Source organism: Platichthys flesus, chromosome 3 (assembly GCF_949316205.1).
Source record: "Platichthys flesus chromosome 3, fPlaFle2.1, whole genome shotgun sequence".
Taxonomy (NCBI): domain Eukaryota; kingdom Metazoa; phylum Chordata; class Actinopteri; order Pleuronectiformes; family Pleuronectidae; genus Platichthys; species Platichthys flesus.
Genome location: NC_084947.1, coordinates 18302064 through 18421255, shown reverse-complemented (window position 1 = coordinate 18421255; position 119192 = coordinate 18302064). Strand labels below are relative to the sequence as shown.

General features: G+C 41.3%; 11 protein-coding genes and 1 long non-coding RNA gene across 17 annotated transcripts; 9 read left to right on the top strand and 3 right to left on the bottom strand.

Annotated features, from left to right (window-relative positions):
- Positions 1-1082: 1082 nt before the first annotated feature.
- Positions 1083-4261, bottom strand: lsm1 (LSM1, U6 small nuclear RNA associated). The gene is made up of 4 exons (XM_062383169.1): positions 3972-4261; positions 3780-3848; positions 3514-3629; positions 1083-2244 (listed from the first exon to the last, which is right to left on the bottom strand). The coding sequence occupies exons 1-4, from the start codon at positions 4015-4017 to the stop codon at positions 2074-2076; spliced, it is 402 nt and encodes a 133-aa protein (XP_062239153.1). The 5' UTR covers positions 4018-4261; the 3' UTR covers positions 1083-2073.
- Positions 4262-4520: 259 nt separating this feature from the next.
- Positions 4521-9222, top strand: bag4 (BCL2 associated athanogene 4). Of its 3 annotated transcripts, XR_009920114.1 has the most exons (6): positions 4525-4868; positions 5761-5880; positions 6693-6923; positions 7116-7376; positions 7540-8144; positions 9093-9222. XR_009920114.1 is itself a non-coding variant. In XM_062383136.1 (5 exons), exons 1-5 carry the CDS (start codon positions 4782-4784, stop codon positions 7993-7995), a joined length of 1044 nt encoding a protein of 347 aa, XP_062239120.1. In that variant the 5' UTR covers positions 4521-4781; the 3' UTR covers positions 7996-9222. The 3 variants fall into 3 exon arrangements, 2 of the variants coding, with proteins under 2 accessions (XP_062239120.1, XP_062239108.1); XM_062383136.1 differs by having other exon boundaries at positions 4521-4868; positions 6804-6923; positions 7540-9222; XM_062383124.1 differs by having other exon boundaries at positions 7540-9222.
- Positions 9103-11304, top strand: LOC133949021 (dual specificity protein phosphatase 26-like). Its single transcript, XM_062383146.1, has 4 exons — positions 9103-9181; positions 9911-10142; positions 10580-10791; positions 10870-11304. Exons 2-4 carry the CDS (start codon positions 9964-9966, stop codon positions 11064-11066), a joined length of 588 nt encoding a protein of 195 aa, XP_062239130.1. The 5' UTR covers positions 9103-9181; positions 9911-9963; the 3' UTR covers positions 11067-11304.
- A 197-nt stretch (positions 11305-11501) lies between these two features.
- Positions 11502-14163, top strand: LOC133948980 (serine protease inhibitor 2.1-like). 2 transcript variants are annotated; one of them, XM_062383080.1, is made up of 6 exons: positions 11502-11652; positions 12222-12861; positions 13156-13226; positions 13341-13534; positions 13641-13788; positions 13887-14163. In XM_062383080.1, the coding sequence occupies exons 1-6, from the start codon at positions 11620-11622 to the stop codon at positions 14079-14081; spliced, it is 1281 nt and encodes a 426-aa protein (XP_062239064.1). In that variant the 5' UTR covers positions 11502-11619; the 3' UTR covers positions 14082-14163. The 2 variants fall into 2 exon arrangements, with proteins under 2 accessions (XP_062239064.1, XP_062239072.1); XM_062383088.1 differs by having other exon boundaries at positions 11572-11659.
- Positions 14164-14289: 126 nt separating this feature from the next.
- Positions 14290-16021, top strand: LOC133949029 (dual specificity protein phosphatase 26-like). Its single transcript, XM_062383158.1, has 2 exons — positions 14290-15500; positions 15579-16021. Exons 1-2 carry the CDS (start codon positions 15203-15205, stop codon positions 15773-15775), a joined length of 495 nt encoding a protein of 164 aa, XP_062239142.1. The 5' UTR covers positions 14290-15202; the 3' UTR covers positions 15776-16021.
- A 247-nt stretch (positions 16022-16268) lies between these two features.
- On the top strand, positions 16269-18948 carry LOC133948995 (serine protease inhibitor 2.1-like). 2 transcript variants are annotated; one of them, XM_062383100.1, is made up of 6 exons: positions 16269-16382; positions 17007-17646; positions 17941-18011; positions 18126-18319; positions 18426-18573; positions 18672-18948. In XM_062383100.1, exons 1-6 carry the CDS (start codon positions 16350-16352, stop codon positions 18864-18866), a joined length of 1281 nt encoding a protein of 426 aa, XP_062239084.1. In that variant the 5' UTR covers positions 16269-16349; the 3' UTR covers positions 18867-18948. The 2 variants fall into 2 exon arrangements, with proteins under 2 accessions (XP_062239084.1, XP_062239095.1); XM_062383111.1 differs by having other exon boundaries at positions 16292-16389.
- Positions 18949-20794: 1846 nt separating this feature from the next.
- LOC133948973 (uncharacterized) lies at positions 20795-21731 on the bottom strand. Its single transcript, XR_009920111.1, has 3 exons — positions 21367-21731; positions 21185-21234; positions 20795-20932 (listed from the first exon to the last, which is right to left on the bottom strand). It is a non-coding gene; the product is annotated as an uncharacterized LOC133948973 (long non-coding RNA).
- Positions 21732-25138: 3407 nt separating this feature from the next.
- LOC133933903 (coiled-coil domain-containing protein 157-like) lies at positions 25139-26728 on the top strand. Its single transcript, XM_062381141.1, has 5 exons — positions 25139-25333; positions 25443-25619; positions 25710-25878; positions 26061-26197; positions 26336-26728. Exons 1-5 carry the CDS (start codon positions 25139-25141, stop codon positions 26366-26368), a joined length of 711 nt encoding a protein of 236 aa, XP_062237125.1. The 3' UTR covers positions 26369-26728.
- A 4078-nt stretch (positions 26729-30806) lies between these two features.
- On the top strand, positions 30807-34709 carry carnmt1 (carnosine N-methyltransferase 1). The gene is made up of 8 exons (XM_062383063.1): positions 30807-30950; positions 31411-31606; positions 31956-32122; positions 32357-32497; positions 32623-32801; positions 33042-33155; positions 33824-33927; positions 34024-34709. The coding sequence occupies exons 1-8, from the start codon at positions 30814-30816 to the stop codon at positions 34216-34218; spliced, it is 1233 nt and encodes a 410-aa protein (XP_062239047.1). The 5' UTR covers positions 30807-30813; the 3' UTR covers positions 34219-34709.
- Positions 34710-35301: 592 nt separating this feature from the next.
- On the top strand, positions 35302-37940 carry wu:fa19b12 (uncharacterized protein LOC560551 homolog). Its single transcript, XM_062383051.1, has 2 exons — positions 35302-36024; positions 36942-37940. The coding sequence occupies exons 1-2, from the start codon at positions 35650-35652 to the stop codon at positions 37110-37112; spliced, it is 546 nt and encodes a 181-aa protein (XP_062239035.1). The 5' UTR covers positions 35302-35649; the 3' UTR covers positions 37113-37940.
- Positions 37941-39266: 1326 nt separating this feature from the next.
- On the top strand, positions 39267-56860 carry trpm6 (transient receptor potential cation channel, subfamily M, member 6). The gene is made up of 40 exons (XM_062383043.1): positions 39267-39439; positions 40801-40880; positions 41119-41157; positions 41627-41816; positions 41984-42197; positions 42525-42649; positions 43097-43268; positions 43354-43528; positions 44096-44219; positions 44306-44378; positions 44489-44589; positions 44689-44826; positions 45473-45526; positions 46238-46372; positions 46516-46641; positions 47430-47701; positions 47972-48200; positions 48435-48587; positions 48695-48850; positions 48977-49105; positions 49277-49528; positions 49619-49793; positions 50001-50115; positions 50287-50483; positions 50733-50865; positions 51368-51803; positions 51991-52666; positions 52977-53074; positions 53234-53336; positions 53613-53659; positions 53784-53848; positions 53945-53970; positions 54080-54130; positions 54281-54346; positions 54470-54768; positions 54881-54963; positions 55037-55242; positions 55342-55393; positions 55533-55645; positions 56350-56860. Exons 1-40 carry the CDS (start codon positions 39437-39439, stop codon positions 56442-56444), a joined length of 5976 nt encoding a protein of 1991 aa, XP_062239027.1. The 5' UTR covers positions 39267-39436; the 3' UTR covers positions 56445-56860.
- Positions 56861-56977: 117 nt separating this feature from the next.
- On the bottom strand, positions 56978-79390 carry rorb (RAR-related orphan receptor B). Of its 2 annotated transcripts, none has more exons than XM_062383030.1 (10): positions 79059-79390; positions 64375-64460; positions 64111-64252; positions 63458-63889; positions 62836-62957; positions 62436-62568; positions 62220-62327; positions 61910-62020; positions 61711-61823; positions 56978-61515 (listed from the first exon to the last, which is right to left on the bottom strand). In XM_062383030.1, the coding sequence occupies exons 1-10, from the start codon at positions 79063-79065 to the stop codon at positions 61351-61353; spliced, it is 1419 nt and encodes a 472-aa protein (XP_062239014.1). In that variant the 5' UTR covers positions 79066-79390; the 3' UTR covers positions 56978-61350. The 2 variants fall into 2 exon arrangements, with proteins under 2 accessions (XP_062239014.1, XP_062239006.1); XM_062383022.1 differs by lacking the exon at positions 79059-79390 and adding an exon at positions 65004-65282.
- Positions 79391-119192: the final 39802 nt, after the last annotated feature.

Genomic DNA, 119192 nt, shown 5'->3' with positions numbered 1-119192 from the left:
ATAGCAGTAAAACAATATTAATATTCCTTGATATAAATATGGTTGTGAGACACAGATGAGGCTCAAATCAGCAGCTTTCACACTGCAGTGGTGAATATGGATTAGCCAAGGTGGGGAATAGGCAATGGGTAAAGTCGCCCTCTAGTGGTCGAAATTCCACGCATGTATTTAAGATAAACCCCTTAGGAAACTTTGTCTTCATGATGTTTAATTTATCAATTAGTTCCTTGATTGTTTTCCCTATAAAATGACAGGATCTGTTGAACAGTGTATTTTTTAATCCACAAGCTTCTTTGATGTGTGTATACATCTGACAATCAGCTCAGGAAAAAAGAACATATATATTAGAATCCGATGACAGAGGAAAAACTCACCACTCTTAAGAAAAGTAAGAAGACAGGTGGTTTTGTTTTTGCTTAAAAGTTCACGAGTGACAAAATAATGCATTGAATAATCAAATTTTGGGTTAGGAGCAACATCGAAGACCTTTCTATTACACTTCAGGAAAGTGTTGCGATGTAAGGTCTGCCTGACACACCATGATGCAAACTGCAAATGTGTGTTTTACTAGTAAACATGGATCAGTGGAGCTGAATTCAGGTCAGTGTGTTGAGCTGTTTCTTGATGGTGGCCCTAAGAAACCTGAAAATCTTTGAAATCCAGAAATTCCTCCATGTAATGTTTAAGATAACACTGTTTTGTATTTTAATCATTATTACTGTTATACATGTTTTTCTCATGTAAGTGTGTTGAGAATTCAGAGGATATGGAGACAGCACTGTATATAGCATACTGAGAGAGCCTTGGAATGATTGAGTGAAATAATCCATTCCAAATGTACACGGTACATTACCATTAATATGTTACTGTACTTTGTATTAATCGAATCCGTGTCTGACAAAGTTCCCTAAAATAAGTTTTTTATAAGTCTATTGGGGGTAAAATTAATGTTTACTCATAACTTGTACTATTCATTTTAGACCTGATATATTTAATTATAAATAAAAAATATTAAGGATGATAAAAATTAAGTCAAGCACCTGCTTCCCATGCAATCCTCGACGTGTAGGACTACGTCCAGGTATAGTTTCCCTAAGGCATGACTTTTATTGTGAAGTTGAGCCGTTAATCGTTATATAACTTTACAAGTCTTGACATCTCAGTGATGCTGAACAGTGCTCAGTGTTCAAAGTAAAAAAACAAAAACATACATTGAATATCGGTGGTAGCACGAGAGCAATTTTCACTCAGCATCATCACTAACAGGCCGGATCCCCTCCACCCAACAGAGGCTGTTTTATACGAACTCAGAGTCCAACCAAATGATTAACAAGCTCATTATTGACTGATGAGAGCAGATGGGATCAATTCCTCCTGCGCCGCGCTTATCTCTACAAACAGCACATGATGCACTGATCTGCCTCCTGCCTTAACTGAATCAAAGCAAAACGAATGATGTCCTCTCTGCTAATAGAGGAATAAGTCTGAAGTTTGTTGCAGCTCTGTGATCTGCATGATGAGGCTGTGGCGCCATCAAATAAGACCACTGTCTGCTGAGGACACACATTTACCTGAATATTCCAGCATTTGATCATGAAACGTTCAACGTGGCAGTGAGTGAAACTGAATGTTGTAACGTTGTGATGAAAAATAAAATGTCGACACAGTTTTTCCCCCAAGCAGATCCTCCATAAAGAAAAACTGAACTCTTTAATGGAGCACAGCAAGTAGTTCTTTTTTGTGGATATCATATCTCCAAATCAAAAAACTAACCATATCATGGATAGAAAGTGCTGCTGTAACATAATTGCTAAATTGTCAGAGTGATCAAACACATGGATTTATCATTTTTGCCTTCATGATCTGCAAAACTGAGAGCACCCAACACATTTTTCTTTTTCCACTTACTACCGATTCAAATTAAATTCATACAGTACATGACAGGAAATAGGCCTGGCATGATGTAGCCGTGTACACATACAAAAAACACAAACAGTCATGCTCTCTCAAAATAAAACTTATGAGTCCCATACAAACTGAGAAACTGGCTCGTGAAAAAAACAAAGGCTGCTGTTAGTATTCGTCCAAGTTGTCAGCTTTGGGTACGGACAGGCCTCGGTCCTTCAGCACCTGCATTTTGACTTTCTCCGTCTCCTGTTTGGCTTGCTGCTGCAACCGCTGCTCCTCCAAAATCTCCTCGATGGAAACCTGCTGCAGGACTGTGTCGCAGGGTTTATCCATGTCCTGCAGAGACACAGACCATGTTACACTTCCTCAAAGCCTGTAACAAACTCATTTGATATTATGGACATTAACCAGACTCGAAATACACTGAAGTATGTGAGGTTCATGTAGTGAGCTACTATACAAGCTGTTTCACGTGTTGATCAGCTGTTCATTTATACTGTTTAGGACACAGTTATACCTTTAGCAGTGACTCAAGTGTTCTGGCCTTTTTAAAGTCTCAGGGAAACTTCATTGTGGGGTTTAATCACAAAGACCTTTCAGACATACAGTATCCAAATAGTTTCCTGTGGATATAGACTAGTCACTCTTAACCTGATAATTCAACATCTTACTATATAACAGTATACTGCTTCCAAACTTAACTCCCTTGAACACCTCAGTAGATGTGATCCACTGAAGCACTGAGCAGTGTACTGATGCTTTGTGTCTGTGCTACACATGAAAAACAGATCAGCTTCTCTGATGCCGGCAACTTCTTCGCATCTCATTCTTGGATAAAATCAAATGTCCTACATAATGCTGTCAGGGAAATGTGCCTGTAACGCATCTGCTTCAAGTCACACACATGACAAATTTACTGAGTGTAAGTGGTTTATCAACAGGTTTCACATACCGTTAACTGTTTCTTTATATACATGTTTAGCATTTTATAGATAGAATCAAGACTGAATTGATTACACCTCATGATTTTTCCTATGAGGATCTGCACCAAATTTTACACACTCATAAAAATCAGTCCCCTAAACAGTCCTGATGTTGTCCATCAACATCCATGAAATTCCTGGATCCGCCTCCTGATCCAGATCTGCATTAAGCAGGGAGGAACTTTTACTGCATCATTACACTGTTTTATATTCATATATACATACTTTTGCATATATATTTATACATAGTAGGCAGCTATGTATGTACGCCTACATGGCCAACAAAGCAGATTGTGACTTTCTATGGCAGGATATTATGGCCAAGATAAAAAATTACATCAGTCCGTGAACAATTATCAGATTATTTATTATTTTTGTTACGTGATATTATCTTCTGAGTGAAGGTTGTGGTAAATACACAAACACGTGTCTATAATTGTGAGTACACTCTTTGACATGCATTCCCTAGCTCATAACCATCACAGCTAAATGCCCAACCCTAAAATAAACATAATGCTTAACCTAAAACCACCCTTTGAATGTGTAAGGACCAGCCAAAATGTGCTCACTATTTTGTGTTTAACCAAAATTGGACAATATAGATAGACAGACCGACACTTACTATCTCTCCCAGCAGGACCACATTCTCTCCTCTAACTATGAATATTCCTCTGGGGATGTCACCGAATTTCTTTCCCACGTGGATGCGCTCAACTGTCTGGTGGAAAACTAAATTGGCTGCGGGAGACAAGAGAAATACAGAGCAGTGTAAGACACAAACAAACCAATCAGATGGCGATAATCAGATGCACACGTAGGGGATTGAGCAGCTTCTTGTTTGGTCGATGAGTACAAACAATAGCATAGAGATGATGAAACGAGAAGTACCAAACTGATCAATGCTTCTGAGGAACCCGATCAGTGTTCTTCCATCTCTGAGCAGCACCAGGTGCTTCTCTGCAGGGCACAGACATGTTTATCATTAGTATGAACACACGGTTGATCCGGAGTCAGACACGATGCCAGAGAAACCACTTCCTCCGTGAAGCAGCTCTGGTTCCTCCCTCCTCTGCTACTCACTATCGATGTCGTCTATGAGGCTGGCCGTCCCCGGTACGTAGTTCATCTTGTGCTGCTGTTTGTCTGCGTCGTGGTATCTCTGCTTGACGTTAAGCCATGAATGTTTCAAAGTGTGTTTCTTTCAACAAGCGCACCGGAAGTGTATTTATAGGCGCCTGGAAAACACTTCCGGTCACGTTTAACCCCGTCCGCGCGTTCGTGAACTGACCTTATCCCGTCTTGAAAATAAACGTCTAAATGGGTGGAACACAAAAGAAGAATAGTTTTGAACAAGAGACTATTAGTTCTTAAAACGGATATAATTTATATTAATTACGTTTTTCCTATTGGCTATTAGCGTGTAGTGACGCACATGCGGCAGCAGAGATCATTTATGAACAGGAGACAGTGACCGCCCAAGAAAAGCGAGGCCACTTGCTTGTGTTGTCATAAATTATCAAAATTAGAAAATGTATTATTTTAAACACACTTAACCTTTATCAATTACAGAAAAAAACTCGTTTAGTTTTTAATTGTTCTGGCAGCACGAGCTGGCGCCTCTCAATCTGTACAGATATATCCGGTGTCATGAAAATAGCGACAGAGTGAGACCTCTTCCCTCGGCTCCCGCTTCTCCTTAAAGAGACGGGATCGACTTTTCCGATCCCTCGGCGTCATTCAATCATTTCCTGATTGCAATCAAGCGATCTGCGCTCGTGTGGAGAACAAATCACCGCCGGTGCGAACAGGTCGCACCCGGAGTCTGCGCAGAGTCTCGTTCCAGGGTTGGCTTGTGGCATGGCAGGTGACAGGACGGAGCGCGCTTAGCTGATGCCTCATCCTCAGACGCAGTCGGATCTGAAGTCTGGCTGGCCCTCGACTAGTAACTCGGGAAACCACAACTGGACCAACACAATGGTGAGTGGGAGGCTCCAGGCGGGATAACCCGTCAAGGTTCAATCACTGTATTAAATTCAAATAAGACGACCCGAGTTTGTAAAGAAATGTAATTCGTGTTTACCCAGCTAGCTTCCGTGTGTGTCCGTGCTAGCTAGACGGCTAACGGAGCTAGCTGGCATTATGTAATAAATACCGCTGCCCTGTTGCCCCAGTTTGACACGTCAATCTTGACATTACAACAGCGCTGATGGCCCGACAAGTATCCGGGTTGTTTTAACACACACTGGTTGCTATAGCATCAGGCTGCCGCTCCTATGTTATTCAACACGGCCCTTGCTTTGGTTAGCTGCACAGTTTGTATCTGCTTTAGCTCAAACTGCCTGAGCAATTCACGAATGAGTCGAGTCTGTTTACTCAGTTTGAACATGCTTTACAGTTTCCTGTGTGTCAGCGTGCACCAGAAAACACAGATCAGATGGAATCCCTGCTGATATAAAGGTTTAGGGTGTACGATTTACGTGAAAGGGATCTATTGGCAGTAATTGAACATACAATTATCCCAGTGATGTTTCCCCCAGCGTTTAATGATTTAAATTTTACGAATTGTTGTTTTCCTTATCCTAGAATGTGCCCTTTACATTTAAGTTATTTATATTTACATCGTGAGCAGGTTGTCTCTACGGAGGCCGCCATGTATTTAACAGAAGACCAAACTGGACAAACAAAACACCTTTTTTGAGTTTTTGACAACTGAAGGCTGCCACAGGTTCTCCTTCATGTTTGGCAGGGGAGGGTGAGGGGTTACCACTAGATGTCACTGAATTCTACACACTGAACCTCTGAGGAGAGACATGTCCTCTTCTTATAATAACTAACCTAACCCTATCTCGGTGTTGCTCTGTGTTCACAGGACGCTCCTCAGTACCCAGGCTACCCATCACACTACTGGTATCCTCAGTCTCACGCCACAGCACACTATGCAAACGCCTATCCATCGGGTTCAGAGGTTCAGCCGCAGTACAACCAACAGGTGAATCTCGTGATGTAACCCAACCTGGGCCTCTAATAAATCCGACGGTGTTGGTGTAAATCTACGCATTAGCTTAAGTCTCCTAAGTGCTTTCACCTTTCCCTCAAACATTCCCTCAGCTGTTATATCACTACAGACTTATACACGGACACCGTTGTTCTCATATTAAACTGATTTAAGACAATAGTTTGAATGTGACACTGCCATGTAAGCAGAATTTTGTATGCACTGTTTGAATGTGTGAGGGAATGCCAAAAATGTATGGACTGTATATAGATACACATCATTTACATCTTAATCCCATAGTAACTTCCTATTGGACTTTTCAAAGCATTTTGCCACATCAACGTACAGCAGCCACCAACTGCTTGATGACCCAGGCCCTGCCTTTGACTATGAACGAGTAGAAGGAGGTAATGTTGACATGAGTCATAATTGTACTATGCTCTGTAACATGTGAATGGCAACATTAATGGAATTTTAGGCTGGGACTCATCAACGTGACAGTGTCCATCATAATAACAGTGTGTTCAAGACAATAGCAACGTCAACTCATTCTCCATTTCAGGTTTCTGCAGTTGACCTCTTTGTGCACCAGCAGTGGTCCAGCAGACTGAGTCCACAGTCTGTCTCTATTTACCATGGCGCCATTATTGCAGGTCAAACTAGGCCAGGCAAACAACTGAGTCCAATCAGGCATATTTAAAATGGGAACTTGCACTAGTCATCAAAATAAATAATGACTTAATCAGAATCATGTCATGATTATAGTGCTGTCTTTATTAATTCCCCCTCCTATGCTTTTCATGTAGGTGATGCCTGCAGGTTATCCAAACGGCCATGGCGTCTACAGCCCAGCGACGGGTCAGTATTCAACAAGTGGTTTCCACCCATCCAACCCTTTCTACTGTGCTGACCCTCAGAGACCGGCTCCAAGTCCTTATCCCAGCCAGGGCTGTCCAGCCGAGCAGGGCAGTGGGCCGCCTGGGCAGCCACACTCACAACACCAACATCATCACTATCCTGGTCCACACTGTCAAGGGGTGAGTTCATTTAAACAGATGAAGCAAAGAAGTAGCCAAAAGTAACATTAAGTTTGATTACCTCGACCTGTGTATACTATATAGACTAATAAATGTGGTAAAGCTTGTTAATTTTCTGCAAACCAAAGTTAAACCCAGAGATAACAAAGTTCTTTGGAAAATACTACATACCTGTTCTGTCTCTGCTCTCAGACACCTGGATATCCTCCTGGACCTTACCCTCACTATACTGAAGGTGGACATTCAATGCCTCCAAACCCCCCATATCCCACTGGCCATCCCAGTTCTCAGGCTGAAGCATGGGGACATTCTGGTGCGTATGGACACTCACAGCCGCAATGGCAGCCAGGCCAGCAGCCTCCACAAAACCCCTACGGAAGTCAAGTCCGTCCTTCACATCCTCCAGCATGGCCGGGGACTGGAACAGGTGCTCCGCCACCCTACCAACCCAAGGTTGGTGTATGCAGCTTTTTCACTGTAGCTGTCATGTTTTTGTTTAGTTAATTGAGTTCAATGGAAAGGGTATGTATGTAATGTATGAAAGCAGTTTTAGTTATAGAGATTGAGGATTATGAAATATCTTAAGCACAACCTTTTTTGTTTTGTGTCGCGTTAGGACCAACTGCACCAGCGGGCTCCACAAGTGGGACCTAAACCCAGGCCAACCCCATCCCTGAATCCCCCCAACGGAAAGCCTGCAGAAATAAGTTCACCTCCTCAAATGTACAACAAAACAGGGAGAGGTGAACCTAATCCTTCACAATGTGACCCCCCACCCTCTGCCCCGGCACAAGCTCCAGGCCCAGCTGGACCGCCCCTGAGTGACAACCCTGGCCTTGCTAAGGTCCACCAGATCATGTCCAGGGTGCTGCTGCTTCAGGAAGATGTTGATGAGTTTGTCGGTAAAAAGACAGACAAGAGTTACCGGTATCTGGAGGAGCTGCTGACCAAAGAGCTGCTGGACCTGGACTCTGTGGAGACTCAGGGACAGGAGAATGTCCGGCAGTACCGAAGGGAGGCTGTACAGAGGATCCAGGCCACTCTGGACCAGCTAGAGAAGAAGGCCTTCTGAAGAGGATTTATTTATTGGGTTTATGGGTCACTAAGTTTTGCTGTTTCCTTCTTCCAGATCTTATGAGCGGTTATCGGTAGGCTTTTCCCCCCCACCACCATGATATGAAATGCCTGGAGTAAACGGCAGGGACCCAAGAACCAATACTGGTAAAAGGAATCAAACTTTTCAAGCCTAATTATGCTGGTATGAGTGACATGCGGGTAGTAGAAGTGCACACTGATGGTTGTACATATCTGAAAACGTTCAGCCTCAGTGAGTGGCTGTGGTTACCACACAACCTGACACTTCTGCTCATCTTTTAACGTCATGCCTTTGCCAGCATAATGCAGGACAGGGCCACTGGAGGATGGATCTTTTCAGTGCCACATAGAAACTGTACGTTTTCTCTAACTTCAGATTATCATCATGCTGTCCCTCAGGATAGTGGAACGGTCTTATTATGATCCTGAACACTTGGACTGCCTCAGCTGTGTCCATTATTACAGACCATTTGCATGATAGTTGCTCCTTCACTTGACTGCAGGAATAGGTGCAACGCTTCCCATCAGCTCCCAGCCCTGCATGAACTGTAATGTCAGACAAGTACTTGATACAGTCCTGACATCTCCGAGCGCATAATTGGACGTAGAGTGTGGCAGATTATTGAAAAGCCCCTGAAGATTACTGTCCCAATTTTATCCATGTTTTGGATGAAAAATATACATAGGATTTAGAAATGGATCCCCCCCCCCCCAGAAGTGTTCAATCCGTTTCTGTAAAGGATAAGGGAAAATATGTACTTTGAAATATTTACTTATGCTTTGTGTACAAGGATAATTTCAGTCACAGCAATCTGATCAGCTATTTACGTTCAGTTAGCACTGAAGTCCTTGTTATAACAAATCTAATTTTGCACCACAATCCATTGTCCTGTGTAGCACTTGTTTTTTTTCTTCAGTCATACCTTCCTTGTGGATTAAGAAAAAAAAAGAGTCCCATATTTCAGGGAATGGTTTTATATCATTAGAAAAAAATAAAAATAGATGATAAGATTTGCATGAAAGAAACATCTGTCATATGTGTTGATTTCCATGTGCTGCTAAATCTCTGCTTAGATGGACCACCACTGTACAGTCTCAGCTGAAATGCATGTTTCCAACACAAGCTGGGAATATTTGCCTGATGAATATCAAAGTTATCACAGGTGAGGAAAAAATGAGAAACAATTAAATGTATATATTTTTACCAAGGGATCTTAATTTGATTGTTTTTGCTAAACAAAATTCCACCACAGGAACCTTCTGTCCTTTCCAGGAACCTTGAATTTCCCCCACAGCCCCCCCCCCCCCCCCCCAAATTGTTCCTGGGTGTAAAGTACCTAAACCTTTGGGGTTGGTCTTTCAGTGCTAAACATACTTATTGTGTTGAGCACTTCAAAATTGTCGGCCATAATTGTTCTTAAAAACCTCTAGCTTTGTATAAAGGTTTTAATTAACTTTTTTAAATGTTATATTTTGCTCTGTGGATTGTTGTACCATAATTTTCTGTTTTGAAGAACTAGAAATATTATTTATTGTTGTTGTATTTGGTCAGAGGAAACTGTTGCTGGGGTCCACTCTCCCTGTAACTGCCACCCAGCGTTCACATCTTAAAATAGACTGGTGTTTCGATGCAAAAGCATAACACAGACCCCTGAGGGCTCAAGGCACACAAGCTAGATTTAATTTCAGGGTCATTTCAGGGCGTTTATGACGCCCCGTGGTGAGTAAATTGGAGGCAAGGAAGTTCGGAGCAAAAAATCACCTGTGGTGGGTGGTCATTCTGCTCTAGATGTTGTTGAGAGCCTGCTCAGGAACACTTTTCTTTCAGCTTTCATTGTGAAGCCTGAAGAGTTTTTCCCTTTTTTAAACTCTGCATCTATTTAATGGACTAGTTTGGAAACTATAGAGCTGAGTGCTGTTTCACATCAGAAGACTGGAAAGAGAAATGTCATATACAACAAAACTTCCTGCCTCCTGGAACGATGATCCTCCTGCTCGGAGAGTGGAGATCGACCTGAGCTCACCTGGGCTCGCTGTAGTCGAGTTGGAAAGGCTCTTGTTTACTGGCAAACCCATTATCAGTCATGCAGATGAAGTTTGGCCGAGGGTCTACATTGGTGACCAGTAAGTAACTAGATCAATTCTTTTAGCACAAACAAGTATTGGCAGAGTGTTGCAAAGGAAAATAAATACTTTTCAAATATCATTCTTGAAAGAGAATAGTGAGCCTTTATTTCAAAAAGATAATTGAAGTATATGTGACAGATTTGAACTTCTCATGAATCAGATTCAAATGCATACGTGTAAGTTAAGATCCCTGAAGCTACATTCCGTGTTGTGAACTTGCATAAACTACAGCTATAATATGTAAGAGTTACCCCGGATGCCTGCGTTTGAAAGTGTGTCTCAGGTGTCAGCTACGCACTAACTCGCATATCTGAAGCTGGATTTCAAATATCAATCCATGACTATGAAATGCATTGCATACAAACGTTTCACCAGGCAACACTGCTTCATTGTGAGGTGCTGTCTGTGATTGGACAGTGTTATGTGTTTTTCAGGCACAGCGCAGAGAACACGGCCGATCAGTCCAAGCATCAGATCACACACATCCTGAATGCAGCTCACAGTAAGCGTGGAGGACAGCCAGGTATCTACAGGGGCAGGGAGATCACATACATGGGCATAGAGGCTCATGACTCCTGTGGCTTTGACTTGAGCGTCAACTTCCTCGCAGCAGCAGACTTTATCCACAGGGCTCTCAGCAGGGGAGGTAGGGAAGTAGAAAAACCTACTTAGATTCGTTGTTTGTTGAAATAATGCTGTGACACAATGTCTCTGTGATTCTCAGGCAAAGTGCTGGTGCACTGTCATGTGGGAGTGAGCCGCTCGGCCACCCTGGTCCTTGCTTACCTGATGCTGAGGCAGAACCTGACGCTCGTGGAAGCTATTTGTGCTGTGAAAGATAAACGTGGTGTGAGACCCAATCGAGGATTCCTCAGACAGCTCATCAAACTAGATGGTCAGCTGTTTGGCACACATCCCTGAACGCTGTATGATAGTGTTACTGCTCAGGGTCCACAACATTAGGAAAGCATGACAAAGATGGCTCCATGTTGAGAAACACTGATGCCATGTTCTGAATACATACATTTTTTTGAGTCTCAGACTTGCAGCATCTGATCCATTCCAGGATTATGTTTTTATTTCCAGGAACTGTAAGGTGACAATATTTATATTCTTTCAGTTCGTAAATGTTGATTAAAGTTTGACAGTAAAAATTTGACTGGTCCAGCTTCTGGTGAATGTTTCAGTTTCATTTATACACTAGATAAAAACATTCAATTAGTTTTTACTGTCAGATACACTGTAAGGGCAAGACAGTGTGGTGATCACACTCGTGTTTTTGTACATTTTGGCTGCTATGCATCAGTATGTATAATACATGGTCTCAGTTTGATGCCATGGTGAGACAGTTATCATTACACAGAGCAAATACAGTGGTTGATAGAGAATAAACAAAGCCAAAGTTCATCTGCTTCGATCGGTCATATGTGGGACGTCTCCCTCTGTCCAGCCTGTGTGTCACTGTCTGTTGTCCATGAGAGTCACTGTGAGCTGGACCCAGAAGAAGGTAAGTGGTGAGTAAGAAAACGCACATTCTTTATTATTTGTAGTTTATTTCAAAACATTTTTTTCAGATACAATTTTTAACAGTTGTAACTGCTTGAGATGAGATGGACAGTTTTTGATTTTAATGTAACACTGTTCTCAAGAAAATTGTCAGAGCAGTAAATATAAATCCTGAATATTTGTCTTATTTGATGATAAAAAACCTTATCCTACAAAGGTAGGAAATTATTGAACTGTTTGTATTTCTTTTGAAATTCAAAATTGAAACCCATGAAAGTTAAGTACTCCTTTTATTACTACCTAAACATTAGCTTTAAACTAATTCATTAAAAACGCGAGGTTTGAAAATGTTTGATCAGTGTCGAAGGCCCATTTCAAACCAACGACGAGAACACAAAAGAAATACAGAAATCTTTATGTAAAATCAACAAAAAATTCATAGTTCATAAGACAGAGGAAATAACTTTCATGTGCTCACAACACATTTATCTCATATTTCTCGAGTGTTTGTTGTTGCAAACATTATGCAACCCAAATAAACAGTGTTTGACTAGTGCCCTTTCCTCATAGTTCATCATGATGCGTGCAGCCTTGTGTATCTGGATCTTATCAGCAGTGGTCTGCGTTGGAAGAAGCCATCACCATGCAGAGCATCACGATGTCAAAGGTCCAACAGACCAAGACACTGCTCCCAACAGCGTCTCACTGGTGTCCTCAGCCAACAAAGGATTCACCTACCGTCTGTACAGGAAGCTGGCTGCTCACTCTGACTCGGAAGGCAAGAACATCTTCTTCTCCCCAAAGAGCGTGTCTCTGGCACTGGCAGCCTTGTCTGTAGGAGCGCGGGGGGAGACCCATCAGCAGCTTTTCAATGGTCTGGGTTTCAACAGCTCTGAGCTGACACAGGCAAATGTGGATGAGGCTTTCCAAGTGCTCCTGGAGCAGGCAAACAAAATGTCTCATCAAGACACCAGCGAAGGCACCGCTGTGTTCGTCGATCGCAGCTTTACTCCAAATCTGGATTTCCTGGACGTCTTGAAGAAGTCCTACTTGGCCGATGGGTTCAATATTGACTTCACCAACACTGTAGAAAGTGCCAATACCATCAACAGCTATGTGGCCGAGAAGACCAAGGGGAAGATCGACAAGCTGGTGGACAGCCTGGATGCAGACACAATCATGTATCTCATCAGTTACATCTACTTTAAAGGTAAAAAGAGACATCAAACAGTGTTTGTTTCTCTCTAGTTGTATCTCAATTCAGCGGCCGATGTCTTTTTAACATGTGTACCATTAGATCTTCTAACATTTTTAAAAATCTGTCGTTTTCACCTGGCTTTTTGCCGCCATTACCTCTTTGGGACGTAATTTGTTCTACAAATGCAGCTTCCAAAGGATGCAGCCCTCGAATTGAGAGACAGCCTCTGTCTCTGTTTCTGAATTCCCAGCATTTAAGTTTGACATGTATGTGATAAGCTGTTTTTAATTTCTATTCTTCAAACAGGAAAGTGGGATCAACCATTTGATCCAAAGATGACCAGGAAGGATGAGTTCATAGTGGATGAAAACACCAAGGTTCAAAGTTGCACCATTTATTCTGAATGGACATGAGTTACATATAATCCTGCATCCTCCACTGTGTGATTTCCAATTATTGGATGCCTCATGTTTAACACTCCAACTTCCCAGGTTCCAGTTGAGATGATGAATATGGAGGAGGACGTAGACATCTATTACGACCAAGCTATAAACACGTCAGTCCTCCACCTTCCCTTCAACAGCTCCTCCTCCATGCTGCTGCTGTTGCCTGACGATATGGCAACACTGGAGAACGCCATCTGCCCGGGACATGTCAGCAAATGGCTGAAGTGGATGAGGCGCAGGTGGAGAGAACTCATCCTAATGTCATCCAATATTTTGGGGTTTTGCTCCTTTTGATTAATTATCACAGTCAGATCAATCACTCTATGTTTGTCTATTTGCTTTAAGGGAATATGACATATATCTTCCAAAGTTCTCCATCAAGACTTCCTACAATCTGAAAGACGTGTTGATTGAAATGGGAATGACGGACATGTTCGAAACTCGTGCAGACCTGAGTGGCATCGCAGAGGGGAAGAACCTGGTAGTGTCAGAGGTCAGGGAAGAGAGTTATACTGTATGTTATTGCATTCGTTTTTTCCCAGCATTTCATCCACCTGTTATCTCACTCTGCTTCTATTCTACCCCATGAAGGTGGTGCATAAAGCTACCCTGGATGTGGACGAGTCCGGAGCCACCGCTACAGCCGCTACAGGCATCGGCATAATGCTCTTGTCTGCGCGCTTAATACCTGTCCTGAAGTTCAATCGCCCGTTCATGCTCGTCATCATTGACCGTGCCACAGAAAGCCCTCTCTTTGTTGGCAAGATTATCAACCCAACCATTTGATGAAGATGAAAAATGTTGTGTTCACTCAAGCACTGCTGTTGCATCATGTGTAAAACACAAATACATAAAATCTTTAATCTGTGTCTGTCTCTAATGACTTTTGTTGATGAGTGTTTGTTTCTATACAGTTTTTGAATGAGGAAAACAAAGGGACATGAGATTATCCACTGGTATTTACATTTTTATTCAGCAAATATAATAAATTCAGAAACCATTTTATACTTTAAATTCATCTTTTTTTCCCTTTAGGTTCAGTGTGTAAGATATAGGTTAGAGGGATTTATTGGTAGAAGTATGAATTGTTGTTTTCTTTACCGTAGAATGGGCCCTTTAAATTCTAATACTTTATATTTACATCTGGAGTGGTTCCATTATGGAGGACGCCATGTTTTTATTTACAGTATTACAAACTGGAGAAACTAAACATCTTTTGAGTTTTTATGACAGCTGAAGTCTACCACAGGTTCTCTTTCATGTTTGGAAAGGGAGGTTGAGGTGAGGGGTGTTTAGATGCAAAATGCAACTTCACCGCTAGATTTCACTAAATTCTACACACTGAACCTTTATGTCTGTTATTCAATATTTGACTGAGCACTGGAGCATGTTTGTCTTTACATATGTAACCCAGGGGCAGCGAGCTGGAGCTGTGATTAGCACTAATGCAACAAGAAGGTTCCTAGTGAGATTCCCAGTTTGTCCTGGGCCATGCTATGTTCTCCTCGTGTCTGTGTGCATTTTCTCTAGTTTCTTCGGCTTCCTCCCACAGTCTAAAGACATGGAGATCAGGGTGAGCTTAACTGGAGACTCTTAATTTATCATAGGTGTGAATGTGAGCATCTCACTTATTGTCAGCTGGAATTGCACCTTCAAAGGATTAGTTGTATAGTTAAAGGATGGATGAATTGATGTATATATAAGTCAAACATTCCAAATAACTGATGTATCATATGAGTGGGGATTTTGCTGTAGATCCTAAATGCATAATTTGCTTGCATAAACTACAACTATCATATGCAAAGGTTACCACTGATGCCTGCGTATGAAAGTGTGTCTCAGGTGTCAGCTACGCACTAACTCGCATATCCGAAGTTGGATTCCAAATATCGATCCATCACTATGAAATGCTTTACAAAGTAAAGTTTCACCAGGCAACACTGCTTCATTGTGAGGTACTGTCTGTGATTGGACTGTGTTATGTGTTTTTCAGGCACAGCGCAGAGAACACGGCCGATCAGTCCAAGCATCAGATCACACACATCCTGAATGCAGCTCACAGTAAGCGTGGAGGACAGCCAGGTATCTACAGGGGCATGGAGATCACATACATGGGCATAGAGGCTCATGACTCCTGTGGCTTTGACTTGAGCGTCAACTTCCTCGCAGCAGCAGACTTCATCCACAGGGCTCTCAGCAGGGGAGGTAGGGAAGTAGTAAAACCTACTTAGATTCAGTGTTTGTTGAAATAATGCTGTGACACAATGTCTCTGTGATTCTCAGGCAAAGTGCTGGTGCACAGTCACTTGGGAGTGAGCCGCTCGGCCACCCTGGTCCTTGCGTATCTGATGCTGTGGCAGAACCTGACGCTCGTGGAAGCTATTTGTGCTGTGAAAGATAAACGTGGTGTGAGACCCAATCGAGGATTCCTCAGACAGCTCATCAAACTAGATGGTCAGCTGTTTGGCACACATCCCTGAACGCTGTATGATAGTGTTACTGCTCAGCTCTCATGGGTCCACAACATAAGGAAAACATGACAAAGATGGCTCCATGTTGAGAAACACTGATGCCATTATCTGGATGCATGAATGTTTTTGAGTCTCAGACTTGCAGCATCTGATCCATTCCCGGATCATGTTTTAGTTTCCAGGAACTGTAAGGTGACAATATTTATATTCCGTCAGTTTTTAATTGTTGATTAAAGTTTTAAAGTAAAAATGTGACTCTGGTGCAGCTTCTGGTGAATCTCTCAGTTTCTTTCATAGATCAGCACTTCTTACAAACTAAAACTTTCAATTAGTTTTTACTGTCAGATACACTGTATGGGCAAGAGACTGTAGTGATCACACTAGAGTTTTGTACATTTTGGCTGCTATGCATCAGTATGTATAATACATGGTCTCAGTTTGATGCCATGGTGAGACAGTAATCATTACACAGAGCAAATACAGTGGTTGATAGAGAATAAACAAAGCCAAAGTTCATCTGCTTCGATCGGTCGTATGTGGGACGTCTCCCTCTGTCCAGCCTGTGTGTCACTGTCTGTTGTCCATGAGAGTCACTGTGAGCTGGACCCAGAAGAAGGTAAGTGGTGAGTAAGAAAACTCACATTCTTTATTATTTGTAGTTTCCTTCAACAATTTTCTTGGATACAATTTGTAACAGTTGTAACTGCTTGAGATGAGATGGAAAGTTTTTGATTTTTGATGTAACACTGTTTTGTAGAAAATTGTCAGAGCAGTTAATATAAATCCTGACTTTATTTATCTTATGTGATGATAAAAAACCTCATTCCACAAAGGTAGCAAATTATTGAACTATTGTATTTCTGGTGAAATTCAAAATTGAAGCCCTTGAATATTAAGTATTAATTCTAATATAATAAATAATCATGATTAACCATCTAAGAATTAGATTTAAACTAATTCATTAAAATCGTGAGGTTTATAAATGTTTGATCAGCATCGTCTGACCATTTCAAACCAACAAGAAGAGAAAACAAAAGAAATACAGATATATTTTTGTAGAATCAACAAAAAATGTCAAACTGTGAAGAAAATGTGTCTTTGTCGGAGCTCTAACAGTAAGACAGAGAAAATAACTTTCATGTGCTCACAACACATTTATCTCATATTTCTCGAGTGTTTGTTGTTGCAAACATTATGCAACCCAAATAAACAGTGTTTGACTAGTGCCCTTTCCTCATAGTTCATCATGATGCGTGCAGCCTTGTGTATCTGGATCTTATCAGCAGTGGTCTGCGTTGGAAGAAGCCATCACCATGCAGAGCATCACGATGTCAAAGGTCCAACAGACCAAGACACTGCTCCCAACAGCGTCTCACTGGTGTCCTCAGCCAACAAAGGATTCACCTACCGTCTGTACAGGAAGCTGGCTGCTCACTCTGACTCGGAAGGCAAGAACATCTTCTTCTCACCAAAGAGCGTGTCTCTGGCACTGGCAGCCTTGTCTGTAGGAGCGCGGGGGGAGACCCATCAGCAGCTTTTCAATGGTCTGGGTTTCAACAGCTCTGAGCTGACACAGGCAAATGTGGATGAGGCTTTCCAAGTGCTCCTGGAGCAGGCAAACAAAATGTCTCATCAAGACACCAGCGAAGGCACCGCTGTGTTCGTCGATCGCAGCTTTACTCCAAATCTGGATTTCCTGGACGTCTTGAAGAAGTCCTACTTGGCCGATGGGTTCAATATTGACTTCACCAACACTGTAGAAAGTGCCAATACCATCAACAGCTATGTGGCCGAGAAGACCAACGGGAAGATCGACAAGCTGGTGGACAGCCTGGATGCAGACACAATCATGTATCTCATCAGTTACATCTACTTTAAAGGTAAAAAGAGACATCAAACAGTGTTTGTTTCTCTCTAGTTGTATCTCAATTCAGCGGCCGATGTCTTTTTAACATGTGTACCATTAGATCTTCTAACATTTTTAAAAATCTGTCGTTTTCACCTGGCTTTTTGCCGCCATTACCTCTTTGGGACGTAATTTGTTCTACAAATGCAGCTTCCAAAGGATGCAGCCCTCGAATTGAGAGACAGCCTCTGTCTCTGTTTCTGAATTCCCAGCATTTAAGTTTGACATGTCTGTGATAAGCTGTTTTTAATTTCTATTCTTCAAACAGGAAAGTGGGATCAACCATTTGATCCAAAGATGACCAGGAAGGATGAGTTCATAGTGGATGAAAACACCAAGGTTCAAAGTTGCACCATTTATTCTGAATGGACATGAGTTAAATATAATCCTGCATCCTCCACTGTGTGATTTCCAATTATTGGATGCCTCATGTTTAACACTCCAACTTCCCAGGTTCCAGTTGAGATGATGAATATGGAGGAGGACGTAGACATCTATTACGACCAAGCCATAAACACGTCAGTCCTCTACCTTCCCTTCAACAGCTCCTCCTCCATGCTGCTGCTGTTGCCTGACGATATGGCAACACTGGAGAACGCCATCTGCCCGGGACATGTCAGCAAATGGCTGAAGTGGATGAGGCGCAGGTGGAGAGAACTCATCCTAATGTCATCCAATATTTTGGGGTTTTGCTCCTTTTGATTAATTATCACAGTCAGATCAATCACTCTATGTTTGTCTATTTGCTTTAAGGGAATATGACATATATCTTCCAAAGTTCTCCATCAAGACTTCCTACAATCTGAAAGACGTGTTGATTGAAATGGGAATGACGGACATGTTCGATACTCGTGCAGACCTGAGTGGCATCGCAGAGGGGAAGAACCTGGTAGTGTCAGAGGTCAGGGAAGAGAGTTATACTGCATGTTATTGCATTTGTTTTTTCCCAGCATTTCATCCACCTGTTATCTCACTCTGCTTCTATTCTACCCCATGAAGGTGGTGCATAAAGCTACCCTGGATGTGGACGAGGCTGGAGCCACCGCTACAGCTGCTACAGGCATCGGCATAACGCTCTTTTCTTTCCATCACATACCTGTCCTGAAGTTCAATCGCCCGTTCATGCTCGTCATCATTGACCGTGCCACAGAAAGCCCTCTCTTTGTTGGCAAGATTATCAACCCAACCATTTGATGAAGATGAAAAATGTTGTGTTCACTCAAGCACTGCTGTTGCATCATGTGTAAAACACAAATACATAAAATCTTTAATCTGTGTCTGTCTCTAATGACTTTTGTTGATGAGTGTTTGTTTCTATACAGTTTTTGAATGAGGAAAACAAAGGGACATGAGATTATCCACTGGTATTTACATTTTTATTCAGCAAATACAATAAATTCAGAATCCATTTTGCATTTTAAATTCATCTTTTTTTCCCTTTAGGTTCAGTGTGTAAGATATAGGTGAGAGTGATTTATTGGTTGAAAAGAAATATAAAATTATCGTATTGACGTTTTCAATACTGTGTTTCATCTAAATTGTATGAATTGTTGTTTTCTTTACCGTAGAATGGGCCCTTTAAATTCTAATACTTTATATTAACATCTGGAGCGGGTCCTCCCTATGGAGGACGCCATGTTTTTATTTACAGTATTACAAACTGGACAAATTAAACATCTTTTGAGTTTTTATGACAGCTGAAGTCTACCACAGGTTCTCTTTCATGTTTGGAAGGGGAGGTTGAGGTGAGGGGTGTTTAGATGCAACATGCAACTTCACCGCTAGATTTCCCTAAATTCTACCCACTGAACCTTTGTGTCTGTTTTATAATATTTGACTGAGCACTGGATCATATTTGTCTTTACATATGTAATCCAGGGGCAGCGAGCTGGAGCTGTGATTGTCACTGATGCAACAAGAAGGTTCCTAGTTCGATTCCCAGTTTGTCCTGGGCCATGCTATGTTCTCCTCGTGTCTGTGTGTATTTTCTCTAAGTAGGTAAATAACACTTCAGCCAAAACATAGCACAATATAATGTCCAGGGTTACCAACTGTTAAATGTCACCAGTTGCTCAACACACATGAGGCCTAGGTGGAAGCGCCAATCACTGTCTGCAAGTTGTGATGCTGGACGCAAGAGGTTGTGGTTTGACATGACTTGACTTTTTCCCTGGAGTCCTTTTGCTTTATTTAAGCAGATCCAGGTTCGCAGCTGCGGTCACATCGTGACAGTGGATCATGGATCGTTGAATGTGTTTGTAGTTCCTGTTGGCAGCTGATTATGACTACAAGTAGAATAACAAGATATACAATATGCCTCGAACCATTACTGGCAACATCTCTATCAGTAGAATTGCCATTGCTTAGGCTTGATCACTGTTACATTTCAGGCTGAAGATGTTGCACGTTATTAAGCCCTGTAAGGAACATTTTGAATTCGAGCTATACAAACAAAATTTTGGAAAAAAAAATATTAACTGATTTCTTCAGGCTAAAATAAACTCAGTCCATGGAGTTATAATGGAGCTATAATTCTTTTAACCTCACGATGTGGTGTCCTGTCATTTTAGTTTGTTAATTCCAGTCTCATCAGTGTAATTTCTGTTTCCTGTTTTATTTTGATTGTCAGTGATTGTCTTCCCAGTCCTCATGTGTTTCACCTGTGGTAAATTGCTCCTGCCTTCTCTCTTGTGTCTATTTAAGCCTCTGTGTTCCCCAAGCCCTTTGTCGGTTTGTACTTGTTGTTGTGCTACTCGTTTCTACACGTATTCTTCCATAGGTTTGTTTTGTACTGCTGTCTCCACCAGCTTCTCCTGCTTCCTTGTTCTCTGTGCGCCTTGTCGCCAGAAGTTTTCCTGTTAGTGTTAGTTTGTTTTTGTCTTGTTAAAGACCTTTTTTGTATATTAAATCCCTTTTTGTTATAACCTCTGCATCCTGGGTCCATCTCCTCCATCAAACCGTAACACACGATGCCTCTCTCAGACTCACACAGACTCATACATGATTGTGTAACATGAATGCTGTCAAGTATTTATAATTTAACTTGTTATAGTAGCTTCAGCACGGGAGACAGAACAAGATGATACAAAAGGAATAATTTCATTTTTTATTAAGATGCACGGAGATATAAAATATGAACATTAAAAGGTAATAAAAAGAGGATGAGTCATCAGGGGAATATGTACAGTGAGGGGAGGAGGGCTCCAACTGCTCAGTTAGAAGTGTCCTATGGATTCATCATGCAGTGAGGAAGATGCTTCCTGGAGAGAGGGGAAAGAAATTGATCAGGTCAATATTATGTCAAAATATAATTTTACAAAAGTTCTGACCTCTTCCAATAAGTTTGAGAGAAAAGCAGCTTTAGAACCTCATTGTTTGGTTATTATGTTTTATATTCTATATTTCTAAATGTATAAAATGATTTATTGAACTTCATTTTAAAAGTTAGATATATCCACGTGGTCGTATAATTTAGTCACATTTCATATGAAACCACATCATTATTAACGTACCTTCAGTCGTCCCTGGGGCCACTCTTTCTGAACCTTTTCTGCTTTTGGCCCTGGACACAAAAACAAACATGTCAGACGTTCAATCCGACATCAGCTGATCTAAACTCTTATCAGTGGCCGTGTTGCACCATGAAATGTAATGATGTGAACATGCATGAGTTGTATGTGAGCACTGTACTTACATAATTTTCCTTTTCTGACCAATCCGGGTAGAGCTGGTTGTGAAGCTGTTTCAGCCTCTTTGCTTCTTTATAATATTTATCCCGCTTGTTTTCTGACAGCGCCCTCCACTGTGAAGACACAGCAACACACTGTCAGTGCACTCAGCAACACACAACTACATATAACCACAGGCTGACTAGTGCACAAACAGGCATAATCCACATAGATCTGCATGAGTCGGTACAGGTCCTGTATTGAAACCTTAGATCTGTTCTCTTGTAAAGTGAAAATAAGTAACAAATCATGCACAGAAATAAAACGTACTGTCAAGATTAAAGTTAGAGGAAGGTTTTAGAAGTGTGGTCTCAGACACTGTCTGATGAAGTTTGTGTGACACTGAGTCTCAAACCTACAGAGCAAAGACACATACCTTCTTTCCAATGATCATGCTGACAGTGGCAGAGTCAGTGGATTTGTGGGTGGCCAGAACGTTTGGCCTCTGCCCCTTCATGAAAAGCATGAAGGCGTTGGGTGGCTTCGGGACGTAAGGCCTCTCATCATCCTGCTGGCTCTCATGTTTCCTCTTTCTGTGGGAAAAAATAAAAAACAGACAGAGAACATAAATTACCAATGTGTACAACTGTGGGAGCATCTTGTACACAAATAAATATAAATATATGACACATGAGGTGACTGTGAACTAGACAGACAGACTTACTCTGAGTTGTGGACGTTCACTTGAGAAGGAACTCTGTCTCCTGGAGCTCCGTAAATCATCATCCCTTTGCTACATAAACACAATTAGACTCATTAGAAGATGTAAAAAACGTGTCTGAAGATACAAACAGAGGCTCAGAGGTGTGTGTGTTTAAATGAATGTGTGTGATACGTACAATAATCCAACAGGAGCCAGCCTCACCTCCAGGTGCCTGGTGTGCATCGCTGTTGGCACATTGTTGAACTGAAAACAAGAACACACACAAAACAGGGGGTGAGACAAACAGCCTCCTCTGTGTCATCTGTCCCCCTGGTGTCACATATGTATACCCAACCCAGCCTTGTATAATCTCTGTCCTGATCTTAATATTGTCCTCCCAAACATGATGATCCAAAGATGAATAATATCTGTTACCTGTGGTTGAGGTTGAATTGGATGCTGCTCCGCGTGAAATCCCATCCAGTTCACCAATGGAGACCCATCTCGGACATCACAAGGAGGTGATTGGTTGTTTGGTTCCTCCAACTGGTCCTGGGGTACTCCCCAGGCCACTTCCCGCATCTCCCTGTTACGGGTCTCATCTAACATTGCTGACCATATGTTCAGGATCCAGGAAGGTGGATTGTTGTCTCCTTCATCGTCGCTGGCATCTGAAATTGATAAGAAACTGGGAATGAGATACTTAAAAGTATAAAGCATCAGGGATAAAAACACCAAGTACAAAATATTTCTACTACTTCACTACAATCCAGAGGAAATCCTATGCGTTTCACTGCTCTATATTTATCTGACTGATAAATGATAATAAATATTTCTCTACCTCAGCATGCAACAAGCTTATATGCTGATAAATACATAGAAAATGCTGATAAATACATATTAATTATCAAATAAGATCATTTACTGAGAAATTTAAAAACATTATTATTTTGTTTTACAACAATCAGTCCACAGATGCATGTGTTAACAGATCAGTTCATCTTCAAACTTAGTTTTAACAAAAATATCGATGTGAGTATTACCTGGTGTGTATTCGGACGGATCAATTAACGGATAATCAAGCATTTTGAAGGTGAAGTCAATATTTGCAGATGTAATCTTCTGGCGTCTCTTTTCAGAGGTACAATTCTGGAAATGATCAAAGTGACAAACTGTTCTGAATATATAGAGTTCAACATCAAAGTCAATACTCATCATAGTCAACCTTGTTGTGGCTTTGATCATCATCATGATCATCACACTGTACAGAAAATATAGTGTGAGCTGGTACATGCACACTAGACATAAAAAGGTGGCTTGAGCCCCTACCTTTTTTTTTAAGAGAGAAAGTGCCCTTTTTCTGGTGTGCTTTAAAAAAAAATAAAAAAAATAATGTATACAGATAATCCAGTATCCAGTTGCTTGGCTATAGAAGCTGACGGTTATCTTGTAGAAAAAAAGTAACTAAACAATGCCAAACTTTTTATTTTATTTATTACTTGTAATACTTTGACTACTAATTCATGTCAAAGTTGAATGCCTTTTTTGTTAATATTTCAATAAAGTTGCTGTATTTCTCCATTTTCTCAACAGATTATCACAACAGTGTTCTTCCAGTATATTTGCAGTTTTTTTCCAGTAAAATTAATAAAATGAGTAGGAAAGGAGAGCAGAATTCACAAAGTTTAATGGCTGCAACTAAACATAGTTGCTTGGTTGGTTTTCTTATTTACACCGATAAAAGTTATAAAAAATATATACTAGAAACTAGTAGGATAAAAAACATGCAGATTATGGGATAGTTTATTTTGTTCTTGCTGCTGTAGATAGAAACTTAGTGAATACTAAAGAATACCATTGTCTCTATTTGAACTGTTGAGTATTTAACAATTGTGTGAGTTTGAGGGTATTAATTTTTTATAAATAATTATGAGAAGTGCCCTCATTCTCACTTGAGCCCCTTCCCCCCAAACTGTCTGTGCACGTCCTTGCTCTTCATCAGGACAAAGCAGTATTGTGTCCTGCCTCTCACCTTTCACAAGAAGGAACTGTGATCGAAGTGTAAACTCCACCAGAGAGCGCTGTTGTAACCAGGAACAGTAAGAAAGGTACATTAAATGTATTTTTCTTGTATTTTTTCCATTGGTTTGAACAAACTGTTCACAGCATAAAACAAAGGAACATTGAAAAGCTCTCAGTAGAGCTCATACTTCACCAACAATCTCCAGATAAAACCACATTTAAATTAAATAGAACTGGTTTATTTGAATGTGCACCAAATATCACACACTCGTAAATAGTGGTCCCCTTAATATTACAGATATTTCTCATCAAGATCTATGAATTTTTCGCATAGAAATCAACAAATCTCACACCCCTGATCCCTCTCTGAACCAATAACCAGACAGAAAACATATCCTCCTTAAGCAGATGAAATCTTTTTCATTTTTAGTTTTCCTTTCCTTCTTTTTGTGAATTGTATGTTACATCAGCACAAGACTTATGTGAGTTATAGTCTTCTGATAGTATTTAGAAAGAAAAAATTATGATAACACCAATACAAAATGTGTGAGATTTGATTCTTTGAAACAACACACGATATGTCCACAATTCAGATTTTTGTAAATGCTGCTTCAAAACATTTATTTTTTAATTGATGACACAGTCGTTGCATTTTATACAGATGTACACATAACAGAAAAAGATCTGAGACCTTGATATCCAAGTACAGAATACAATACTATTCCAAAAAAGAAAGAACTGGATTATTTGTAATTGTGCTTCCTGGCACAAAAAAGACAAGAGAAAGAGGTGAGAAAGCTTTCAGCTAAAAAAGCACCACAGTATTAACGTTTGCCACCAGCTCCAACATCAAAAGCATAACTCTGAGACAAATTTACCAGAAAATGGTGTGCAAAATTCTACAAAATTAATTTTGTAACTATGCCAAAAAGCCTCTTAGTGTACATCCGCTTCCATGTTTGTGTTTTGGTTCAATAATAAGAAAGCATGAAGTCCGGTATAAGAGTTTTATGCAACACACAAATAAATATCACAGACTACTTTAGCTTTGGAAGCCTTTCTGCACTGATTACATGGTTAAGGCTGATTTTTTGGCAGAATGTGAGAAGATTGCACTGCAGGAAAAAGTGAAGTCCTTGCACTTGGAGGACGAGGCCTGTTGTAAACTACAAAACAGGATCCAGCAACTAGAAAGTGACATCTCTGAAACTCAAGTTCTTCTTGAAAAGGAGAAAGCCAAGTACCACAGCGCTTGTCGCCAGCAAGAGGTTAGTGCCACAACAAACACAAGATTAGGAGACGTTTACGGTTTCACTCATGGATCAGTTCTGCAACAGTATTCAAATACACTCTTGTAAATATATTTGGTGAATCCAGTTAATGCAGGCGAAGCAGAAGTCTTTGTTGGAGAGAGTGGATGACCTTGATGAAGAGTGTGAAGAGCTGCAGAGGCAGTTGGGAGATGAAGAGGAGAGACAGAATCACCTACACAATGAGCTGCATCAGATGTCAGAGGAGAAGATGCAACTGCAGGCTCAGCTAACACAACAGCAGGTGTATTAGTGCTCCTATCCACAATAATACCCATAATAAATGCCTTTAAACATACAGCTCATGCTTACATTGTGTATATCTTTCCGACAGGTCTTGGGTTTTGACCTTCAAAAGGAGAAGGAGACGGTGGAAACAAACATGGGCGAACTAGAGAAGAGCGTGGTTGAGCTGAAGGAACATGTGCAAGTTCTATTGGAGAGGGAGAAGCTGTTGGTGGCTTTTCCAGAGCTCAGCGCCCAAGTGCAGGCCCAACCACAGAGTAGGCATTTATTCAATCTTAGCATGTTGACCATCTCTCTTTGGAATACACAGAACAGGAAGATGAACTCAAATAGTTAGCAATAGTGATTCCACAAGTGTGTTTCCAGTCATTTATTTGCCACCTCTCTCTGTTGTCGTCCTGTTGAATGCTTGCATATTCTTTCTTTGCAACTTTTCAAGGTACAGGAAATGTGCTTTTGGACATGGAGAAACAAATGCAGGCTAATTGTGTTCACATAAAATTTCTGGAGCAGGAAAATGCTACCCTACACAGCAGCCTGGACAAACTGAGGGAGAGAGCTCATTTTGTTTTGAGGGTAGGATGAATGGAAATTCAAAATAACTATCCACTAATCTAACAGTTCACTCTAAGCACTCTAAATAATGTTATTTTATAAATGATGAATCATGATACTGTGGCTTAATTGTTGCTTTATCTCTTCCTTGTTCAACAGGCACAGCAGTGCAGCACGGCTGGGACGCAGTAACAGGGGGAGGGAACCAAATATACATGTTTGGTTCCCTCCCCCTATGTATGGAAGGTAGATCATGTCAACTTAATTTGGCTCCTTCTTTCTCTTCTTTTTTATAAGAAACAGACCAATACACAAGATGATGTCACATTTTTAGGATATGATTTTGTTGCAACTTATCACCTAACAAACACTATTTGGTTGGTCACACATTATATTGTTCTATATTGTGATTGATGTGTCAACATGTTAATAAACATCCCATGAGGTCAGATATTAGAGAATAGGCCTCACTCATATGATACATCAGAAAAAGGGGTAAAGATCAAATTCAAATTGCAATCTCTGAATTGAATATATTTGCTAAATACAAATAAAAAAGAAAATAAAGACAAAGATTTAAGTTTTTATGTATTTGTACATGTGTTGCAGCAGCAGTGCTTGAGTTATGTGGAGCAATCTAAACTTTACACTGTAATAATATATAAAATATACTAAATCCTAACAATTTGAAATAATTCTAAGACAATCTAGTGTCTGTGTCCCCTGAGTCTCCTGAAGCCAAATTGAAAGCTTAGAGTGAGGATGTAAAAGAAGATCATTGACATTGCTGAGGCTTGATCTGTTAAGTTTAGGGCAAAAGATGTTGCAAATTTTGAATTTGAGCTATACAAACAAAATATTATTAATTGATTTCTTCAGGCTAAAATAAACTCAGTCCATGGAGTTATAATGGAGCTGTATATCATTCTATTGTATTGTATTTTATTGTATTCAAATATACCGGCTGCTATGACGACTTAATTTCCCTTCGGGATGAATAAAGTAATCTATCTATCTATCTATAATTTTTTCAACCTAACGAGGCCTCTCTCAGACTCATACATAGACTCATGTCAAGTATTTATAATTTAACTCGTTATAGTAGCTTCAGCACGAGAGACAGAACAAGATGATACAAAAGGAATAATTTAATTTTTTATTAAGATGCACAGACATATAAAATATGAACATTAAAAGGTAAAAAAAGAGGACGAGTCATCAGGGGAATATGTACAATGAGGGGAGGAGGGCTCCAACAGCTCAGTTAGAAGTGTCCTATGGATTCATCATGCAGTGAGGAAGATGCTTCCTGGAGAGAGGGGAAAGAAAGTGATCAGGTCACTGACCTCTTCCAATAAGATTAAGAGAAAGCAGCTTTGGAAACTCATTGTTTGTTTATTAGGTTTTATATTCTATATTTCTAAATGTACTATTATCAAATGATTTATTGAACTTCATTTTAAAAGTTAGATACATCCCACGTGGTCGTATAATTTATTCACATTTCATATGAAACCACATCATTATTAACGTACCTTCAGTCGTCCCTGGGGCCGCTCTTCCTGAACCTTTTCTGCTTTTGGCCCTGGACACAAAAACAAACATGTCAGACGTTCAATCCGACATCAGCTGATCTAAACTCTTATCAGTGGCAAAGACACATACCTTCTTTCCAATGATCATGCTGACAGTGGCAGAGTCAGTGGATTTGTGGGTGGCCAGAACGTACGGCCTCTGCTCCTTCATGAAAAGCATGAAGGCGTTGGGTGGCTTCGGGACGTGAGGCCTCTCATCATCCTGCTGGCTCTCATGTTTCCTCTTTCTGTGGGTAAACATAAAAAACAGACAGAGAACATAAATTACCAATGTGTACAACTGTGGGAGCATCTTGTACACAAATAAATATAAATATATGACACATGAGGTGACTGTGAACTAGACAGACAGACTTACTCTGAGTTGTGGACGTTCACTGGAGAAGGAACTCTGTCTCCTGGAGCTCCGTAAATCATCTTTCCTTTGCTACATAAACACAATTAGACTCATTAGAAGACGTAAAAAACGTGTTTGATACAAAGATTCAAACAGAGGCTCAGAGGTGTGTGTGTTTAAATGAATGTGTGTGATTCGTACAATAATCCAACAGGAGCCAGCCTCACCTCCAGGTGCCTGGTGTGCATCGCTGTTGGCACGTTGTTGAACTGAAAACAAGAACACACACAAAACAGGGGGTGAGACAAACCGCCTCCTCTGTGTCATCAGTCCCCCAGGCAGGCTTTTTTGGTTTGAGCACCTGCCCCCTCAAATGTCTGTGCACGTGACTGGTAAGTGCCTTACCATGTGAAATTCGGTCCAGTTTACAAAGGGAGACCATTCTCGAGCAGGGTCAATATTAGGAGATGTATGGTTGTTTGGGTCTTCTACCAGGTCCTGCAATACCCCCCATGCCACTTCCAGCATTTCCCGGTTCTGTGTCTCCTCCAACATTTCTTCCCACAGGCTCATCGTCCTTGCAGGTGCGTCGATTTATCTGTCAGTGTTATCCTGTGACATTGATAGAAAAACCAGAATTCAGACACTTTTATAGAGTATAGCATAGGTCTTCAACAGGGGGTTTTCCGCGGAGGTACTGCAGGGGGGTCGCGAAATGTTTGTTTGATAAGCCAATTTGTTTAATTTTTTACAATTATTTATTTATTTTCTAACCAATTTTTTTCCACAAATTTAAATGTCTTTAAATACACATTAACAGGCATCTGACATATTGAAAGTCTGATTTGACCCTCTGCCTGACAACCTCCATACGTTCAAGGTTAAATAAGTCGTGTGCCCATCAGGGTCCGACATTTCACTAATGTGGGAGTATGTGTGCCATCCACAGATGGCTTGAGGATTCACTGTCTCTTCCACATGTATGTTTAAAATAAAAACATGAATCTGTGAATTACTTTAATAGCTCAGTGTTGTATGCAAGATGTATGTTTATAAATGACAGTGGCATGGCCACCCTGTTCCGTGCACTTGTTTAAATTAAAAACATGAATACGTGAACCTGTGTTAGATTTGAATAGCTTAGTATTGAATGCACAATAACAGGGTATCTATGTTTATATATGGCACTAGGCCCAGTTGAATATAAAGCACAATTTTATTTAATATATAAAGTAGGGGGTCCCTTCTCCATCTCTCCACCAGTTTGGGGTTCCTTGGCCTGAAAAACGTTGAAGACCCCTGGTGTATAGCATGGGATAAAAGCTCCAAGTGTAAACGATATCTACTACTTTACTACAATTCAGAGGGAAATCCTGTACATTTCACTGCTCTACATTTACCTGAATGATTAAGTCACCACTTACATTAAAGATTAAATATGTTATACAGGTCATTTAACACATGACCAGCTTGTGAAATCAGATACAACAATGCAATAACAGAAAAAAGCTATTTTCACCTCAGCATGAAACAAGTTTAAGTGCTAATAAATATATATAAAATGCTGATAAATACATATTATTGATAAAATATTATTATAAACTAAGAAAATTATAAAGATATTTTGTTTTATTGGTAACAATCAGTGCACAGGGCGTGTGTTTACAGATAAGTGGATCTCAATCATAAATACAGAAAATAAAAAACTTGCTACTTTAGAAAACAACACAATCAAACTTAGTTTTAACAAAAATGTAGATGTGAATATTACCTGTTGTGTTCTCTGATGAATGAGTTGGCTTATATCTAATAATATCAATAATTGACGTTACAGAAAGTCAATATATTGGACTGAACATTTATATTTTCTCTCCAGGTGTCTGTCTCTCTGAGGTCCAGTAGAGAAATGGTCAAAGTCGCACATTATGAATATAAAGCCAAACATCATAGTCACACATTTTTATGAATATAAAGCCAAATATCGAAGTCAAAGGTCCTTTCTCTCTGTCTGTCTGTCTCTCTCTCTCTCTCTCTCTCTCTCTCTCTCTCTCTCTCTCTAAAATAAATCATACAATTTGTTTTGTTCCTGTAAAGTCTTTTTAGATTAAGATTCATTTATTAGTCCCAACCACATGTACAGGCACACTCATGCAGGTAGGATAATTTAATCTCTGCTTTTGACCCATCTGGTGCAGGACACACAGAGCAGTGAGCAACCATGTACAGCGCTCGGGGAGCAGATGTTGGGGGAGTAAGGTGCCTTGCACAGGGGCACTAGACATGGTAGTGAGACTCTTGTATTTTTGGACAGATCAATCCAGATTCGTCTTTTGTTGTCTCTCCGTGGAGTCGAACCAGAGACCTTCTCTGCCCACCTTCTCTTACCAAGTTTCTTCCACTAGACCACCGCCTCACCATAGTGTTTTAGATAGTTTATAATACCATTTTTTATATAACATCTCGGTGTAAAAGTGAGATTTCTCCTCATAATTCTTAAACTCTGCTCTGACGATGGCTGAACAGTTGTTTTTTTTTGTTTTATCGATGAAGTTTATGTTTTTTTCATTGAGACTAACTGCACTTCAATCACCTGAGCCTAAGTGGCAGCAGTATGCCTCTTGGAGCCGGCTCTACTCGAATCAATAAATGTCACGAAGAAGAATTCATCGCGTTGTGATTGGACGGTGTGCTACTCGGTTTCAGACATGGCCGACACCAGAGAAGACGGGACGCAGGGTGGAGCATATTTCCACAAAGAAAAAATTAATTACAGCCCCGAAGACGAGGCCGAGCTGGAGAGTCAGCATTTTTGGAGAATAATCGACGCTTTTAAATTTTACAGGTAAAATATAAACGATGTTTCAAAATAAAAGAGACAGGCGATAGTGACAAGCGATGTCGTTAGCAACAAAGGATGTGACTAGGTTTGAAGGGAAGCAGCTAACTGTGCCAGTTAAGGTTGATTCAAGCGCTAGTCGGTGTTTCCCAGCTTTATTTAACCAGGTTAATTATGGCATTTATGCGACAGTTCTCTGACTGTATCTGCAGTCGTGTCTCCCATTCTAATCCAGCAAACGGAAGAGAAGGATATATGAATTAGAAATTTCCCTGAAAGACAATAAAACTGAGTGAAATGTAAAGACCAAAGGGCCGGACCCACACTATATCAATCCATAGTTAAAATCAGGTCTAACACTTATTTTTCACTCTGTGTACTTGGATGTGTTCCCTCTCTCTGGGTCAACCTGACTTGAAAACACCTGTGAACATCTTCTGCTGTCCACTGTGTTTCTTCCCATTAGGGCCCATGTCCAGGAGCGGGTCAAGCGTGCTGAGCGTCAGTTTCTGAGCCTACCACAGCACCACCAGAATTTGCTGCCATGTGTTTTGTCCAACCTGGCCCGCATCAACCGGTGTGTGGACCACAACCAGGAGGTGATGCAGGACATCGTTCACAACAGCCTCGACATGTTCGAGAACATTGGATATGGCGAGAGGGTAAGGCTTGACAAAACCAGGCTATATACTGTGCAGATACTCAAATAGTTACAATACACAGATTCTTCTTGTAGTCAGTCACTCATCGTCAAAGGAAGAAGGAAGTGCTGTGTGGCATCTGATAGATGTTCTTTGGCGAGGCAGGGACTAGGGATATACATATTTAATATTCTTTTATCCAATAAAGATGCTTATTAACTGATTATTAGCTGATGAGATTGAAACTCCCAAGGAATAAATTGATAATATTATTCAATAATATTATGTCACGGTTCTCTTTTCCTTGATTGTTGTGGTGTAGCAAGACCTCTGTGATATTGTTTTTAGTTATTGTTTTTTGTCCATGCAGGAGGATCCGAGGAAGATTCGTCCATCTACTACATTTGACATGGACAAGCTTAAATCCACCATAAAGCAGTTTGTCAGAGACTGGAGTGATGAAGGCCAGGCTGAGAGAGACTCCTGCTACCGACCCATCATCCAAGAGATCCAAAGACTCTTCCCATGTGACCAATAGTAGGAAACGTACATGCACCCCTAGACAGACATATGCATGCCAAAAATAGAGATGCTTTATTTTGCCAAGTAAACACAGAATAGAAAAAACGGATATAAATGTTTTCATTAAGATACAAACACCCAGCTTTTCTATGTGCTATGTTTTCAAAGCAGCTTGTAGTAATTCTGATCATGTGACTTCCTCAGCGTTTTCCATGTGATATGTGCATTTTGTACATTTTATTATGTCAGTGATGTGTCTAAGGTGAGCGTTCTGATTCCGGGTGCTGGGCTCGGCCGTCTTGCGTGGGAGATTGCTAGCCTGGGTTATATATGCCAGGGCAACGAATGGAGCCTCTTCATGCTCTTCTCCTCAAACTTTGTTCTCAATAGGTAACACAGACACATTTTTTATAAGTCACAACAAAAATCTTATTTCATATACAGTTGTTTGGTGCTACTCTGTAGAATACTACTTATATCCATCTATCCTCATACATTTGGACTACTCCATTCAGGTGTGAGCAGGTGAACACTCTGACCCTGTACCCTTGGATCCACCAGTTCAGCAACAACAAGAAATCCTCAGACCAAACACGACCAATCAGATTCCCTGATGTCAACCCTCAGAGTTTACCACTAACTGCAGAGTTCTCCATGGTAGCTGGGGACTTTTTGGAGGTCTACACTGACACAGGTATAAACCTTGAAGTCTTTAAACATTACAAAATAAAAAAAGTGAGTAAGGTGTTTGGGCTTTAATAATATTAAACATAATGGTCGATGTTTGGATACTTTTATTAATTACATTATACAATAGTCAATTTGAATTTTATTTTCTAAAAAGCACATACTGTGATGAAGTAGTCATTGGTCAATGAATCACCCCAGTAATATTAGATAACGGTAATCATGTTTTATTGTCCATTTCTGTCAGATTCCTGGGACTGTGTGGCTACCTGTTTCTTTATTGACACAGCTCATAATGTCATTGAGTATGTGGAGACCATCTGGAAGATTCTGAAGCCTGGTGGAGTCTGGATCAACCTGGGTGAGTCCCTCAGTGTAAGACAGTTGCATGTGAACTCTACTGGGGAACAAAATGCTTTCCAAGTGAATAACCTGGTGACAAAAGAAAAATACATCATCAACTTGTACAGCCATTTGCTCTGATATGCACCGTCTGCTGTAAGACTTTATTTAGAGGTGTGTGCATGTCCTAATCATTTCAAATCAATCTAATGTCTCTAAAATATAATTATGTTTCATAGCAAAGGGTCCTCTGACTTTTTACATTTTAATATCATTATTATTGTTCATGTTTGCACAAAATCATTGTGAGGTTTTTGGTGTAGATAGATGATAGGAAAAATATTGTAATGCGAAAATAGCACCGTTACTGTCAAAGAAAGGAATGCTGTATGAATTAGGCTCATGACAAGAGCCTGACTAATATGGACTTTTGGGGGGCAATGCCAAAATGATATTAACAATTATAAAATGTCTGATACCGATATATCAGCTGAAATATACATTTAACAAAACTGGCAATCATTCCCCAGATGTTGTCATTAAAACCTTTCGACAAAGACATAAACAGAAATCCTGATACATCTGTGAAAGTCTAATAGTGGCTGAATTTGATCAGCCACTCATTACTCACGAAATGTATGAGCTAACATTTATTAAATTGTTTAAATGTTTTTAATGTTTCTCCAGGTCCACTGCTGTATCACTTTGAGAACATGGCCGACGAGCTCTCAGTTGAACTTAGCTATGAAGATATTAGGACAGCCATGGTTAAATTTGGCTTCCACATTGAGGTAAACCAGTCAAATTACTTTTCATAGCATAACATTATATTTCCCTTCAGTTATGTTGTTCCAGTAATAAAGAAGTATTCATGTTTCTTCTGATAGGTGGAGAAAGAGTCAATGCAGACCACCTACACAGAAAACGACCGCTCTATGTTGAGATACGTTTACGACTGTGTCTTCTTTGTGGCACGAAAACCTGCAGACGTGTATTTTGACTGTGAAGAGGACGACGAACAGTCAATTTCCCCACCGGCGGCTAAGTCACCTCGGCGGGAGGGGACCGACAGCCTGACGTGACAAGAAATCCTTTGTCAAAAACAGTGAACATAGGGGAGCACAACCATCGACTGAGAAGAGATTAGACTGACGACCTGAAAAACACAATGGAAACGGGGGGGGAAATCGAGGACATAAATGTCCTTTTTGTTTTATAGTGTGTAATGTACATTTCTTTGAGAGGAGGCATTCAGTCATGATGAGTATATTTCTTTTAACCATTATGGCCTGCAGCCTTCATTGTTTTTTGCTGCGTGTGTGTACGCCATTGTCTGTGCATGTGTGTGTGTGGGCGCTGGTTCATGTGTGTGAGAGAGAGATGATGGAGAATATGATCTGAACATTTGAAAATCTATTTCTTTTTCAAATATGGTGCCAATAACTTCATCGACTCATTTGCATTGATCATCAGATGTTTCCGTTTTTTCAGAAATAAGCTGTTTTAAAGTTGGAGGTGATTTTCATTGACGTTTCTTATCAAACTTTGGAATAAAGCCAAACATTTTCAAAAATATGAGTATGCTTACTGTATCACATTTAATATGATTAACATGAACATAACCCCAAAACTCAAGTCTTTGCAAACTGAATGTGTCTGTTGTTGGGTCAATTCAAGGAGAAATACAAACAAATTTAAATAGTTCTTGCATTACATTTACCGAAAAAAAATCACCATATCGAAAAAAGTAAGTTATTTCTTTGTGAACAGTAAACATAAAATAAGATAATCCTTTATAATTCCACAATGGGGACATTTTTCAGCAGCTGCAGTCCAAAATAGGCATCAGTAAGTAATAAGTGACATGCAATGCTTAAGTTTAAGAAAAAAAAAAGATACAGATCGAATAAACACTAATATATAGAGTGTAATGTAAGTTTTTTTGGATAAAAGATTCAGCTAAGTATGTGCAGTATGAGAATATGCACAGTGAATGGATTGCACATGAACCATTGTTGCACAGTCAGAATGAATTCAGCACAGTAAGGAGAGTTAGAGCAGAGTTAACTGCAGTCGACATGAAAAGAGTGTAGTTGTAGGTTGTTCGGTCTAACAGCTGCTGGAAGGAAGGACCTTGGACACCCCTTCTTCAGACACTGGACCAAACTGTCCAGGTGGAACTGGTTGACCATCAGAGAAGACAGCATCGCCATCCTCCTCCTCTGAGCTACCACCTCCACTGGGCCACGTTCTCCGTAACGGGAGGACATCAACAAGGATGATGTGAATTCACCCGCCACCGGAAGCGTTGGAGGCTGTGGGCGGCGACAGAGACCGGTACTCTCCTCTGATTGGTTATCAGGGCTGCCTGGCAATAATTGTACTACCGGTTCCCATTGTTTTGTGGCCGAACCGTGAACACTACGCAGTGAGGAGCAGGTAGTGGTGGCGGCTCGGTAACACGTGCTGTAGGGTTGAAGCTGTACACCGGTGCGCGGACAGAACTATAAAACATGGCGAAGAGACACGCGGAGGAGCCGCTGCTGCTGCTGCACGAATTTCCCTCCAAAACACTCGCCCGCTCCCTCCTCAGTGTTGACCTGCAGCTGGGGTCAGACCCTCCGGCAGCCCGGCCTCTGAGCCGCAGCCCCCCGGCCCTGCTGGCCGTGGTTGGTGGCCGCTGCCGGAAGAGGCCGCACTCCTCCTCCGAGGAGCCGGAGCAGAAACCACAAGAACCAGGGGTTTGCGTCAAGGAGCGTGCGGCTGATGTTGTGACGCTGCAGACTCCTGGAAGCGTCCGGGAGCATCACGGCAGCGGTTCACCCGCAAACCACAAGAAACGACCCAGAGGAGACAGCGAGGTTTCTCCCCCTGGAGCTCTTGATAAAGTGAGTTTTCAACAATGTCGAAGAATCTGCACATTTCTGTGTGCAGCCCAGAGAAAGTGATGTGGTGTGGTGGCATTAACTCTCCACCAGGCGTCACCCTTTACCCAGAGTATAACTAGTTATTGTCCTCTTTCGGGCTGTAGACTGTAGGTTAGGACTGGGTATTGAAATCAATAATTATCACAAATTAATCAATAGCAATATAATTAAGGTTAAATTTACACCAATATATTGCTGATGTATTGTACAAGCCCAGTGTGGAGGTCTAATTAACCAGTCAGACTTTATTTATTTAGCAATTTATATACAAACAACCTTCCCCCCAAAACACACACACAAAGCAAGGTCTTGATAAAACTAAGAAGTAAATCTAAAATGAATTGTGTGTTATGTTAAAGATCGTATCATATGTGACACAGTAAAGCAATGCAGATTCATATTTTTGTAATTCACCTCGCAATGAAAATCAACTCAACTTTAAAACAGCTTATCCTTAGAAAAGCTGAAATATCTCATTTAGATTTCCGGGGGGGACACTGATGATCAGTGCAAATAAGTAGGTCAAATTATTGGCTCTATTGAAGAATAGATTTCAAATGTTCAAATCACATTCTCACCTGTCTCTCTGTCAAACTCACTTCTTACACATACAAAGCAAGGGCTTAATATAGCACAAAGACTTAAAAAAACACAGAGGGATATAGGTATAGATGTGGACTGATATGACCCTTTCTATCTTGATATCATTTCTGGTCATATTGTCCAACCCTAGCCCTAGCTCTCCTTGAAAAAGCTCACTCAGTGGCATCTATGTTGTCTGGACTTAGTTTATCTCACATGTCCTGTGTCAGTCTTATATGTTTTTCTTATCTCTTATGAACATGTCTCAATCCTTCTCGCTTCCTATTCACTCTTAGGTTGGAGCTGGAGACTCAGACACCGAAGACTGCGCTTTCAACACCTTCTGGTTCTGGAGGCCCCCCCTACCTAAACTCGACCTCTCACTGCTGGAAGATGACCACAGCGATCCCCAAACAAAGCAGAGGTCAAAGGTCAAAGACTGTTCCTCTGATGCCATGGAGACGTGAGGTGGCTAACATCAGTAGGCCAACATGATGATTGAAAAACATGATGTGCTCCAGTAGGTTGCCCGAATTGCATCCAGGTGAGATGCGACAACCTGACTGTCCAATGAGCCCTATCTGACTGACAAGTGGGCCTTAGAAAGTGAGTGAATCCAGAGAGTGCAAGCGTCCCCCCAAGCTGATTGGCCAATTGACCAACTGTTCATATATATTCACTCTCTACATATGCCTGATTCTTTTTTTATAAACATCTCTACATTATTCTTTGAGAAATTCAGAAAATGTTGAGAAATACCTCACCATGTTTGAGAAAGTAAAACATAAAAAATAAATCCTGCTTCCACCACCTTTAAAAAAGTCCGCTCCAAAAATGTATGATTTTCTTCGGTCCATACTCTACCCTTTCCAAGTTATAATAAAACGGGTTAATTCGTTTTTCATAATCTTGCTAAATTAAAACATAAATTCTCTGGTGGATACAGCAGTGATTTATTCTCATCCCTCGTTCAATTATATGTATGAGCAGTGACCTTTTCGTTCTATGCTGAATCCTGACATGACAAACGTGCAGCAGTATTTTATACACACATGTTTGAACAGTTCTTAAAGCAGTTTGTTGTAACCCTGCCCACATTGTGACTGTAGTGTAAGTGTAGACTCTTGTAGATGTTGTGGGAAATCTTCATTTTGAATTTGCCTCACAGAGGGCTTTAATGTGTGCTCTATTAGCAGTTTTCTTTGGGATGTTACTCTTACACATTATTGGCAATCAGTCCTGATTGTCACTGTCAGCTGTGTTTTTGGCAATAAATGCAGTTTTCTATCCAAGAATTGCTTCATGTTTGTTTACTTCAAATGTTACTTTCATCAGTTTGTCCACCAGGGGCCAAAAGCTGTGGATAAACAGAGTCAAAATAAATCATGTTACACAGATACAGAAGTTATTAAAGATTTTAACATGATAAGAACATGTGGAGTCAAGTAAATACAACAGAATAAATGAAATGACAATGAAGAGAAAGGCTAAATAATAAACAAATAGGATATGCTTGCAATTAAACTTAGCTACTGTTAATAAAAGGCTTTTATATAAAGATGTCCAGAGAAGTGATATGAAGATTCTGTAAGTCTCAGCTCGTCTGGCAGAGCCGAGGGGCCCTGACCACCAAAGCCCTTTTAACAAAGCATGCACAGGTAAGCCATCGAACAGTAACACATAGCAGCCGGCTGGAGTTAACAGACACAGAAAATATTGATTAGTATTCATGGTAGTTTGCATCGCAAGCGTAATTGTTTTCTGTAAAAGAAAAAGATGGCTCCACTAACATGACAGAGATTGTTCCCCTGATGTGGTCCAGCTGTTCATACAGAGGACTCAATGCCTTAACAAGCCTAAAGCTGTGGTTGAATATAGGTATATATACAGTATATATATATATATATATATATATATATATATATACATAGAAGTTACTTCGTTTCTGTAATTAAGAAGCATTTTCATATATTTGTATATTAAGCGCATTTATTTCCAGGTACTTTTCACTTTTATTTTTCTACTCAAGTCAGCAAATATCTGTACTTTCTACTCGACTACATTTGACAACGCATACAACTAGATTGGATTGGAAAGAGGCCAGCGCCAAGATGATCCTTAATTAATACCCAAATAGAAAGTTCTTTCAGTAGCATCATACGAAAGCGTATTGCATTCTCTTGAAAAAAAAATAAATTCCGAGATCCTTTTTCGTCAAAAAAAAAAAAAAGGGGTTAGGGCTAGTTTTTTTTTTCTGAGATAATCATCTCCGGAAATTCCGAGATAATTATCTCAGAAAAATGACTCTTTCGAGTGAATGCAAAACGCTTCCGTAGCATCATCTTTATTCTTAATTAATATGACCCAGTCTGTAGCATTGTATAAAATAAAAACACACAGAAGCTATAGGTAATGCCGTAGTTGGAGAATAGGTGACACTGAAATACTTTAGAATACTTATTAAATGAAGTAGAAAAGATGACGTGGTACTTTACTTTTATTAAAATACTTGAGTACCTCCTCCACCACTGGACTTGTGGGTGTAGCTGTTGAACTAAAGGTGGGATGAGTGACTGTAAAGTGTTCAGACAGCAGATTGTTGCATGAGTTGTGAGGAGGCGGTGGTGAACTCCTCCAGGCGTCTGGTTGGAAACCCTCTCTTTGCACTTTGGACCAGAGGCTGATAAAGGAGCACAGCTCGTCAGAGGAGCAAAGATGAGGAGGTGGGATCCGACTCAAGATCTCTGTCCACTCAACTCAGGGTAAACGTGTTAAACTCCAGTGTGCAGCCATGGTAAGTTCTTCACGACATGTATATGTAGGGAACAGGCAGAGTGTGTAATGAAATTCAGCTATTAGTGAAAGGTCAAGCTATTAGGGCACTTATTATCTGTAGTTAGCTAATAGCTCATGTTAGCAAACTTTCAGTGTTAGCTAAAACATGTCGCCTCAAGAGGTTTACTGCACTGTGAGTTTAATTTGTCTCTGGCAGACACTTGAGACAAATGATTGACTGTTTATACAGCCTTCCATAGTTCAACAGAACAGGAGTCGGTTCAAAGAGGTCATTTAGCTGTATTTGAATTTATTTAGCGTGGTTAATTAAAATAATGTAACATTGCTAGCTGAGGGGAAAGTTACATACATTGAAACTTTTACTCTGCAAAAGTGCATTTTCACTTCGCAAAAACCTGTAACGTATATCACAAGTTGCAGAACAGAAAATTGTGTCATATACAATGCAACATTTTGTCCAAATAATTTTAGAGAATGTTGATACATGTAAAATGAAGGAATAATATTAGCATCCTGCTGTTTATATTCCCATAACTCTGCATACTCACCATGTATGGGTAAATTACCATTGTGTACAGGCTCATTTAATGTTGATCTGATTTACAGTAAGTTCAGTCATTGTTTGTTTTGGCAGCAACGATTATTTTCTGTGATGAAACACATCTCCAGAGAGCACTCCAGATTTGTCCTAAATCTGCACATATGTGTGTGGCAGCCATTTCATTCCAGTGTGGTTTTGGAATGTGGGAAAAATGTTGTCAGTAGTTCCACAAGAGGAACAGACAATGTTGCAATGATCGGCAACTTTTTTTTAGGGCTGTTTATTAATACTGTAAAAATCAGCTACAGAAGTTTCACCACAGATCTCTATTTTCTGTTTACACAGTCTGAGTGGGGAGGCTGAGCGCCAGCTCCTCCACCATGTGTTCTATCTCAGGAAGGGGATGTGTGCATGTTTCCTACTAACAATGCTGGTCTCAGTGAGTCCATTGTTAAATCTGGATGGGAACGGAACATGGGAGTGGGACAGACCTTGAAAGAGCATAAAGAAAAGAGTGTATGAAGCTGAATGAGAGGGTGACTGTTACATAGCTCATCTGTCAGTGTTTTTAAGAGAGCAGGTTTCTAGAGAAGGTAGGGAAAGGCGGTGGGGGGATTAACTAATGTTAGCTCCTTTTGGGGCCAGCATGTTTACAGACTCCGGCCGACACCTCAGTGAGCTTTCAGAAGGTCCCACACTTTTTCAGGAATGGTGTGTTTTCTTGCTGGAGGATGGTTCTGACCAATAAATTCAGATTGTGCTGTTTATCTTCTCCAGGATCTGTGTGCTGTAAGTGAACTCTTCTTCTGTTATTTCAGTCTCGAAAGTCTTGGATTGAGGAAAACTTCTCCAAGAGAGAGTGTATAAAGTTTATTCCTTCCTCAAGGGACCTTCACAGGTAAACTGGAACCTGATAATACAATGCTCCAGGAATGTGTTTAGAGTTAAAGATTTTATGATTCTCAGATAAAGACACTCGCTATGTAATTACTTAATACTTACCATAATTTTAACTGCAGCTGCTGAAAACAATATTATTCTGAGAGCAGAGCTATTTGGCATTCATCCCTTCCTTCCAGGAATAGGGACCATGTGGATTCTTTGATAATGTGTAATTTCCTGTTTTTTTTCTACAGATGTATTCCAGTATGTCAAGTATGCCAAAACTTGATCAGGTATAAATTTCTGAATGATGAATTCATGTATCTTCATACCAACCTCTAATGGAGCTGTTCTTTTCTTGTTGTGTGACACTTTCCCCTCCACAAACTTAATTTAAACTTGAACCTTTAGATTTCTTAAGAGTTAATGGTGTCAAACTTGTAGACTTATAAATGAATAACTCAGTAGAACCAAGGGCAAATAGAGGTGAAGGGAAGGAGACAGGAAAAGGGGAGGAATTGTTGCAGCCTGTTTTACAGAGTCAAGTGGGGGTGGGCTGTTAGGTGCCTGAGATTTATAAACAGCAATCCTCCCTTTACATTTATTTATGTAAACACGAGTTCACATAAACTTTACATAAACGAGTATACACTAACTTTGTCAAGCTCAGAAAGGTCAAGAAGAACAATGAAATGTAAGTGACTGATCCTTCTTTTTCTATGTTTCTCTCTCCACCTGCTATGCCACCTTTTTGCTGGCAAGATGTTGCTGTGGCCGCCTAATAGGGGAGCACTCTTGGCAAGAGTCACCTCCTCCCATATCCCTCTGTCCTGGTCCTGGACAGGACATAGAAGATAACTGGTCCACAGAACTCCACACCAAAGCCAGTCCCACCAATGCCTATGGGATTGTAGACTTTGAAGATACTGCTACACGTGTCTGTCGGGGGAAGGTCTGTGAGACCACTAACTTACTCTAGCATGAATAAGACCAGGGTTTAAGCAGACAATAGTGAGCTGTATGAGTGCAAGAAACTATCTATTGTAGTAATGACACAACAGTCACACTAGCACAAGGAGCCTATCAGTCTCAAACTGTTCCATGTGCTTTCTCCTGCAGTACATACGAGTGGCTGTGGACTCAAAGGCAGAGGCGTTGCTCCAGCTGATGCTGAGGGAGTGGCAAATGGAGAGACCCAAACTGCTGCTGACTGTCCAAGGAGGCTCAGAAAACTTCTCCCTGCCCCCTAAAGTCAAGCAGGCCTTCAGCAAAGGGCTGATGACTGCTGCCCTCAGCACAGGGGCCTGGATACTCACTGATGGCATTAATTCGGGTTGGTATTACAAATAGTTGCTTGTGTGTGGGTTAGCATTTCTTATCAGGCGACACTGAATCCTTAGCCATTGTCTAAAATGTAATCACTTTACAAGCAGTACAGCAGAAAAGCAGTGGTGGTGGTGTGTCTCTGTGTGTCTCTGTGTCTAATCTGTGGCTTGTAGCAGAGTCCTATGTCCATTTGTTTGCAGTTGCCCAAGGAAGAATTTGATTGTCATGTAGCAAAATGGTGCTTTTGTTTGTGCCTTAAGTCAGCAAGATACTTTATCATACTGATGAATAGTATATTTGCTTTGCATTCAACTGCTCTTTACATTCTTTATAGGTGTGTCTAAGCATGTGGGTGAGGCAGTGAAAACATTCGGGGGCCATGATCTGAGGAAGAGAAACACAGTCGGCATCACGCCATGGGGCGTCATTGACAACAACATGGACCTTATAGGCAGAGATGTAAGACATTACACCTCCACACACAGTTGACACCACAAATATTTAGAATTTGGCACATTTTGACTACAAAACTAAAATGGTAGTTCTCAAAAAACATGTTTTGGCCTCATTAACAAAACATGATAACTCAGGAACGTCTTATTTCTAAACCTTGTCACAAAGCAACTCCAGAAATAATTAGCTAATTCTAACTCTTTTAGACAAATGTATGACTAGAAAACTGATTAAGTGCTGACATTTGACATGTTAAAGGTCAACTTCGCAACAACTCCATGTTCTGCAAAGATTTGCCAAATGTTTTACACCATAACTCAGATTATGAACAGATATGTACTATACCATCTTGACTGGTTGGTAGAGGCATACAACTGTGGGATAGTAATTACAGTCTTGCTATGACTGGCTCCTCGTTAGAAGATTATTTGACTTCCTCTCAACATGGTTCAGGTTTTTAGGCCCTACCAGCCACTGGGGAACCCTTTGAGCAAGAGGGCCTGTCTCAATGGTTTCCACTCCCACTTTCTGTTGGTTGATGACGGAACGCTGGGAAAACATGGCTGCCAGCAAGGCCTCAGGAGGAAGCTAGAGAAACAAATTCAGCTACAGAAGATTCACCCGCGTAAGCCAGTATTTGTGTCCGTATATGTGTGTTGTTATTCAATTAAGTGAGAAACCCACTTACCCACCCATCCCTTTTTGTGTAGGACTGAAACAAGGCGTGCCTGTGGTATGTGTGGTAGTGGAAGGAGGCCCTGCCATTGTGTCCACAGTGTTGGACTATGTAAGCAGTGTACCCCCTGTGCCGGTGTTTGTGTTCGAGGGCTCGGGCAGGGCTGCTGACCTGCTCGCCTTCTTATACAAGCAGACTGCTGCTGACAGGTATGCAGGCTTATCTTATCTTATCTACAGTAGTAGGTGTAGCGGATCCCTCAGTCTTTGTAAAACACAGACTGTAAATGAACATGAATGACAAGTCTCCCCTTTTCCCGCCATTCAGAAAGGAAGCAAAAAAATTCTGGAGCCTACATAGTGGCGATTGGGAAATGTAGCGAGGTCCTGTCAATATACACTTGCTCGACCAATCACAAGTCAGTCAGAGCTGTCAATCATGCATTTTCAACCCATTGTTATAGGATTAAATGACTAATCAACTCCAAACTTACCAGAAACAAAAACATTCAACTGTGGGAAAACAACCTAAAATGACAGAAGCCATCTTTGAGGAAAGTGTATTTGAGGTATGCTTTCACTATTTAGTTTGGTTCATGGGAATTTTTGACCTATACCTCCTCCAGCCCCCAGGTGGGGATCAAGAGATGCTTTGGCTTCACTTTTGGGTAGCAGTTATGTTGTCCATCACTATATACATTCTAAAATGTAACTAGTTTTTTTTTGTTCTACCTTATGTCCTAACTTTAACATTTTTAAAGATAATTTATTTTTTAGGCACTTGGATGCAGACATTAAGGAGGATTTCCTTGTCAGGATTGGAGATGTGCTCAGGGTGGACAGTGCAGAAGCCTTTCACCTATACAATCTCTTCATGCAGTGTATGGACAACAGACAGTCTGTAAGTAAAAACGGCAACAAACAAAAACTAGGGAACTATGTGATTTGACTCACGGCCTAATCACTGAGTATGTCTTTAAACAACAGATAACCATCTTTGACTCTGAGTCAGACGACCAAGTGCCACCTGATGCAGCCATTTTGACAGCAACACTTAAGGGTACTTGTTTTTCTTTACTTGGTTGTTTTCATTTACCTGTTAAATGTTTGTTATCATATAGGGATGCATAGATATATGTTCTGTTGTTTATTTTTGTGTGCAATGAACAGGCACTAAGGCCAGCCCTGCAGAGCAGCTGAGTATGGCTCTTGCCTGGGACCGGGCTGACATAGCACAGAAAGACATCCTGGTGTATGGACAGCACTGGCAGGCGAGACAGACTTTATTGAATCACTGCTGCAATCTCTGGTCAAATTTCATGGCATTGAGTGACCATACTTATTGAAATAATGTCATGTGATGTATCTAGGTGGGTTCACTGGAACAAGCCATGCTTGATGCTCTGGTGATGGACCGTGTCAGTTTTGTCAAGCTGTTGATTGACAACGGGATGACTATGAGTCGCTTCCTCACTGTGGATCGCCTCGAGGAGCTCTACAACATGAGGGTAATTTTCTATTTCTCTTCTTCTAATGTTAATCATATTTTTATTTGCAGTTATCCATTTTTCTATTTTTCCCTTATAAATAATTGTAAGACAGCATTCAAAAATATTGAAAAAGCTATTATTCAAAGATTTTCTATTTAAGTAAACACACACTATCCCACAGTATCTTGTTTGTCTTGTTGTTGTTATTCTTCCTTTGTTTTCCCTCGGTTCTCACTTTGCTTCACAAACAGGGGGAATTTTTTTCTTTGTGGCTTTTGAAGCACAAATTCCAAAACTGTGGCTTTGATTGAAATCACAATAATGCACTGAAAGTGTTTTGCACCAATATTGTGTTTTGCGGTCAATTGCATCCTGGGTATTTTCCCTGTTTGTTTTCGGATGCCTCTGAGATCAGAGAACTCTTTGTCATCATTACACTCACACTTGGCTTTCTCCTCACTGCCTTTATCTTTGGTTTACTTATTCATAACTCTGGGATAATAAGTCCCTCTAAAAAACATGCCATGGATCACAGAGCTGCGATTGCATATGCTGTATGCAACTGTGTTTAAAGTAAGACATTTTTTGGGGCTTAGATTTCATAGCTGTTTTTTTGTTTACTTGTATGTTCTCTATTAATGATAATAAAAATGTCCCTCCATAGCCACAGGGGCCGACCGATCGTTTCCTGCAGCTCCTTATCGAAGATGCAAAACAGGTAAATGGCGAGGATGATACCGGCTACAGTAAATACATAATAATATTAAACCATGTTTACTTTGACGTTTAATGGTCGTAAGGCCGGTGCATGCTTCTCCCCTTACGTGCTTACGTATCCCTACTTACGTGCTTGCGTGCGTCGCCCAATTTTTCTAACTATAAGGCAAAGCTCAGCAAGCCTCGAGCACCCCGCAAGGCTGTGATGGGTCTGCTAACTACATGCTTTCTGGAGTCGCATTTCCGGTTTCATGCTCCATAATACCGGCAGAAACAACGGGAGATTTAGAAGAACGAATACGGACCAAATAGAAGAGCGTTTGGCAGAAAAGATCCGAAAGTATTTCCACTTGTGTAACCCGTCACCTACTGGCGGATTTGTCTGTCAGAAAGCGGCTCTGAGGAACCGCAATGGCGTTGTAAATAAACAGTCGACGATGACTGCTACACACAAACAAGGCGTCTATAAGGCTGCTTCGACAAAAAACGTTACTCCGCCTAGTGTTCTGGCTGTGAATTGCTTTGCAACACGCGCAACGCTTGGAGAAGCATACATTAAAACGAGTCCTTCGACACAACTGCGTGAAAATCCGCACCAGTTGCAGATGCATGCGCCGGCCTTTACAAAGGACATCGAGCTGATGTGCATCAATGTGCTATATATGCAAATATAGATATATGCTGATAACTATGTGTGTGTGTGTGTGAGCAGAGTTCTCTTCCCATAGGTTACCGTCTTTCTGTCATTGACATGGGCCTGGTGATAGAGTATCTCATAGGAGGAGCATACCGCAGCACTTACACACGGAAGCACTTCAGAGCTGCTTACGGCCGCCTGCAGGCTAAAGTGAGCACTGAGTTTTTTTCCCGCTGTGTCTTGATGAATTACCATGAAAGGTTTGATTGATTGCCTATTTTCTTGTATTTATTGAATCTAAATATTCTTGGATTTTCCCTAAAAGAATGCTCTTTCCTCATTTGTGTTTGTAGGAAGGAAGACGGATCAGTTCCAGCTCCCTGTCTAAACAGAGACTGGGTTTAACACCAAACTCTTCAAGGGGCAGGAGTCTCGAGGATCTGCATTTCTTTAGAACCGCGCAGCCTTACAAATGCAAGGTTGGTGGGTTTTTATTTCTCCGCTGGCCAAATTGGCCAGAGTCATTATGTTTTGGGGTTTTTGGTCCCACTCTATTAAACCTGATATCCCCAAAACACCATGAGGGAAATTCATTCAATTTAGTACAGACACACACTCACTCGTACTCAAAGATGAACTGATACATTTGGGTGGTCAAAGGTCAAGGTCACAGTGGCTTCACAAAGCATCATGGTACATGATATCTCTAATATGCCTTTCGGGAATATGTTAACATTTTGACCAGTTTAACTGCAGACACAACATTAATTACGTCGATTTTAGTGGTTAAATGTAATGGTCATAGTGACCTTATGAGAATTTTTTTTAATATAGTTTGAAGCTGCACTGTTTAGCAGAGGCATGTACCTGCAGTGCGTTATTTCAGTTTGTGATGTGTACTTTCAAAGAAAGTTTTCTCAAGTCATTCAAGCCTAAACTTAAGCTCTGATACTATTCAAAATTGTTCTTAATGCGTTTTTCTGTGAAAGGGACTTTATTTATTAATTTGGATTCCCATAAGCTGTTACTGACATAATATCACTCTCAGGTCTCTTGGCCCATACAGCAGAACCATTGTATAGCAATTTGGTTTCCAGTATTCACTTCTTGGATCTCTAAGATATCTTTAAAATGACTTTAAAAATTACACCATGTTTTGTATTATAACCTGTGTTATGTTATCCGGTCAATCTGTTTTCTGAATTTTCTATCATCTATTTTCTTCTCCCCATATATTTCACTCCTTCCTTCTAACTTTTCCATCTAGGACCCAGACGTGTCATCCGGCAGCAGTCGAGAAATCACGTTAACTCCTGGCCTCGAAGATCCTCCACTGCTGGTTCCCTTCAACTTCAACGACCTCTTTGTATGGGCTGTGCTTCAACAGCGGCAGCAGATGGCACTGTTCCTGTGGCAACACGGCGAGGAAGCTCTGGCACGTGCCACTGTAGCCTGCAAGCTTTACCGCTCAATGGCCTTCGAGGCACGGCAGAGTAGCTTGGATGACAACATCACAGAGCGACTCAAGGCATATTCGATGTGAGTGTGCATTGTGTGTTGTTAGTTGTCAACATATGGAGAGAATGACAACATAATACATTTTTTGGTCATATGATTTTAGTAATTATGTTAATATATACAGACTAGTCTTGTTTTGTTTAGTATGAGTCTGCACATTAAAAAAAATATTTAAATCAGTTTAGAACTAACAGCAGATTTGGTCATGTTGTTTGAATTTTGCAGTGGCATGAGTGGGTTTTGTAGTTTGAGATCCTTTGTTGAAAACGTGCATATGCCTCTGTGTCTTAGTGAGTTTGGTCAGCTAGCCGAGGATGTGTTGGACTGTGCATTTCGTCAGAACGAGCAGATGGCCATGAAGCTGTTGACTTCAGAGATGGAGGCATGGAGCCACTTCACCTGTCTGCAGATGGCTGTCTCCTCATGTCACAGATCATTCGTCTCTCACTCCTGCACACAGACCCTCCTCACAGATCTGTGGACTGGTCCACTCAAAATTAGGAAAAACTCCTTTCTGAAGGTAAACATTTGTCAGAAGAACGCTATTACATGTACATCTATAAAGATGTTTCTCTATTGGCATTGATATATGAATATTTGAAACAATTAGCATATTCCTGAAAACAGCACTCATAGCATCCTCTTCACATTCAGATAAGTTATTTGATTCAAAGCTAATTATCCTATATACTTCCTGATCACGATCATGAGTTTTCGAAGCTCTCACGACGATCTTGTTATCTCTTTCTTTCAGATCATTTTGAGCCTTCTTCTGCCCCCTGCTGTTATCCTACTGGAGTTTAAAAGCAAGGCTGCGATGTGCCATGTACCACAGTCCCATGAGGCAATGCTGTTTGGATTTGACACTGTGAAGTCAGTTCCAGCCCATGAGGGAACTGATCACATGGTAAAGTGCCAGTAGCTCATTTAACGAGCGACCAGAATCTTAATGACCTCACTTTGATACTTCTCTTGTCGTCTCTCCTCTTATTCTGCTCTTCTCTGGTCTCGTAGGGCAGTCGGGATGCAGAGCGAGGCCCGTCTTTCCATGACAAATGTCTCAGCCCTGTGTCAGAAACTGTGTCCTCTGTGAACATGCATTGTCTTTCCTGGATCAAAAGACTCTATGAATTCTATACAGCCCCTGTTGTCAAGTTCTGGTTTCACACAGTAGGTGGAGTGTGTGTGTTGTTATACTCGTGAATATAATTTTTATATGTATGGGCCTAGTAGGGTCTTTAATGTTTGATGTTTGTTCTCATAGCTCAATTTGTTTATTTGTCCTCACCATTTAAGGTTTTCTATTTGGCCTTCCTGATGTTATTCTCCTTCGTTGTCCTGGTGAAGATGGAGGACAAGCCCAGTGTTCAGGAGTGGTTGGTCATAGTGTACATCTTGTCCACTGCAGTGGAGAAAATCCGAGAGGTGAGAGAGGACAAACTTATTTTCCTTTTCATCCGTCTTCTCTCCTTTAAAAGTATTCAACTATTTATGAGCATGGTGTATGTTGTGCATAAAACAAAACATAACAATCTTGTTTGATAGAGAACAACAGTGTTTACAGCTATATAAGAAAAATCTATCCCTCTTAATTAGGTACTAATGTCTGAGCCCAGGAAGTTGAGCCACAAGCTGAAGATTTGGTTCTCAGAGTACTGGAACAAGTCAGACTTCCTTGCCATCCTGCTCTTCTTGGCTGGACTGACGTTGCGCTGGCAGGCTGGTTCCTACCTGACTGCAGGACGCATTGCTTACTGTCTGGACATCATCTTCTGGTTCGTCAGGGTGACAGATCTGCTGGCTGTCAATCAGCATGCTGGTCCTTACCTCACCATGATCACTAAGATGGTGAGTAGAGACAGGAAACCACATATTGGTGAGTAAGAAACTTCAGAATCATTTTAGTTACCCCGTTCTCCTCTCTCTATGTCTGCCCAGACCAGTAACATGTTCTTCATTGTGGTGATGATGGCAATAGTGCTGCTGAGCTTCGGGGTGTCCAGACAGGCCATCCTGTTCCCAGATGAGGAGCCGTCCTGGAATCTCGCTCGAGATATAGTCTTCCAGCCATACTGGATGATCTATGGAGAGGTCTTCGCAACAGAAATAGATCGTTAGCGCTTTCATTAATTAATCCTTGTACTGTTTTGGAGGCTTTCTTTGAGCCATTTTTTAGTCCTGCACGTAATGATTAAAACTATTCAAACATATATAAGATTTAATATATCTGACTAACTCAACAATGACATTATATAGTGTACCCCCATTGTCAATGCGACTTGTCAAACGTCTTTGTTAACATTTCTTTCTGTGTCAACAGCTTGTGACGATGGTAATCCATGTGCTCCTGCTTCATTTATTGCGCCATTCCTCCAAGCTGTCTATATGTTCTTCCAGTATATCATCATGGTCAACATTCTAATCGCATTTTTTAAGTAAGCATACATTTTTCTAAATTTTCTATTTAATTTTATTAAAAAAATGTCAATGCACAAAAACAATGATCTAAATATGAGAAGAGATGAATTATGCCAGATTTAGCTATCAGCTAATTTCATCTGCAGTCCTCAGGCAGGTTGTTTAACTGGATGTTCTCTTTCCAACAGCAACATTTACTTCGACATGGAATCGACATCCAATAAACTGTGGAAGTACAACCGTTATCGTTACATAATGACCTATCAGGATAGGCCATGGCTGCCTCCACCCCTTATCATCCTCAGTCACATGACTATGGGTTTGAAGGCCATCTACAAGAGATTGAGTGGAGATGCAGAGCGGGAGGAGAGAGGCTCTGGACTTAGTGAGTATACCTAAGGGGGTTGTGGCACTTGGTCCCTTTCAATCACATACGCTTCAGAGGGGTCTGAGTTCTTTTGGAGTGTTCACATATGTGCAAAATATGCTGACCAATCGCTCTGCGATCGTTTGGAGGGCTAAAAGGGACCAATTGAGAAACACCCTTTGTGTGTGAATATATAAGACATTTAACAAATCTGTTCTCTGCACTTCAGTCATAAAAACCTTCTCTTGTCTAACACGTCTTTAATAGAGCTGTTCTTGGGCCCTGATGATCGTAAGAAGCTCCATGAGTTCGAGGAGAAATGTGTACAGGCCTACTTCCATGAGAAGAGTGAAGGTCTCAACAGCAGTCAAGTTAATCGGATCAGAGCAACAGCTGAGAGGTAGGTCTCATATTTGAATTGATGTGTGAAAACCAGACGTTTTTCATAAAGAGATGCTTCTCAATCTGGGTTTTTAAAGGGAGTGACTATGATGGGGCTTGTTCCCTAACCTTGCAAAATCACAATTGCTTGTTATTTACATACTTAAGTTTGGTTCAATTGGGTCCTTTCAAAGGGATGATGTCAGTATTGTAGGCTTCTAGAGTTTGTTTCTGTCTGTATATAAAATTTGATCTGCATTGCCTCAATCCTCAGTAAATTTTTGATTCATTTTCTTTTGACACAATCTCTTATTTAATTTGCGCCATGCAGTATTATATATAAAAATCCATCATCTTGTAAACCATCCTGTTATTGAGATTAAAATTAGTCACATTGTAAAATATGAGCTCATAGTTGACTGTGTTGACTATGAGCTCAACTGTTGGATTTGGTATATGGAAAACATATAGAATCAAAAAAACATTCTTAGGTGTTATATTTATTTGTTTTGTTCCACTAGAGCAGGGGAGATGTGCCTGATAATGGGGAAGGTCTCGGAGAAGGTGAACTTCATTCAGGACAGCCTCTCAGAGTTGGACAGTCAGCTGGGTCAACTCCATGATCTTTCAACCCTGGCCATGGACACCCTTACCCTGCTCTCTGCTTCAGACAGCCTTCATCAGGAGGAGGCACGCTTGGCTCAGTGTGGATCCATTACAGCTTCCCAGCACATCCTTCCACACAGCTGCACCCTCCGGCACAGAAGCGGAGCAGACTATGATGTACTTAACATGCGACGGCCGATGGCCAAGTCATGTGAAAGTACCCCTCCTTTGTTGAAAGGTTTTACTCTTGGGGAGAGTAGACGGACATCACAAGAGTGCCATGTCGAAGCCAGTGGGAGCAGGGGGGGGAAACAAGAGCACGCTGAGGACGGAGAGGGAAGAGAAAAGGAGGTACTTACTGCTTTCTTTTCAATATCCGCCTTTTGTAATAATAGCTGTGAGGTCAAAGAAATTATGTTGCCTGTCCGTCACCTTTGTTGAGAAATAATTTTGCTACCAGACAATGTCTTCTGTGTGGTACAACAATAAAACTACCACAGAATAACTAGAGCTTATTTTACATATATATTCCCCCCAGGATTCACATTCAGATATTGTTGGCCTTCCCAGCGTTCCCAGAGTTTCTCGACCAGCATCCCAAGCTGCCTTCTCTCACATTTATGGAGTTCATCTCGGTGGTCTCAGGGATCAGACACCTTGTGAGTCCTCTGGACAATCCCGCGCTGGGTCTCCTCTTTCTTCCAGAGGCTTAGAGTCGCCATATCATAAATTATGGACATGTGACCCATACCTGTATTCCAATCAAGAGGAGACTTCCATGGAAGAGGAGGAAGAAGAAGATGAAGAAGAAGAAGAGCAGGAGAGAGAAAAGACACAGGAACAGCTGTTTAACATGACACTATCTCGAGCCTCTAGCAAAGCCGTACTTCTGTCTGACCCTCGAGACATATCTGAGGGCTTGGTCAATCCAGCCTTTTCTCAGGACAATTGTCAACTGAGTTGCCATTCCAGATCCTCCAACCTCTGGGGAAGACATGTGAAAAACGCCAAGTGGGCTTATCTGTCCAGGGACCAACCCTATGGCTACTGCAGGTCACTGTCATCCAGCATGGAGAATGTGACTCTCTCTGCTACACCGCTGAGTCCAGTGAGGGGATCATTTCCCTCTCTCAATGAAGCAATGAACAAAGAAAGTTTGTCTGGTGGGAGGAGCTTAAGGGATGACACATCGGTACATTGCAGCAGACGCAGAGGTATTGATGGAGTTTGTAATGCAGGAAGTAGAAAATAATCTTTCATTGCAAGTTGAACTAAAAAAAGGATATTGGCTTAAAATCTTTTTTGGCCAGTCAATGTTCAAAGTGTCAATTTATAAATAATATAAAAAGACATGGATTATTCAGATGTGTAGCATCAGTTTCTCTGAATCTTGTTCTCTCATTATAATAGAGAAACAAACCTAATGCTATTTTGTAAAGAGTCCATTTTTGGATATTGAATTTACTTTTGCATTACAGAGCATCTTAACTTTACATCAACTGACGTGTGTCTGTGTTTCTGTAGAATGGTCCAAGTCCTCTGACTTCACTCAGATATTGGACAGCAGAGGCAAAACCCAGAACAGGAAGACAGTGAAGATACAAGAGAACAGCCCAGATACTGTAATGTTACCCAATTTGAGTTACTGTTGACCTTTTTATTAACTATTGAAATTTGAAGGTTCTGTAAGACTGAAGGTTCTGAAAGCCTGCTGACTGTGCTTTATATCCGGTGCCTCCACCTGGTCCTCTCTCTCTCTCTTTGTTTCTAATGGAAAACAGGTGACTGTGCATCCCCACTTGCCAGAGGCCTGCTGGAGAAGGCGACGGTGGATGAGAGGAGAACCTACATGTTGGTCGGCTTCAACCAGCCTCAGTCAGCTCAGTAAGGAACTACGGTTACACTTAAAACCTAAACTGTACTGTATGAGTAAATAGAGCGTTTAAGGCATTAACAGTGAACATGTCTCATCCCTCTGAATGTATGTGTAAAGTATCGCAGAAATAATTACATGGAGTAGTTTTCTGTCTTACCAAGGCCTTTCTGGATTTATTATGCAACCAACCCAGCATACATAACGTGACAAAAACATCTGCCCTATAATATATGCTGTGTATATTTTGGTTTAAATACTTAACCATTTGTGATATTTTGTTCCAGATTTTGAACCCATGGATTTGTTGCAGAAACAAGTGTTTCCCCATCAGGTACGTCTATTGTTTTCTAAATTTGCAGCCATTGTGGACACACTAGAAATATGGAGGAAATAAAAAAGTATATCCTGAGCAGAACATGCCATTGAGATTGATCTGTCTGTGCACCGACCCTCAGGATGTGAGGAGCCCCAATCATTCAGCGTGGAACAGCTGGGCCAGATCCATGAGCCACATGTCTTCGTAAGTCTGTCTTTCTTTTGTCCTACCATTATATCTGAATTTCTAAATAGTGTAGAATAATGAGATAAAACTTTAATCTTTATGATTCTGTTGCAGTTTACCGAGCGGCATTGCCCCTGAAGGTATTTGGTAATTTTTTAATACATGTATTGATAAATAATATACATTGTTAATTTGTCTGTTATTGTGAGACTAACTGCTGATGTATTTTCATCGTTTTGTTTGTTGCAGTCAAGAGTTCATCATTCCAGTCCACTGATAATTTGTACCCACACTATTCAGGTATAATGAATGAAAAACTGGGTTTAGGCTTTTAACAAAATGTTACTTCAATGTATCTTTGCTTACCTGGAATTACTTGTTTTTCTGATTTCATTAGAATTATAATTTTATTTCTGTACTTGTATTAATGACTGTGTTGTGTTTTCACAGCCATGGGGAGAAACAATTTGATGAGACTGGCTCACACCATCCCCTTCACTCCTGTTTCCATTTTAGGTACATTTTGTGTAACATTCACCTTATTTTTAGTTTAATTATCTTTATTTTACTTTGAAAATGTTTCTCTTTTTTTTTTATATTTCCATGGACTTTTTAAAATCGTTATCACATTGCTCACAGGAGGTGAAGAGGTGAGCGTCTACTCTCTGGAGGAAGTGCCCTCTGATTTTGACCCTGATTCCAGCATGGTCTCCTCTTGGTCCTCCCGAGGACTGTCTGCGTTGCTGCAGCCCCTCTTCAGTGAGGAGGGCTCTCTGGATGGGGGACTCCGGAAGGGCTGCAGGGTTTTGTGTACCTGGGCAGAAAGGGACGTGCTCAGGCCTGGTCTGGTATATGTGGTCAAAGCCTTCAGGCCAGAGGTGGTTCGTGCCTGGCAGAGGTATTTCCATGGCAGCACAGCTCTGCAGCTTTGTTTAAGAGTAAGTGCTGCTAAATTCTGTAAAGGACATTTAGGCAAGGAATAATTATTCAAGATTTTTGAGCTCCCTGTAACTTAAGCATCATACAGCTTTCTCTTTGACATCCCTACAGGACATCCAGCAGCAAAGAGCAGCCCAGAAGATGATGCAAGTGTTCAACCAGGCCAAACCCGATGATATGCACTACTCACCGAGGTTTGTGTGTTTTTCCTTGCTTGTGGGTTTGTGTGTGTCTGTGCAAGTAGTAATTGTCTTTTCTATACTCTAGATTTCTTGATGTATCACTGGTCCTCTGGCATTCGAATGGCCAGTGGCTGACCATTGAGAGATACATGTCCGGTGACTTCAGGAAGTACAACAATAACACAGGAGAAGAGATCACCCCCTGCTGTTCCCTGGAAGAAATGCTGCTGGCATTCTCACACTGGACGTACGAATACTCAAGCAGAGAGCTGGTGGTGCTTGATATACAAGGTAGATCCTTTGTGGCATGTTGAACACTATATTTACTAACATGTGAGCTGTTGGTTGTGTTTTTGGCTGTTTTTTTTTATTAATTTATTTTCTTCACAGGAGTAGAAGACGAGCTTACTGATCCCACTGTCATTATGTCAGACAACCAAAGGTACTGTGACCATTTCTTAGAAATGCATCAGGATTTATTGATGAGAATTTGTTTCTTTGAAATGATCTCAGATATCGATTGAGGTGAAACATTTTTCTTTCCTCTTTACTCCTGTGCTGTCTCTCTGACCTTGCTGCAGTGGTAATAGGGGTGAGATGCTTTTTGGACCTGATAACCTTGGAGATGCGGCCATAAAAGCTTTCCTGCAGAAACATTCTTGCAGCATCAGTTGTCATCGACTGGGCCTAAAAGGTTAGAAATGTACACAATCAGTCAGCAGTAAACACGACTACTAAGTACTTCATATGTGTCTAAATGAGTTTGTGAGTTCTTTTCTCAGTTTCTTCCTCTTGTGCTCTTGTGTATATGGATTTATTCTCGTGTCACCTCGGTGTCGTCACTCAGGAGGCCAACGTTGGCTCTGAGATGAATCCCCAACAACTTGAAATGAAGGCAGCGTATACCAACGCCAGCTCATTAAGCCAAGAATGTTAATTTATTTCCATAACAACGGTTGTGTTTGAGGCATGGGGGTGGGCCCTGCTTTGTGCGTTGTGCTGCACGGCCTTTGATTACATATTAATCATGTCTTTGTGCTGGCAATGTGCTGCTGAGACATTAGCTTTGATTAGCTATTAATTAACGTCTCTTGGTAGACATGATACCGGCATCTAGAGGATAACTGCTCGGAAAGAAACTGTGCTCAAAAACAAACAAGCCCAGCAAACAAACACACAAGCACAAACATTCAGACACAGTTGTTTTCATATTTCAAAGGTGCGTTGTGTTTCCTCTTCCTCTTCTTGTGTCCTCTCCAAGATTTCTCCAACAAATCAAACCAAATTATTCATGCTCAATGCATGGACTTCCTCCCAGGCCTGTCAGTATTCTCTTTCTTGTGGTAATGACTGTGTTATTGGAGCGACATGTCGCTAACTGATGTTTCTGTTGTTCAGATTTAAGGAAGCGTCTGGACAGCTGCGAGAACAGCAGCGAGGCAGAGTCAACGTTGGGGAAAGAAGAACAAGAGGACGATGAAAGCAGTATGTAACCTTTGACCCAGGAAGTGTGTGTGTGGGGGGGGGGGGGAAGAGACAATTTTATCAACACAAATATCAAAACGTGTATGTCTGAGCACACAGTCACACGCATGTTCTCAGAAAACACTGCGATGCTGTAGTTCATCACACGTTATTCCTTTCCAATGGAAACAGTTTGATTGTGAGATCTCATTAGCAGTCTGTGATTGGACAATAATTTGTTATTTGCACTAAGGATGCTAATATATTCTTCAATACATACAAGTGAATGTAAATGTTGTGTTGTATTCTTATAAAATTGGATGTTCATGCTTTGCCATGAATCGTATATGGAAATCGAGATTTATTTTATAAGATTTAAGAAAGGGCTAATTTTTTATTTGTTTGTACCTTGCTCTGTAAATATTATAATATAAAGACAGTGAAAGTTACGGGTGTAATTATTTTACATGTACCCCTTCCGCACCAGGCTAAAATAGTTCCATGTATGGCACAATTGAAAAATAAAAGAAGTGAATGTGTGACACAGAAAAAGTAGCAGAAATGCACCCATAAAATTTCTTTTATTTTTTTCTTCCCACAACAAAATGTCTACAAAAGCGATAAAATATAGAATTTAACAAAAATCACTTCAGACCTTCACATTGTATATACATCTCAAAGGAGGACTCAGCAAAGGGCCCTGCATAGCTCTGAACCTCTTACTGCCAGATCCATTATATGTGGGTGTTCTTTCAGTCTTGTGTGAAAATGAAAACTCTACAGCAGAGCTTATGGAGATGTAGTAAAAGTCAGAGTTCAGAGTCAAGCAGAGTCCCCCTCTCAACAAATGAAAAAAGCATGAAATGTAAAAACAGTTTGTCAGTGTAATCAAATACACATTTTCAATGGAGTTCCCCTTTTTTTTGATTGGTTTCTTAAGTAAACTTGCACAGTAAAGCATCTACGCCCCAGTCTGCCAATCCCTTGTCTCCTCACTAGCTATGGCACTTTGAAAACAAAAAGAAAGTCATTTTTTGTGTTTATTGTTTTTGTTTTGTTTCGTTAGTCCTGTGTAAAAGAGGTTCTGTAGCCCAAGCACCTTTCAGGTTTTGGTCACAGATTGCTACATTTTTGTTTTATTTGCTCTTGCTGGGATGCAAAGACATTCTAAACAATAAATTAACAGTTTCAACACTACTCCAATTGCACGCATGTGTAATTCATCAAGAAAGTTTACAAAGCATTGTTAGAGCAAACATCATCTCACTCTCTCTCTGTTTCTTTGTCTCTCACACACACACACACACACGCACACATTCACACCAATTTTCTCAGAAGAGGGTGTAGGAGGTTAGGGTGAAGTGTATTTGACTTAAGTGTAAGAAATGCATTTAAAACCAAGTGTATTAAAAATGTCTTGCGCAATTTGCCTGGGCCGTCACATAAAATGACGACTCGTTTTACTATGCGCTCTGATGTCAGTCTGTGTCGATGAAGTGGTAAAGGCGCATGATGTGTTCAGCCCCTCACACTGAACAGGCTACTCCATAACATTCAGAATAGGTTACCCTCCCCACATTTTCCCCTCCCGCTGCAGGTTAAGGGTCACTGATCCGGTTTAGTAAGGCCAGTTAAAAAAAAAAGGGGCTGCTCATTGACTGGTTAAACCAACTCTCACATTCAGAGGTTGAGAGATAAAACATTTCAAATCCAACAACACATTTTTAAATTGTTTGTGCATAAATAAGAGCATTTTATTTAAAAATTCTTTCAGCTAGTGAAAATGTTTTTCCTTTGAGCTGTTGTAGAATTTGCCCTGAAACCCATCGCCCACCCTGCCAACATCCCCTCCCACCAAACCCACAATATCATGAGAAGAGAAAACACAAATTAGCCCCAAATGTTTAATTGTACTGAAACGTCATGCAAATAGAACAGAACAACAATAGGCTAATAGTAATAGAAGAATAGTAGTCATAATAAGAACAATAATAATAGTAAATAGTAATAAAATAAAAAATAATCTTACAATGCAAACATGACAGTAGTAAATGCCTCCAGTTCTTATTGCTACAGTATCTTACTTACAGTGTTGCGTTGCCACTCGTTCTTGCCAACACATCCCTTCTCACAACCCCATCCCACCCCTCTGATTCACAGTCTAACAAGGGAAAATAAACACATCACACACAAGAACTTCATATTCAGAGTTGGAATTCACTGTCCCAGGGGTGTCGTGATGGCGCTTGATTCACAGATTACTATTGGACGTCCCTCACTGTCCCGAAAGCAGCAAAATAAGCAGTAAACATGAGTGTACCGTGGTGACAAGAGCACACTGACATACAGTGTATTTATATATTTATATAGTTTTTTTTTCTTGTGCTACGCAACAGTGCTTGTCATATAGTCTGGGCTCTTAAGAGATTCGGACAGTGAATTCATGCTCTATACACACATACACACAGACACACACTGATCAAAGCCTTGTCTGGGCAGATTCCATCGCAGGCATACGTCGGCGGCACACAGTATGCCAAGTTTCTTCTAAAAAGTTATTCTTGTATAATTAAATTTGTATTTAATTTGCAAAAATATTAAACCCTCTTTTAATGCAAAGTCAGAAAAAGAGCTGCTCCCTGAGAGATGCTGTGTAGTGCATCGAGCCTTAATGAGCAAGTGATTGTCTTAAAGAGACACTGGCCTCTGATCTGGGGTTTGTGATGGCGGTTGAGTGAAGGAACCTATGAATGGATCACTGACACGGCCGGGAACAGATGCATGCGAGCGCATCCCTCGTGTTTAATATTGATGCTCGTTTCCCATGCCGTCAACATCGTTTTGCCCTCCACATGGAGAAGACATTTTTTTAATGAATGCATAACTGGTGTGGCTGTGTCTGTGCCAGTAGAAATTTAGAGCTTTGGCCACTATGCAATGAACATTTGCAAACATCAGACAACTGAACAGAGATCTACACTTGTCGTGCTTTAATAGCTCTAGATGTTTGCTGTTCCACAGAAGAAAAACAAAATGGGGTTGTTTTGGTAGCAATCTGTAAATGTAACACCAGCAGAATAAATTTGTGCTAATATTGTATAGTTTTGACAATTTTTGTGAATAGTTTAGATATTGATGATGAGATGATGAGATGGATTAATAACCGAGTAAAAACCAATGTTATTTTACACAGCAGCCAGATGCCAATCAACATAACTTAAATGTAGAAAAAGCAACAAAAACAATTAGTCTGTCTCTTAGTGCTAATAATTATTTGCTAGGAATTTGCATAAAAAAAAAGAAGCAGAAAGTGATTGTCTATCAAAGCTCCTCCTGTATGAATCCTTAATGCAATATTGTAGCTTTAAATGCTACTTAAGATCATTGGAGGCTAATTGGCATTTTTTTCAGTCAGTGCTTTGTATTGTGAACCCCAGATCATATTGTGCCACTCCTGTGGTGGATTCAAATCCATCCACAGAGATGATTGTTCAACATACTTAATGATGAAGAGTCAAATATAGTGCATTCTAGTTAAAACTGCTACCCTGTTCTAAACCGCTGAGAGGAGGAAGAGGAGGAAAGACGAGCAGTAAGATCAGAAAGGCAGTGTGAAAGTTATTGCTCTTTAGAAAGAGAAAAGGGTCCTTCATATATTTACAGCCCGGAGTGACTGACATCCATGGACTGGATTGTGCAAATAGTGTTTTGAGGGATGAGGGCATTAAAGCACTCATACACACGTTGAATATTGGAACGTTGTGAGTTAAATTCAAGTTTGTCTTTTATTATATAGTTGAAACATTTTTGTTGGTGTAGTTTCTGTCCACTTCTATCTGAAATGTTTTATCAAGGCCCTGATACATAAGAAATAAGGGGCGGGGAAGGAGAGACCTTGGTAATAGGTGTGGTTCATTGTGAGGTCCTTGTTTCTGATTGGTTGCTCTGGTTGATTGTTCAAAAGCAGTCCATCTTTTATTGGACATAATTATTGCAGCGAGGAAAAGATGATTGATAGGACGGCAAATCTGCCAGATTCTTTTTTCTTGCAAAATAGAATATTTATGTATATATGTCCACCATGAAAAGTAGTAGCCATTATTTTCTTTTTAAATCCTTCATATGCTCTTTTTACATTTCTATAGGTTCACGTCAGAAGGATGTAGTACCTTCTTTACATATGAACAAAATCCAGACAAGGCTTCTGCATATCAACAAACCCAAAATTGGCTCCCAGTTTTTAACCAATATTCTTTTACAAGTCTCAACTTTACAAATTCTGTACACAAGAAACTATCAAATAAAATAAAACACATAGACAAGGTATAGTCAGCCACAGTAGGCTACTGTATATTTAAATTAGGACTAACTTAACAGAACAAGAAGTAATACTGGAATCCGCTCTGCACTAGAATAATATCTACAATAGCTTCTCTAAATCGGCCGTTCCCTTCCCCATCCAGCTTCTTCAACTTCACAATGTTGTCATGTGAAAAAAAATCTATAAACAAAAGAGAGTTTTTAAGTTAAATCAAATTAACTTACCATTTTTTTTTTCTTAAAGATTGACAGCTTAAAATTGTTCCAAGATCTTTTTAAGTCTGTACATTTCAGGTCAGTCAGTTCAGTAGACAGGAGGAAGCCCCGCTCAGGTCTGTGGCTTGGGGCGTGTTTCATTTATATATACATTCTTCAGCCTGTATCGGTGAACAGGATGGGATAAGTGCTGGACATTCCTATTGTTGTTGGCGGTAACTGTACGTTTCTGGCAGATGACTCCTCACCCCCCGGCCTGACATGGGGCTGGCGAAGCTCAGGAATATTCGGCTGCCACGATGATGACATAGCAGACACTGCTGTGGCGTCAGATGTGGCTGTGGTCTTATTTTCTTGGTCTGGTGCTGGCTCCGTTTGTTGCATTTGAACCACAGGCAGTCACTTGGGCATGGCCATGGCAGAGTTGGGGTCGGGATTGAAGAGTTCTTTGTAGAGTGGAGGGAAGAGGACGTTGACTGTTTCCGGGTGGAGCTGCTGGAAGGCCTGGAGCTCCTCGGTGTGGAGCGTGCACAGGGCCGACAATGTTGGGATTCGGCTGATCAGCTGCCAGACACGAGAGAGAGAAAGTCAAGGATCAGGATATTAAGATTGAAAAACTTCAGAAAATTACAAGATTAGAGGTCGAGAGTTGAACTTTTCCTTTTTTCTTTTTTTTTAATTGCTTCACTTCTTCTTGAAGCCAGAGGTTTGGAGATTTAAGTCTGTAAAGATTAATCTCACCAAAGAGGCGTGGCCTACCTTAGCCAGAGCATCTTCGTCCATGTGGTTCTTCTGCATAATGTGCTGCAGAGCAAAGTAGATCTTCTCCTGGAGCTTCTGGACCTTCCTCGGTTCCATCAGCCATGGCCGATCTAAGTAGAAAAAAGTGTTGGTTATCTTAAGTCCACGCACACTGATTCTTTTATAATTATTATATCATCAGGAAACATTCACTGACCTGTTGAAATTAGTACAGCTGCTGAGAACAGAGCTATCTCCTCCTCCGTCAGCTGCAGTGAGCACAAGCTCTTGGCAAAGTCAAACACAGCGCTCACCAAGTCGTCACAACCTTGGAGGGAAACACAGGAGGAAGACAAAAGAGATTTGTTAGCATGGTTATATACTGTATGTGCTGATGAGTAAAAATAATTACAGTGTGGAAGAATTTCTTAATTAAATTTTTTGTACCCTGTCATTTTTTCTTTAAATTTGTCTGGCCTTTTCCATCATTTATACCAAGATGTGATGTAAAGGTGGTGATCCCTTACCTAGAGCTTTGAACATCTGCATGCCTCCGTACTTCCCTTCGAACAGCACAGTGTTGTTGAGAGGGTTGAACGCCCTGCACATCCGCACCAAGACCACCTCCAAACAACCTGGAAGAACAGAGGAGAGAGATGTTTGAACCTCACTGACCAAAAGGAAAGGAAGCACATTAGAAAAGAGATGAGCTTGGCTCGTCATTGTCAGTCCAGTTGTCTAACCTGACTTGAGCAGGAGGATCTGGTCATTCTGGCACAGTTCCATGAACCCTGAGATGCGCTTGGCAAACTCCACCACGTACTGGATTGCATGGGTGATCTGAATGGCACACTGCTGCCACAGCACGTCCCGGGGCTAGAACCAAACACACAGAGTTTAGAGTTATACATGCTTTATTTACTCTATCTTTTTAAAGAAATCATGCCTATTTCACACTTTCATTTCTCATTTGTGATTGCTATGACCCCAGTAGCTTGAAAAAATACAGTTGTGTTTAATTTCCATGCTGAAATTGATGAATAAGGAGCCATGAGGTACCCAGTAGCTCTAGTGCAAAGAAGTAACAGTAATTTAAAGTAAGTATATCAGAAAAACACAAGACGAGCAGAGATAAAGCCTCACCTTGCTCTGGTACATCTTGACCTCTTCATAGGAGTGTGTCTGCCAGGCTAGCTGCTGCAGCTCCTCTGCTGTGTACTGACATGTCTCCAAGTGGGACTTGATGATATTCTGAGCGATACGGTCTGGAAGAGAGGATTTATATTCATTTATTCCATTCCAAACAGTGTGTCCATTCCTTTATTTTATAATTCATACTTTTTATACAGTAGAATATGGTATGTGTGTGAGTAGGCGAGCATGTTATCTGCACATATTCCAGTAGGTGCTGTGATCTGCGTGTTCAAAATATAGAGGAAGAGATTTTCTGCATTTTCCCCCCAATCTGCCCATTTACCAGTTAATTTAACATTCTCTCGGATTTGTGTTAAGTGCTTAATTTGAACCTATTCTTAACACGTGCAACTGCCTGAGCTGTACATACAGTAATATGACACGTTGTCAGATCGCTGTATAAGCCTGTCTCATCTGCTGTTCTGCACTCAGCTTAGCACTCTGACTCACGGCCTCTACCAGGACTACTTTGTTGGTAACTGTTCATTTTCTATCTGGATAATTTATGCAGATTTAAAATGATGAACCAATGCGACTGTGTCTGTCTCACAAAATAGCATGCAGTCTTTACCCAGCTCTCCCATGCTGACATTGTTGGGCCCCAACTGACTGTCCTGGTAGCCTCCATAGCATAGCAGGTTGGGCACTGGCGTCAAGTCGTACACGGGCTCCTGCTTAATGTGCTTCATGCCCGACATGTCCAAACCCGACTGGTCTGGAGACGGCTGGGTGGAATCCATCCCATAGTAGCCTCCTGGGACTCCGCCTCCATTACCATGGCCGCCTTTGGGCAGCTCAATGACGTGACCATTGGCGTAGGTGCCCCCGATCTCATGGTTAAGGGTGGACAGTCCGTTGGTTAGGCTGGAGGAGTAAACACGCGCCAGAGCTTCTGCTTCGCCTGTCTGCTGCTGCCGCTGCTCCTGCAGCCGCGCTTGGTGCTTCTGGACCTCTGCATACAGGCTGTCACGTTGCTTCTTGGACATGCGGCCAAACTTTACCGCTGTATGGAGAGAAAATACAACATGGAGACAAGAATTTAAAAAGCTGCCACAACATTTCAGCTCCACTAGGTAGCATGAGTCTGTAAGAAACAAAAGATTTAAACATTTATCTTTGGAGAACACATACTTAAGACAGCTTTAGTGTATAAAACAGCATATTGAAGTGATATTCAGTGATAATTGCTTCTGTTTTTATAGATAGAAATACATTGGGCCTCACCATCTCTTGACATTCCTAGGGCGAGACATTTCTGCAGGCGGCAGTGTTGGCAGCGGTTGCGGTTTGTTCTGTCGATGAGGCAGTTCCTCTGGCGGGGACAGGAGTACGCTGCATTGTTCTGCTGACTCCTTCTGAAGAAACCCTGGTTACACCGAGACAAAATGCAAGAATTCAGACGTTGCCCTAGAATGCAGAATGTGCCTGAGCGTGCACATTTCTGAGTCAAAACAAAACAGGCTCTGATGAAACGACGCGTGAACTCACCTTACATCCTTCACATGTAATTACTCCATAGTGGATACCTGATGACTTGTCTCCGCAGATTTTGCAGGGTATAACTTCGATCTGGGCTGTAAGGAAAGAGAGAGAGGATAGGCGTTACAAAGCTAACCTGATTAAGTCACCTCAAAGAGTTTTAGGTCTCAGTTGGAGGTCTAATTTCAGGTTAAAGAACAGCATATAACCGAGTCTGTAGGACCCACGGCAGGTAAGACAGTGTTTGTATATGTGTGCAGCTTGACCAGGGCACAGTGACATTTTGTATGTCTTTGTAGCGGTTTTATTGATGACTGGGACATCAAGGACTCCATAAGTGCACACACACGCGCGGGCACAAGACTTTCATACATTAAGGACAAGAATAATTATGTGTGTTTGTGTGTGTGTGTTACGCTTAAAGGAGAGACCCCTGCAGGCTAGAAAGGTTACCAATAATGAGAAAAATTGATACATCACTGATGGACCTCACTTGTTCTTCCACATGTTACACACACACAGACATACACGCACACATATACACACACACACACAGACACGCATACCCTGAGTTTTAGAGTTTAATCGACTACAAGTTCTAACTGTACTCCCTTTTATTGGTTTTAATTTCTACTCACTGTGTATAGGTAGCTCCATGTACAGATCAACCGAAGGCACAGAATATGAACTACTGAGAGTATTTCAGTGTAACGCACAGAGGAATCTGCAAGCAGTGTCTTTGAAGTGATAATCCATAACATATGGAAAGTGAAAGCCGCAGTTCCTGTTTAGAGATATGAGATGGATGTGGAGGTAGGCAGGTATGTCTGCTGAGATGGCACACTGTCTATAAAGAGATTAGACAGCCCATCTAATCCTAAATTATTACCCGACGAGCATGGTTCCCTCCTCTGCTCAGCACTGGCTTAGCCAAGGCTGAAATAGCCATTCACATGTAATCTCCTTGAAAAGTCACACTTGTAGGAAATTGTGCAAGTTTGATGAACTTTCCCCAGAACGGACAGAGTCAACAAGCAGAGCAAAGTCCAGCTATTTCAGTTTGACAGTTTATATTTGCAAACGTTGTGCTTAGTTGACCCTCAGCTTCATGCAAGACTGTCTGTCTGTCTGTCTGTCTATCTCTATCTTTCGAGGTGTGTGGATTTACATGTAAGTATGACAGTGTGTGTATGTCTGTGTAGGAATGACTGTGCAGTATATATAATTGGATCATCCCCTATGCAGCTCAATGGAAACAGTTCTGTCTGTCCAAGTGACTAAGCAGGTGGAGACAGTCATGTGGAGACAGTTACTTCCGTCTACATAAACCGTCTATAAAGTACAGCAGCAGCTCAGGGAGTTTGACTGTTCCACGCTGAATGAACAAAACAACAGAGATCCCCAGCTGGTGGGTCAGTGTTAGCTGATTCATGCTAATTAGTTCACAAGTGAAGAGAAGTGGGAATATGAAGTAACTGAGAGTTCTTTCCTTATTCGGTCATTCATTCACTTGCTCGCCTGCCCCCCTAGTGGTCATTAGGAGGCATACAAATTTCAACAAAGTAAAAACAATTCACTGTTCTTCACACCTGTGTTGTTGTGGTTGGCCTCTAGTGTCCTTATTGATATCTTGTCATATTCTAACTGACATGTCGTACAGTACCTCAAACACAACAATGCATCTTTGTGTCTTGTCCCAGGCTCACGTTGTAGACGGTCTGTGAATGAATGATGTGGACGAAACCACACACGGTTTGACTTTGTGCCTGCGGTAGCATAGCTCATGGTGAGAGTTCTGGTGCGGCTCAAGACGTGACCCAGTTCAACCAATTCCTGGACAACCGGCTCCAAACTGGGTCAGAGCAGAGCACTGGTCTGGGACCACGTACAGACTACACATACACAGAGCTGTCAATGAACATGGCCTATAACTCACTATTTATAGACCGTAAAACAGGTCAGTTGAGCCCGGGACATGGGCTGCTATCATCAGGCTGCATAAAAGCAGCAAACAGACATCAGGACAACAGTCCATCTGCCGTACGCCATTACTCCATATCAACTTCATTCTTTTTTTTAAACATCTCTCTTATGTTTTGCTTTTGTGAAAGTTTAAAACAAACTATAATTCAAACTCTTATTCAGTTTTTGAGTATGAAAGTGTCTGTGGGTTTTGGCTAACGTAATGTGCTTGGCCCTCAGCGGCTGCTGCTGCCAGGTGGATATACATAGTTATTATCTCACCCGATTGTTAGAACACCCTCTTTGCATTTTCCAACCTCAGAGGAGTGTGTGTTTCTTTTTTCTTCCCCATGGGATTGTACTCCTCTATGTATCACATAATTATTCCCGAAAGAGCGTGTGCGTGTGGGCATTGCATTGTTTCAGTGTGTGTTTCGGAGATGATTTGAGCGAGCGTTTCACTTGTAAGAAAGACATTCGAGAAATATAAAGTATGTGTACATGTCTCCGTGCGTTCGAGTGTGGGTGTGTGCATTGTCGAGGGTGTTGTTGTGCTCACTGCCAGCGGGGACTGTCAGGTAGGATATAGGGAGACGGTCATGACAGCATTGCTGTTGCCAGGGTGACCACCCACTCACTGCACTCGTCTGGCTGTCACTGCGATGATGTGCTAAGCTGTCACACTCTGAAAGGAAGTGATGTCATCAGTGTGTGCAGCCAACTCAACTGTTCGTCCTGTCGCCCTCTCTGCAGCGGAGGCTTTGTGAATTGTTTACCAAAGGACTCCCACTTCCACATCCAGGCGACAATAGACGCTTGCCGCCTTGTTACTCTGTAGCTGCAGTGGTGGATTATACATGGAGCAGAATAAAGTGTTATCTGTTTGATGTTTAGAAGGGACTGTTCTATTGTTTTCATAGTTAGGATGTACAATAAAGCATTGCAGGTGTTTGATTTCAGGTTTTTACTTTTAGCTTCAAAGTTCTAGTAGAAGAATCCTTAAATAGTGTAGCGCATCAGAGAAAGAAGTTTAATGCAGCTATTCCCCTTACCTTATTCTGACAGGCTTCTATTTCCCAACAATACCTTGGTGCTAAAAAGTCACTTGAGTGTGTATGTTTTTTTTATTTTTATTATTATTTATTTGCTTTTAGCTCTTTTACAGAGATGGGTGGGACTTCTTCCCAACCCGAGTTGATCCAGTCCGAGCTGAGTGAGTGACAGCCGCCTCAGCCAGCTGGCGTGCACACGTTATGCTGAGGTTATTATGTAAGAGCGGGACTGCAGCGCTGGCGATTCCTAAGCTAAGAGGAGGATCAGGCCCTGCACAATCTAGAGACCTGACTGAAGGTGGCTTTTACAGAGAGCAAGTCAAAGGCAGTCGTTGTATTGTGCGCTACACTACTGCGAGCTCGCCCACGTGCATGTGTGTGTGTGGCTGATTGTGGCCATGAGGGTTGTATTGCGCTGGCACGTGTGTTATGATAATTGATTTTTAATGAAGTGAGGATCTCCTGTGTATTTCCTGGGCTGGCCCTCTGTCTCTAAATAGAGTCCTAATTATCTACATTGCTCTGCAGGAGAAAAAAGCCCAGAGCTGCACATAGTAGATAGAGTAGCGATACTTCATCTTGAGCTCATAAGTAGCTCACACACATGCTCACACATGACTATGACATTACATGGCTATTTAAAAAGGCAGCCCTCTTCTTTTATACTGATAATGTAACAGCAAATCAAGGCCACTAGGTGCTGCTATACATGTGTAGTTTACATATGTATTTAGTTCCAGGTCCAGGTAACACACATGCTGTGGGGACCCTAAATCGTGTTTGAAGGTTAGGTTAAGGTAAAAGTGATGGTTATGCAAGTTGGAACTATGGTTATGGTTAGAGTAAGATTCCAGGAAATAAACACAAGTCGCTGTAATGTTCCCTGAAGTCATGAAGACACGACTGTGTGTGTGTTTGTGTGTTTCAAAAAGGGCAGACTGGACATGCATGTTTCATTCATTCAGCCTGCGGGGGGTGAGTCTTCATCAGAAACATGTCCAAGGCAACATACACACACAGACACACACACACACATGCACAGTGACATGCAGTAACAATAACACTATTATACACTAGAGATCGGTGCTGTGGAATCAACGCTTTTGGAACAGTAACTTTTGCCCAAATGTGAAAATGCAAACACAACTCCTACTGTAGTCCCAGGGGTTGATTTGTTGGGGATGAATGTGGGTGGTATCTCCACTTCATTAAGAATATGCATAGCTTCTTCCCAGCTAACTAGATATCTTGTGGGGAAATGAAGGAGATCAGCACTATACCCCCCACCCCTCCTTGTTAAAGCTGAACACTTCCAACGCTGCTCTTAGATGTCTATATACTGTGAATTATGCTATCACTCTTCGCCATCCGATCCACTTCAGTCTGTTTGACTTTTTCATTTCCCTCTGAATGCTCCTACTCGCTGTAAGTGGCTGTGTGACTTGGAAATCATTCCAGTTTCTGTATTTCATGATCTATTTCCATCTCTCAGCGTTTCTCCGTCTTTCGCGTCTCACAGAGCTTAGAGAGGAACAAGCGTTTTCTTCTCCTCTGCCGATGATGAAAAACACTGAGAAAACTTTTGGTGCCGTGATTGCTGAGTGGATGAACACACAGCTGGGAATAGCGTATAGCAGAGCTGCTTGGGTTACCTCCCATGTGTCTCCTGTCATGTTTTCACATCATACTGTCCCATTAAAATCAATGAAACCCTGCCACTGCATATGGTTTCAAACGGGCGATGTGCAGCGTGCTGTCATACTTCTCTCTTCCCAGTCTCTTTTTACTGCTTGAAACATTAAAAAAATATATTGGACTATCTGCTCTCCTTAAAATAAAATACATTCTAAAAAGCTAAAGCGTACATGATTTATCATAAATGCCATTGTTTTGGAAGCCCTGACAGGCTTAGGTTTTAAGATGGTAACGATGTGACTTTGGCGATCGCAGATTGAGTCCAGCTATAAATTCATCATCTCTCTCTTTCCTTTTTTCCTGTTTCTCTGTCTGTTCAACGGTATTCGAATGCCTCAAATTTATTCTTAGTAAAAAGATAAGTGTGGAGTATTAAGATTATTCAGCCATAGCCAAACAGGCAAACAGGCAATATTAAATCTGTCCACAAATCTGACCAGGGCTCTGATTTGAACTGTTCAGCACAGTTTGAGATCGGTACAAAAAATGGAGGTTATATATTAATCCATATGTGCTTTTGATATTCATTTGCTCCTCATTTTTTTTCACTATGTTTAAATTGTGCACTTCACTGCAGCCCGCTCAATTGCTTCAATTCATTATTTACCAGTACTTAAGTGAACAAATTGATAAGCAGGATCAGCAGAAAATTAAATGGCAACTATTTTAAAGCAAACCTGCCATTCATTCTCTGATATGAGCCTCTCTCTCTCTGCTCTCTTGCTTTTCTCTGCTTTGTGTTAGAACCTCTGCCAAGGAAGTTATGTTTTCATTTGCATTAACTGGATTATGCAGAAACTACTGGGTGTAATACGACGTACATTGGTTCGAAGGATGCGGTATGAATCATGGAAGTACTCATCATATTTTCATGCAGATCTGTCCTGGGTTGGATGCAGGATTTTTTTTAATTTTCTTTAACATTGGGAGATAAAGTGTTTTTCAACGTTTTGTGAATTTGGCAAAAAATAATGCAGAGATCTTCATGAAAAAATTTAAAAAAAGAGTGTTAGCAGCTAGAATTTAGTGCAGATATAGATAACGATACGAAAACCAGTATTTTCTAAATAAAGGTCGTCCACCTTTATTTAGTTTTTGTACAATAACAGATATTCCTCTCAACTACATGGAATGGATATTTGTCTGTGTTTCATTTAAACAGAAGAAAATCCTGTGTACATGTGTCCGATCTCGATCCAACTGTCTTTCATGACAATGGAAAATGTGATGGACAATTGTTACTGTTTTCTGACATTCAACCGAGCGACGGTTTATCAGTAAATTGGGGGAAAATAATCTTTAGTTGCAGCCTTGAAGAGCATCAGCGAACCTCTGCCCGTGATGATCCTCCCCGACTCAAACACAAGGCATCCTCATTAACACAAGGTGACACCGTTGTGTACGGGTTCTGTCTGTGCTACAGTAATAATCATAATGCCATGCAGCGGGCCCGTCTCCCCTCCCCCACCTCCCCATCCCTCGCTGCTAAGCACGTCTTTGTCCACTGTGTAATATACAGTCACACTGTTGCTGCATGAGCATACATGTGCCTACCCCCAACCTCTGCTTTTCCCATCAGAGTAACGTCATCGACTCTGCTCCCATGCTTTGCCAACACACACACACACACACATACGTACAAACAGTCAGAAAAACAGGCGCGCTTGCCCTCCCCCGCGGTGTATGTCAGAGGGCATGAGTTTGTCCAGCTTGCCATGCGGCTCCAAAGCACTCTGGGTAATTGCTCAGATAGCAGGTCTGGGATCAGCTGCAGTTTGCTCAGAGAATATTGTGCTGCGGCGCGATTGGATGCCACAGAGAGGGAACAGAAGGGGGCCACTGGCTGTCCTCCAGTGCATCGATTCACATGCACACACACACACACACACACACACACACACACACACACACACACACACACACACACACACACACACACACACATACAGACACGTCGGTTCAGACAGACACAGACACACATTCAGCATGCTTGAGTGCATAAATTACAGCAAACTGCTTTTGAAAAAAACAGACTTTACTGTATGATTTTGTGCTTGCCCCCCACCCAACACACACTCACACGGTCTCCCACCCAGTGCAGCATGTGTCCTCAGATGGATAAGAGGAGGAGGCGTGGGAAAAAATCCACAGGGTAAAGCCAACCCCAGCCTCAACATACACGCACACACACAGTCTGCCCATCTGCCTCCTCAGATCTGCCTCTCATGGTCACTGTACACACACTCACAGGCGCACGCTCACACTCCAGCCCCCTGGGTGACCTGTAGGAACCTCATGGCCTTTGACCTTTCCTTAAGGACTGAGCGAGTGCATCAGAGGGGAAGGAACGAGTCCAAGTGTGAGAGGTCTGCATCTGGTCATTACCGTCCTGAAAGCGGCCATGAGAATTTGCACACACTGAGGCGCACTCGCTGGAGCAAACATGCCCACTCTCTCTCACACACACACTATCACACACACACACAAACAGAATAATTCACACAAACACAGTGCTTTAGCCTCTCTGATGTGTTTATTTTCTTCTCCTCACACGCCTTCACTGTCACGTTAGCAGACATGCATGTGTGCACACCGAGTTGTTAAAACACTGAGTGGGTCGTGGTGTTCTGGGTTTTTTTCGGGTGAGGGGAACCCCCCCCCCCACACACACACACACACTCACACATACTGACTGAGATCCTGCCATTTCATTCTGTGAGGTGAGGAAATAACGTTTTGTTGGCGTTGGCCACGTCCTCATCCTCCCTTAACCTCTCGCTCCTCCTTCTATGGTGTTTCTCTTGAGCCTAATTGCAGATGACAGTGTGTGTGTGTGTTTGAGGGGGGAAGGGAGAGGACAAGGTGGCTACCCCAGCCAGTATGGAGAGGGAAATGCAAAGAGAGGGACATCCACAGAAAGACCGACAGAAAATTGCTTTGGGTTCTTACATAAGGTGTAGACAAATTTCCCCTCAGTTTGGCTGGAGTCACATCCTTTATAGTGACGTCCGGCGGTCGGTCCGATAAAATCGGCAAACAGGAGCATCAACATTAGTGAGGCTGAATGGACCTCAAAGCAATAATGACGAGAGCAGCACTTAGTGTTAATAGCTGACTGAATTGAATAACTGAGAGAAGGATGGAAACTCTGAATGTTGTTCACACAGAGTCACTTCCTCTTTAAACCTGATGAAATGTTATATGTATGTAAATGTACGCGTCTATGTCTGGACAATATTGCTACAAAATCTTTATACATTTCCCCCCATCAGTTGATATTGATTATTCAAAATTAAAATGTCAATCAGTTAACTGTGGTCTTAAACTCTATGAACGGATGGAAAATGGCAAATACTCTTAAAACATACAAATCTGAGGTTGAACATTTAAAACGATTACATGTGTCATACCTCTCATCATTCTTGTGCAATCATACTATTATATCGATATATACAATTTGTCACTTTGCTATCAAATAAAATTATATCGCGGATAAGTGCAGATGTGAGTAGAAGTGCAAAACAACAAATACTGTACGTTTACATATGTTTTGTACTTAAGTTTAGAGAGTTACTTTGCAGATTAACAGAATTCTTTCTAAGCATATGACCATGAATATGTGCAAGAGATTTAACTACCCAGTGACAGAAGAATTTGGGATTAGCTCCTACAAAAGAACAATAATATAATATACTCTATGCAATATACTGTCTCTCTAAAAAATACCATTCTGCATTTTAACTACTTTTACTTTTAATATTTTCAGTACATTTTTTAATTATATAATAACTGCTTATTAAATTCCCGCTAGCTTTTTCAGTACTTTGTTGAATTCCCTTAATTTTCAAAACTAGCCTTTACAGTGATACAACTCATACTTGTAATGCAGTTTTTTTACACTGTGGTATTACTGTCTCTCTGAGTGAAACACGAGCATATGAATGAATGAGTTTCCATTTGATTCTATGTGTTCTCAAAAGGATTGAACGTACTTGGTCGTTTTAAGTAAGTGAGTGAGCGGGCATGAGTGTATGAATGTGTATGTGTGTGTGTGTGTGTGTGTGCGTGTGTGTGTGTGTGTGTGTGTGTGTGTGTGTCCTCTCCCAGGGATGGCCGCTAATAGCTCGCCCCAGGCAACAATTTAACTCAGCCTAACAAGGTTCTCCCCAAAGTGGCCCCAGGGGCATCTCTCACAGAGGCAAATTGATCACAAAGACTATCACACAGCTCAGCTCGACCCGGCTGCTCTGCTCTTCACCTGCTATCTCTCTCTCTGTCTCTTTCTCTATGTCTCTCTCTCTCTCTCTCTCTCTCTCTCTCTCTCTCTCTCTCTCTCTCTCTCTCTCCTGTGGCATGATTTAACAGAATGTGTTATGAACATTCAATTTGAGTTGATAGAACAAAAGCAGCATCAGTCTTCGTTTCATAATTGCATTCTCTTTGTGAACGACAGGAGAACTCTTGTCAACAGACAAGGCTTAGGACGCACACACGCTCACTGACACACGCACGTGCACATGCACATGCACACACACACACACACAGACACACACACACAGGTTAAAGGAGGTAACTCAAGATTTGGACACAGTTAGGGAGAGAAAGGGAGAGAGCGATGGGGGAAGAAAGAAAGACAGACCTAATAAGAGTCTCTTCAATGAGATTACAAGCACTAAAACAGACTAATCTTTGTCATTAAGAAAAGATGCCGCAGTAGGCTAAGTCATATTATAGGCTTAATGTTGCTAGTGCGTGCTGTGCACCTGCCAGCAATGAACACCTTCACAGAGTGGAGGTATTTAGCGACATCCTCTAAGATTTCAGATAGCTGATGCACACACATGATATCAGTAATAAATCTATCTCGCAACTATGGAGAGGTAAAAACTGTTATTGTCGTGAAATCTACAAAAACATGCTACTTTTAAGTCATAATTCCTGTCTCAGAGACATCAGCATTATTAAACAATAAAGAAGCTTTCATCTATATTAACATGTTTATGTGTGTAGCAGAGGCTTAGAGTCAATCAGTTTTTAGTGTTAGCCAGAGTCCAAATGGGTGGTTTGCAAGCGTGGACTTTGGATACGACTATTACAGGTGCTGACGAAGAGTAAAGTGAGGACAGGAGAGTTTGTGTGTGTGTGTGTGTGTGTGTGTGTGTGTGCATGTGCAAGTGAGCATGTGTGTGTGTGTGTGTATGTGTGTGTGTGTGTGTGTCAATGTTCCTGCAACTAAAACGTCAGAGTTTTCCCCACCCTCCACTCTGTTATCCCTCTCACTCTATCTTGCTGAAGCAAACAAATACACAAACGCACTATTATATAACTCCTAAGACTCTCCCGAGCTTGCTCTCTTTTCTTATCTCACTCTATCATTCACTTTTATTGTTCATCTCCAGATTAAACTTTATTTGACCATGTATTCACTTCAGAGACTCTCAGTTCCACACGACATTGAATAAAACCGGACTGTGCAGGTGAACATGCTGCAGGCTGGCCACAAAACAAGATTGATTAGGAGAAAGCAAAATGAATTCCTGCTCTTGATATGAGCTGATTCTTCATGAAAGTATAGCCCTCCACTGATAGCTCTGGTCTCTCTGTTCATACATTACTTGGTTCCTGCATTTAACAAGCGCAGTCACCCTCTTCCCCCGGTTTTTACTTCAATGTAAATCGGAGGAAAATGTGAATATTGAATATCATTGTGTCTCCATTGAGATATGCTGCCTTCATGGATGAGTAAAACTGACAAAACAGAAGGAGCTGTCAGAAGACTCCATGACTTCAAGGCAGAATTAGAGTTTAGGAGTGGTTCGAGCTGAAATCCCTCCCGGCTAAGATAAAGTGGAGACACAAACCGGAGCGTGCCGTATAGCCCACGCTTTGTGTGTATAAAGATTAAGAAAGGGAAGAGCGAGAGAGAGTGGGGGTAAAACTGTTCGCCTCTCCCAGACAGCGGCGGAGGGATAAAACCAACATGGAGTGCGAGTTGAGCACATGCTAAACAAACACAGGCTATGATAGTGGCTCAGTGGGTCCACAGCAGAGCCATTCAGGCCAAACACACTGTGTGGGATGTTTTTTGTGGAGGGCAGACACACTAAGTGAGGAGTAGTTGAGTGGGGGTATCCGAAGGCAGGGGCAGCCAGTGGGATTGGAGTCCTGAACATAAGTGTGAGTGTGTGTGTGTGTGTAAGAGAGAGCATGTGTCAGTGTTGCAACAGCACTCAGGTGGTACCTCAGTCAGTCAGTAGGGCTATGTTGAGGGATTAACAGTGTGGCCTGCATGGGCTTGGGGTAATCTCTCCTCTCTTCTTACATAACACTGGGCCATTAGTCAGCACAAGCACACAATAAACAACACAATCAACAACGCAGAGCTCTGCAACAGACCACACATGCCCTGATAACAGCGCAAACCTCAGATTCACTCAGGCCAGGTGCCCACTATTGTGTGCAGTGAGTAATAATCCTCCATTAGTTTATTTTATTAGTATTATATAAACATGTATTGAAAGGTTTACAATACATTGTAATGCAGTTCAAGGCAGAGATTAGGTAGACTTTGATCATATATTTTTCCTATTTTTATTTAAAGACATATTTTATATCACTGCAACTGTAATTATTATCCATGTGTACAATAATGGTGCCCACAGGAGCAATCATAGTTTACAAATACAGTGATAAACACTTAGATCTGCCAACAACTACATTTTAGTGTTATAAACCCTTTATTTACTTTTTTCTGATTAAAGATAAATAAAGAAATTTAAAGTTAAGTGTTACCAATATCTTATAAACGCAATGATCCATTTAAACTTCTTTTTATAACCAATAATAGGAATAAACTTTACAGCAGCAGAACAAACAAATAAATTAAGAAATACATATTGTGAATTGTGGATTATAAATGATTCTTTAACATCATTCCAGTTTTTTAAATTATCTAAACAGACTGCTTCCGTTGGCTTCCACAAAAAATTGATCGCGGGATGCTTTAGAATCGGCCAAATCAATGTTGGACATGATGAGGCCGTCATGCATAGTATTGCAGCTGCGCGTGTGCATATTGTTTTCGGTGCTGTCTGTGTTTGTGTGTGAGCACATCCATGCCTTTTGCGAGCTAATACAAATCATGTTAGAAATGTGAATAAGTACGCCGCTGTGGATTTGAGCCTTTGAGTGGTTCCTGTCCTCTTCTCTTCACACCACTCATCATCACCTCTCTTGTTTATTGCTCTCTCACACTCCCCGAGTTTCTGTCATCCTATCTTTTCCCATGGCGAAGGAGTGTGGGAGAATGTGATTGACACATATCGCTAGCAGTGGGATCAAATGGCGCTGTAAACCCCTCCTCCCCTTTAGCTCCCTCCATAGATGAACTCGCTGACCTTGCTGACCCAGGAGCATAGATGCGGTGTAGAGGCTCTTGTGGGTTTTTTTCTGTGATACAAAACACAATTGGACACAGGATGATGGGAACTAATGTAAAGGTCATGGAGTGAAAGGAGGAAATTGATATGTAGAATACATGTCAGTTTATGCTGATGAGGTTTTGTGAGTTTATGTAAATATTCACTTCGTTCTTAGTGTGTATTAGAGTGTGTTGTTCTTTATCGCAAACTCCGCTCAGACTTTACTTTTGGTAGGAGGATGTCGATGATGTTGATTAGATCTGATGCGCTTTACAAACCCATATTTATTTTACCAAAATATAACTTTTGAGGGTTTTTTTTATCAATTTTTCAGTTTTTATTATATAGATCTAAACTTTGCTATCACCAAAAATGTTCAACAAAATATGAAATCACAGTTACCCATGCTATTTTATTACTAAACTTCTTTGTTGGGTTGAAGAGGACCACCACTCACACCACAGCATTATCATGTTGCCATTGAAATTACAGAAATTATTATCCTGTTTACAGCGTCCTACACTTTCTAACATTGAGTCATGTTAGAAAAAAACTCTTCAATGCTCCGTTTTCTGTCAGGAAGAAAAGGCCATGATGATATTATTTTATATTTCTCTGGCGATTCCTGGCCTGGCGCTGGGATGACATCATCTTCGGTCAGGGCTTCAGGAGTTGTGGCTATTGTTAAGTGATAATTACCACGGCTCATGAGGGGCCTCTATTTTTTATAACCTTGTGGTTGTGAGCACATTTCTGTGTAAGGGCAGCTGAGTTTTTACACACACACACACACACACACACAGGTTGAGAGTGGGGGCCGCACGGCCCACACTGATTTAATTCTATCTGACAAAACCCTTTGGGGCGTGCAGTGGGAGAGAGGAAGATGGAGAGAGAGAGTGAGAGAGGGAGAAAGAGATAGAGAGACATGGAGAAAGAGAGGTGAGAGAGACGCTTCAGGGGCCTCTTCTGCCGACCACTGCAATAAAATGAAAGCAGGAACTTTCGGTATACCCCCCCAAAGCCTCCCATGCACGAGAGTGGTCGCGAGGCCCATTAAAATGTGGATAAAATACAAGGTGCACGACAGAGGAGTTTGCCATGAGATGGGAGAGAGAGAGAGAAAGAGAGATAGAGAGAGATGGTTAGGGGGGGTTTGGCCTTCTCATGTTTTTCTTGCCCAAGGTTTGATGGCTTGAGGTAGGAAAAAGCTTAAAATGACATTCAAACTTAAAAACATTACAGATAGATAGATAGATAGATGAAGACTACATTCAATTTAAGTTCATAATCATGAAGATATACATTTTAACAGGAAAACTGTAAATTAAATACAAAACTATACATCTGATTACAATAATGCCTTGGGGCCAATGTAGATAGTAAGTAAAAGTGTGTCTATTATTTTTCAACATATTTAAGCTCCGTTTTTGGCAACAAGGTTTTACTTTTTCCCACGTTATCATGCTGAGCGTTTGCGTTTTCCCTGACGTTTAGACTTTGTGGATGTGAATGGAAACCCTCCAACACTTCCTGTCTCATTCCTGCTTGACATCGGGACGTGGTTTACTCAGTTTAAGTGATATATGGAAACGTGTCAGTTTAAGACGAGTCGACGCAGCCTTTACATTAGACTTTAGGACCATCAAGTCGAACTCGTGTTGCAAGTGTGCGTCAGCGCACGTTTTTGAGAGAATTGAAGTCATAATAAAAAGAAACCTACAGACACTGAGCTATAATAGTAATAACGGGTAAAATAATGAAGTATAATGATTGACCGCTAATAACTGATAAACTGCAAATAGTCTTGATTGATACTAAAATAAGTGCTTTTCTGATTTACAAGGAAATCAAACGAGAGAAAGCAAAAGTATTATTGAGAGTTGAACGACATGTATAAACCTGTGTGTGTTTGTGTGTGAGTATGTGTGTGTGTCTGTCTGCACATCCCTAGCGGGGTGCGCATGCAGCGCGTTTTAGAAATATGGGTTAGTGGAGCGCGTGTTTAGTATCCCTGAAACAGTCAAGAAAGTTTATACCTATAATAAGAGAAAAAAAGCTTTTCCTCATTTCACATCATCTGATCTGATCCCTGGTTTCCGCAGGTGGAGAGGACTCGGGCTCAACTGATTAAAAGCTTTAATCAAATATCTTGCGCCACTTTTAATTTTCAGCCAAAGCCTCCGACGGCTTTACGCACGAATTTGCAACGTTTGTTAGGCCTATTTATACACGAACACACACTCAGGCTCAGGACACACACACACACACACATGCACAGTGATCCAGATGAACTTTGTATGCGTTTTAGGAGAGAGCTGGCTGGTGAGGATGGAGAGAAATCCAACCACACACATTTCAAGTTTCTCTGTGGAGGAAAGGGGACAAAACCGATTTGCGGCGAAAAAGTCCCAGAATAAACTTTCAAGGCCAAATCTGGGATAAAGGTTGCCGTGTTATGTGTGTGTGTTGTGTGCATGTGTGTGTGTGTGTGAGTGTTGTGTTAAGCGGGATGAAGCCTGGGGAAAGTGCGGCGCGGCATGGAGCGGTGAGACGGTCTTACCTCTCATAGTGTTGGCCGTGATGGAGCTGGTGCTGAGGCTCGCTCCCCAAAGCAGCACTCATGAAGAAAGAAACATAAATGCTCGGAGATATGTGGGGAGGGAGTTGCGTGGTGGTGGTGGTGGTTGGGGGGGGGCTGTCCTCGTGTTTCAAAAATGACAACAACGAAAAGAGTGAAGACGATCAGCGTCGAGGTCCACTAGGCTGCCCTGAGTGGAGGCGTCTCTTGCGCTAAAAGCATCCCAGACCGGGGCGCGGGGAGGCGGGTTGAGTTGGCTCGGTGCGTCGGTCGTTGCGCTCTGGTCGTGTGGTCGCTTCTCTCATGACATCTGCGCTCTCACCTCTATGGGAGGGTTTCACTGTTTTCTGCGGGCTGAGGGAGGGAAGAGCGCAGAGGAGAGGCTTTACCCGTCGGCCCGGATTGGACTGGAGCACTCCCCGCTCCTCCCACTCTCTCCTGCTCAGCCTCCACAGCCCGGAGCCTGCACACACACACACACGCACACGCACACACACACACACACACACACACACACACACACACACACACACACACAAACACACACTGCACACACTGCACAGACAACCTGAGCGCTCTCCACCGCTGCGCTTCGCACACACCCACACGAAAGTTTCAATGTCATACTATTATTTTCATAAACGAAAAACGAAATCTTTGAACTGGTCCAATGTGGCGACTGAAATCTCACATTAAGCCTTTGGAAGAGATGATTTATTCCCCTCGGATCTACTTTGCATGGAATCATGTGAGATTTGTTTAAGAAAGTGGACAAAATTATGAATTTACAGTGATCAGAAGTACAATTGTGCCAATGAGAAACAAGCTTTACATCAAGTATATGCCGTTACTGGATTATATTAGATAAGGTTACTTTTAAGCAGGCACAGAGAAAATGGTTATGTTTTAAATAATAATTGACAGAAATGATGAAAAAACCCCTGATAAAATGGCTTGTCCATATACTTTATATTGACACATACATTATATTACAATATAACCCAACTAATAAATAACCTGATCCTCCTAGAATCATTATCTTGATATTATTATAATATACATACAGTAAATTGCAGGTGTATAGTGATTATTGAGCACCATGTTTTGGATGAGGGCTTTATGTTTATTTCAGAGCAGCTCAGGTGACATGAGTTGTCTCAGGTGTCCTCAGGATGACTTTCAGGGTGGGGTCCTCTCCTTCCTCTGAGAAACACTGGAATACTGACCTTAGAAAAGGAAAGACGAATGTTAGACCACTGTACTGAACAATGACTGACCCAGTGTGGGCTGCAGTGCACTTCTCACATTTACTGTGTCAATGCCATAAATCCCTTCACCTCATATGACATATAGATATGTTATTTACCTTACATGTCTGAACTCGACGAGGCAACAACGTGCTCTCCTTATTTATCCTCATTTTGTAGGGCTAAACAGGGACGACTGATCCTGCAGACTTTATATGGTGTTCTTGTTCTTATCTCTGCTCTACACCAACAGCTTTACAACCACAGTAATCATCAAAGTGGTAAACCCACACTGACTGAGTCTGAAGGAAACCCCACCAGTTCGTCTTGACCCCAGAACAACCCCTGACCTTTGGTGCCAGGTTCAGTGAAATCCATATAAAACCCAATCTTGACATGAACGTGCAGAAGTCGGTGTTTCGGTCATCTCAGCACCGAGAAGAGCCACGTCACGCAGGGTTAGCATCACGACGCGTTCAGCGTCTGTCATTAGAGTGGTTTTCGAAGAGATAACACACCGTCAGAGCTTCTGTCGGCCTGCGCGAGGTAGGAGAGGGGCAGGTGTGGATGAAGAGGCACTTTCACCCCCAGTCTCTTTTAGCCTCTTTAGCTGTTGGCCCAGGGAGAGAGCGACAGAGAGAAATGGAGAGAGAAACTGCCCCGAGCACATCTCCACTGACCTACATTTCATCTGTCGCTTTTTTCCACTCTTCCCCTTTTATTTCCATCTCTCATTGCTCATGTACCAACAGCTCCATAATTGTGATGTAATGACCAAAGCAAGCGTGATAAAATCCCAGACTGGTCAGGATGAAACACTCCTGAAGACAGGCAGACAGAAGAAAGAGATATAGAAAAGAAGAGACAGTAGAAGGCAGACAGGGAGGGGGTCAAAATGAAAGAGTGGGGGGGGGGTAGTTAGCGCTTCAAAATACAATAAAGGTTTCATCCCTTTTTGTCAAAGCAATAAAATGTGTCCTTATGTGATCTGTGAGCTGCGTGGACTTCAATCCATCTGAGAGCTGGGGACTCCATTAAGAAGGATTACCTCTCTCTGCCAACTATTCAGTGTTCGTCCAAAGCCAAAGAGATAGCAGGGAAATGACTTTAAACATGAGCAACTATATGTGCGTCGTCTGTTGAACAAGCATGAGCAAACGCAGAACATGGAGGTTGTGTTTGATGAGATACACTGGAGTGTAGGCTGCTCCGTCCATATGGTGGTTAAGAGGGAGGAAGGGAGCAGGAGAAGCAGACCGGGCCATGCCTCAGGGCTGAACTTGGAGAGGGAGAAAACCACACTCTGTGCCGAGATGGGATCTCAGGTCCTTCTGTCTTTATGTTTCACTGTCTGTTTCTTTTGGCTGCCTGATCAGCTGCTGTCCGTCTACTCTACACTAATTGCTTGGCTGATTGTCTGTGAATCTGCTATTTTATAATCTAGTTTTTATCTGATTTAAACACACCATTTTTATCACAGTTTGTCTTTTCCTTCCATCCGTTTTTAATTCCATACCAGAAATGGCAATGTCAGTCTGTCAAAGTCAGTCATTACTCAACCTAATCAGCTTCTACTGGAGGGATATCCATGGAATTACAGAAATTCATACCCTGTCAGCATAAAGCCCAAAATCGTCCTTCTCCAAAGATACACAAAATGATCTCTGTGCATCTACAAAATACAGAGAGCAGAGTTCAATTTCAGTGTAGGACTGTGGCAAGGATTCTCTAGTTAAAAGCATACAAATCTAAAATTCTCCGTCAAGGCACTTTCCTCTCCATCCATGTTGATATAATCTTTCAACACATTTTTCCACATTTGTTACATTTGTCACACTAGCGAGTGGCAGGAGCTGTTATGATTTTGGGTCTTATAACAAGCGTTCACTCCATTCCACTGAGAACCAGATCCAAGGAACGGCCCGAAGGAGCTTCATCACATTTAGCACAAACTTCACTTGGTATCAAATATGAATTTATTAAAATATTGTGGTCAAAGGTCAAGGTCACGGACATTTGAGCACAACAAAGGTCAGTGACCTTGACCTTAGTTGTTCTGACCTTGACCACAAAAACTGGTAAAACCGTTTTTCTGGCATTAACAATTATATAATTATAATAATTATAATAATTTGAATGCTAATTATTCTTTCAGTGCTCACCACACACAGTATATAAGTTTCGACATACAATCCAAGGGGGTACTATTAGTTTATTTTGTGAACATCCTTCCACTCTGATATCTCCAAGATTTTCTTTAAATTGTTGTTTGCTGAATGTGCTTTTCTTCTTGGACAATAAAGCAGGTACGTTTTTACAGCATGCCATGTAGATCTTGCACAAGCATACTGTAAACAGTATGGCTCCTAAGGTCCTCTGGTATAAGTCAGTTGTTGATTTACAGTGCAAAGACAAAACGTTCTGTGAGACATCTCAACTATTAACTTTCGAGATGTCAACTTGGAAAAGCCCCACCGGGTAACACTTTTGGTGTAAAGGGCCGACGTCAATGTGCTGTAAACAAAAAGTGTCTGGCCTGGACAACCTCCTGGTAGGTTCTTCATATGTGAAAGGCAAACTCCCAAAAATGTCCAGACCCAATTTAACAGAGTTCATGTCTGAAAGTGTCTGTAGTCTTGTTATATACTCTCTGTCTTTGTTAATTGGACCATTTCATTCAACGTTATCATTACAACAGTGATTCACTATTGTCAATGCATATTTTTGAACTTGCTTCTTGTTTCACAGCAGGGATGTTGCTTTGAAATAGGAGCAAACAGAAACTGTCAATATGTGCATTGCAATTACTGATGCTGATGTATCAAGGAAAAATGTCAGTTTCATAAGTTTTTACAATTAAATTGAACATTAACTCTACATGACTTTTCCTTGACATTGGATCAAAGAATTAAGAGTATAAGATACCGGTGCAGAGATATGATTGTTAGGTAAAAGTAAAGGGAGACCACAAAAAGTCGTAAAATAACTAGATTAGATAGCCTTGTTTCTTTTAAGGCTGTTCGTTCATACCAGTCAGTGCTGCCCTTGAATCGACCACTAGGAAGTTAACTTACATATAATTAGATAAGTTTCCTCTTGAAAATAAGAAATTAGGCCACAGGTCCCGGAGGAATCCCTCTCTCCAATCTGACGACATGTTCCACACTGCCTCTTATTTTCCCCTGAAACAAGCAGGTGATTTTTCACTGTGAAACTACGTGAAGTGTGTGTGTGTGTGTGTTGGGGGGGGGTAGTAGCTCATGTCTCAGCGACTATGTTAGTGTGTCTCTGCGTATGCTCCTTTTTATCAATTTTTTTAAATAAAAAATAAATAAATTATATATACTGACCGTGTATCTCAAGAACAGGAAGTTTTGCTGCTGCAAAACAAAGAGGTTGCTTGTTTTTTCGATTATGTTCCAAATTGGTTCACGCACATTGCCTCCGTGTAATGTGACATTGACACATTGACATGTCAAATGAGAGCTCAGAGAAAGAAGAGAGAGAGAGCCAAAGAGGCACAGGCGAGGGGTGGAGAGAGAAGAGAGAGGGAGAGATTGAAAATACACTTGAGAAATTTGCCAAGAGATACCACAAGTGACACAGGCAATTTCTGTAGAAAAATTACTTCATCATAATTTCAATCCCAAATAGAATTGAAAGGAAAGCCCTGAAGGAGGGAGGCCGAGTCACCTTGAGTGGCATTAGAGGATATGCTCACCCATCACATGCACACACACACACACACACACACACACACTGAATATGGTTTTATACATTTTAAGCATTTATGCTAATTCTGGAAAATGATATTTATGTCTTCCCATAATTAATTAATTCATTGTTTGTATTCAGCAACTTTGTCGGGGCATTTTTTTTAAACTACAGAGTTACACACATCTGTGTTAAGTGCTCAGAGCCTGTGGTATATCAGAGTTAAAAATATACAACCTATTAGTCTGGCTGCTACTATTACTAGCATCATCTAATCAAAGCTTTATATAGAGGTAGTGGTTCAGACAAACAGTTCCATGTCTCTACCTAACAGTGCCAATCATCAGATTTTAATTGGATTTCTCTATTATCAGTTTTTTTTTTCACACAAAGCCATTAAGACATTAAATCAAGTTTTACTTCATTCTGCCATTTCCCCCTTCTCTCTCTCTCTCTCTCTATATATATATATGCAAGCCATATCAAAAATGCTACTGTAGCCTGAGGCTCTCTTAAAATAATTTAGTCGGCGTTAATTTCTGTGGGAGAGCTTAATAAATGCTGATTTTGAAATGGGGAGGGAATTTCAAACTTGGACTGAGAAAGGCTTTCATGTTCAGGGTAGTTATGTTGATTTTCTGAAGTGACCTGTAATGATATCAAGCAACGCAGGATACAGCGTAGCTTTGCATATTATGCAGCTTCATTCATTTTCCTGTGTGAATATCCATGGCAATTTAAAAAAGACAGGGAGGGAAATAATTCCTATGTGAGTGTGTGTGTGCATGCAAAACTATCCTTTTTTTATAATAGTTATAAATAATTTTACGTCCAATCATGCACTATTGATTTGTATAGTTTCAAATCGTTAATCAGATTTTAAACCCTCTTTCCTGCAATGCCAAGCTTTATTGATTTCTAAGCTATGTTTCTGCATTCATCACTGGCCACAGTGAGTTGATGAACTTAAATCCCTTGCGTCAAAACAAACAGATGTATCTTTTTTAAACACCTCATCTCATACCCTTCCTACCACTAACCCTTGACCTCTGACCCCTGCCATATCTATAGGTGTCCAGGCCAGGGGGTCTTTTCCAGAAGACCAATAACAGAGCCCTGGGGGACGCCACCCAGAGATCCTCTTACTGTCTGTCGCACAGGGGCAACACTAAGCACTTTAATCTGAAGGGAGGGGGAGCAATCATGTGTGTGTATGTGTGTGTGATGATGGTGGGAGGGTGGGGGTGGTTCTGGGCGGCATGTTTTTAACCCCTCCCTCGCCCACATCCCCATCCCCTCTCGTTAATCTGGAGTCTAGCATGTGGATTAGTGGACACTCTGCAGCACCACTGTTTGACAGAACACTGCGTTTCCTACAGAGCATATAAGATTACGTCTTTAAGCAGTTTACACTCACAGCTCTGTGAGAATATTGGAGCTAGCACATTGGCTAATGACATCCTATGCAAAATGCTGGTCTATGCTTTGATTCTATGGCTTGATGTATGTACACAAAGTGATTTTTGTGTGTTTTAATGGGGAAGAGAGAGTGAGTAAAATTGCAAATGTTCCCAACAGGTGTTACAAAGTTTAGCTTTTTTCTCCTTCATAGAGTGGATGCCAGATAATACCCCATCACCAGACCCCCCCACCCCCTTCAAACATAGACACACATTTGGCCACACACACACATATAGCCTACACACAGCTTCATCATGTTAATACGATCATCACCTTTAGCGTTGGGTGGATGATTTGACATCTCTCTTTGTTTGGGCTGAGGTAAAATGAGTCTGTTAGTCTGTTAATCCACCAGGATTAAGAAACAACAACAATCCCCCATTGAGTGTACAAGTGCGTATGTGTGTTTATGTGTGTGTGTGTGTGTGTGTGTGTGTGTGTGAGAGAGAGAGAGGGAGAGAGAGAGAGATAGAGAGAGTGCAGGAGAATATGTGCGTGGTTTCTTGTCTGAATTTCGATTTCGATACCTCTGTTCCCTACAATGAAATCAGATTTAGAAATGAAGGGAAAAATATGACTTTAAGGGTTTTAATGTAACAACAGGGTAGCATGATGATGTGATGATGAGTAGGAGGAGGAGGAGGAGAAGACTGGATGTTGAGGGAGGGGTATAAGGGTAGAAGAGTGTAGGGATTAGTTGATATTTCCCTAGCATTACGTACGCTTTGACGAACATCTACTTAAGTCCTGCCTTATGCGCTGCTGTCTGGAACACACACACAAAAAGCCCTCTGTCCCATTCACACACACAAAGACTATTAGTACAGTCCAGCTCATCCTCTCAATGCATAGAAGAAAAGAGAGAAAAACATGTTAAGTCTTTGTCCTCTTCTGTCTGGGCCTATTCATTCTCCCATACATGGGAGGAAGAGTAATGGGGAAGAGAGAAAGAAAAAATTGGAAGGAAACAGATGATTATTTGTCCATTGAAGTTTATGGTTGAGATGGTAAACACTAAGTTACTTTGGAGTGGTTTTACTGAGTTTGGAAGTGTACGACCCTCCACGTGATGGCTGCTGCCACTCAAATAATAGGATGTGTATTTACAGTATCACGGATCATTGGAGACACTAAAACTTAAAAAAACAAGTTCACAATCCACACTGATTCCAGCACCAATGCATTTTTACATAATAATGCACACGGGAGAAAGCATACAGGCAAAGATTGGCCCAGTATTATTACCATCCTTCAATATATTTCTTATGTTTTGATCCATAGTATAAAGGTAATGTTGGAATATTTAGCAGCATATATACACCTTCAGTTTTAGGCACATCAATCTGATATAAAGCCAACCTGTCAATGGCTGTGACTCGCTCTGCAGTTTATCATATGAAGCAAAGTGTATTGTGTACTTTTATATGGCTGCTCCACAATGGAATAGTTGGGGATAAACACGCCTGCTGCAGAGTTTCAAAGTTCATGAATGGTTAATTGATGACTGCCCTCCTTACCAGTGACTGATCACAAATTCTGAATAAAGTTGTTATTTACATAAAACTGCCAGAGGTATCTTACAGTGAGAATCCCATTACACAGGGTTTGATTACGATGTAAGTTTGCGTGCGTCCTCTCGCTGGGGTGGTGATCATTTATTGGGTCTGTCGTTCTCCTCCTGGGATCTTTTTTTTTCCAGGGCTCTCCTCTCCATTTCTTTTGCTTTACATACTGTACTTAGCCATCGCGCTCTCTTTGCTTTAGTGGCTGCCACTTCCAATCTCCCCTCTCCTCCTATCCCTTCCCCCTTTTAACTCATTCTGAATTATCCATAGCCGCGTTGCTTCCTCGCTTTCGCTCCCCCCCCCCTCTTCATCCCCCCTTTCCTGTCTGCATGTTCTCTCGCTCTCTGTCTCTCGTTCCCATCTCTTCCCCCCCTTCGCTCATTTTGCTCTCTTACTTTATGGCAGCCTTTCACTTTCTGCATCCTCCCTTCATGCCCCCCCCTTCAACCCTCGCTCTCTCTCTCAGCTCCCCTGCTCATCTTCTCTCTTTCTCTCTCACTCTCTCTCTCTATCTGTTTCTCTATGTCTCTCACTTAGTGTAACTGTAGGATATAGGTCAGCAGGGCGGCTTGGCTGACTCGTGTCTAGACTCAGCCTCAGTCTTGGGGGCATGCAGTCACACACACAGTGGAGCACATTGACCAGCACAATCACTGCTCCACACTGGGGCTCCATTGACTGCCTGGCCGCCTGCGCATGTGTGTGGTAAACATAGACACATAGAGGAAAAGAGCTGAGGGGCAAACTTCTAACAAGGAGGCTTCGCAGCACACTGGACATCACCGAAAACATTAACGCCATCTGTGGAGAAAAACAGTGTGGTGGAAATGTCAGCGGAAATGCCAATAGTTGGGAGTTGATATTTACGACGGGGCAAACATGACCACAGGGCACTCCTTTACACTGAGCTGATATTTTCCTCCAAACTTGGTGCTCATGAGGGAAGTGCTAACGCGGCATTTATCACAGATGTAATAACTTGAAAATCTGAAATGGAAATTAAATTGGATGCAGCACGTGTGCGGCCGTTTGAGCTCGCGTGTGTGAGTTGAATACAATGTAGAAACTACGTCTGTGGTAGAGTCATTTAAAGGGGGGGGGGGGTCGGCCGCTGTATTGCAGTGGGTGCTGCAGGGTGCAACATGCTGTAGGGAAGGGTACATGGGGTGACGGTGTATGTGTGTGTGTTAGTGCAATGACTCATTCAACTGAGTTCCTCCCCCTCCTGCTCCTCTCTCGCTTAGCCTGTGGTCCAGATGTGATTCCCCCTCTTTCTCCCTGGATACTGATTCAGTCTCCCCCCCACCCAGCCCTGCCAGCCTGTGTCTGCACAGCCAGACCAATGAAGTGATGGGTGCAGAGGGGGAACACGCACTGGGTGCACATTAGCTCGATGTGGCATTCAGAGAGCCTGTAAATATTACAATCTATCTATCTATCTATCTATCTATCTATCTATCTATCTATCTATCTATCTATCTATCTATCTATCTATCTATCTATCTATCTATCTATCTATCTGTCTGTCTGTCTGTCTGTCTGTCTGTCTGTCTATCTATCTATCTGTCTGTCTGTCTGTCTGTCTGTCTGTCTGTCTGTCTGTCTGTCTGTCTGTCTGTCTGTCTGTCTGTCTGTCTGTCTGTCTGTCTGTCTGTCTGTCTGTCTATCTATCTATCTATCTATCTATCTATCTATCTATCTATCTATCTATCTATCTATCTATCTATCTATCTATCTAGCTATCTATCCAAACATCCAACCATCCATCTCTATCTAGAATTGAGAATCACTGTGACTCTTTTTCTCATATAATAGTTTTGTCATTTTCTTTCAAGTTTTGTCATTGCCTGATGATGATGATGGTTATGATGATTATGACTATTATGATGTAGTTGATCATTTGTAAATTGTCAATTCTTAGTCTGCCTGGTAACAGTGGATACCCTGCTCTGCAACGCTGAAATATTGATAGATGAATGGGATTAGAGGTGTCCTACTCTGTGTGTGTGTGTGTGTGTGTGTGTGTGTGTGTGTGTGTGTGTGTGTGTGTGTGCATGTGTGTGTGCATGTATGACAGACGTAGAGTGGAATGAAAGTGAGCCTTCACGTGGCTTTTTAGAAGACAATGTGTGATGTAGCTTCATGCTACCTTACTCCCAGCCCATAAATAATGTTACGTCTGCTGTCTGACCCACCTTCCTCCTTCTTTCTCAACCTCGCCAGTTTTCTTTCTTGTTTTCCCCCCTCAGCTTTCACTCTCTTCTTTCTTTCCTCTCATTTGAAAGTTATTAAGTCACTCATTGAGTCAATCTCTGTCTCACTAATCCCCCTCCCAGCTCTTTCCTGTCATCCTGTCTCTCTCCCTTTATCTTTAGACTCTTATGAGTTAAAAGCTTGAAAGAGCTTTCTTTATTCACTAATGAGAAAACCTGCTGGCAACTTCAACTCTCACCTAACATGACAAACACAGGCAGACACATATGTATTATACACAGGTACACACACACAAACACACACTCACAGAATAAAAGGTTTGCATACAAACACATTTTGTAGCAATCTGTTTCTATTATGAGAGTAACATCTTTAAAAAGATTTAATGTATTCGTTAATTGAAGGTCTTTAGATCACGTAGGTCAGTAACATCCTCTCCTAAATATTATGAAATAATTCAGCCATGGATTTACACACATTTTGTCACATAATATAAACACATGCATGCATGCACAAGCATACACACATGCTTGGATGGCTGGGCATTTACCCTCCATGCATATGCAAATGTTCAAACATGGTTTTCTAAACACAGACTCACAAACCTCCTTTGCGCACACCTCACACAGCAATCAAATCATTACCCTCCATCACCTCAACATTCAAAAGATCATACAGACTGTTTTGGAACCACAGTCAAGAATCTTTTCTCTCTCTCTCTCTCTCTCTCTCTCTCTCTCTCTCTCTCTCTCTCTCTCTCTCTCTCTCTCTCTCTCTCTCGCTCTCACTCGCTCTCATGCTCTTTCTCTGATTCTCTCTGAACCGCTTGGTGCCAGGACCGGTTTCAGCCTCTCTCTCTCTCTCTGTTAGAGATGGTTCAGTCAGGCTGAAATCACTGTACATGTGCTGGAAATCTCATTGCAGACCATTGTAAGGCAGCGATGTTGTTCTGATTATTCTGCAGTGTTACCACTTCAGGCACATGTAATAATGAAGGACAGCACGTTAGATCCTTCTCAGCACGAAGTCATCAATCACTAGCATCCTCTTGATGGGAGAACAAACAACTTGACTTTCAAAGTGTAATATAAGACAGTTCTTTTTTGGGGTTTGCAAAGGGCTGTTAATTTGTCATCAGACACAAGGTTGTAAGGTCAATGATTTGAAAATAGTTTGTGCTGTTGAACGACGAGCCTGTTTACACGTACAGAAACATGAGGTCGTCTTTACATATTTAATTCTTCTTTAAAAAAGTGTTGAATTTTACATTTTACATTTTACACTTTGCTGCTTATCTATACCTACTCTATATCTTTGGTCTCATCCTGGGCTTTGGGAACTCTCACTTAATTTCACACAGTCACTAATTTTAACATTTGTAATATGAGGTTTGCCTGATAAAGGTCGTGTACAGAAACGTTGCACAATAAATCCCTGTTAGACAGTGTTAAAGAGCTCTTTCACAACATTTTTATAACAGTAACAGTAATAGTAATAATCATAACTATGACAACCTTTATTTATTTTTTTACTTTAGTATAAAATGCAGCTCAATGTGCTTTAGGTTAAACAGAAACAAATAAAGCTTAAAAACAGAACATAACAAGATGCTGAATAATAACCCAAAAAATCTAAACGTGACTTAGCAATGTAGCGATTACAATAATAGAAAATGAATGGTTGAATTAATTAAAAGCAAGATCATAAAGATAAGTTTAGAACGTTTTTTCTGTTCCCAATCTTTGGTGTACGATTACAGAAAGCTGCCTCACAGTATTTATCATAGTTTGTGTGTGTGCGTTCAGAGTGTCAGCACCGAGGGACCTCAGCAAGTGGATAGGAACATAATCCAATAGACAATCTAAAAGAAAAGAGGTCTCCAACCCGTTTCTAAGATATAAAAACAAGTAAGAGAAATTTTGAATCAATCAATAATTTTTTTTTTTCTTTTTGATAGAATGAATGATTTATCGTTAATTGAAACATAAGTGACAGATTCAAATTATTTGGATCTGACTGTCCTACGTTTTAAATCCCTACTGGCAAGAAAGCCACCGTATTCAGTTTATTTTGTATGGAACTAAAATAGGTACCATAATGTTAATAAGTCAGACTCGGCTATTTCATTTTCAACTCCTGCAGTTGCTCTTTCAGCATTGCATTTGAGTTGTGACATCCACTATTTGAGAGCTGTCAAAGAAATCCAACACAAGGAATAAACAAAAGGCAAACCTAGACAATAGAAATCTGAAATTATGAATTTTGCCATTTCTTGCATTATAAGTACTTTTGCTAATGAAGTTATGTTTCCATCTGTATTTGTTTGTCTGCTACTTAGCAGGATTACAAATAAACTGCTGGACCACATAACTTGATGGAGGGATGTGGTGTGTGTCAGTGAAGAACCCATTGCAGTTTTCCACTTTCTTTAACCCTTTGAGATTCTCAACATCTTTGTTGTCGTTGCTTACCTAGAGAAATACTCGTGGATCTTGATGATAAAAAACAGGCAGGTCGGCCCCATCAAGGACAGGTTTTCCAAACTGCATTACAACTTTGTTTTCGTAAGATATATTGAAATGAGCTGGCACTGCTGGCAGACAATTAAGAAATATGCTTTTTGATTCATCGACAATAGAAGATTGAACTTTCACGCCTGATAGATTTGTCAGTTGAGGCAGCCTAGTTCATCCCACATGCTGGAACGAGAGACAAGTAGCCCAAAGTGTATAAAAGTCACAAAATTCACCTATTAGTGCATTTTTTCTCTTATTTGATGTGGAAACTTGAAACCACCTGTCTGGTATTCCTTGAACATATCCACTTCTTTCATTGTCTCTTTTAGGATTTTAAGATTATTTTGTTTTGAGATTAGTTCCTGTTAAATGTTTTTGTGTCTTTTTTTGTTTTTGTCTTGACATCTTGCGTCCATAATTGAAATAAGGGTTTCTTCACTTCAACATGTTATCCTGTGGATTTTCTTTTTTTATATATATATATTTTGTCTGCTTATCCATCAATAAAAATCAATCAATCTAACTCAGAACATATCAGAGGAGGAGATCCAGTGGGCCTCTGTCCTTCTAACCCTGTTTCCTGTTGTCGTCTGACTTCTATGTGTGCGCGCATTACTATATACACTAATGTAACTGTACAGCTCACCCTGTCCTCTGTTTCCCTTCCCATTTTCCATCTCCGTCTTTTTCTCCCATGTTGCCCCAGGCAGCACTGTCACATCCCATCATGCTTTGCTCTCGCAGTAAAAGTGTGGATTTGCTGTATATCTATACATTTTTCTTGGCTGAACAATGCTGCAGACTCTCCATTATCATAGATTAGTTGAAAGCATTTTATTGTGTAGTGAGAGTGAAAAGGTGTTTCTGGCAGAGTGCATCAGCCTCATTTTACTATACATTAACCCTCCATGCTTGTTTTTTTTATTTTTTTATTTCAGTGATCATGTAGGAGGCAAACTGCTGTTGCATGTGAACTCAACTGTGCGTAATCCACATTACAGCACACTGCAGCTTTATGTTTTTTTTTACATTTTACCAAAGCACATTGATCCCTCTGTGCACAGGTCCCATGGGAAAACCACAGCTGCAGACAATCAATGATGGTCAATTTACAAGCCAACCATACATCCCAGTTATTCATCCATACAGATGATGAGACACCATGTGAATAACACCGGAGAAAAGTCACAAATAGCATCCTTTCTCACCCACGTCCCTCTGATTATTCATCTGGACGTCTACAATAATATCCCTTACAGAAAAATACACGTGTGTTGCATCATACTGTAACCAAACACTGGATCCATCTTTGTATGTGGTCAGTCCGTCTATCTATCCACCCAGTCGATACAGGATGTGGTGACTGGACAAAACACCAGATACACTATTGACACTGTCTGGATCGAGACTGTCTATTGTATGTGAAGAGGAATATCTGCCTTTATATAAACTCCCGTTTTATTGAAGAATGAAAATTAATCAAGTTTACTTCCTGTAAAGTCTGAATGACAAGGGGGACTGATGGTAGTTCTGGTCCCACCCTTGGTTCTGCTGAGGATTATTGCTATGGGTACTGCTGCTGTCTGTGAGGGAGTTAAGGACATTATAAATACCTCTACACAATAGTCTTTTACAAATCATCACAAATGCATGCTCACCCTATTATTTATTTTCTTACTAATGGTGATGCCATTATCTCTGACCGATGCCTTCCTGTGTTGTGTCGTTATCATCATTACATGTGTTATGTGATATCAGGCTATAACATGAAATCCATCCTACTGAGTAACGTACTGATTCATGAGGCCTTTCACTCGTGGATACCAGAATTTCCCATCAAAACGTAACAACATTTAGATGTGGCGTTCAGGACTTGAACTTCAGGACAGTGAACTGACGGTCTATGAGGACGTGGTGAATGGACAACGTTTGCACATGGTCTTTTTATAGAACCTACAAATATCTTGACTCATGCACCTGGGCAGGGAAATCTATATCCTCTCTCCATCCATCCAGAGCGATTTCTATATCTGAGTGTGTGGAAGAGGCCATGTTTCCCAGCCTTCCTGCTCCCACAGTCGTGGTCGTATGAAACATTAAAGCCAAACCCAGACCATCTATATTTCATACAGCATTTTGCAAACAACAGATGAATAAATGATACCATGAAAGTGGGCATAACCTCTGCATCAGCACATCACCCTGGCCTATTTCTCTGCTTTTCTGAATGGTGAGTGTGGCCGATGTGTGTGAACTGGGCATGTGTGCAAGGGGTGGGTGTAAGGATCGGGGGGGGGACCACATACATACATGTGACTCTATGTGTATCCTGCATGTGTGTGTCACTTTTCCCCTTGTGTCAGTGTATGTGCAGTCAGCAGGGTAAGGTGTGTTACTCTTCAAGGATAAATGAAAGCTCCAGCGTGCACCTTCTGTAAAAAGAAGAGCAACAGTGGTACACTCGCCAGCTCACCACCTCCTCTGTCCCCAACCATTATCACTCCTATAAAGACCCTCTTACATAATATGTCCGACCATTAATGGGAGATAACACATTTGGCTCCAACAATGGACAGAAATGTAATTACCGGTCTGAATAGCACTGCTGCTCCTCTTTCTTACCCAGAGAGAGCAGGGGAGAGTGACTAGCTGAGTGACAGAAAGGCAAGGGAGGGATTGAGAGACCTGACAAGCATTTAGTGAAAGGGAAAATCACGTCAGGGTTAGGAGAGTGTGTGTCATAAGAACAGAGGCAGAAGGAAAGGTTATAGTGGAGAAAGGCTCATTATTTATTTTGTTGTTTCTCTCTCTGTGTCCGATTTGTGTGCCATGTCTATCTTTTGTTGCAGTGTGTGCAGCAGATCTCTCCCCGACTTCTCTGACACTGTTGGCTGCGGGGCAGTCGGCCAGTGAGCGGGTTGCTCATAAGACCTTCAGCCTGTAGGAGGAAACAGGTTGCATGGCATAGCTTCTTAAAGGAACCCATATATGAACGTTTTATAAGTCTGTTACTTATGTATGCAAAAAATGTTGCATTTGATAAAACTTCCATATAGTTGAGGTTTGAGTAAGTTTCAACCGTCAGCTATCAGTGGTCAAAATCAAGAATCAAAGTCTGAATTTAAAGCTTTTTGGGAGATTTATGCCACATCCAACAGTCTTCCATATTGTGCCTCCCATTTCCAATGTCAGAAGAAAAGTGTCATGCCCTAGAGTTATGGTTAGGGGAGGAAAGTCATCATAGTCAAAAGAAACCAATCTTAGCTGATGGTAGAAAATGGGATGAGAAGAGAAGACAGAAAAGGAGATCATGCCTAGTTCAGTATCTCTGCATCTCATAAGACTGTAGACATGACCTGCTTCTATAGGGCGAAAAGTAATTCAGGATCATATGAGTGATCATATGAAGCAGAAAATGACATCAAAGTGTGGTAATCGTCAAGTTTTGCCAACAATAAAATTAGAGAGATGATCCACTTCCTGTTTAGATTAAACAATCATCCACCATTATTCAATATAGATGACATCATTATCACATTATTGTTACATAGCCAACATTACCACTAACAACTGTAAACTCACCATTGTAACAGATGTGATACCATTACTTTTCTATAGCTCTCTCCTGTGGTGGGAAATTCACGTTTATTTCACTTCTCTTTCTATCACTTCTTTGCTGCCAATGAAGTTAGCATGTTACATCCTGACTCATCACTTCCCGATGTCCAGTCGCTGTAGCATCCAGTCTGCCCTGAAGAAGTAGCTCCGCTCATATCCAAAACCCAATTTATTTATTATTTATGCTATTTTAACTTATTATATCTGCATATATGGATCCCTGACAAACAAGATGTGAAGTTGCGGAAGCTCCACTTGTAATTAACATTTCATATCTAACGCTGAACATTAATTCAGCTGCCCCTGAAAACAGAAGTGCTATTTCCTTCGCAGCCAACAAACGATGATAACAGATCTAAACCGAAGGTTTTCATTTTTGTTATTGTTAGTTTATTGTGAATTTTAAAGCTAAATCTGACCAAGATTCCATCAGGATTTTTGAAAAGTTTAACAGATTAAAATCTTAATTTGGATTTGCTAGAACGCAAACAACAATTCCCCCCCAACCTACTATCTCGGAAACTTTGGTTGCTAAACATTTTAACTGTGTGTTGTTTTTCTAAATTATTGAAGAAAAAGTCAAAAACAAAGTGATTTAATAATTGGTTTTATTATCATGACTTTATATGAAGGTACTTCATTGCATAATGTCCAAATTAATCTCATTAATGTTCAGATGTTTTACAGTAATTTCCTACATGTTTATCTTTTGATGTGACTCCTCCTGACAGATCAACCTCCCTAATATTTAATCTGTGTGAACAATCTTGTGTTGATTTGTTGGAGATAGATTAATATTATCACAGATATTTGTGTCAGGGATCATTTCCGACGTGTTTGTCCTAAATCCTGTCAACAGAATGACACATGCCGAATATGCTGAGGGCAAAGACACAGTGGGATAACTTGTGTGTTTCAATGAGTTGTGAGTGTGTGTGTGTGTGTGTGTGTGTGTGTGTGTGTTTGTGTGTGTGCGTGTGTGTGCGTGTGTGTGTGTGTGTGTTAAACATGCCTGTGGCAAAAAGCAAGGCATTCAAAAAATACATCTGGAAAAGGAGGGATTGACATTTACACTGCTAGTGGGCAGGTGTGTTTCCATATTTGTTAGTTTTTGTGTGTGTTTTGTATGTTACATATGCATTAGGATGTACACGTGTTTGCATCTGTATGTCCTAATGGTCTGAAGCTGGCCCGCCTGCGTTTAATTTTTGCAATTCATCCGAATGCTTTTTACGTTGAACAACATTTTGCATGGCTGCATTATGAATCATCTGTGTGTTACAAATCACCTCCTGAACACATCTAACCTTCATGGTTCTACCTCTGGGTGAGGTCATGTGTAAGTCAACGCACATGGGTTACTCACTCGGACTGACTCCTCACATGTGTGAGTTTAGAGGAGAGGATTTTTTGCTCTAGCCATGTAGGTATATTTGTAGAGTAAAATTACGCCTCTACAATATATATATTCTGTGTGTTTAAGGGCCTGTGTTGATTTCTGGAACACAGCAACTTTGGAGAGAGGAGAGGGAGAGAGAAGCAGGATTGGGTCAAAATATGTGAAGCTGTCAAGAGTTATTCGATAAAGAGGGAAAATACAGTGAATCTCTATCTACACACTTAACATGTGTGCACATTACATTACGGTAACATCACTATTACATTCAATTAACGTCAACAAAATATCTTTTCTTCTCTCCTCGGACCCATTGTCCTCCCATTTCCTCATTACTTATTGTGAAGACGCAACATTGGTGATTAAAAATTGAAGCCCCTCTTCTTGAATAATTTATCAGTGAGTGGCATATGTTAAATATGTGTTGAAAGCATACATTAGATTTGTTTTGTATACAAATCAGCTCCAGGCTCGCACCCTTAGGGGTGGGGGGGGGGGGGGTGTAGCCTGAGAGAGTTGGCGTATACTGATGGTTGTATTATTTAGATGTGCATCGCTTTCTATCTCTATTCCTGCTGTTGTTAACTGTGTCTGATTATACCACACGTTATTTCACTGATGGAGGGAAGTGAGAGTTTATTATGCATAGAGTGAGAAGCTTATTGAGATGCACTAGAAAACAAGTTCCTTTTTTTGTTAGACGATCTCCCTGCGTTCGGTTATTTTGCATTGTTGTAAAACATAAAATATGGTTTTACTGAATTAATTTAAGACTTAATTTACATATTCCTAATGTATTACATATGTTTTCCCATTTGACGATGGTAATTGAAAAAAAAGGTTCTTAGTACTATTTGCTGCATGGAAGGTGAGCCTCATGTGTTTAAAAATATCTATATTTGTATCACTCTGTAAATTAGTGGATGATCTGAGGCTGAATATAGGGTGAGAAAAGGGCGCAAGAGATGAATAGAAATCTCCTTCAAGGAGAGAACACAGACTTACAGTATCACTTCTGTTCACACATTCGCAGAGAGGATAGGCCTTTCTATTGTTTCTTGTTTTTTTCCTCTTGCTTTAGTGCAAAGAGAGAGGGAAGGTTAAATGGATTGTGGGGCCGCACACTATCCCACATCTGTGTGAGGAGAGGCCAGAGAAGGTCAGAGAAGTCACTTCAAAACAACACGATTATGTTTTTTTTTGTAGGAAACTCCTCTGGCACAAAATTAATTAAATGTGAAGTGCAGCGTTAAAGCAGTGACAGACAGAGGTTTAGAAAACACAACATGTGACAAGTGTTTATATCACGAGCTTTGACAAAAACAACCTTTTCATTTAGACTCCAGCCAAATATTCCCAGTGTTACCGAGTTAGACATTACAGACCCGATCAAGACATTTTGAAATATTTTGAGAGACAGTGAAGACGAAGATAGAATAGGGGGGGGGGGGGGGGGGGGGGGGGGGGGAGTGACAGAAACAAGAGTTGTGAGGAGGGAGTGAGGAGAGGTAGGGGATGTGGGGGGTATGGGGGCTCACGCTAACACAGATCATGATCATCATGTTGGCAGGATCTGAAAGATTAGACACATCAATAGTTTATGATTCTCCACAGTGTTGTGCTCAATTCCCTCTTCTATAAATTACTAAATAAGGGCATTTACATCACAGCAACGCTGCAAACTTTTTCTTTTCCTCCGCTGTTTGCTTTCATCTCTTTCTAGTTGAAACTTGGACACAGTCCATTTGACCCTCATGAACTGAGCAATAAGAGAGCGGAACAGAGTCTTTATCTGTGTTGTGATTCAGAAGAACAAGACACAGGCAGAGGGGAGAGCGGAAGAGAGAGGAAGAGAGAGGAAGAGAGAGGAATAGAGAGGAAGAGAGAGGAAGAATAAAGGGAGAGAAGACGTGGTAAAGACATGCAGCACCTAAAAGACTGATATAATTAATAGATGTGGCTCGCCGATACACATGAATTATGCAACTTTTATATTCAAGAAAATTACAAACACAACCCATTGGGAGAGAATGGAGAGGAATCATTATCTGCAGACTTGAACCTTTGTAAAATGCACCAAATTTTTAATAATTAATCCACATAAACAAATAACACATGAATAAAGAACACTTAAAAAGCCACCCAAGCCACAGGAGTTGGGCGAACTTCTTCTGTAACTTTCCCTGTGCGTTGAGACGAGGAGAGTGGAGAGAGAGAGAATTAGGTGATAAGCGACTGAGAGTAAAGATCACATTTTCTCAGGCAGATTATTAAGTCAATTCTGATATTGTTATTTAAATGGTATAGTTGAAGTTGTAAAGGATGTGTATAGGTGTGGGAAACCTAAGCATCCTGGAGATGATCATTTATTAACATAGGAAATGGGCTGATTAGTTCTTTCTATTAAAATTATAGCTGCTATAGAAAACATATCATATATATTTTACCGTCACACGAGACAAAGTGAAATCCGCAAATCCTCACACGTGTTTGAGATCTTTGCTTCGACAACGGTTTAAGCAATCAATCATTTTGAAAATAGTTCCATTAATTGTTGATTAAGAAATAGTTTTAGCTCTTTTCTAAAACAGCCCACAAATGAGACTTCTGCTGAGTACAAACGACAATCACACTTTAATCGAGTCATTACAGACCTAGATTTGATTAAAACACTGCTTTTAGACCGACTCAAATAAAAAATGAAAATAAATGCATATATGTCGTGAATACATACAGTACGCACACACTCACAGGGAGGGAGAGAGAGAGAGAGAGAGTGTCACATATATCCACGAGAGTAGGACAGTGAATATGTCAGATTGGGTTATGGTGGTGTGGCTGAAGAGAGGGGAGGACAGGAGGACACCCTACAGTGACCACACAGGGATGCCCTTCGGGTGCTCTGACTGAAAATGAGCAAGAGTTGCAACACACACACACACACGCAATGGTCACCTTCAACACAGTGTAGCATATGTTGCACACTGAAAATATCATACCAGCCGCCATTCAAATAGAGATCTGTGAAGTCTCCTCTGTGTGTGTTGTAGCTGCTCTCCAGCCTCTGCCATCTATTTTCTCTTTCAGCAATATGTGCTCTCCAGTTTCATCTTCTCTCTGCCGCAGATCTACGTTCATTCGGATCAGTGATGGGTTTCATCATTCAGAATATTTAACATGAACGATAAAGTCCTCATAATTACAGTAATGTGTGAATTTTCATGTTGCAGCCACACACTATCAATGAATTTCAAATAAATTAAGGTTTAGTTAACTTAGGAGTGTTAAAAAATGCAGTGGCCTTTTTAGAGCAAGGGAATGGAGTGGAGTCTGTTCCTTTGCTCAATTTTGGTGTCTATACAGTAATGTTCATTTTTTCAGCATTATCATAGATTCTTTTGAGAAATCTTTCATGGATAACAATAAAAAAAATTGTGACATTTAAGAACCAAGACTCATGAGTGTGTAAATAGGTGCAGATCTAAATAGATATCCAGATTTAGTAAATTTAAATGTGGTTTCATTGGGGGACTGTTGCCGGAGGTATGAGTACTGAGTACCATTCTAGTTGTAACTGTGTGGTTGAAATAAGAACTCTTTATCCAACAGAGGATATATCATCTGAAAGTGCTTGCACATAGTTATAAATTTGTTATCAGTTGTATCGGGCTTTTTGTGGACGTAGTTTAAGTACATGCATAATAAAATGTAGGTTTGCGTGGTTCTCCTGTAAAGAGTAAATTATTATGTATTATATCATGTATCTGTTCCAGGAAAACACAAAGTATTTACTGATAAAAACGTCCACCATTTATCATTGGGCCTATTTTAAATGTTTTCGCTGTCGACCAAACAGCCACAACAATAGTGATCCGTCACAATGAATTTGCTCCCATTCTGTGCTGGTAGCGAATCTGGTGTAAATGTGTATTTATTTGTCTTTCTCTCCACCCTCATTCCTCTGCATTCCCCCCTCACCAGAAGCCAGCCAGGGTTCAGGCAGCACGGCAGAGCAGGAGCGGCATCTCCTGCTTTTGTCTCTGTGGAGAGCAGGGGTTGTGTGGCTCCTAATTGCTGTGTGCCAGAGAGACCTCTGGAGCCAATCAAAATGGCCAATCTCTAAAGACGTGCCTAAACTAATTTGTTAGCAATATACCGTCCTACACCTCCCTCTCTCTTTCTCTCTCTCTCTCTTGCCGGGTCTCCTGATGGCAGTCAAAGGTTCATTTCTGTGCCACCGTGGTCATGACCTCTCCCTCCCTCCCTCTCTCTCTCTGTCTCTCTCCTCTGCGGCTTCTCTGTGAGTTCATTTCTGATGCCACTTTGGTCGTGACCTGGCTCCTAACGATTCGATGATGACGGGAAAAAAGGCACTCGCCCTTGTGTTTATTAAATTCTGTGTTTCTGTATCCTCAGTCGCTATTCCATTCCTGTAGTGTGTGTGTGTGTGTGTGTGTGTGTGTGTGTGTGTGTGTGTGTGTGTGTTTGTGTGCATGGATGCGTGCATGTGTGTACGAGGGACACACCTCAGGGAGCGTGAGAGCAGAGCAGCTGTGGTCAGAGAGAGAACACACACGTTAGCTTTGGGTTTCATCCTTGGCTTGTTCAGCAGGGAATCTGGCAGCCTGCTGAGAGACCGAGAGAGAGTGTGTGTGTGTGTAGGTGTGTGTGTGTGTGTGTGTGTGTGTGTGTCCTGTCCTGGTACACACCTCGTACCTTTTGCTTTGTCACTATCTCCAAACTCTCTCCCTCGCTGCTTTTCTCGCTCTCTGAGGAGCTACAACTTCAAAAGGCAACTTTAAAAAAGTGTCTGTTTCACACAGTCAACAAAAGCAACGCGGAGAAGGAAACACACACTCACCACATAGACACACAGCCTTCTCTGTGAACACACCTAGCTCACTGTCTGTGCAGGACACAAAGCCTTAAGAGAATAAAAAAACAATCACTCTTTTATATTGCAGTGATACTGGGGTTTATGGCTGCCAAAGCGCTGAGCAGGTTCCTTGAGGCAAAGTGGAGAGGAGGAAGTAAGGGGGGGATAAAGAACAGATTTTCTTGTGAAAACCCCATCATGCGCTGGTGTCTGTACACTGGGAGACAGATAAGATTGAAGGCGGGCTCGATTGTTTGATTGAATTCACACGCAAGCTCACGGGCGAGCTGCAGAACGAGCCCCTTTTCTAAGGCGCCGTGTTTGATAGCTGCATTAGCTCAAAGTGAGGAAGCCTTGCAAACACAATTGCAGGTCTGACTGATGCAAGCTCAAAGCAACTCTGCTCCTAACATCCTGTAAGCAGGTCACAGTCACAGCAGACAGTACCTGTGTCTCAATTTAGGGGCTGCATCCTTCGTCGGCTGCATTTGTGAACCGATTGCGTTCCAGCGTGTTTCCAACAGTCCCCTTATGAAACCACATTAAACTAATAATTTTTCTATCTCACAATGTTAAAGGAAGTGAAAGAGAAGTCACTGAATCCGCCCCCTTATCCGGATCCTCGCCAAAATTGAATTGGTTCTCTCCCGACTCATACTTCATCCTTCCAAGTTTCCTTTCCTAATCAGTCTAGTATTTTTTTTGCGAAATCCTGGTAACTTACAAAAAAACATTCAGACAAACAACCGCAGACAAAAACATATTATCCTTGGTGGAGGTAAAAATCTAAGGTTTCCAACACATCAAAGATTTGTCTACCAAATTTCCAAACCTCTCTTTCACAGCATTGCTGCAGAGCTGTCAGTGTTGATGTTGCAGAACTATTTATTGCAGATGCTACATTACATGTACATTTTAGCGTTGGCTCATATTTTGGAACTTCTGAGATAAATTTCACAAAAAAGGAAAATAAATCTCTCTCATCAGACCACAAGCAGACGTTTGGGACGATTACTGATGGTGGTGAGAGGGATTTTTTTTGTGCCTTGAATTAAAGAGCTTGATTTGACAGTGATAGAATAATGAAAAAAAGTAATATGAGCATCTTTTAAAGGATCGGTTGAAATTGGCAATCTATTTTAATCTATTGTCACCTTGGGAGAGCAATGTTCCGTTTTTTTGTGTGGACTAATTGGATTTCAAAATATATATTGAAAGGAGTCTAATTAGATATTCATCACAGGGGGAGATGTAACGTCATCGCATGATAAAGAGCACTTTCTTTAATGCAGGTGACATTCCTTCACCCTCCCTCCCTACCCCACCCCCACCTCCCTTTTCTTCCACATCTCTACTGAAAATGCCTCTCCGACTTACTTTATTTCTAAGTAATTGTAAATACAACTGAGCAGGATAAATTTAACATGTTCAATTAACTTTAGTGCTTATCCATCACTGAAAAAGAGAATCCTGACCAATTTGTGTTCTGTGTCTCGTCACTGTCACTCGTTCTCTTCTCTCTGACCCTTGAGAGAGGTTCTCCATTGTTTAAACTCTGAGTGGTCAAGGGTCCTACATAGGGGTCACCAGAGGTCAAGACTGACATCATTGACCTCACGTTAGGTCAGTGCCTGCGGAGATCACCAGAGGGTAAAAAACAAGTGGGGATTTGCACCAATGATATTGAGAGTTTAACTGGGTTGATGTATTGCAAAATTCACTTTCTTTCTTGTGTGCAATTGGGTACAGATCCAAATAATAATTTAAATATAGTGAATTCAAATGTGGTTTACTAAAGCGACTGTTGGGCCTTGGTGAAGATATGCACTCTACCATTCCAGTTTGTTCATGAAGTTATGGATTTTAGTTGTAGCTGCCGTTGCTGTTTTTCTTTGAAATGTAAACATTCTTGTGGGTGTAGTATAGGTTGTATCACAGGGAGATAGGAAAAGGTCATTAATCATATTTTATTTACAGGTTTTCAACCACATCTCCAGGTCTCCTCCACTGCTAAGTCGAGTTTGGATCAGAGGGAGTCGGAGGCAATTGTTTTTTTCTCACTCAAATGAGAGAATCTGAATGTGGATTTAATGTGGATTGTTCTAAGGTAGGTTTTAAAACTTGCCAAGCGCCCAAACACACATCAAATCTCAAAACAAACAAAAAATCTCTTCTTATTATTAATTTCTTATTATATGCAATTACTTCCCACTTCTCAGTGAAAGTGATGCTGATCCACAGTCCCCGTCCAAAGTTTTTCTGAACCCTATAATCTGAGTTAATAAAGTCTGTACTTTTCAATGTACCTAGTAGTGTTTCCTTGCTAAACTGTGGTGGAGGGATGACATCACAGGAGCGACATTTTGTCAGAAAAATATGATTTTGACAAATTCTTAATATATCAATGTGATACACAGAAAATGCATTAGGAAGGTATTTCCTCATGGCTAAAATAAAAAAAGAAGGAATGAGTAAAGCAACAAAAACTTTGCCAGCATCTAAATAGGCACCTGACAATGTTTTAAGACAGACATGAACATCTGTGATTGTAAATGTACACAAATGTTCATAGATGTAGAAGGAAGACGTGTTGGCATTAGTTCTGTACTTCATGTACTGTGTATTCACAGTAAACTTCTCCTCACCACCAGCTTGTGGAGTAAAGTGGAGTATGTGTCTGCTGCCTCTCCCCCTCTCCGCCCTGCAGAATAGCTGTTTAAATGAGATTAGTCTTGACAAGTGAACTTCAGCTGGTAATAAAAAAACCTTTTTATCTGCAAAGCAAACATTAGGGCTGCCCAGTCGAATGAATACCTAACTCCAGAATTACCATAAGAATAGCTCAGCTGAGTACACTCATAATGCTTAAACCAACAGTGCAGAACACACACATACACTCAGATGCGCGCACACACATACACCAGCCACGCTAATGAGTAGTGTCACTGTTTGAGATTGCAGCCCCTTGTCAGGGGCGGCGGCTGCGGCGGCAGCGTCGCCGTGACGATGAGCAGGAGGAATGTCGAGAAGCAGACAATATTGTTCTGCAGCGTCCATCCAACACTCCCACCACCCTTAACCCCTGAAAGGTGTCGCTCCCAGTGTGAAGTTCTCCCAAGACCTCCTCGGTCAGGGGACATCAGGACTTTGGTGGCCCAGATTTCTTGTATATTTTCGAGAGCATTTTAGTACTTGTAAATAAAAAACTTTCAGGCTCATCTTGTCTCCTCCATCTTGAGAGACCCCTCCTCCCAATCACCCTGCAGACTCTTTTACCACCCAGTCCCATGGGTCTGGGACCTCCAGACTCACGACCCCCACAACCCTGGGACCATGGGCCCTGGCTGACCAGAGCTGCAGCAGGGTGCAGAAAGCAGGCCGTTGGTTCCCAGGACCGCAGCGCACTTGTCATGTAAATGAAGAAGTCACAATCAATTAGAGTAATTGCAGCGCATCACCCCATCTTCGCCACGGCTACTGAGCCAAGGAGGGGCATGGGAGAGAGAGATGGAGGCAGAAAGAGGGAAGGGTGGGGGTGGGATGCGGAGAATCGAAATGTGGGAAGGATGAAGATTAGAACAGCGAGGGAGAAATGGAGTGATGGGAAGGAAAGCGGGGGTATAGAGAAAAAAAGGGACTTTACAATATATACAGCACTATAGACAGTAGTCAGGAGTATTATAATTTAAGCATTTGTTCAGAGAGAGACTCTTGATAGTTTTTGTCCTCAAACTTTTACAACATCCTTAAAACTGAACTTATTATTATTGTTAAATTTTATGATTTAGAATTTGTACCTTGTATTGTTACAGTCATTTTTTTTCACGAGCAGCATAAATGATAATTGTACAAGTTATTACTAAATAAGTACTTTTAAAATCTGCTGTTACATAAATGGTATTGTTTGGTTTTGAATGAAATGCACAAGTAAGTACATGGAAATACATCTTCCTATTTGTTTATGCTCATAAAGAAAGAGTAATAGTGAGACGGTGAGGACAGTAGGTTTCTGCACAAGTGGATATGAGCATGTGTGTGTGTGTATGTGCGTGTGTGTCTGTGTGTGTGTGTGTGTGTTTGTGAGTGTGTGTGTGTGTAAGGAGAGGGGATGAGTGGGTAAATCACAGCAGGTGGTAGGGGCTAATGGAACCCCCTCTGGCCTATCAGAAGTAGGGGGTGATGGTGTGAGGGAGAGTGGTAGTAGTGTATCTTTTCAGCGGCTACAGAGACAGAGAAGCAGAGATGCACATTGGAAGAGAAGAATAAAAACGAGTGAAAATGTGTGTTTACTGTAAAAACTGAACTACTACACGCAGTCAAATGAGCGTGAGTGAAGGAGTGAAAGTGGTTCATCAGAATAAAAAGAAGATTCAGGTGAAAAGGAGTGTGCAGGAAAACAGACAGAGAGACAGCGGAAAAGTACACTGGACAAAGAGAGAGATAGAAACAGCTAATGGGCCTTAGGCTTCAATATCCACCTCTGTGGTCAGCCGGCACGTAATGCAATGCCTCTCATCCATCCATCCATCCATCCATCCATCCATCAGAGAGCTCTCTGTCTGTAGATTTCAGCATAAAGCGTCAGCGCCTGAGGCAACCTGTAAAGCTTACACAAACACAGCATGGGTATTAAAGTCACTGGGTGAGTGTGTGTGTGCACACGTGTGCGTGTGTTAACATGTGTATATGTATCTCTGAAAATAAAAGCCACTTGTATTGTTTGTTGAGATCCCATGAGGTCTAGACTGCTCCACTAAGAGAACACCACTCTTTAGTTTGACCCCTCCCTTCCACACACACACACACACACACACACACACACACACACACACACACACACACACACACACACACACACACACACACACACATACACACACACACACACACATACACACACACACACACATGCCATCCCTGCTGCCTCTGAGATGAACCTATTCTTTGCATTAAGACTGTTGGTACTAAAATGTAACGTGGTTCATGTCTATTACAGAGTTCTTGTGTGTTTTTGCTGCTGTGGAATCATAGTCAGAGGAGGAGCCACAGCAGTGAGAAGTCATTTGATGGCAGAAGGTATAGAGGACGTCTCCCCTTTACATCACACCAGCTTATTTATAGTAATATTCACCATTAAGAAAAAAAGCAGCTGGCTGGAAACCCATTCCGAATGCGAAACACCTTTGCATTACACAGGCTTCTTTGTTTTAACCACACACCACCTCTGACAACTCTGGGAGCTAACGTGACACATTTTCCAGTGTGAAATGAGCAAATGAGGCTCTACACTAAGTTAGCTACCCTGGTAAAAAGACAGAAAAGAGAGTGAAAGGCTCGTAAAATCCTTTCAAATGATGTAACCGTCACTGCCAACGTGCGTCCTTTACGTTAGCATGGTTGTTAAGCAGTACCTCCACTAGAGGGCAGCACAGATTATATCGTTTCTGACAACAACAAACATTTCGACAGAGGATTAGGTTGTGATAATGTATCTGAAAGCCACTGTTTGTCCCTGTTCCTGTATGTAGTTACATCTTAAAGACGTATGTAGATTCTCTCCTCGTAAAGTTTGGCCATCATTGAAATGTCTTCCTCGTGTCTTATGGTCTTCTCATTTGATTCATTGGCTACTGCTGCTCCCGATTTGCAGTGGTAATGCTCAGTTTTGTCCGTATTCGTAAGATCCCAGATGATGTGCACAAGTACGGAGTATGGACAGATGGCTCCATCAGTTTCTATAGACGTAGCTAACATTGTGCACATATAAGCCTGAAGTCCTCACATGTGGTAATGCTGCACAACCCAAGAGCACTGGTTGTTGGTCTGGTTATTGTATTCATTTGATTATCCAGTTAAGAGTTTCCTGCTGATTTGAGCTATAGAAATGCTCCAGCATGTGGAGCACATGAATGGGATGTTTACTTTATGGACCAAAGATAAACTGATACTTAAATAGCTCCTTCCAATTCATAACTTTATGAATGAATACATATAAACCAATTTAACTATTTCTTGACCATATTATTGGGAAATAAAACAAATCTGAAACATGTTCCCCTAAAATCATAAAAATATTAAACTAAGTTCCTGATTCAATTGTAGTAAGAGGTCATTTTTGTGCATTTTTTCTTAAATACACACACCAAGACACACAGACACGCTCGCACCAATGGTATTTCTTATCCATTATTTTTTAATGCTGTGTGAATATTCCCACACAGCACTTCGTAGCAATGGTGTGTGTGTGTTTTATCCCTGTTCTGTGTGTGTGTGTGTGTGTGTGTGTGTGTATGTATGTGTGTGTGTGTGTGTGTGTGTGTGTGCGCGCCAGAGGCCTCTCCCAAGGACCTGAGAGGATTCAATATGTCTACCTCCATTTAAACACTGAAACATTCATGCCAGCCAGCACAGAATGGGAGACACACATCCACACACACACAGAGACACACAAACACACACGCACACACATAAACAAACATACACACATAAACACACACACACACACTTCTGAGATACAACCATTAGATTGCTCTTATCTTTTGTCTGCATTATAAAAATCTTTACCATCTGCACATTGACCACTTTAAAACTCTTTCAATTTTTTTACAGACTAATATCAGTGAATTTCCTTTGACCCCAGTTCCTTGTGCATTATGCATATACGAATCAAAGATTACAGATCTTACTTATACTTTTCAACTCTTCATTTAGGACACTTTCTTAGTGTCTTCTCTTCTCCAGCACATCGGCACAGTAAGCCACAGCAATGACTGGAGTGTATATGTTTCTCCTCTTATGAATTATGAACACAGTTAGCTCTTTTGTTTATGAATTATTACTGATCTGCCTGCCTCCACAGGATAGTCTCTGGAACAAATGCATTTACACTGTAACCAATCACATTATTGCCTTTATATTTTCATACATATTTGTTTTATCTGGAGCAAGAGTTTTGGGGTCGAGCACGAAAACTAAACAACTCATTTCAGAAACATGCTTTTCATTAGGAGGAAACAAATGTTTATTTTACCAGCACTTTGTGACGAGTCATGAATAAATATGGTGTTTGTCTCTGAGGTAAATAAAACAACAATGCAGCAGGAGAAGAGAAGAGAAAAGATGCAACAGAGATGTGGTTCGGTTCTCTGTGGACTTCTGGTCACGGCTGAAGAGAAGAGCGTGAATCTACAGATCTGGTCTATTCAGTTTGAATGATTCCTAGTGTTCAAACTCAGAAGTAGAGAAAAAGAGATGGAGACACTAATAATTCTATAAATACAGTGTAGAAATGCATGGTGGGGGGGTGACTCCAGACGAGGGGAAAAAATTAAAAAGCCAAACAAAAACACAGAGGTCATGAATATGGAATGTGTGTTCCCTGTGATTTAAATATTCATGACATGACGATTAGTATGTCATAACGGCATTATCAGCTTCAGCAGCCAAAAGAGCAGAAGACTCGGGGCTTGATTGATCTCATCAGGACATCATCAATAATGGATAACTCCAATCATAGTACTGGGAGCGCACACAGGCAGGCGTGCACAAGCACACCCCGCACGCACAAACAATTATGACACAATCTGTAATTTAAACCTGCCGTTAAATCAGTCTCACTGCCGACACAAACACATCACATCAACCATGATTCACCTTCTTTTGTTACTGAGTGAGAAAATGTTTATAAAAAACTGCTAATTCTTCTTAAATGTGCTAATTGAGCTGCACAGGCTGAAATACTGTAGAATAAAGAGCAGAACTCAAATAACGCCAGGGGTCTCAAATTTTTAAGCAGATTAATGAATAAATCATTTTCACAGATAACTGTCAGGTTTAAAAAAACATAAGGAGTTAATGTACACCTTGATATGGGCCAAGTTGCTTTTTTTTGTTTCACACCAATTTAAATCAATACTTAAAAACCTGAGCTCGATCTATTTCAAAAGTGTCTCAAGTGCAGTCTGATGCAGATCGACCCCAAGATAGACCAAAACTTTGTTCACCTGAAAACCCCCAAAGGAGAGAACAGCAACACTTGCAGCAAAATGATGCAACAACAAATTATGAGCAGCAATGGATGTGACTTTCTCTTTTAATTCTCACATGTAACAGTCGACATCAAAAAGCTGAATGTAATTTGGACCCACCCCAGCTTGTTCCTTATCTGAGGTGGGAACCAAGTTGCCCCAGTGTAGAGCAAGGGTCCGCTTGGCAAAAGGTTTGCCAGCTATCAGAATCTGCACTGGGTTCACATCCCAGCACAGCCGACATTTTAAGCTGAAGTCTGATAAAGCAGCATGCAGAACCTGTAGCCCCACAGACTAATGTGTTTTTGATCATGATCTTCTTTTTCGCCCTGGAAAACAACATTCACGACTGTGCAAGGGAGACACACATGCAAACAGCTGAAGTTAGAGCAGCTTTAAGCTAAATGTTGAATCCATTCCTTACACTTTTGCACCCTAATCTTGGTTTTTAAAATACTAAGTATATTAGAGCATTCCCTCCTCTACAAAGTGCTGGTCTCACATGATTTTGAGAAATCCAAAGCCCACAGGCCCTGCGTGTTTATTTACAGTTGGAATGAGTTTGGTGGAAAGTACATTATACTGGCCTTTTTTTTTCTTTCTCTTTTGTTAGATAACCCACGGATATATGTAAAGCATCCTTGGGTCTCTTGAAAGACACTATTTAAATTCAAGCTATTTTTATTATTATTATTATTATTATTATTATTATTACTAAGGCAACACATTAACATGGTGAATGGGTTGACTTTGTATTGCATAGGTAGTTAATAGCAAACACCCTCAACCAAATTGTTTATTTTTATGAGGGGGCCTAATTGAGTTAATCCGCTGTAATCTCATCTTCACCTGCCAGAGATCTAGCATCTGATTTGACTGCAAAGATAAATGTTTGACCAATAACTTATAAAACAGTAGCTACTTATTGAGATGAAATTCCGTTTCTCTTCTACACCAATAACACCATTTCAAGCAGAGCCGCGTCTGAGCTGAGCGTGGCAGCCACGCCAAAAAGACGTCAGAACTGACAAACACATAATGCTGAAGCGGAAGAGCCGCTCTCTGGAGCACGTTAGGAAAAGTTCACCATTCCCTCCCCTCCCCCTGTTGCCTGAGGAACCAATCTTAAACAGACAGAGCATGGTGGTGAAGATGTGTGGTTTTGGTGAAAGAATGGCGCATGCCTGTGTGTGTGTTTGTGGATAAAGATGGAGGTGAGTTTTAGAGGATGAGACTCGTGGATGGGTCTTTCTTGTAAAGCGCTCCATTTGTGCACGGAGCTGCCCTGAGTGTCTAGACAAACCTACATGTAAAGCTCATTCGTATGTGCTCAGGATGTGAGCCTCTCTCGTATACTCGCTCCCCTATCCATCTCTCTCTCTCTCTCTCTCTCTCTCTCTCTCTCTCTCTCTCTCTCTCTCTCTGAGCCGTACAGTATAGACCTTACTGTACTTAGACGTCATGAAATTTAAATGAAGCTTCTCTTTAAACCACGGCGAGTACGTCTGCTTGATGCTATTATGTGAAATGTCATGGATGATAACAATTAAATGACCTTGTAACTACAAACTGAATGTGGAAAAATATATATGGAAATATAATATGAGGTACTCTTGATACATAATTAGTTTTTTTTTGTGTTTTATTCTTTTTTACAGCCCCTGCTGTAGTGTAGCTGCTCACTTTAGACTGCGCTCTGTAGCCTGGAGGTAACGCTTACAGAGTTTCTAGTCTAACTACAGCTGGGCGTCTCTGCCAGACAGAACACACACACTACTAATTGTGAAACACAAAGTATATATCTGACTCCACTCTTCAGCGAGTTGTTCTTGTGGTTGACTCACTCATCTCCAGTAACACCACCTCTCTGTAAGAGATTACAAAGGAGTTGTTTTCCAAAAGGACGATAAAGTGCCTTTTCTTGTTCACTTCCACTCAGGAAGTGGTGGAGAGTAGAAATGATTTTGCAGCTCTACACCTCGGCCACAATAGGGAAGGTTTCTTGTGTTAGATTACTCCTGAGATTATCCTCAGACCTGCTGCTGCTGCTTCCACTGCCAAATATTGAGAAAGTGTATCCACACACACACACATACTGTATTCACTGGGACCAGGAAAAAGGAGTGTTTTTCATGCACTATCATCTCATTTCACCATGCTGCTTTTGTTCATGTTGAGGAAGCAATATCAGCCATGTGCTCATGTTTCTCATTCCGATACACTCCATGGTCCCCATGTCCAACCCTGTCTTCTTGTGTTTGGATACAACTGATGTGGATCAGTAAAAAGCTTTGTAGGAAACACAAGGCTAATATTAGATTACAATCCATCAAGTTATCAGGAAACGTTTCATTTTAAAATGTCTGGCGATGCAAAATTATTCATAAAGAACGTAACATTTTATTTTCCCTATGGCATCCACTCCTGGCCAATCCAGCATGATTAAAGACATTTTTGATGTGTGACTATTTAATTTATGGCATTACTCACATTCTCAGTCTAGCTGATCGCCTCATGGCTGTATAGCTTCATATTTAACAGACCAACGAGAGGGGTTTTGGATTTTCTCATCTAAATGGTGGAAAGAAATGACGTGTGCCTGTTTTCCCTAAAATGTTGAACTATTTTCCAACTGTTCTATGGTTGTCGTCACACTGCCTGGATTAGCATAAACACGTCCAGTGAACAAAATCCAGCTTTTCATTTTAAATTGGAGCTGGCAAACCACATTAGTCTACTTAAAAATAACCTAGAAAAATGCATAAAAAACTGCACAAATGAGCACAAAATGTATTATTTGTATTCTAAAAACATATGAAATGTATAAAAGTATTTATACTATTTTGAATTTTATTTATTATTTGTTACAGCTTTATTAATTGAAAGAAAAAACAGTGATGTGTATAATGATGACTGTTTGTAAGTGTGTGTAGTTGTGTGTGTCCTCAGGGTGTTAAATCAAGCTATTCATTATCTGATGGTCTTTAAGATGCACTTACTTTGGTGATGTGACATTGGCTGTGTCTGCTCCTCCCTGTGATGTCATGTGATTCCTCCCGGTGTTACACAAGTACAACGCCTTGAATTGTTGTGTGTCTGCGTGTGTTTGTTTGTTTCTGATACATATGCCTCAGCGTTGTTTTTGGTTTTGTTGTCCCATATGATCGTGTCTTTTGTTGCCTAACTGACTCTTCTCTCTCAGCTTGTGTGTGTGTGTGTGTGTGTGTGTGTGTGTGTGTGTGTGTCTGTCTGTGTGTGTGTGTGTGTGTTGGCCAGCAGTCTGTTTGTTGCGTTTCCCTGTGTCAAACCGAGTCATCAGTGCGCTTGTCATTGCCATAGTGACTATGCTGTGACATATGTCAGCTTCGTGGCTCCCTGACTGACAGGACCGTTGCCGTGGTGAAATCCAAAGGATGTTGGAAAGAATCACACCTTCTTCTCTTCCTTCCTCTGAGTGACAGTCCGCCTGTCGCTCATCTCCTCCTCCCTTCTTCGGTTTGTGTACTACAACATTTGGTAAAAGAAAAACAAACTCGATTCCTGCGTAAAATGTTTGTAATAATCGTCTACATTACTGAGACTCCTGTGATTCGGAGCTGATGTTGTACGTGCCAAACAGTGGGCCGACCTCTGAACTCAAACAACACCGGGCTGGGTTGGACATGTCTCAGCTTGGTGTCTTTAACTACTTTTCAGACGTGTTCTTCCTCCACTTAACAGGGACACTGATGAATCACTGTGTCGGAGATTCACCAGAGGTGTCCGAGGCACTGCCCGTCTCCCTGTATCAAAGAGTCAGTTGGGTCACAACAGCTTGTAAAATCAGTTATGTTTATAACTACTTCTTCTAAAATCTACCAGATATTAACATTGCCTTTTTTTTTTACTTTGAATGTCATTTGGAGCAATAGTCTGACCAGTAGTGACATTGGAGTGGAATCAATGTTCCACCACATCACTGGCTCATCTCATCTGTCAATCGTCATGTTTCACCCCATTTTCAGGAAAATTAAATTATTAATTAATACTTTAACTTACTGCTTCAACTTAAGTGTACGAGAAACTGAATGAAAGCCACCACATGGTGTTTGCATATCCCTATAATGTTGTATGTACATAGTGATGACCAACCACAGAGGTTTGTAAATCTGTGGATTTTAAAGGGGCAGCTTAATAGTTTTATTATGTACATGCAGTTCTTATTAATAAAGGCGTTTATTCATTAGCTCTGACAGTCTCATGAGTAAATGTCGTGGAATGTGTTTGCACCAATCATTTACATTTTTGTGTTTGCATCCCATTGTCTTTTGAGATCCACAAACCAGATCCTTGCTGACACAAAGAGTGTCTCTGCGGCTCTCTAATGGGAGAACAAGCTGTGTGAAGAGACAAAATGTCACCAGGCGGTCCCCCCACTCAGCCACCTCCCCACTCAGGGCATACTTAGCATTTAAACCAACCCCCCCACCCAACCCTGAAAAGCCGTGTTAACATTTAGCGGCGGGGGGAAGAGAGGGAAAAGGACGCACAGACGGGCTTCAGCCGAGCAGATTCCTCCGGCCCTGTAGTGGAGCCGTGGGGAAGTTTTTAATTCTTCCATCCTTATGGTTCATTTGTCCTCCAGATCCCCCCAATGTGAAGCTCTGCGATGACCACTCATGTGTGCACTGCTGTTGAATTATTTACATGCAAGATAAGGGAAGAAGGAGGAGATGGGAATATAGAGAGGAATATAGAGAGGAGGAGAGGAGGGAGAGGCGAGAGGAGATCGAAGGAGGTGGAGGCACAGGGGGGGAGAGAAGAAGTGAGATTGCAGCTCAGGGTGAGGCAGTGAGGGGGCAGGGGGGGGAGGTGTGGAGATGGTCGTGGAGAGGTGAGAGGTGAGGTGGGGAAGAACCGGGCTGGAAAAAAGAGGTGAGAAGAGAAGGGTGAGGAGAGATGGGGGAGAGATGGAGGGAGGGCTGAGGACTGGACAGTAAAAGGTTTTACAGGCAGAGATAATCAGTGGCACCGCTGGAACATCTGTATTCCTACAGCCTGACGTGAATTATTTGGACAATATTGTTCTCCAGGAAACAGTTCTGTATATTCATCTCAGAATGGAGAGAAAAATGGAAGTTATCCTATCTGATCCAAAACATAAGAGGAGAAGAAGAACAGCCGCACAATTTTCCAGACTTTAACACCATGGACTCTGGATTAACATCTACTGGACTGAAGGTGTAAGCAAATTGGGAACTTCTGCAACAGTGTTGAGGTCTCTGAACAATACCTGATTTCATTTAATTGTCGAGAGAACATCAAAAGTGTGTGTGCATCTAATGAAGTGTTCAAAACAAACTACTATGTAATCCTTAAAGCCTTCATTAACTGTTTATCCAGCTGCTCGAAATATCCACAGGCAGATGTCACATTACATGAGATATACTCACAAAGTGACAGAGACAGATAAAATGTCCATATATCTGATTACTGCTACTTTATAGTGTGCTATTAACCATTTATGTTTTGTGCTTATATGGTGCTCCACTATTTGGATGGTTATCAGCCTATTAAAGATCCAATATTATTTTGTTTACAATAAGAATAATGTTTTGTATTCGGAGAAAAATAAGTTTAGCTGTGAGCAACATCACCTCAGGTATGAGAGGGGACATCATACAAAGGTTTTTTCAGGACACATAGTACAAAAGATATTTCAAAGGTGTGTGACCCGTGTTGATTTTTCATTGTGGGCCTATATAAGTGTTACAGTGAGTGTATATATGCATTATACATTGTAAGGTGATACTCTTCTCTTCATGAGCCACTGTCCTCTACTGTAAAGTCTGAGACTGATCACTTCTCTATTGTTCCTGTGGGAGACTGGCAGGACCTGGTGCCATGTTACCCACTCACCAGACTCTACTCCACTGCAGTGTGTGTAATTGGGATGGAGGTGCGCGACGCACAGTCAGCATCTGCGATATCATTGCACAATGACAGTTTGTGCAGTACACAGAAACACACACTGTAAAGGAGAATGCATGCACAGAATGCATATACTGTACATGCACGGAACTTATTTTACAAATGTAAAACAAAGGCACACACACACGTACACACACACATTCATGCATGTATACATACATAAATTGAAGACAGAGTAAGAGAGAAAGAAGGAGTGCGCTGAGTCTTGAAATGTGCATGTGCATGCATGTTGTGTGTATAGTCTATTTGTGAGCACACACACACACACACACACACACAGTGTCTGGGGGGTACAGTAAGCCCTGGCGGATTTGTAGAAAGGCCCGGATTGTTCATTAATAAAGAAAGGTTGAAAAAAGGGGGAGTGAGGTGGAGGGGTGTGTTGTGTTTGTGTGTGGGTCTGCGTGTAGGGAGGGGGCAAGGAGAGTGGGTGAGAAAGAGAAGGGAAAGAGAGAGAGAGGGGATGGGAGGCACAGTATTAGACAGTAATTAAATAATCATCTGTGTTGCTCTCGTTTACTCATTCCCCTCTTCCTCCCCCTCTTCCTCACCCTCTTCCTCCTCCGCCTTCTCCTACAGCACTAGCGGCCACAACACCTGTCACCACTCATCACCGTCACCCCCCCAAACACACACACACACACAGACACAGACACACACACGCACACACACACACACACACACACACACACGCATGCACGCACGCACGCACGCACACACACACACATACACACACAGACACAAACACACACACACACACACGCACACACACACACATTGAGACAGAGGAGGCTACAGAATAAATCACATCAAAGCCATACACACATTATGGACACACACAGTGTCTTAAAATATATGCACTCATACATAACACAGAAACCCTAGTACATGCATGTGTAGACAGATATGTAGATAAACTACACAGGGACCTGGTGCCATCGCAGGAGCAGGGGTCTGTATTTACAGGAGGCAGAGAGGTTGTCAAATTAATTTCCCGGTCTTCATCACCCAGTCTTCAACTGCCCCTGTCAGCCTCCTGCCTCTCTGTCAGGTAGCTGCTGTCCGACCCAGGTAAATGCTGGGTGACGTGGACTGGTGACAGACTCTCTCTGGTGTCAGCAGTGACAATAAAAACTGTACGAGACAGACCTGATTACTGTTGTCAAGGAGAAGCCTTTAAATAATGGCAGTGACAGTCCACGTGTTGTCTCATGCCCGTCAACATGGAGGATAATTCTGATATACGACAGATCCAATCCCATTTTTTGTAGTTTTGTAGTCATTTGGTTGGATAATGTGGACGACTGACTTCTGACCACTTATGGTTTTAGACCTGTATAAAACTTTGATGCATTCTCACATCTCAATTATTATTTGATTGTGTTTAAAACATGGAAATTAAAATTGATTGTTTAGTCACAAAAAATAGGAACACCCACATGCAAATAAAAAGCTTTGTGAATTATGTGAAATTAAATTTTGGCAAAGGACAGGACTAAAGAAGAGCAACACGAGTAGTCAGACTTTCGGACAAGGTGGTAAACTAATCATATTCGTTGAAAGGGAAACCGACAACTGTAAAGTATCTACAAAAGAGCAAACTTCTTGAACATGGTTTAGTCATGTCTGCATATAAGGAGCTTTAGGGTGTTTTCACATCTACCATGTTTGGTCATGACCTTCAGACTTGACGACAGGAAATACATGTATCACAAAAAAACGTTTCGGTGTGCTCCCTTAATTACAACTTGAAACCAAAACTAACCAGATCAAATGTGAACCAAGTAACAGAGATGTGAATCTTGAGCTGAACTCAGCTGTGAAAACATCCTCACTGACTCTGATACAAACACAGAAGCACATAGACAGACAGACAGACAGACAGACAGACAGACAGACAGACAGACAGACAGACAGACAGACAGACAGACCCATAGAGAGATGTAAAACTGTGTCTCATACAGGATGGTCATACTGCTTCTCAGCGTTTTGGTTTATCTAATGTTATACTGACAATAGCTAAGACAAAGCTATTACTGTCCCTTTAATGAACCCCTACGGAGAACATACAAAGCTATTAAACTAGAATATACTGTGTTTTATTTGAAATATGGAAGTTAGAGATGATTTGATATTCTGTTCTGTAATTGTGTTAACACTGTTAACTCCATCTGGCTACTGTATATACTACCCACTGGCATAATGTACATGCCTGGCCAAACATACACATGGTATATACACGGAGGAAAAGATACATATATGAAGATACACACTGACAGTTTAAGGCACACACAGGATCACCACACACTCACCAACACACGGTCTCCAAGTGAACCCCAACCTGACAGAGAAGTACATTATGTATAATTGCACTCAGGCCATATGGCCATGGGGACTGTTGGCCAGGCCGAGAGGGTTCAGCTCCGAGGAGAAAACACACACACACACTGACACACACACACACACACACCACACACACACACACAAACACACACACACACGCAGCAGAATAAACATTCAATAGCTTTGCTGTGGATACATTCTCTCATTCATCGATTCATATTCCTGTGTGCAGCCACAGGGCCTCCCAGTGAAATCCGGCGAACAGGCCAGTATGACTGGATAATGTGGTCTTTGTTAACGATGATCAGTAAATTGTGCCTCCATCCAGCAGGAGGTAAACAGGATTCTGATTAACATCTGCTGGGAATTACTCATTGATTGTGTCTCCTGTTTTTGTGGTGATTACAATGTTGCTGGAAGCAATCAATCCATCCTGTGCTGATGCAGAGACTCGGACTGTGGACCTGATGTCCCACATGTGAAGACTAAAAGTTGTACAGCATGGGATCTGGAGGAGATGAAGATGGGTTTTTGCAGGTCTTAGCTGCTCAAAATGTGCGTATGTCATACAACAGGTTTCCATATTCCATCGAATGTACAATATCAGACTTTTCAGGCAGCTACTTTTCTCTAAAAAGCTGCTTTCAGACATGCACTGAACTCCACAGATCCTCAGTATTTGTGACAGGCTCTGCAGTTTCTGCACCTGGCCCTGAAGTCTGTAGAAATTCAGGAGAATTGGTAGTGAGATTGGATTCACAGCGAGTGAGTATAGGGATTTGGTGACAATTCATTAAACGCAAAAATAAAATAAACAAACATTTGCGGAGTGATACTCGTAGAAGACACGACAAAGAGAATGGTTTGCTGTTAACATGATCACGTGATCTGAGCAGCAGAGTTCTTAGGTGCCCTCCTGTCTCTCTCCCGCTGCACCCAGCTGCTCCACCTCTCACCTGAATAATGCGAAGGATTAGCTGGGGACGGGAACGCGGCTGCGCAGAGACCTCTGTCTGTGTAGCGCATGTGTGAAAGGCAAACTGTGGGTAAACTCCGAAACCAATTCTCTGGATTTTACCCGCAGGTCATGTCGGAAAACTGCTTCACAGTTAACAAGCAATTTGTATTTATGTTTTTATGGCCACAATCTCAAACTTCACTTATATTTC

Coding starts and splice junctions, on each gene's coding strand:
- rorb (XM_062383022.1), bottom strand. Junction 62,569..62,835: donor TCAAGATGTACCAGAGCAAG/GTGAGGCTTTAT, acceptor GTTTGGTTCTAG/CCCCGGGACGTGCTGTGGCA. Junction 62,021..62,219: donor GCAGATGTTCAAAGCTCTAG/GTAAGGGATCAC, acceptor TTTCCCTCCAAG/GTTGTGACGACTTGGTGAGC.
- LOC133949029 (XM_062383158.1), top strand. CDS start 15,203: ATGCTTTACAAAGTAAAGTTTCACCAGGCAACACTGCTTCATTGTGAG. Junction 15,501..15,578: donor CAGGGCTCTCAGCAGGGGAG/GTAGGGAAGTAG, acceptor TGTGATTCTCAG/GCAAAGTGCTGGTGCACAGT.
- LOC133948980 (XM_062383080.1), top strand. CDS start 11,620: ATGAGAGTCACTGTGAGCTGGACCCAGAAGAAG. Junction 11,653..12,221: donor TGAGCTGGACCCAGAAGAAG/GTAAGTGGTGAG, acceptor CTTTCCTCATAG/TTCATCATGATGCGTGCAGC. Junction 13,789..13,886: donor AGAACCTGGTAGTGTCAGAG/GTCAGGGAAGAG, acceptor TACCCCATGAAG/GTGGTGCATAAAGCTACCCT.
- trpm6 (XM_062383043.1), top strand. Junction 42,650..43,096: donor TGGACCTTATAGGCAGAGAT/GTAAGACATTAC, acceptor AACATGGTTCAG/GTTTTTAGGCCCTACCAGCC. Junction 48,588..48,694: donor ATGAGGGAACTGATCACATG/GTAAAGTGCCAG, acceptor CTGGTCTCGTAG/GGCAGTCGGGATGCAGAGCG.
- LOC133948995 (XM_062383100.1), top strand. CDS start 16,350: ATGAGAGTCACTGTGAGCTGGACCCAGAAGAAG. Junction 16,383..17,006: donor TGAGCTGGACCCAGAAGAAG/GTAAGTGGTGAG, acceptor CTTTCCTCATAG/TTCATCATGATGCGTGCAGC. Junction 18,012..18,125: donor TAGTGGATGAAAACACCAAG/GTTCAAAGTTGC, acceptor CCAACTTCCCAG/GTTCCAGTTGAGATGATGAA.
- carnmt1 (XM_062383063.1), top strand. CDS start 30,814: ATGGCCGACACCAGAGAAGACGGGACGCAGGGTGGAGCATATTTCCAC. Junction 31,607..31,955: donor ACATTGGATATGGCGAGAGG/GTAAGGCTTGAC, acceptor TTGTCCATGCAG/GAGGATCCGAGGAAGATTCG. Junction 32,123..32,356: donor CTCTTCCCATGTGACCAATA/GTAGGAAACGTA, acceptor TTATTATGTCAG/TGATGTGTCTAAGGTGAGCG.
- LOC133933903 (XM_062381141.1), top strand. CDS start 25,139: ATGGTTAAGGCTGATTTTTTGGCAGAATGTGAGAAGATTGCACTGCAG. Junction 25,879..26,060: donor AGTGCAGGCCCAACCACAGA/GTAGGCATTTAT, acceptor CAACTTTTCAAG/GTACAGGAAATGTGCTTTTG. Junction 26,198..26,335: donor GAGCTCATTTTGTTTTGAGG/GTAGGATGAATG, acceptor CTTGTTCAACAG/GCACAGCAGTGCAGCACGGC.
- LOC133949021 (XM_062383146.1), top strand. CDS start 9,964: ATGTCATATACAACAAAACTTCCTGCCTCCTGGAACGATGATCCTCCT. Junction 10,143..10,579: donor AGGGTCTACATTGGTGACCA/GTAAGTAACTAG, acceptor TGTGTTTTTCAG/GCACAGCGCAGAGAACACGG. Junction 10,792..10,869: donor CAGGGCTCTCAGCAGGGGAG/GTAGGGAAGTAG, acceptor TGTGATTCTCAG/GCAAAGTGCTGGTGCACTGT.
- wu:fa19b12 (XM_062383051.1), top strand. CDS start 35,650: ATGGCGAAGAGACACGCGGAGGAGCCGCTGCTGCTGCTGCACGAATTT. Junction 36,025..36,941: donor CCCCTGGAGCTCTTGATAAA/GTGAGTTTTCAA, acceptor ATTCACTCTTAG/GTTGGAGCTGGAGACTCAGA.
- lsm1 (XM_062383169.1), bottom strand. CDS start 4,017: ATGAACTACGTACCGGGGACGGCCAGCCTCATAGACGACATCGATA. Junction 3,849..3,971: donor CCTCATAGACGACATCGATA/GTGAGTAGCAGA, acceptor TGTGCCCTGCAG/AGAAGCACCTGGTGCTGCTC. Junction 2,245..3,513: donor TGGTCCTGCTGGGAGAGATA/GTAAGTGTCGGT, acceptor GTGTCTCTGCAG/GACATGGATAAACCCTGCGA.
- bag4 (XM_062383124.1), top strand. CDS start 4,782: ATGCCTCATCCTCAGACGCAGTCGGATCTGAAGTCTGGCTGGCCCTCG. Junction 5,881..6,692: donor AGCCGCAGTACAACCAACAG/GTGAATCTCGTG, acceptor CTTTTCATGTAG/GTGATGCCTGCAGGTTATCC. Junction 7,377..7,539: donor CGCCACCCTACCAACCCAAG/GTTGGTGTATGC, acceptor GTGTCGCGTTAG/GACCAACTGCACCAGCGGGC.